The sequence below is a fragment of the Mustelus asterias genome, chromosome 19, assembly GCF_964213995.1.
Source record: "Mustelus asterias chromosome 19, sMusAst1.hap1.1, whole genome shotgun sequence".
Taxonomy (NCBI): Eukaryota; Metazoa; Chordata; class Chondrichthyes; order Carcharhiniformes; family Triakidae; genus Mustelus; species Mustelus asterias.
This window is the reverse complement of record NC_135819.1, coordinates 38,557,434-38,701,612: the sequence shown is the minus strand read 5'-3', so window position 1 is coordinate 38,701,612 and position 144,179 is coordinate 38,557,434. Positions and strand designations below refer to the sequence as shown.

General features: G+C 44.6%; 1 protein-coding gene across 1 annotated transcript; it reads right to left on the bottom strand.

The window, feature by feature from the left end:
* Positions 1–45,620: 45,620 nt before the first annotated feature.
* rerg (RAS-like, estrogen-regulated, growth inhibitor) lies at positions 45,621–140,411 on the bottom strand. Its single transcript, XM_078235379.1, has 5 exons — positions 140,215–140,411; positions 139,058–139,261; positions 79,960–80,016; positions 59,826–59,899; positions 45,621–47,804 (listed from the first exon to the last, which is right to left on the bottom strand). The coding sequence occupies exons 2-5, from the start codon at positions 139,116–139,118 to the stop codon at positions 47,397–47,399; spliced, it is 600 nt and encodes a 199-aa protein (XP_078091505.1). The 5' UTR covers positions 139,119–139,261; positions 140,215–140,411; the 3' UTR covers positions 45,621–47,396.
* Between the last annotated feature and the right edge of the window lie 3,768 nt (positions 140,412–144,179).

The following is a 144,179-nucleotide window of genomic DNA, read 5'->3' as shown; positions in this document are numbered from 1 at the left end:
TGAACGTTCTCCCCGTGTCTGCATGGGTTTCCTCCGGGTGCTCCGGTTTCCTCCCACAGTCTGAAAGACGTGCTGGTTGGGTGCATTGACCGTGCTAAATTCTCCCTCAGTGTATCCGAACAGACGCCAGTGTGTGGTGACTGGGGGGGGGGAATTTCACAGCAACTTCATTGCAGTGTTAATGTAAGCCTACTTGTGACTAATAAATAAACGTTAAACTTTAGGTGGAACTGACCAACTATTGCTGCCTTTGTGCCCTTGCAGAGTTAGAAATATGGATCAGAGAGACAACTGTTTATATAAAGTTGGAACTTTTGAACAGGCCAAGCTGTAGATCTTTAATGTTAGATGGTGATTGCCTCACCATTCGGCTCCTATTTGCTGCAGTGACATTTTGTGATAAATGTTCCAACTGATTGATGGTTTTCTGTGAACCTTGTGGAAAATTTTCTAATGACCATCTCACTGAAATTTCATCCAAAACCCATATATTTCAGTCTACATTACTGCAGCTCTCTGTCATACAAGGGAATAAATAAACTGGGATAAATTTGTCACATATTGAGTAACACGGAATATGCTTTTACATTTGAACAAATAATTCATTTGCTTGGAGATTTCAATACAAGACTGTCATTATCACTGTTAAGATAATTCAATATTCATGTCAGAAGAGTTTTCCGGGCCGTCATTTTAGTTCAACCCCTCAGTTGTCCTTTTCTTTCTCTTTAGGGTAATTGACAGCACGGTGGCAAAGTTGTTACCACTGCTGCCTCACAGCACCAAGGACCCGGGTTTGATTCCCGGCCTGGGTCACTGATTGTGCAGAGTCTGCACGTTCTCCCCGTGTCTGCATGGGTTTCCTCCGGGTGTTCCGGTTTCCTCCCACAGTCCGAAAGACATGCTGGTTAGGTGCATTGGCCATGCTAAATTCTCCCTCAGTGTACCCGAACAGGCGTCGGAGTGTGGCGAGTAGGGGATTTTCATTATCGTATTAAGCCTACATGTGACAGTAATAAATAAACTTTAAAACACTATCCCCTGGACAGAAATAGTAATGTTTCTAACAAGACTGGGAACTCCATTTCAACTTCTTGGAGATCCTTCCACTGACAATGTGGGATTAAACACCACCATCTAGAACACAAATGAGTGAGACAAAAACAAGGTTTGGGAAAGTATTGTGAAAATAAGCCAATTGTGTGCGAACTTTTTATATCAGCTGGAACTCTCCAGACGTTCACGGCGGTGTGATTTTCTGATCCTCCCAATGCCGTACCTCTGCCATAGGTTTCCCAACAAGATTCAGTGGGAAATCCCATTGACAGTGGCTAGACCAGAAGGTCCCAGTGATAGTGGAGTCAGGCACTTTAGGAACATTTAAGCGGTTATTGGATAGGCACATGGAGCACACCAGGATGATAGGGAGTGGGATAGCTTGATCTTGGTTTCAGATAAAGCTCGGCACAACATCGTGGGCCGAAGGGCCTGTTCTGTGCTGTACTGTTCTATGTTCTATGTTCTATGTCCCACCACCGGCTAATGGCACACCACCTCCCTGCCACAAGAAACACGCGGCAGGGAAGCCATAAAATCTCGCCCATTACAAATATATAGTTCAATAAATGTGCACTTGTCTGAAAGACTTGCAAACACAGAGGGTTGAATTTAGTGCATGTGGGACAGGTCTGGGCAGCAGCCTGGAAGGGGGTGCTGTCTCTGCAGGAGAGGGAGAAGTGGCCACTTGACCACAATCAACAGCAGGCAGAGAATAAATGGTCTCGAGGTGAAGAGCCCATCACTGCTCGGGTGGGAGCCTCTGTCACAGTGATTGGATTTGATTTGATTTATTATTGTCACATGTATTGGGATACAGTGAAAAGTATTGTTTCTTGCGCACTATACCCACAAAGCATACAATTCAAAGAATACATACGGGAGAAAGAAAGGAGAGAGTGCAGAATGTAGTATTACAGCCACAGATAGGGTGTAGAGAAAGATCAGCTTAATATATGGTAGGTCCATTAAAAAGTCTGATGGCAGCGGGGAAGAAGCTGTTCTTGAGTCGGTTGGTACGTATTTTCAGATTTTTGTATCTTTTTCCTGATGGAAGAAGGTGGAAGAGAGTTTGTTCGGGGTCCTTGATTATGCTGGCTGCTTTTCCGAGACAGCAGAAAGTGTAGACGGAGTCAATGGATGGGAGGCTGGTTTGCATGATGGACTGGGTTATAGTTTCTTGCGGTCATGGTCAGAGCAGGAGCCACACTAAGCTGTGATACAACCAGGAAGGATGCTTTCTATGGTGCATCTGTAAAAATTGGTGAGAGTCGTAGCTGACATGCTGAATTTCCTTAGCCTCATGAGAGAGGCATTGTTGGTTCCAAATGTATTGCCTGCTGCCTTATTTGATGTCAACTAAACCTTTGCTCCCTCAATGGGTTGCTAGTCTAGGGGCAGCTGCTGAGCTGTGTCATTGGCCTATAACCTCTGTCTCAAATCCCGACACAGTAAGAAGTTTAACAACACCAGGTTAAAGTCCAACAGGTTTATTTGGTAGCAAAAGTCACACAAGCTTTCGGAGCTGCAAGCCCCTTCTTCAGGTGAGTGGGAATTCTGTTCACAAACAGAGCATATAAAGACACAAACTCAATTTACATGAATAATGGTTGGAATGCGAATACTTACAACTAATCAAGTCTTTAAGAAACAAAACAACGGCGACTTACAGGGATTGTGCCCCACACATGCGCGTCAGGACAACACGGAAGTCCCAACACCCAAACATGCATCCTGAAAGTGTGCCAAGTTTAAACCTTCGGTTCTGTTTTTTAAAGCGGTCGGGATTGAAGCACTACATTACAGTTTCTCCCTAACTTGGCTTACTTGGTATTACAGAATCCAGTGCAGGTTGAAAATCTGGAGTCATCTTCCATCATCGCTGGTACATCACACTTTTAGCTTGGCTTCTTAAAATCACTGAAGTTCTTTTGCGGCTTCGACATAGGCACAGAGAGCATGAGAGGAGAGTCGGGCTACATGCAAAATGTACAGTTAACATGTCGAAACACTCCCACCCCCCGCCCCCCTCTGCTCTCCACCCCCTCCTTTCCCCTTCCCTCCTCACCCCTTCTCACATCCCACCCTCACTTGCCCCTTGTTGTGTTAACCGTTGTGTTAAAGTAAAACGTACTTATTGATGGTTGTGTTAAAGAGAAAAAATATATTTTATTGCAAGAAATTTGAAAAGGTGAGCCAATTAAACAAAGCACCATAATGCAGCTGCTAAGTTAAATGTTTAGTGAAACGTTAATATGATATCAATGTTTTGTATTTATAACTTATCTTTGTCAATAAATGTTTTCCATTAAACTTTACAAAATTCTGCAAATACTTTATTGAAACATCAAAACGCAACATTTAAAGATGAAATGCTATGGCATGGTGTGGTGGCACGGTGGCACAGTGGTTAGCACTGCTGCCTCACAGCCTCAGGGACCTGGGTTCGATTCCTGGCTTGGGTCACTGTCTGTGTGGGGCTTGCACGTTCTCCCCGTGTCTGCGTGGATTTCCTTCGGGTCCTCCAGTTTCCTCCCACAGTCCAAAGATGTGCAGGTTAGGTGCATTGGCCATGCTAAATTGCCCCTTAGTGTCCCAGGATGAGTAGGTTGGAGGGATCAGCAAGGTAAGTATATGGGTTTGCGGGGATAGGGCCTAGGTGGGATTGTTGTCAGTGTAGACTCAATGGGCCGAATGGCCTCCTTCTGCACTGAAGGGATTTTATGATCCTACAAATGCTTTATTGAAATATCAAAACACAACGTTTAAAAATGAGATAATTATAAATGAAGTAAACAAGGCAGGAGATTACTAATGATAAACACATGGTGGTTTAGATTTTCCACAGCCCAAAATGTGAACTCTCCTTTGCTCAAACTCATGCAATAAGCTATCCAAATCATGGTTTGAGAAGTTCAAACCTCTCTTCTTCCCAATTACATTTTCACTTTCCATATTCTAAATTGAAACATACAAACACTTCTAAGCATGCCACATGTCTATATTGCAATGCAGATTTAAACAGTAATTTTACAAATTTGAAACAAATAACAAAACCCAAGCTCATTTATACATATTAAGTACCATTCATCTTCAATAATCAAAATAAAATTAAAAATTACACTTTAAATGAACTAATAGCAATAGGATTAATTGCTTAAAAGAAATAGCAAAAAGACAAAAATAAAAAATCAACATGCCTCTATAATAACTGGGAATCCTTTTGATCGCTCTGTCTTCACTTAAAAACTGTTGTTTCAGAGTTAGACCTCAATGGGTGTTCCCAGTCTGGCCCTGTCATAAGAGGGTGAGGTTAGAGTCCTCCTGCGCGATGCTGGGACCTCATAGAATCATAAAATCCCTTCAGTGCAGAAGGAGGCCATTCGGCTCATCGAGTCTGCACCAACCACAATCCCACCCTGGCCCTATCTCCATAACCTCATGCATTTACCTTTGCTAGTCCCCCTGATACTAAGGGCAATTTAGCATGGCTGATCCACTTAACCCACACATCCTTGGACAGTGGGAGGAAACCGGACCAAACCCACGCAGACACTGGGAGAACGTGCAAACTCCACACAGACAGTGACCCAAGCTGGGAATCGAACCCGGGTCCCTGGTGCTGTGAGGCAGCAGTGCTAACCACTGTGCCGCTGTGCCTGCAGAGCTTGTCTCACTGAAGGCCGAAGGCTGTTGCTCCCATCAGGAGTTGGAGCGCAATTTTTCAACTCAGGCAAGTGCACAAGATAATCAAGTATTTTTGGATGTCTGTGGCTTTCTGCTGCCCACAGAAGTTATGGACCATTATGTGTGGAGAACCTGTGCATTGTCGACCTTTCTCCTGATGAGGTGGTACTCTGAACTGCCAAACCCCCTTCCTTTCTCTTCCTTCTCTGGCACCATAATCACTACCATAATTCATGACTACCATAATCACTAATATGGAGGCTCGTCCTAATGGTGCTTCGCTGTAACAGGCAACAACTTCTCCACAATATTTATCTGCAAAAAGTGGTCTTGAACTTAAAGCAGCTTTAAACACATATTTAAACAGGTACTAGAGATAGATGAAGACGGATGAAAGGATGTTCTTGTGGAGCATGAACATACAATTTCCAAAGGACCTATTGTTGTCCATGCTAAGCGATCCTATGTAATTGAATACCCTGGACCCGGAAGCAGCGAGCTTGCTGGGACTGGCAAATTCCAGCTAAGATCTTGCATTGACAAAACAAATCAGGCAGGAAAAGGGAAATGAGCATCTCAGGTGGCCAACGGGCAATGAAAAATATACACAGCATCACAATCTATTTTTTATTTTGTAACTATAAATGTCTGCTGCAATATTGCAGAGAAATAGGAATAATCTGCATTTAAGCTGAACTCATCGCATTCTTGGCACGTTCCAAAGCATTTCTTTTTAAGTGTGTGACTGTCGCTATGTGGGCAAATGTGACAGGAAAATGCGTGCACAGCAAGATTCCACAGCATCAAAAATCAATGACCATCTATTTTTGACAGTGTTGGTCGGAAATTAATCAGGACATATAGAACGATCTTTATCCATCTTCAAGTTTTGTGATAGAATCTTCTACACTGACCTGATCAGGCAGGAGGGCCTTGGTTTAATGATTGAACTGATAGGCATCATCTCAGTTCAATCATTAATTCAATCAGCAATTTCAAACTATCACAACAATTTATACCTGTGGTATAAAATGTTCATAGAATTCCTACAGTGCAGAAGGAGGCCATTTGGCCCACCGAGTCTGCACCGACCACTATCCTACCCAGCCCCTATCCCCGCAGCCCCACGTATTTACCCTGCTAGTCCCCCTGACATTGAGTGGCAATTTAGCATAGCCAATCAACCTGACCCACATGCACATCATTGGACTGTGGGAGGAAATCGGAGCACCCGGAGGAAACCCACACAGACACAGGGAGAAAGTGCAAACTCCACACAGACAGTGACCCAAGCCGGGAATCGAACCCGGGTCCCTGGCGCTATGAGGCAGCAGTGCCAACAACTGTGCCATCGTGCCGCCCATTTAGTTGTAGTATAAATCATTTAGTATAGATCATTTAAAATTTACCATTTTTTTGTTTGCCCTGATGAGTGCTGGAAGAAAAGCTTCAGCAACAGTATCCTAGTTTCTTTCCAACAGTGTCCTAGTTCTGCACTACCAAGTGGTAGTGGCACGGTGGCACAGTGGTTAGCACTGCTGCCTCACAGCACCAGGTGGCCAGGGTCAATTCCTGACTTGGGTCACTGTCTGTGTGGAGTCTGCACATTCTCCCCGTGTCTGCGTGGGTTTCTTCCGGGTGCTCCGGTTTCCTCCCACAGTCTGAAAGACGTGCAGGTTAGGGTGCATTGACCCAAACAGGCGCCGAAGTGTGGCGACGAAGGGGATTTCACAGTAACTTCATTGCAGTGTTAATGTAAGCCTTACTTTTGACTAATAACTAAACTCTAACTTAAGTGACTATGTTTGTAATATCTGGGTTAGTAATATTTAAAAGAATATAAATAATTAAAATCTTTTTGCATATATTTCTGCTAAAAGCATGAAGCCCAATAAGTCATACTAAATTAATCTTGAGCTACTGTAAGGGAAAAATAAGAAGTAACTGGTGGAAGCAGTAAAACATTTGTTATTCCTTTAAAGGATCAAAGTTCAGCTTTTAGCATTGTCTTTTATAAACCTCAAGCATCATTTGTTGAGTAGTTTTTCTGTGAAATTAAAAGAGACAATTTAATATATCATTATTTGAGGGGATTTCTCAATGAACAAAGGAGTCTAATTAAGTTTTGAACTTTTATAGACTGGATTTTGTTTTAACAGAGAGAAGTTATACGGCCTGTTACAATTTTGTCTCAGGCGTAATATATCTTTCTTTACTTGTTCTGGCTGCAAAAGTTCATGGACAAGCCTACACTGACCATTAACAGAGACATAACACACCATTACTTGTGTCAACCTTGAAGCATCTGGGTTGAAAGGTCATGAAGTTCAAGCCCCCCCTCCCAGGACTTGAGTATATAATCTTAGCTGACATTCCAGCATGTTACTGGGGCAGTGTCATACTGTTGTAGCTGTTGTGTTTTGTGATGGGACATTAAAGTAAGGCCCTGTCTGACACATGACACTATTTGAACACAAACAGGTGGTGTTCAGGCCATTATCTCTCAGGCAACATCACTAAAACAGATTATCTCATTGCATTTGCAGGGTCTTGCTGTGCACACCTTTCCCAATGGTCATTACACTTTTAAGTGACTTATGATGTTCTATGAGGCCATGAAAGATGCTATATAAATGCAGGTTTTTCCTTTCTGCCTTCAGTATGTTGGATATAACACGTTGCACATTTTCTAGAACCAGGCTATCACCATATAAAAATAAGAGTCACTCATTTAGGACAGAGATGAGGAGACTTTTTTCTCAGAAGGTCATGAGCCTTATGGGGAAAGGTTGCACAGGCTAGGCTTGTATCTGCTGCAGTTTAGAAGAGTAAGAGGCGACTTAATTGAAACATAAAAGATCCTGAGGGGCCTTGACAGAGTGGATGTGGAGAGGATGTTTCCTATTGTGGGAGAATTTATAACAAAGGGGTCACTGTTTAAAATAAGGGGGTCACCCATTTAAAACAGAGGGCGGTATTTTTCGGCCGCGCTCACCCCGAAACCGGAAAATCCCACCCGAGGTCAATGGGCCTTTCCATGTTCCACCCTTTGCCCACTCTAATTCCCGTGGCGGGCACATTCAGGAAAATGCGCCCCAGAGATTAGGCAAAATTTTTTCACTCAGAGGGGCGTGAGATCCTCAAAAATATTCAAAGACTCAGCTCCAACCATCATTTCAGGAAGAGAGGTCCAAAAACTCACGATCCTCAATCCCAACCATTGTTTTTACTACCTTTGATCCCCAATACAAATGTTAAGATGGATTCGCCTAATTGACTCCCATTGTAAAGTATGTTCATCATTTGCTTTTTCACCATTCGCAAGGTTTCATACCAACGGCAAGACTTGACAGCAATCTCCTGTTAGGTCATTCTCAGCAGCTCATCCTGACAGCGTTACAAGGCAAACGTGTCATTTTCAACACAGTCCAACATAATAACATGCTACTGTCTCGCAAATTCAACTGATATGTAACAGCAGCCAGTATTGTCACGCCAGAATGACCTTACACTATTAACGAGGTGGATATTAATTGTTTAATTATAGACATTGCGCCAGGGAACAAACCTACTGACCTTTAAATTGGGAGCTAAACATTTGTTTGAGTGTACTTTTAAACCTACTCTATAAAAGCAAAAAATAAACACGAAGTCACACCAAAATATTTGTCACAGCTTTCCCCACAAGAAAAAGCAAATTTGTTTGGTATAATTTATGATCTTATTTTAAACATTTATTTCATTTGTAAGACGGATGATGAAACCTTCCTGGCAAATCCTATCGAGCTGCTTGATGTTACCTTTAACCAACTAGAAGGTCCTTAGCTACAATTCAAGGTCTAATCATGTGATGTTAATCCCATTGAATAACAGTCTTCCTGACATTTCTCTACGTTAACCCAACACCATCCGGATTGCACTTAGAACAACTAAACTGCCCTTCAGATAAAAAAAATCAGGTTAAATATGTACTGGATGCCTAGTTAATAATAAAAAGGCTAACAATTGCTGCAGTGGCCAGCTATGGCTCAGTGGTAGCCACCTCATGATCTGAGGTTTGTAGGTTCTAGTCCCATTTCAGCAAACTCTTGACTGCAATTCAGCGCAGTACCAAGGGACGGCACGATTGGCAGTGCCACCCTATAGATGAAGTGTTAAACTGGGGCCCTATCTGCTCTCTCTGTTGAGCTTTAAGAATTTAACAGCATTACTTGGAAGATGATCCACAGTATCCTGGCCAACATCACTGATGACCTGTCCATGATCATGTTTGTGGGATCTTGCTGTGGTATTGAAGCTGCTGCATTTCCTACATTGCTGCAGTGAAAGAACTGCAAGAGTATTTCATTGGTTGCTGGGTGACATCGGCCGGAATTCTCCTACCCCGCCTGCCAATGGAATTTTAGCGGGCGGGATGCAGAGAATGTGAAACGCCATTGACGTTCGGGTGGGAATTTCCGGCTTTTAGACCAGCGCGGCTGGAGAATTCCACCCATAGTGCTTGGTGACAAACGGAGCTATAGAAATGCACATTTTTCTTTGAATAAACTCATATTAACCCAAAGATTATGCAATTTATCTGCAGGGACCGTCAACACAGTGCTGAGTTCTTCATGTCCATCTGTACTGAAGGAGGTTTGTTTCTGTTATAGAGTGTCTTTTGTTGTTTCTCGAACTCCGTGACTAGTGGCGTTTGAATCTGTAAACATAGTCACAGACTGTTATATTAAAAAAATTCTACACATGAAAGTGATATAAGCATTCCACTTTTCTCCAGAGAGTTCTGTGGGCCAAGTGGGAAGTGTTGAATGCACATATTGTTTCTGTTAGAGATAGCGTGTTGCCAAGATCCTCATTAAACTACTTTATTTAATTTATCAACATTTATTCTTCGAGTCAAGCCAAACAATAAAAGCGTGTGGCTCGGAGCCTGCTTCTATAAGGGGCTGTTCTGAAGAAATGAAAAACCAGCTCATAGTTTGAGTGTTCTTCAAAAGGTCATATAGAATTTGACTCTTTCTTCACATGAATCGGCCATTTTAGTCCAATTGTGCATACAATAATAAAATTTTACTAAGACGCCTGCAGTTTTAGTCAGTGAACGTTGTGTTTGTTATGCTGTAATTCTGGCCTCTTCTGCAACTCTCGTGATCATGTAAATATGACTCACCATTTCAGTAACAAATTGGTTAAAAATTACAGCTCTACCTTATGGAACATTAACATGTCACAATCTAAATTGCTCTCAAAATTGATTTATTCATTTCCCTTCCCATTCACTTAGCCCGGCGTCAGAAGCGGCCAAGTTTTTATGCTGTTTATAGGTACAGCTTTGTACTGTCCTTCATCTGTCCAACAGTAACTGGAGGGGTGTAAAGATCGTCAAGGGATTGAGATCTATGATATATGCATAATGTTGTACGACCCAAAATACCACCAAAAAGTGTCTCTCACAAACCGTCAATTCTTGTTCTGTAGGAGTTAGGAGTCAAGAGGCCTATGTGACTGGTCCAAGCCTCCCATGGTGCCCCTAAAGAGGACCGCCAAAATGCTGGACTCTGTCACCACCACTTCCAAAGCAAAGGGGAGCTCTGGATTTGACACCTGCAGTGCTGAAGGTTTGGCTGGTGCTTGTTTTAGTTCAAGAATGGCCTGGGTATGTTGTGCAGTCATGATGTGGAGATGCCGTCGTTGGACTGGGGTAAACACAGTAAGAAGTTTAACAACACCAGGTTAAAGTCCAACAGGTTTATTAGGTAGCAAAAGCCACACAAGCTTTCGGAGCCTTAAGCCCCTTCTTCAGGTGAGCCCCTTCTTCACCTGAAGAAGGGGCTTAAGGCTCCAAAAGCTTGTGTGGTTTTTGCTACCAAATAAATCTGTCGGACTTTAACCTGGTGTTGTTAAACTTCTTACTATGTTGTGTAGACCACTGCCAAGGAGCCCCTTTCTTTAACAGTGGAGTGGCTTTAGTGGCAAAGCCATCAAAATGGTTTCTGCAATTGCCCACCAATCCCAGAAAGGGGACTTCATAACTTGGGCCTCTTTGGGGTTCACCTTAAGTCTCAAAACACTGAGGAGAGTTAGCAATTCCCGAAGGAGCTGGAGAAGTTCCTCCTCGGTGTTTGTTTGGAGGAGGAGACTGTGAACATCATGAATTAAGCACTCAGGACGAGAAAAGCCAGCAAGCCCTTCAGCTAACTTGATGAAAAATTGAGGGAGAATTATGAAACCCTTGGGGTAAACAGATCCACGTATATTGTTGGTGCTGGAAAGTGAAAGCAAGTTTATACCGATACTCATGTTTTAAAGGGATGGACCAGAATCCATTGCTAATATTCAAGATAGTAAAGTATTGTGCTGGTGGGACTTGCTTCATCATAGTCTCAGGACTGGTTGCAACTTTGGGTGCAGTTCACGGGGTGATGGTTTAATTCTCAATAATCAATTGTTAATTGCCAGGAACCATCAGGCTTCCTGATCGGCCGGACGGGTGAATTATTGATTAATGCCACAGGGCATAACACTCCCTGCTGCAACAGATTTCATATTACTCACAATTTTTTGTTTTCTGCTTGCTTGGTAATCACGCACTGTTTCTATGGTTTCGGGTCGGGGTCATCTGTGACCACCTTACCCACTATTCGACCACAGTCATACTTGTGCTTAGCAAAGACAGATGCATACTGTTTGATAATTTCCTGCATTTCCGAATCGTCGAACACATCTGAGGATTTTACCCACAACTGAACGACTGTACAAACTCTTTCAGAGTATGTTCCAGCAGGAACCTCTTTCAGGGCCTCAGATATTTCCCCCATCTGCCAAAGCAGCAATTCACTGGGTCAAATGACAAATTACACTTCCTCACTAGGTCAACTCCAAAAATACGTTCTGCTTCAGGATGTAAGTTAACTAATATGGCCAGGTGGTAACAGGCAAGATCCCCCTGCCTAAATTCTAAAGGGCCAGTTTTGAATCCCTTTTGTGAGTGAATCCATTTAATACAATGGTTCTTTTAGTGCGCCAAGATAGGGGTCTATTCCTCTGAATATGTTAAGGGTGGTGCAGGAGACCCCAGTGTCTCATACCATGGCAAGCCACACTTCCTTTCTCGTGATATCATGCTGAGCCACCCCAATGAAATCCCCCCATCGGTGGACATGTATTCAGATAGCATGCATGTATGGAGCAGCTTGACAGATTTCTTGCCTTTATGGGAAGTAAGAGGTTTCATATCAGCAAGACGGTAAACCCTTACCCTCTGCCCCTTCTAAAACACATTATTCAAACAGCCCAGGTACAAGAAAATGGATAGTCAAAGTATGGGTGCAGCACAGGTCCTCAACTGCAGTAACCATACAGGCAGTTGAATTGGCAAAGCAAGGTGCCCGATAGGGAAGGCCGCGGCAGCCCCCAATTAACAAGCAAATAGACTCAGTCACTATAAATCAAACTAAAATTGGGGACCTGGTAGAGGACTAAGGAATGGACGGTGATTTAAAATAAATTTGAGATGGCACATTCCTCGTATCATTTAATAATGGAAAGCTATGATAACTGTTAAGGATGGACTCATCCTTAAAGATGAACAATATGTGGTACCGACTCAAGGCCGCAACCAAATTATCTACCGGTGCCGTGATATTCAGGAACATCAGGAAATAGAAACGACCACAAAGCAAATCAAAAGCTTGTGCTGGTGGCTCATTGTGGGTAAAACATTATGTAAATAACCTTATTAGTGTGTGCCCAAAATAACCCAGAGCACTACACTAACAAAGGGGAACTTGGGCACACCAGACCAGGAGAGGGACCTTGGACAAATCTGCAAATTGATTATGTATACCCTCTGCCACTGTGCAAGGGGGATATGAATACATCCTGGTGACTATTGACACCTTCAGTAAATGGGTCGAAGCATTCTGCACTCGAACTAATACGGCCAAGATAACAATGGACATATTAGTATGGCAGATTTTTACCAGGTGGGGACACCTAGGTAGCCTTGCGACTGACCAGGGTACCCACTTTACCACCCAGGGCAAGCAGAATGTGTTAGCCTTATTGGGAGTAAATCAAAAGTTTCATATAGCCTACCATCCAAAGTCTTGGATCGAGACTTTGAATGAATAGAACCCTTAAAATCAAACCCGGGTCCCTTGCGCTGTGAGGCATCAGTGCTAACCACTGTGCCACTCCAATGGTTAAATTATGAAGAGTGATTACACAAACTAGAGTTGTATTCAATGTAATTTCAAAACGTAAAGGGTGATTTGATCAAAGTTTTCAAGTTATTAAAGGGAACAGATTAATTATAGAGAAAAATTATTTCTGCTGATCGGGCTACCTTGCACCAGAGGACAAAATCTTTTTTAAAAAGCCAGCTAGAGTGAAATTATTAAACACTCCGACATTGCAGAGAGTGGTGGAAATGTGGATCTCTCTTCAGCAAACGACAATTGATGAAAGGAGAATTGTTAATTCTAAACCTGTGACTGATAGATTTTTGATATCCAAAGGTTTAAAGGGATATAGGGAAAGGGCAGGTTTGTGGAGTTTGATCATAGATCAACCGTGAACTCATTGAATGGTGGAACAGGCTCAAGGAGCTGAATGGTCTACTCCTCTTACAATGGTGGAGACCTGCACGGTCCCTTTAAGGATCAATGTGTCAGCCACATGTAGACCTGGTCTTGCTGAATACAATTGGCCTGCTGGTGACTACTTTTAGGGGAAACTAATGTAGTGAAGAAGGCATCAAACGGGTCTAAGGGCCCAACACCTATTTCAGACAAGAGACCTGGACATTTTCTTTGGTGCCTATATCAGTACAGCAAGTGGCACATTCCTTCGACAGCACCTTCCAAACCCGAGACCTCTACCGCCAAGAAGGACAAGGGCAGCAGAAGCATGGGAACATTTCCAGCCTTAAGTTCCTTCCAAGCTACAAACAATAATGATTTGGAATTCTATCACCATTCCTTTAAAATCCTGGAAATCCCAACCGGTCAGCACTGTGGATCACTATATGGATCGTAGTTCACGAAGACAGCTCACCACCACTTTCTCAAGGCTGGGCATGATCATGGGAGTTGAATAAGTGGTCAGAATTACAGCATAACAAACACAAGAGTTTACTGACTAAAGCTGCAGCTGTGTTATCAAAATTGTATTACTATATGCACAGTTGGACTAAAATGGCTGATTCTTATGAAGAAAGAGTCAAATTCTATTTGACCTTTTGAAGAACACTCAAACTATTCGATTATTTTTCATTTCTTCAGAATAGCCCCTTATAGAACCAGACTCTGAACCACACACTTTTCTGGTTTGGTTTGATTTGAAGAATAAAAGTTGTCTGGCCAGCAATGCCACAATCCCATGAACAATTATATTTTTAAATATTCAAATGCCAGAAATTGCTGCCGTTTATACCAGGGGGATCTTATAGCCCAACCAACAGTGCATCCCCTGTGTGGGTTTCCCGGCGGCGAGTAGTACATTCAGCGGGAAACCCCTTTGACAATGGCAGGACGATAAGCTCTCGCCATCAGCAAGTGTAACACTGGCCTTCCGCCACCGCGAAACACACCACTGAGGGAGAGGAAAATTCTACCCAAAGTGTGCTCAAATATAACCCCTGCCATTTCAGATGACTCGGCAGTTTGTAAAAGCAATATCATCCAATTTCTCAGCCCGTGAGTCTTACTTTAATAGCAGAACGACAAAGATGTACCCGACTAAATTATCCCAATTATCTTCACGAAATAGGATCATTCCTTCAACAGTAGTTTTGCCGTAATTTAAAGATTGACTCGGGCTTATTAGAAACATCCAAACTGTCAGTCCTGCTCAGAAAACCTTTAGGAGGAAATTAATCTGGTGGAACGCTCTCTACAATCATCATGAAAATTACTAAATTGTAATTTATCCTCAAGACAATTTCATTTTCTAAAAAGATAATTACAAAGAAATTGAGTTCTTGAAAGGCTCAGATGCTCTTCACGTGAACCTTATTATTACCAGGTTGGAATAGAAGTGTCACTTTTAAATCACAGGTACAGCCAGGCCTCATTAGCATGCCACAGATCATCTGCCCAAGCAAAACATTCCAGCCTGGACATTGATGCCCTCCATTACAGAGCAGCAACTGCTAGGAACTATGGCAAATGTCCCCCAGCACCAAAGTAAGTCTTCAGGAAAAGGCTCCAGCAGAGAACGTAGGATGGAGGAGGCCCAAGGTTTCCACTTCCTTTCTTATGCGTGTTGTTGGTTTTAGTTCAAGGACTCGCCCAATGTTATCCGGGCTGTCCTGTGGTGTTGGGAGGTGTCACATTGTTCCTAACTTGCCCCACCAAATACAGGCTGGCAGCACCACCTACGGGTGTAGTACCAATGGCATTCTTAACCAGGTGCAGACCTTTGTGCATGCCAATGTCGTTTGTTGTCCACCTTGCCTCCCAAGTAGGACGGAGGCATAGATTTAAAGCAATTGGTAGCAGGATTTAGAGGAAAGTTGGGGAGAAATGTTTTCACCCAGAGGGTGGTAAGGGTCTGAACTCACTGCCTGAAAGGGGGCCAGAGGCAGAAAGCCACATTGCATGAAAAGAAACTTGGATATGCATACAAGTCAGAATCTGGAGGGTTATGTTCTGTGATCTGGAAAGGGGGATGCAACTGAATAGCTCTTTCAGCCAGTACATTCACAGTGGGCCGAATGGCCTCCTTCTGTGCCAGACATTTCTATGATTCAATTCTACACTTTTTATGGTTTCAAATTTCAATGCGCACTTTGGATAGATTTGGGTACGGTAGCTTGTTACAAATGCTGGACTTTATAAGACAGCAATGGTTTAAACTGTATCCTTTAATTCAAGGCAAAATAGAATGCTTTGGAGAGGGGGATTTGACTGATGAAATCTGCCTAGAGATCATGTGACCTAGTTGTCATGGGGATAGGGCCTCAGGTCAAAGCTTATTGGGGTGAGTTTAAAAACCTGGACACAAAGGAGGCAGCTGGTGTTGCTATGCCTAGACTCTCAGACACTCAAGGTCAGTCAGACAGAGATACCTGGGGATGCAGACCGTAGTAAGAAGTTTAACAACACCAGGTTAAAGTCCAACAGGTTTATTTGGTAGCAAAAGCCACACAAGCTTTCGGAGCTCCAAGCCCCTTCTTCAGGTGAGTGGGAATTCTGTTCACAAACAGAGCATATAAAGACACAAACTCAATTTACATGAATAATGGTTGGAATGCGAATACTTACAACTAATCAAGTCTTTAAGAAACAAAACAACGTGAGTGGAGAGAGCATCAAGACAGGCTAAAAAGATGTGTATTGTCTCCAGACAAGACAGCCAGTGAAACTCTGCAGGTCCACGCAACTGTGGGGGTTACAAATAGTGTGACATGAAACCAATATCCCGGTTGAGGCCGTCCTCGTGTGTGCGGAACTTGGCTATCAGTTTCTGCTCAACGACTCTGCGCCGTCGTGTGTCGCGAAGGCCGCCTTGGAGAACGCTTACCCGAATATCAGAGGCCGAATGCCTGTGACCGCTGAAGTGCTCCCCAACAGGAAGAACAAAGAACAACAAAGAACAATACAGCACAGGAACAGGCCCTTCGGCCCTCCAAGCCCGCGCCGCTCCCCGGTCCAGGATTGAATCCTGAATCCAGGATCCCCGCCCAATTTTCCAGCCTATCTACATCCTAATATCCTATCCACCGAGCTGTCCCTCACAGCTACGATGCTTTGTTCATTACAACCTATTAACTCACCCCCACCCCCCCATTCCAGACCATGTGATCTCCAGGGAGAGGCGAAAACCCAGAGTGAAAACCCCAGGGCCAATATGGGGAAAAAAATCTGGGAAATTCCTCTCTGACCCCCTGAGGCGATCGAAACGAATCCAGGAGATCACAATGGCCCTGATCGGGAAATGCTTCCCAACCCTAGTCATTTCCACTTCCACGAACACCATATGAATTCCCTGCCCCCGAGACAGGTTCCCAACTATCCGCAGTCTCGCTCTGTACTGGCACCAGCAAGATGATCATAGAATGAAGCCTTGAAACGAGAAACAAGGAACAATTAGCCCGCGCCGCTCCCTGGTCCAAACTAGACCACTCTTTTGTATCCCTCCATTCCCACTCCGTTCATATAGCTGTCTAGATAAGTCTTAAACGTTCCCAGTGTGTCCGCCTCCACCACCTTGCCCGGCAACACATTCCAGGCCCCCACGACCCTCTGTGTGAAATATGTCCTTCTGATATCTGTGTTTAACCTCCCCCCCTTCACCTTGAACCTATGACCCCTCGTGAACGTCACCACCGACCCGGGGAAAAGCTTCCCACCGTTCACCCTATCTATGCCTTTCATAATTTTATACACCTCTATTAAGTCTCCCCTCATCCTCCGTCTTTCCAAGGAGAACAACCCCAGTTTCCCCAATCTCTCCTCATAACCAAGCCCCTCCATACCAGGCAACATCCTGGTAAACCTCCTCTGTACTCTCGCCAAAGCCTCCACGTCTTTCTGGTAGTGTGGCGACCAGAACTGGACGCAGTATTCCAAATGCGGCCGAACCAACGTTCTATACATCTGCAACATCAGACCCCAACTTTTATACTCTATGCCCCGTCCTATAAAGGCAAGCATGCCATATGCCTTCTTCACCACCTTCTCCACCTGTGACATCACCTTCAAAGATCTGTGGACTTGCACACCCAGGTCCCTCTGCGTCTCTACACCCTTTATGGTTCTTCCATTTATCGTGTAGCTCCTCCCTACATTATTCCCACCAAAATGCATCACTTCGCATTTATCAGGATTGAACTCCATCTGCCATTTCCTTGCCCAAATTTCCAGCCTATCTATATCCTTCTGTAGCCTCTGACAATGTTCCTCACTATCTGCAAGTCCTGCCAGAGAACAGTCTTGCCTGGTGATTGTCGAGCGGTGTTCATTCATCCGTTGTCGCAGCGTCTGCATAGTTTCCCCAATGTACCATGCCTCGGGACATCCTTTCTTGCAGCGTATCAGGTAGACAACGTTGGCCGAGTTGCAAGAGTATGTACCGTGTACCTGGTGGATGGTGTTCTCACGTGAGATGATGGCATCTGTGTCGATGATCCGGCACGTCTTGCAGAGGTTGCTGTGGCAGGGTTGTGTGGTGTCATGGTCACTGTTCTCCTGAAGGCTGGGTAGTTTGCTGCGGACAATGGTCTGTTTGAGGTTGTGCGGTTGTTTGAAGGCAAGAAGTGGGGGTGTGGGGATGGCCTTGGCGAGATGTTCGTCTTCATCAATGACATGTTGAAGGCTCCGGAGGAGATGCCGTAGCTTCTCCGCTCCCTTTCAATCATTCTGTGAGACTTGAAGTGGTTCCTTAATCTTTCTTTTAAGAAGAGGCAGTGGATGCATGGTGAGAATGGATGCAATTTCTGTTTTGACACACACTGCTTAAATCTCCATGTCTGCCTCATTCTTCATTATTGCCTTGTTTTCCCTAGCCTCTCAGCTTATTCAAAGAATGTTTCAGTTGAGTGTTTGCTGTTTATTGTGGGTGGAATTGATTACACAAGTACTGAGGTTCTTTACCTGATGCAGACCATAAACAGGTGTTGCTATGCTAGGTAGAAACAAAGTGTTGGTGAGGATGGACTCCCTGTTCATAGAGGCAAAGCTTATGAAGAGTTAAACACCAAGAAGTCAACAGAGTGTCAATTCAATAACGCTCAGATGGTTGAGTGAAGGGACTTAATTTTGAGAGGACACAGGAAGAGTTACCCTGGTGGAGCAGGGGGAAGAGATCCTGGTGAAGCCAAGAGGAACTTGAAACTTCATACAGGAATCGGTACAGGTGGGACTGAAAAATTTGAGGAGCGACCAAAAGTCCATTGACTTTGGCCAAAATCCCACTCTATAACTCTGCTGATAATGTGGTGTAATGTATAGTTTACATCTTGATGGGAATAGATACATTACATATGAATTAGGAGCAGGAGTAGGCCACTCGGCCCCTCAAGCCTGCTCTGATATTCAGTAAGATCATGGCTGCTCTGATTGTAACCCCAAAGTCACATTCCTACCTAACCCTGATAACCTGCCATCCTTTTGCTTATCACAAACCTATCTATCTCTGCCTTAAAAATATTTAAAGATTCTGCATCCACTGCCAGAGACTCCCGACCCTCTGAGAGAAACATATTCTCCTCATCTCTGTCTTAAATGAGCGACCCCTTATTTTTAAACAGTGACCCCTAGTTCTAGATTCTCCCACAAGCAGAAACATCCTCCCCACATCCACCCCGTCAACACCCGTCGGAATCCTAAAGGCTTTGATCAAGTTGTCTCCTACTCTTCTTAACTCTAGTGGATACAAACCTAACCTCTCCAATCTCTCCTCATAAGACGACCTGTCCATTCCTGGCATTAATCTAGTAAACTTTCTCTGAACTGCTTCTAATGCATTTACATCTTTCCTTAAATAAGGAGATCACTATTGTACACAATACACCAGATGTGGTCTCACCAGCGCCCTGTAGAAGTGAAGATAACCTCAGTACTTGTGTAATCAATTCCACCCACAATAAACAGCAAACACTCAACTGAAACATTCTTTGAATAAGCTGAGAGGCTAGGGAAAACAAGGCAATAATGAAGAATGAGGCAGACATGGAGATTTAAGCAGTGTGTGTCAAAACAGAAATTGCATCCATTCTCACCATGCATCCACTGCCTCTTCTTAAAAGAAAGATTAAGGAACCACTTCAAATCTCACAGAATGATTGAAAGGGGAATGGAAAAAGAATTCAGAGACGTTGCATGGTGTGTAAAGTAAAAGACCAGACTTACCCTGAATGATGGCCAGTAATGTTGATATTCTGTTTGTCTCCTTATAGGTTAAACACTAACATCTGTGCTGAAAGTAGTAATTATGGATACTGTTCATTGTTGTGAAATACAACATGGTGTGTGTATATGTAATTATAGACTGCACTCAGGAAGTGTGGGGTCAGTTTAGTGGTAGCTGCACCCCTTCAAGTCTAGCTCATTGCCAGAAAATAATATTAATCAATAAAATATCCTGTAAAAACACATAAAGTGCAATTTATAAATCTCAACTGTTTCGCCTTTGGCTCTTTATTAACCACATTATTTATATAACCATCAATCTACTTAACTAATTCCTCATTTTGACCTTATTTTTCTTAACCCCACAAAAGACTTTATTCACTCTCCCATCTCAGTCAACCCCTCCCCCTTCCAGGTCTGCCCCCACCCTCCCACCCCACCCTATCCTTGTGCCCTCAGATTCACGGGACATGAGCATATCTGGCACTACTTCAAGTCACCAATCGCAAGATCTGGCTAGACGGCATCAAGCAGGCCAATTTTGTAGGGGCCAAATGGGGTTCTTAGTAAGACTCAGTGCACTGAGTCTGAAGATTGTGGGTTCAAGGCCCATGCCAGCAACTTGAGCACAAAATGCAGGCTGGCATTATAGTGAAGTGGTACTGAGAGAGGTTGTGCCACCAGAGGTGCCACCTTTCAGGTGAGACATTAAACTGAGTCCACAACTGCCCTGTCAGAAAATGAGCTTGCCCTGGTAGTACCGTCACATCATTGTAATATATCATTGTCCGAGCAAGGAACCACAACGATGTCTACATCACACGTGCCAGGACTGGAACCGACAACTACTGGACTGACCACCAAATAAGCCACTCAACCACCTCCATCACCCTGACACCAAACCGGCAGAGGCAGAATAAACTTAATGTCATTGGACTCCAAGACCCTGAGAAGAAAGAGCTACTCAGTTGGCACCTCACAGCTAACCTGGTAACAACCAACGGGACAGAGCTGCAGAATGCCCACAGCACCGGGTCCAATTTAAATGCCACTGTATTCCGCGCCTGCGAAGAGGCACTTGGGCTCTCAACCAGGAAACACCGAGACTGGCTTGAGGAGAACGGGATCTCCTTGACCACAAATGCAATGTTGAACTGGCAGCTCCACCAAAAATCGAGTGAGAGGAAACAAGCCCAGAGGCCACTGAAGGCTAAAGTGCATCAAAGAACCCACGACCTAAAGAACAGATGGTGTGTGGAAAGACTGCTGGAGACTCAGCAACTCAGGATGTGCATGACTTCTTCAATGCAATTAAAACCAGCTGTGGTCCAAGTACCCAGGGACCCACAACTGAGAGCCTAAAACAGAGAGGCACTCAGTGAAGACAGAGGCAGACCAAGCCCGCACAAGAGATCTCCTTGAGGACCTCCTCAACCAAGAAGCAGCTTCCGACACAAGTGCCCTCGACACCAACCTGCAATACGCTACCCGCCACCATCATAGTGCACGCCCAGCTCACCGTGTGGGTGGAAAAGCCATCCAACAGCTTAAAAACAACAAGACCTCCAGCGCAGATGGAATCCCCGTTGAAGTATTAAAATATGGTGGAGAGGCAGTCTTGACAAGAATCCGCAACCTCATCACCCTTGTCTGGAAGGAAGAAAGCATGCTGGAGATCTCGGAGTTGCCTTAATTGTGACCATCTTCAAGAAAGGAGCCAGGACCGATTGCACTCGTAGGTTTTCCCTACTGTCCGCCACGGGAAAGGTCATCGCAAGAATCCTCCTCAACCACCTCCTCCCAGTGGCTAAAGAGCTCTTCCCTGCGGCTTCCACCCAACAAGAGGCACAATGGACATGATCATTTACCTTGTGCTAATTTATTGCAGTGAGAATCTCGCCGATGGGGTCAGAGGACAATCGCTTCCTGTTTTTACATTGACATGAAACTCAACTTGGACCTTCTTGTGATATTTTCCACTCGTCTCCAACAGGAGCAGAAAGGCACGATCATCCTTTCAACTACAAACTGGAACTCTGAATTCCCGTTTAACAGTCTCTACAGAATTTAGGACAAGTTAGATGCATTACATGTATATACATATATGAAATGTGAAACATTACTCTGATAATATCATCCAGAAGGAACAAATTTAGGAATTCCTCCTGTTAACAACGTCAAGCTGCTTTTTCATCTAAGGGGAGAGAGTGATATTGGCGCTGGACCCAGGGTAATGCTCTGTGAACCTGGGTTCGAATCCCACCGTGGGCAGATGGTGAAATTTGAATTCAGTAAAAGTCTGGAATATTGATTGTCATAAAAGCCCATCTGGTTCACTCATGTCCTTTAGGGAAGGAAATCTGCCATCCTTACCTGGCCTGGCCTACATTTGACTCCTGATCCACAGCAATGTGGTTGACTCTTACCTGCCCTCAGAGATGGGTAATAAATGCTGGCCCAGCCAGTGAGGCCCACATCCCATGAATGAATAAACAAAAACCTGTATACAGGAGTGAAGGGAAAAATTGAACAGCCAGCCACATTTTCTATCGATACACCAGGAAATGCATTTAGAATTGAGGCACATTGGACCCACCTGAGTGCATCGATGGTAAGAAGGGCTGGCGTGGAACCAGCAGATGAAATGTTGAAGGGCTGGCACCTGGTTTTGTTTCTCTTCAAAATGAAAAGCTCCTGGACTCTGGTGGCCAAAACCACACCCATTATTTCCCAACACTTCAATGGAAGCACAAAATGGTCACCTGCATTAAAATAGCAACAGTGTGTGGCATAACTTACAGTCAAAGAAAGAAGTTACAATTGCAAACGGCTACGTGCCCATTAAAACTATCAACGGCTCAAAAATAAGCTGGCTATAATAATAGAAGGTCGGAAGGAGCTATGAGGCAGTTACGTGATCAAAGAGTTCAAATGACATTGTAAATATAATCTGAGTGCAGACTGTGTAAATATCTTGTAACACATGGCAGAGAGCCATCCAGTGCATGTCCTGGCAAGAATAGACTTCAGATGGAACTGTGAACGGCCTTTTGAGATAAACATTCAAGCAACAGAGAAATGTTCAGCATTAAAACCATCTCTTGACTTTGAAACTGATGACACCAGTTGATTTGTCGACATGAGAAACTAATTATGGGTAATATTTCCGGTAATAGGTCCGGCCGACTTGGAGCAGCGCAGAGACGATGAGAATTACGTTTGTCTTCAGGCAAGCTTCTAAATGGAAGGCAGACTGGCCAGAGCAACAGAAGTTACAGCCTTGCAGAAGGAGCTGGCAACTCCTGTAAAACTGGAAAAGAACACGCTCTGAAAAAGAGATCTGACATCTTTGGTCAGGAAAGAACGTGATTGATCTGTCTTTGCACTGACATCATAGTGGAAAGCAACAACAGGGAATAATGGGCCTGAGATAGGAAGATAGTACCCAGTTTTAAATTAACAGTAGTGGCCTCGAGGGAATCTGTGCAGTATGAAAGAGCACGCACTTACATAGCACCTTTCAGAACCTCAGCATCAGAAAGACATTTACATCCAATCTACCACTTTTGAAGTGTTATCACTTGCACTATAGCAAAACAAGAGGCAAAAAAAATCAAATAAACAAAAAGGAATAAAACTGGAAGGACCACGTGGCATCAACTGAGGCACCAGAAACAGCAATAGCACACCGACCTCTGCCAAATCCTCCATACTCCATGCCAAAATTGGGAGAACTGTCTCACAGACCAGGCAAGTGGCAGCCTCAGAAAGTCATACCCTACAGAAAGGGTGGGATTTTACGACCACATTCGCCCCAAGGCCAGAAAATCCCGCCCGAGATCAACAGACCTTTGCATGGTCTTTCTCCCGCCTGCTATAATTTCTGTGGTGAGTGGGATGATAAAATTCCATCCACAATGTCCCAGACACCACCATAACCATCCCTGAGTGTGTCCTGTCCCAGCGACTGGGACCAGAGGCGGCGACAGCACAGTGGTATATGGTCAGGAATGAATTGTCCTGAGATTCCTCAACAGCGCCTCCAGACTCCATGAAGTCTCATGGCATCAGCTCAAACATGGGCAAGAAAATCTCTGACTGATTGTCACCCACCCCCTCCCCTCAGCTGATGAATCAGTATTCCTCTATGTCAAATGTCATTTGGAGGAAGCACTGAGGGTGGAAAGGGTACAGAATATCGTCTGGGTGGGGGCTTCAATGCCCATCACCAAGACTGATGTACCACTACCTCTGTACCACTACTGACCGAGCTAACTGAATCATATCGAGCAAACTGGATCTGTGGCAGGTAGTGGTGGAGACAACAAGGGCGAAAAACTCAGCAGTCTACCTATCCCAAATGCATCTGTCCATGACAGTAGAGATAGCAGTGACCACCATACGGTCTTTGTGAAGACCAAGTCCCGTCATCACACTGAGGATACCCTCCATCATGTTGTGTGCTAAATAGAATAGATTTAAAACACGTTTAGCGGTTTAAATTCTGGCATCCAAGATGCTCAGTGGGTCATCAGCAGCTGTAGAATTGTATTCAACAACGATCTGTAACTTCACAGCTCCACACTACTATTATCATCAAGCCAAGAGCTCTAAAACGGCACTTACATTTACTAACCCTCTCATTGATGCTCAGTTTGGGCTCTGCCAGGGCCACTTAGTTTATTATAGCTTTGGTCCAAACATAGGGAAAAGAGTTGAACTCAAGAGGGGAGGCGTGAGTGACTGCCCTTGACATCAAGGCAACACGTGACCAAGTGTGGCATCAGGCAGCGCTGGGAAAATCTAAGTCAATGGGAACCTGGGGGGAAACTCTCCATTGGTTGGAATCATACTTAGCGCAAAGGAATATGGTTGTGGTTGTTGGAGGCCTGTTACCTCATCTGAGTATCACTGCATGAGTTCCTCAGGGTAGTGTCCTCAGACAAACCATCTCATTGACTTTCCACAAGAACACAATAAACAGGAACAAAAGTCTATCTATGATGGAACATTCTCAACTTGCAGTTCCAACAACACTCAAGGGCTTTGATACCATCCAGGATAAAGTTGGATCATCACCCCATCCATCAACTGAAACATTCACTCCCTCCATCACCAGCACAGTGGCAGCAGAGTGCACCACCTACAACCTGCAGCAGCTCGCCAAGGCTTCTTCATCCACATCTTCTAAACACAGGACTTCCCCACCACCTTGAAGGACAAAGGCAGCAGACGTTTGGGAAGAACACCAGCAAGCAAATTCCCCTTCAAGCCCCACACCATTCCGGTTTAGAAGTTTCCCACTACAGTTTCATTGTCGCTGAATCAAAGTCCTCGAACTCCCTTCTTGACAGCACTGTGGGTGTATGCGCACAAGATGGATGACAACTGTTCAAGAAGATGGCTCACCCCCACCTTCTCAAGACAATAAGAGATGGACAACAGATCGCTGGTCATGCCAGCAATGCCCACATTCCATGAAAGAATAAAAAGTGATTGATCACAGCAAGGTCCCACAGTGACGGGCAGGATGTTCCATTGGCAGAGACCACTTGCCATTGGCCGCCGCTGGGATCTTCCAGTCCTGCCGATGCTTGTGGCATTTTATATGGCTTGTCTGTCTCTCCAATCGCAGGAGGTCACCTTATGCAGAATTGGAAGATCCTATTGGCAGGAAAAGTCAGAAAGTCTCCTCCAACATCCTCGTGGTCTCAGAAGCATGTTTAAAGCTGGAGGATTAGGCACTATCGTGTCGCCTTTGTATAAATTAGCCGGTTCAATCTCACAGAAAGTTTGTGTCCCCAGTTTGATAAGGAAATATGATTATCTACAAATGCTGTATTTATTGATATCAATCCTGTTCACATCCTCAAAGATAAAGGTCCAAAGACCTTCACCACGAGTGAATTACTTTCAAAGTGTAATCGTTGTCATGGTGTCGAACCTGCATGGGATGAATGATCAGTTAATATGTCTTTTAAGGTGTCAGCCTCGGCTCTTGCCTCTGAGTCAATGAGTTCAAGTTGCATTCCAGAGAATTGAGCACACCACCCTGGCACTGGCTATTCTTTCAGTTGGACATAAAAGATTAAATAGTGCTATTCAAAGGAAAGCAGGGAGTTCTCCCTCATTTAATAAAATACTCATCAGGTCGGGCAGCATCTGTGGAGGGATAGACAGGTTAATGGCCAGAATGCTCCCAAAGATTTTGTAAGTCCCCAACATGCGGGAAAATGGAAGTAAATCCTGCTAGTATTTTCAGCGTTATTTCCAGAATGAATCACTAACACTATGCATCACAGAGTGCCCTAGCGGGATTCACTTTGGAAATCAGGGAGCGGGACCTATTCCCGCCCCACAGGCCAGCAGCATAGCGTGGAGCAGGCCACTGCGCTTGTGCCAATCTGTCACCATGGAGATCCACACACGCGCAGTGGCCCGGCATTGCCAGCCTCCAGATCGCTGGCCAGCCCTGCAAACCCCCCATTGCTGGTCTTCCAACCACCCCCCCCACCTCTTTACCACCTCCCCTCCGGGACCTCCCCAGGCTAGTCCTGATGGCCCCTTACTCAGCCAGCCTCAATCTCCTGAATCAACCCCACCCCCTCCCGGCAGCTCTGACTCCCCCCCCCCTCCGCCCCCACCCCCCACAGCCAGTCCCGATGTTCCCCCCACCACCAATCACGTCTTATCTCCCTCTCCCTGTGATCCTAGTGCAGAGTTGCAGTGGGTTCCCCCTCCACTGACCACCCCACCAATAGGCCCCGCTCCCTCTGGCTCTGCCCCTTGGTACTACTTGATGCCCAGTGGGCAGTGCCAAAGTGCCCCTTGATTGGCACTACCCAAGGGCAACACCCCTTACATCTGATGTCCCACGGGGGAGGGGGGGGTCTCAATGGCCTCTCTGCCTTCCTATGGGGTCGGCCACCTGTTCCCCGTTAGTGGGGAGTAGTAGTAAACCCCACTGGAGTGAACTTCCCCTGGCGGGGGAGGGGAGGAGACGCTAACAGGCTGGGAGAGTGGGCCCGCTGATCACATAGAAATTGTCATTTCCATATTTTAATCAGTTAAGTGCCGATTTCCGGCATGCAATTGATTACGATGGAAGTCTTTGCCTGAGAGACTTGTGCAGGCCGTGATACCAGGCAGGAAGCCCGGGAAACGGCCTCCGCTCATGGCTCCTGGCCTACTCGAGCAGCGCAGCAGGCTGGGAGAATCACCCCTAATGTTTTGTTTCTGATGGAAGGATATCGCCCTTGTAATAACTTGAGGGTGACTCATTGTGATTTCAAGTTAAGAAGGTTTAACAATAATAATACGCAAATACAAGCAATGATCAGACTGAACTAAAGGCATGACTACAATCTCTGCTCCACTGGCTCCAACTGAGGTTCCTCCCCAGCCCCGGGTACATGCCCTCGCTCCTGATTGGCTCAGCGTCGCATGCTGCTTCTCCATTGGGTCTGGCCCGATCACGTGGCCCTCAGGTATTGCCCCCTCAAAGGGGTCAATCCTCCACAGCCCTGAAACTGCCAGACCTGCTGAGTATTTCCAGCGCTTCCTGTTTTTATTTCAGATATCCATCTTCCTCAATATTCTGTTTTTCAATGAGCTCTATCCCCTGTCCCAATTAACAGATTATCTGATTGTTTAACCCATTCCTGTTTGTGAGCCCTTGCTGAGGCTATGGCTCCTTATATTACAATGGTAACTATATCTTAAAAGTGCTCCATTGGGTGTAAAGTGCTTTGGGACATCCTGAGGTCCTGAAGGTTACCAAATAAATGTAAGTTATTTTCTTCTGGTGGTTCCAGTAGAGTGTTGGCCAAGTAATTGCAATGTGAATTGAGAAAGGAATGATGGATGAAATTGGCAATGACAAAATGGGGTGGTGGTGGGGTATTGGGATTTTCCATTCCTGCTTTCATCCAGTGGGATCAGCAACGGGAGTGGAAAATCTCGCAAGATGTCCAAACTGTGTTTCACATGGTTGTAAAAGTACCCTCCAGTGACGTAACAGGATTCCCGATATTCAATATCGGGAATATTATTATTGTACATTTATAGTATATTTAGAGCGTAACTTTTCGAAAGAGAATTGACACTTTGGTCAAGAAAGGAAACAACTTATCTTCGAATCATCCACAAGGTACAAGTTAGGAGTGCGTTGAAATAACCTCCCCTTTGTCTAAGTGGGTGCAGCTCCATTAGCACTCAAGAAGCTCAACGCCATCCAGAACAGAGCAACCTGCTTGACTGGCACACCAACTACCACCACCTTAAATACCCTCCATCTCCATCACTGGCACACTTGGAAGAACAAGGAAACAGCACCACTTGCAAGTCCCCTTCAACTCATGTACCAACATTGTAGTTTGGAACAAAATTGTTGTTCTTTATCATCAGTGGTGCAAATCCTGGAATTCCCTCCTACGAATGTGAGCATACTTACACCATAAGGATTACAACAGTTCAAGACAGTGGATTACCACCACCTTCCCAATTCTGGATAGGCAATAAATACTGGTTTTCCCAGCTATGCTAAAATCTTATGGATAAATATAAAAAATAATGTGCCTTTAAATGGGCTGTGGGCCTTGTTTTCATTTCTTAATTTCTTATAAATTTAAAAATAAACAAATGTTTATTTATTGGATATATTTCAAATATTATTGTGTTGCATTAAATCTGCCAAATATTTAATTCCAACATGTTTTCAAAGAGCAAAAGTGGAATGGAAATCTAATCTCTGTAGAAAAGTTTACAATAATAAACTCTGCAGCTTTTGTGAATTTAGAGTCATAGAATCCCTACAGTGCAGAAGGAGGCCATTCAGCCCATTGAGCCTTCACCAACAACAATCCCCGTAACTCCATCTATTTACCCTCCTAGTCCCCCTGTCACTAAGGGGCAATTCAGCATGGCCAATCCACCTAACCCACAGATCTTTGGACTGTGGGAGGAAACCGGAGCACCCGGAGGAAACCTACACAGACACGGGGAGAACGTGCAAACTCCACACAGACAGTGACCCGAGGCCAGAATTGCGCCCGGGTTCCTGGCACTGTGGGGCAGCGGTGCTAACATCTGTGCCACCGTGTTTAAAAGAAAATACATTTTTGCTTTTGCAGCTTTTGCTCCAATGAGCATGATTCATCAGGTTTAATAATAAGAATTATCCAGAAGAATTAATGACAGCTCTTCTCACTTGGTCAGCGATGAAAATAGACCACAATTCTGGAAAGGCACTTTGCTTGCAGGTCCCCTGAGGAGATTGTATGGCTGCAGGCAATTTTTTTGAATGTGGCCGAGGAGGGGACAGCCTGAGAAACATGCTGTCATTTCCAATTGAGGGAGTCCTTTCAGCCCTCACTCCTGGCAGCAGCTTTCTTAATGGGAATTCATGCGGTGGTGCTAAATGTCACACAGCTTGCCTAATTATCACCCCGTGTTTCTTTAACCGCTACTCACCAGGCTCACTGGTCTCTCTTTAAGTCAGTCTGAAAAATGTGCTTCAAGCTCAATAATTTCCACAACTTCTTAACCTCTTCCTCGCTGTTACGTGTGAACATCTTACTCTTCCTCTCTCCACTGCCCTCTGTCACAGGGATATCCAAACGGCATCCCTCAGAGTCCAGATAACTCAATCATTTCCCATTGTTGGCTAGTCTTGCTGAAATGTTGTAGGCCTAAATGTTTGAAAAGGACTACTCTTGGTGCCATTATCCCGTTGCTAATAAATCCTAAATCAGAGCACCAAGATTGATCAGTTTTAAAGTTCAGGGTAAAAGCAAAACACTGCGGATGTTGGAATCTGAAACAAAAACAGAAATGCTGGAAAGTCTCAACAGGTCCGTCAGGGACAGCAATTGTTTACGATTTACATAGAATGATTTGGAGTTGGGGACCAAGTGTAGTGTGTCAAAATTCGCAGATGACACTAAGATGAGTGGCAGAGCAAAGTGTGCAGAGGATGCTGAAAGTCTGCAAAGGGATATAGATAGTCTAAGTGAGTGGGCGAGGGTCTGGCAGATGGAGTACAATGTTGGCAAATGTGAGGTCATCCATTTTGGTAGGAGTAACAGCAAAATGGACTACTATTTAAATGGTAAAAAATTGCAGCGTGCTGCTATGCAGAGGGACCTGGGTGTCCTTGTGCAAGAATCACAAGGAGTTGGTTTGCAGGTGCAGCAGGTAATTAAGAAGGCAAATGGAATTTTGTCCTTCATTGCTAGAGGGATGGAGTTTAAAAACAGCGAGGTTATGTTGCAGCTGTATAAGATGTTGATGAGGCTACACCTGGAGTACTGTGTACAGTTTTGGTCTCCTTACTTGAGAAAAAATGTAGTGGCACTGGAGGGGGTGCAGAGGAGATTCACTAGGTTGATTCTGGAGTTGAGAGATTCACTTATGAGGAGAGCCTTAGTAAACTGGGACTATACTCACTGGAATTTAGAAGAATTGAGGGGGGATCGTATAGAAACATATAAGATTATGAAGGGAATAGATAAGATAGAACCAGGGAAGTTGTTTCCACTGGCAGGTGAAACTAGAACTGGGGGCATAGCCTCAAAATAAGGGGGAGCAGATTTAGGACTGAGTTGAGGAGGAACCTCTTCACACAAAGGGTTGTGAATCTGTGGAAATCCCTGCACAGTGAAGCAGTTGAGGCTACCTCATTGAATATTTTTAAGGCAAGAATAGATAAATTTTTGAACAGTAAAGGAATTAAGGGTTATAGTGAGCGGGTTGGTAAGTGGAGCTGAGTCCACAAAAAGATCAGCCATGATCTTATTGAATGGCGGAGCAGGCTCGAGGGGCCAGATGGCCTACTCCTGCTCCAAGTTCTTATGTTCTTATGTTTGACAGTATCTGTGAAGAGAGAATAGAGTTAACATTTCAATTCTGGATGTCACTTCATCAGTGCTTAAGACAAGAAAATAGGAAGACATTTCGACTGTTCGGGTGGTTGGGAGAGTAATTGACAAAGCTATCATAGACAAAAGGACAAAGGGAATGTAAATGGTGGTGATCATGGCTAAGTAGGGCACAGACACATTAAGAAATCAGAGTGCATTGATGGCAGAAATCTCACAAGTGTTAATGCAAGCCTCCTCACAAGTAGGCTTACATTAACAAGTCAATGAGGTTACTGTGAAAATCCCCTAGTCGTCACACTCCAATGCCTGTTCAGGTACACTGAGGGAGAATTTACCATGGTCAATGCACCTAACCAACACGTCTTTTGGACCGTGAGAGGAAATCAGAGCACCCAGAGGAAACCCACGCAGGCATGGGGAGAATGCGTAGACTACACACAGACAGCGACCCGAGGCTGGAATCGAACCCGGGTCCCTGGCACTGTGAGGCAGCAGTGCTAACCATTGTGCCACCGTGCCATCCCTGATGACCCTGAAATGTTGACTCTATTCTCTATCCACAGATGCTCTCAGACCGGCTGAGATTTTCCAGCATTCCTGTTTTTGTTTAAAGAACAAAGAACAATACAGCACAGGAACAGGCCCTTCGGCCCTCCAAGCCCGCGCCGCTCCCCGGTCCAGGATTGAATCCTGAATCCAGGATCCCCGCCCAATTTTCCAGCCTATCTATATACCAATATCCTATCCACCGAGCTGTCCCTCACAGCTACGATGCTTTGTTCATTACAACCTATTAACTTACCCCCACCCCCCCATTCCAGACCATGTGATCTCCAGGGAGAGGCGAAAACCCAGAGTGAAAAACCCCAGGGCCAATATGGGGAAAAAAATCTGGGAAATTCCTCTCCGACCCCCTGAGGCGATCGAAACGAGTCCAGGAGATCACAATGGCCCCGATCGGAAAATGCTTCCCAACCCTAGTCATTTCCACTTCCACGAACACCATATGAATTCCCTGCCCCCGAGACAGGTTCCCAACTATCCGCAGTCTCACTCTGTACTGGCACCAGCAAGATGATCATAGAATGAAGCCTTGAAACGAGAAACCAGGAACAATTAGCCCGCGCCGCTCCCTGGTCCAAACTAGACCACTCTTTTGTATCCCTCCATTCCCACTCCGTTCATATAGCTGTCTAGATAAGTCTTAAACGTTCCCAGTGTGTCCGCCTCCACCACCTTGCCCGGCAACACATTCCAGGCCCCCACGACCCTCTGTGTGAAATATGTCCTTCTGATATCTGTGTTAAACCTCCCCCCCTTCACCTTGAACCTATGACCCCTCGTGAACGTCACCACCGACCCGGGGAAAAGCTTCCCACCGTTCACCCTATCTATGCCTTTCATAATTTTATACACCTCTATTAAGTCTCCCCTCATCCTCCGTCTTTCCAAGGAGAACAACCCCAGTTTACCCAATCTCTCCTCATAACCAAGCCCCTCCATACCAGGCAACATCCTGGTAAACCTCCTCTGTACTCTCTCCAAAGCCTCCACGTCCTTCTGGTAGTGTGGCGACCAGAACTGGACGCAGTATTCCAAATGCGGCCGAACCAACGTTCTATACATCTGCAACATCAGACCCCAACTTTTATACTCTATGCCCCGTCCTATAAAGGCAAGCATGCCATATGCCTTCTTCACCACCTTCTCCACCTGTGACGTCACCTTCAAAGATCTGTGGACTTGCACACCCAGGTCCCTCTGCGTCTCTACACCCTTTATGGTTCTTCCATTTATCGTGTAGCTCCTCCCTACATTATTCCCACCAAAATGCAAGGTTAGGGGTTGAGATGTTCTATTTGATATCACAGTGCTGGCCATTCCAGTAAGTGGCTTGAGTGTCTAACTTTGAAGGGTGCACCTGTAATGGCTGCTATCCAATGATACAATAGTATATCAATCTATGTTCTGAACCGGAGAGTTGTGACTTGTGCATATCCTTTTCCAATTTGTTCTCCAAGTTAGTCTGACAATTTGAAAGAAACAATTTGTTTAGCTGTTTTACCTCAAAACAAGTGAATATACAGAGCAACAGGTATGACTGAATTCACTAAATCCAATGAGGACAACTTGCCTTCATGTAAAAGTACAAACTAATGGTTATGCTACACTCTCAATATGCCAGTCTCTTTCTCTCAACCTTTTCACACCCTGACGATGCATAGGTCAGACTGCTCCTGGAGCTAATTATTCCTGGAACAGGTTGCTAGTCTGTCGCCAGGAGCTTTTGGCTGGAGGGGCATTGTCCCATACACACTCAGACAATCTAAGGGGCAATTTTAGCATGGCCAATCAACCTAACCCGCACATCTTGGAGTGTGGGAGGAAACCGGAGCACCCGGAGGAAACCCACGCAGACACAGGGAGAATGTGCCAACTCCAAATAGCGAGTCACCTGAGGCTGGAATTGATCCCGGGACCCTGGCGCTGTAAAGCAGCAGTGTTAACCACTGTGCCACCATATACCAGTCGATCACTTCAATCATAAAAATTCCTAACTGCTCTCCTGTATTGATAAGTAAAAGATAGCAGTCTTGGTTTAGTGATAGCATCCTTGCCTAGGAGACGTCAGAAACACCATTAAATGATGAATGATTCATCGCGATGTTACTCACATTTCAGCTATTAAAATACTGTGTGCACACTTTGCATTAAAGCACAATTCTCCAAAGGTAACATAATTTTCCTCTAACTATTTCTGTGGACAAAATTGAGATTTATTCAAGTTAGAGGGAGTTTGATGGAACCCTTACTAGGTTTTCCAGTTGCAATTCTGATGGTAACATTTTTATTTTAAGTGGATTGCAAATGGTGTTGCAATTGGAAAACGAAGGCCAATAACTCCTCGTGTTTCACAGATACCAGACTCATTTGGGAAGTTCTGGTCTTGTTCTTTTCAGTGAATCAGATTCAGCCTGACCTTGAAGCTACGTTAAAGTGAAGCCTTTAACATATATGTAAACATTCATTTGTCCATTTTTTTAAAAATTCGTTCGTGGGACATGGGCGTCGCTGGCCGGGCCAGCATTTATTGCCCATCCCAAATTGCCCTTGAAACTGAGTGGCTTGTTAAGCCATCTCAGAGGGCTGTTGAGAGTCAACCACATTGCTGTGGCTCTGGAATCACATGTAGACCAGACCGGATAAGGATGGCAGATTTCCTTTATTAAAAATGTGGGTTATAAATTTCATACATAAAACATTGCGCATCGTAACCCAGCAGTAAAAATGTCTCTTTATCAGATGGAAAAGTGTGCCTGGTTTACCAACTATTCCAATTTTTGTTTATACACGTACAATTTAGGTATTGCAACCAGTCTCTGACTTTTAATGCCTTCTCACACATTTTTGGTTAAATTCCTGTTGTGCATTACACTTCATTTGCTTTCTTGAGGAGTATTTTATTTTTTTAATGCAGTGGTCCTTTTTTAGGTGCCCATGCCATATGCCATTCCTCAAATAAGTGTACAAACCTCTTGCCCCCACATGTCATTTCCTTGATAACAGTCCTACAGAAGGTACTTGACAGCATCAAAGGTCTCCTTTTCCTCCTCTTTCTTTTCCGTCAGGGAGCCTTGTACCTTTGCTCAGCAGTACCCACAGGCAGTCGGCCCAAATTTCAGATTCCAGGCCTATCACGAAATCACTCTATTCATTTGTTAAACAATTCTCTGCGGACAGCCTGTGTATTGCTCCTGTTGTTTCAGCAATTAGTTGTCTCAGCAATTCATATTGACATTCACATGTGACATGCCATGGCCTACGCCACTCATTCCACGTAAACATCTTCAGAATTCACTGACTTCAATCTACATTCAGAGAGAGGGCAATACTTAATGAGTTTATTCTCGGCAATGACTGGAACATTATTGACATAGATGTGACGTATACGGAACACATGAATAATCAAGGTTATAATGGAATAAACCACCAGCAGGAATCTCAGAGAACTTCATCTTTCTTAGACCTTCTCCCCAGTTTCAAGCCCTCCCTACAAACCGGGAATAACCATAGAAACCATAGAAACCCTACAGTACAGAAAGAGGCCATTCAGCCCATCGTGTCTGCACTGACCACAATCCCACCCTGGCCTTACCCCCATATTCCTACATATTTACCTACTAATCCCTCTAACCTACGCATCTCAGGACTCTAAGGGGCAATTTTTAGCATGGCCAATCAACCTAACCCGCACATCTTTGGACTGTGGGAGGAAACCGGAGCACCCGGAGGAAACCCACGCAGACACGAGGAGAATGTGCAAACTCCACACAGACAATGACCCAATCCGGGAATCGAACCCCGGTCCCTGGAGCTGTGAAGCAGCAGTGCTAACCACTGTGCTACCGTGCCGCCCCATGCTACCTGTCCCAGAGAACTTCAAGCAGAGAAGGAAAATACACTACTCACGATGAAGCAGTGACAACAAATCACTTCTCAGATAGCCTTCAAATATCTCTGGGGTTAACTTTCCATCAACTAATTTTCTCTGCTCCAAGCTTTGCAATCCTATTTATTTTCCTCTTTTATTTACTCATCCGGTGGTTAATGTTACTACTTCTGTGTAAAAAAACAATGAAACAAAGTTATTATTATCAGACCGTGTATACAGCACAAAACAAAAATAACTCTCAGTACTATCTAAATGTTTTGGACTGCAGTTTATAGGTTCCTGGTTTGTATTCTGCCTCATAAGTGATTTATCTCCTTAACAACAGAATTAATTTGTCCACAATGCATTTGTCAGTCTGCTTTCCCTATAGCTTTATATGGAATTTCATAATGGAATTCATTCTCATCCTTCCAAATAAGAAGACAGACTTTCTTTGGCACCATTGAAAAGCTCAAAACAACAAGCTCAAACACTTTTTTAAAAAAACAGTTTGTTAATTCATGTGAATAACTATGGTATGGTGGGTAACTTGGGTAACACACGGTTACACATGATAATACATGCAAAGTTGTCTGTCGTTCATTATGGACAAGGGGATGATTTGATTTTGAAATGCAATTATTATTATATGTCCTACCTTGCTGTAGTGATGTGACCTCTAATGTGAGGAAATGTCTGGGGGCAACCATGATACATTCAGTTCAAAGAGACTGCACTAGAAAGACAGTGAGGGCAATTTCACCATCGCATTGCACCCATTTTGCAATGCATTGGCAAAGTCAGGCGTAAAGCACTTTGTGTGATTAGCACTGGCTTTCGCGATTGGCGCCATTTTACGAGTGACAGATTTCTGGCGCGGTCAACCTCTAACCAGGAAAAGGGCAAGAGGCAAGTTAATGCATTCAAATTTATTATAATACTGTTTAACATCTGCTTAGCGCGTCCGGCGCTCAATCGTCCGGGCTCCCCCACTTTATGACCTCACCGGGAAAGGTTCGCACCAGCGAGGAATAGACATGTTCTCCATGAACAGGTGACAGTTGATTTGGCCTCACCAGTGGAACTGGATGTCTTTGAGGCCCCCAGGGAAGGCCGAGGGTAAGGGGGTACCCCTTGGGCAATGCCAGTCTGGCACCTGGGTAATGCCCACCTGGCACCTGGGCAATGCCCACAGGGCAGTGCCAGGGGGTGGGGTAATGCAGGGAGGGGCCAGTGGGGGGGTCAGTGGGGGGAGGGGCCAGTGGGGTTGGGGCCAGTGGGGGTGGGGCAAATGGGGAGGGGCCATTCTGTGGGAGGGGCTAATGTGGGGAAGGAGTTTGTGGGGAGGGGTTAATGGGGCAGGGGCTACTGAGGTGAGGGTCAAATGGGGAGGGGGCCCACTGCCGCTCTGCAGTGATCAATGGGGGGTGAGGAAGGAAGAGGGGAACCTGCTGCCACTATGCAGCGATCGGTGGGAGAAGAGGGGAGGGAGAGGGGGCCCGCTGCCACTCTGAAATGATTGGTGGGGAGAGGGGGCCCACTGCCACTTTGAAGCGATCGGTGGGAGGAGGGCGGCAGGTCCGGGATCCATCTGGGCAGCGGGGTGGGTCAGCAGAAGCTGTATCTCGGGCTGTGGGTCCCCGCAGCTGCAGGGGGCGGGGGGAGCTGCTTCAGGCAGCCTGTACTAGCAGGGGCCTGGCAGCTCTCTCTTATCTGTCAGACCCCTGCTACTACTAATGCGCAGGTGCAGCAACAGAGACCTGCACATGCACACCACCTCCCTCTGCAGGGTTTCAGGCATGATAAACCCCGCCCACCAGCTTCTGCAGCGAGCAACAGGTTCATTCAGAATTTTACGGGCAGAGTGCGTATGGGAGGGGCCTAAAAACATGTCCAAACGATGGATCTGAAACTCTCCCAGTTTCAAGTCTGCCCAGCACGTGGAAAACAAAATGGTAAAATCGCTCACTGTAGTTTTTGAGCTAATAATAGATCGGTAAATATTTCAAAAGGAAGAATATTTAAAGGTATTGAAAAAATGTACGTAAATTGGGATTTGAGTTGGCAACACTTTAAAAATATTTCACAGTGCAAAGTGTTGTCAATGCTGTAGCTTAGGAGGTAAGGCAGCGGCTTGTGCATAGCAAGCTTCCATAATCATCAATGAAATAAATGACCAAGTGATCTGTTTCTGCTACCTTATTCAAGGGATAAATGCGTCTGAGGAAACTGAGGAGAACCATAACTACATTCCTCTTCAAATAGTGCCACGGGATCTTGAATATCCACAAGGCAGGGCAAATGCACCTCAGATTAATATTCTATCCAAAGGCTACACCTTTGACAGTGCAGCACACTTTCAATACTGCTGTCATGCGCCAGCCTAGATTATATGCTCAAGTTCCTGGACAGGGACTTGAACCGATGACCTTCTGCCGAAATTTAAGCCATAACTAGTGTATATTTCTATTATATTGAGTGATTAACAAAAGGCAATAACCTTAATTTCATCTTATTGAAGCTGGAAAGAGAACGATGGTGGTTAGAGTGAGGGTGGCGGAAGAAGAGAGAGTGGGAGTTTGTGGGTGTGGAATCTGGAAACACAGGTTTACAAAGATCCTGGTAAATTTAATAGTGGACTTATTCTGAAAATTATGAAAAGGTTTACAGGTCCACAACTGTTTACATTAACAGCCTGTCGGGAGGGAAAGCAGCCAGTTAGTGGAGGCCAGGTAAGTCAGAGATTACCTGGGAGGAGTTGGTGATTGGAGGTGGGTGAGTGGAGAACAGCTGAATCCTCAGAGATCAAGCAGTGGGATGGAGTGAGCGCTCAGATCAATGGGAGAGGGTGCGTGGGACTGAGCACTCAGAGAATGTGGGAAGGGGGGAATGGAAGTCATATTGATAGAAGTAGTCAGACATCACAAGGTCTAATCACAGAGTGTTTAGAGAGGTTCATTTGTGAGCCACTGGGCTATCACTCCTGCTGCTCTTGGCCCACAAGCAGTGGTGCAAATGTATGTAACTCAGAGATCCAACCCCTCCCAAATACATTTGTCTGGTGGAATTCCTGAGATTCAAGGGTTAAAGCTAAAGTTATAAGTGTAATGAAGACATGCAGCCTCCTTACTAGATATTACTCACACACCCACATCTGTTAAAACTGGAATTGGATGTGTCGGAGGCTGGTTAGGCTCAGGTTTGAGAAATTAAAAAAGTTTTGATTTCTGTTGTTCTTAGGGATTAGAACATAGAGAACATAGAACATAGAAAAGCTACAGCACAAACAGGCCCTTCGGCCCACAAGTTGCGCCGAACATGTCCCTACCTACTAGGCTTACCTATAACCCTCTATCTTACTAACTTCCATGAACTTATCCAAAAGTCTCTTAAAAGACCCTATCGAATCCGCCTCCACCACCACTACCGGCAGCCGATTCCACGCACCCACCACCCTCTGAGTGAAAAACTTACCCCTAACATGTCCTCTATACCTACTCCCCAGCACCCTAAACCTGTGACCTCTTGTGGCAACCATTTCAGCCCTGGGTAAAAGCCTCTGAGTATCCACTCTATCAATACCCCTCAACATCTTATACACCTCTATCAGGTCACCTCTCATCCTTCGCCTCTCCAAGGAGAAAGGACCTAGCTCTCTCAACCTATCCTCATAAGGCATGCCACCTAATCCAGGCAACATCCTTGTAAATCTCCTCTGCACCCTTTCTATGGCTTCCACATCCTTTCTGTAATACGGTGACCAGAACTGGGCACTGTACTCCAGGTGGGGTCTGACCAGGGTCCTATACAACTGCAGCATTATCTCCCGATTTCTAAACTCAATTCCTCTATTGATGAAGGCCAGTCTACCATATGCCTTCTTAACCACAGCCTCTACCTGCGACGCTGCTTTGAGCGTCCTATGAACCCGGACCCCAAGATCCTTCTGATCTTCCACATTGCCAAGCGTCTTACACTTAATATTATATTCTTTCATCCTATTCAACCTGCCAAAATGAACCACCACACACTTATCTAGGTGATGTCCATCTGCCACTTCTCCAGATTAAAATATGCCCCCAATGTATCTTTATAAAAGCAGTAGCGAGGGTGTGTGTGTTGGGGGGGGCCGGGGGGGGAGGGGGGGAGGAGGGGGAGTGCAGTCAATCATTCTGTCAATTATTCTCTTTAATCTAGTGTTGTCAACTCAAATTCCAAATTGCATGCTTGTTTTCAATACCTTTTCACATTTCTCCTTTTGAAATATTCACCTAACCCCTTTTCAATGACATGTTCATCTGATTAGCCATATGTGACACAGAATCGCACACTCCAATAACAGTAACAATACACGCAGTGCTAAATAGTATAAAATTGATTTTTAAAAATGTGACCAATAATTTGTTTTTATTGAGTTATCGTTTTGAATAAGCTGGTAAAATGTAGTTACGCAGTTGAGTTTTGCTGCAGTCTTCGTTAATGTGGCTCTATCTGTTAGTCGGAATATATTTGGCTGTTTGTTACAATACTTCGGGCTTGATTACTTATTTCTTGGAGTAAATCAGAAGATTGAACTGATAATGTACTCAAAACAGGTTTACTGCAAAACTGTGACTCACCAATCTGGATTCCCACAAAGCCCACAACTATTAAATTGTGATTTGATTGCAATGGGGTTTATAGCCACAAATTACAATTGCCTTGAAGTATTTAAGAAGATGAGCCATAAAAGATGTTATTTATGCAAATCTATAAAGAGGAGGCCGAAAGTAGCAAAACTCAATTGGTGTAAATGCAACAATATCTGTTTCTATTATATCTCATGGAATGTACAAGGAACAACCTATCTGATGTGGACAGCATTACTCCTGTAAGATAGAAGCTTTGTCAGAGATTGTCAAATTGTTATTTTCAACGCGAGGTGATCTTAAACCCAAGGTAATTCTGATGTTTCCTCTAGTTTTGTTTTGCGAATGTCTTCAGCCATAAGGGGAGAGAGTGGCATAGTGGTATTGTCACTGGACTAGTCATCCAGAGAACCTGCACAAGATCTGGGGACCCGGGTTCAAATCCCACCATGGCAGATGGTGAAATTTAAATTCAATAAAAGTCTAATGATGACCATGAAACCATTATTGTCGTAAAAACCTATCTGCTTCACTAATGTCCTTGAGGAAAGGAAGTCTGTTCGAGAGGGAGCTGGACGTGGCCCCTGAGACTAAAGGGATCAAGGGGTGTGGAGAGAAAGTGGGAATGGGATACTGAGAGTGCATAATCAGCCATGATCATATTGAATGGTGCTGCAGGTTCAAAGGACTGAATGGCCTACTCCTGCACCTATTTTCTATGTTTGTCCTTACCTGGTCTGGCCTATGTGTTTCTCCAGACCCACAGCAATGTGGTTAACTCTTAAAAAGCCCTCTGAAATGGAGGGCAGTTAGGGATGGGCAAATAATGCTGCCCAACCAGTAATTTATTCATACATGGGATATGAGCGTCACTGGCTGGCCAGCATTTATTGTCCATCCCTCATTGCCCGAAGGCAGTTGAGAGTTAACCACATTGCTGTGGCTCTGGAGTCACATGTAGGCCAAACAGAGTAAGGAAGGCAGATTTCCCTCCCCAAAGGACATTAATGAACTAGATGGGTTTTTCTGACAATCGACAATGGTTTCATGATCATCAGTAGTTTCTCAATTCCAGATATTTTTTATTGAATTCAAATTCCAATATCTGCCGTGGCAGGATTCGAACCCAGATCCCCAGAACATTAGCTGAGCTTCTGGATTAATCGTCTAGCGATAGTACCGCTAAGCCATCAACTCCCCTGATGCTCACATCTAGTCAATGAATCAGCTACGTTTTCCAGTCGTGTCTGACTTTACAATCAAAACATAACTAAATGTCCTGAAGAGGACTCGTACCAACTCAAAACATTAACTCTGTTTTTTCTCTTCACAGGTGCTGCCAGCCTTGTTAAGTTTTTCCAGGATTTCCCATTTTTAGTGTGTTTGCTGCAACACACTTTAAGAATTGACTCACAAACAGAGGGCTTGGGGAAACACGATGCGGCCTATTACAAAGAAAGGAAAGCACCTCTGCTTATGGACAAGATGGCAAGAAAAATAAAGGAATTCAGTTTCTCCCCCTCTCTGCAACATCGAGTGATACATAACATATTCCTCTCTATTTTGTAGCAGGAGTCCCAGAAGCACTTGGGTAAACAATGTCTTTGGCCTACTAGTGGAAGGGAGTTTAAAGTGATATACACACCAGTGCCCTGGAACTAAGTTGTACTTGCTGGTGTTGTGTGATCAGCAGAAAATGCCCTTTTATTATTTTGCATGTGCCAACGTAACAATATTTTGCTTTAGTTCCCACAATGCACAGCTGAATCAATGAACTGCACGCCCAGCCACTCAAAGCAATTTTGCTACCATACTGTGGTGAGCAGTGGACAATTATAGGCGGGTTACTAACATATAAAAATGAGGGTTAGGAAAAGAACATGTGGCCTTTGTCCCACAGAGTTCTGCTACATGAAGTATCATTATTAGACATCCCTTATCAATTGCTCCACAATCTCCTGGGAGGTTCATTTAAAAAGGCAAAGACATGCTCAATTCTGGGGACCTTTACCCAAAGAAAATTTGGCATTGGTCATGTATAGACTATATTTCACTTCGCTTTTATAAGAGGGGGTCAGTCATTTATGATGGAGATGAGGAGAAATATTTTCTCTCAAGAGGGTTGAGTCTCGCTGGAACACTCTCCCTCAAAAGGCAGCGGAAGCAGAATCTTTGAATATTTTTAAGGCAGAGGTGGATAAGTTCTTGATTAACAAGGGGGGGGGGGGGGAGTGAAAGGTTATCGGGGGTGTGCAGGAATGCAGGGATGACCATACAGTCAGATCAGCCATGATCTTATTAAATGGCATAGTAGTCTCGAGGGGCCGAGGGGCCTACCCCTGATTCATAGCCCCCTTGGTATGATCTCTGCCCGAGATGGCAACTGGTTCAGCTCTCCACTGACCATTTGCCGAATGAGCATTCAGCACATGAACCAGAAAGATTTGCTATCCTCTGGGAAAGGAAAAACCACTTTAACATTTAACTACCCTTATATGGATGATCTCTAACCTTCCCCAATCAGTTAGATTGAAACAATCTATCAATAGGAACACAATCTAGGTTTTACCAATTTGAAATGCCTTTATAAAGTCTTCCATAAGCATAACCATCTCTAAGCTAAGAAGACCAGTAAGTCTGGTTTTGATGGACATATCCTTGTGGCCTGCTTTTGAACCCTTTCCAAAGCTTTCACATCGCCCATCATAGCACGGCCCAAAACCTGAGGGTCAAGACATTCTAAGCAACGATGAATGGGATTTTCCATCCAACCCCCACCCCACCTCATGGTGTGTTTTGTGGGGGTGGAGGTGGCTCAGCATCAGCCTCCAATGGGGTCTTCAGGTCCCGTTGATGTCCACAGCATTTTGCATATCTCACCCATCCCATCAACGGGGAAACTGCCGGGGTGGGGGAGAGGGGAGGGGTTAATGGGGGTGGCCTTGGGGCGGGACTGGAAAATCCCGCTCAGTGTGTACAAGGACAAGATGTGGTGAAAAAGAAACAGAAAATGTTGGAAATACTCAGTCAGTCAGACAGCATCTATGGAGATGGAGACAGGGTTAATGTTTCAGGATGATGACCATTCAGATTACTGGGTAAGGCCACTGACCTGAAACATTAACCTGGTTGCCCTCTCCACAGATACTGCCTGACCTGCTGAATATTTCAAGCATGTGTTTTTATTTCAGGTTTCTTACATCCACAGTATTTTGCTTTTGAACAAGTTGGTGTGCAGTGGTTTATGCTGAACTATCCAATTAGTGTAACCTAATATTCTATTAACTCTGCCTGCAATGTTTTGGCATTTGTCATGAACATGCAGTGAATAATTAAGCAACACCCTTTTCTCTCTCAACAGATTGCAATTCTCCTCCATATGGAGTGTATTTAACATTGCTTGCATCCACAAAAGCATAACACTGCGCTTATCTAGGTTAAATACCATTTGGCAGACTTTCACCCATTCCCTCAATGCATTAAAACCTGCCTGTAGAGACTGAGTACCCACCACCATCCTAACACACACCCATATTTTCATATCATCTGTGAATTCACAAACCATTCCTCTGACATCAGTGTCTAGGTTATTCATGAAAGCACGAAAAAGCTTTGAGCCAAACACTGATTTGTATGAACAGTATGAGACATTTATAGGGAGTTATTCCCCGTGTCCTGGGCAATATCTATCCGTCATTAAACATCACAAACAGATTAGCTAGTCTTTATCACACTGCTTTTATGGGAGTTTTCTGTGTGCAAATTGGTTGCTGTGTTTCCTACATTTCAATCAGGGCCTAAATTTAATGAGGATTGGAAACTGATTACCAGCTCTTTCTCTATTTCCTCCCTGGCTTCTTTTAATAACCTGGAGTACATCCGTTCCTGATGATTTATCGTCAAGGAAGATAATGCCATTAATACCTTCTCTCTCCCCACGTTTACCACAGCCAAGTTTCATACTCCCCGTGGCACGGTGTTTAGCACTGCTGCCTCTCAGCACCAGGGACCCGGGTTCAATTCCGACATTGGATCACTGTGTGGAATTTACACATTCTGCCCATGTCTGCGTGGGTTTCCTCCGGGTGCTCTGGTTTCCTCCCATAGTCCAAAGATGCGCAAGTTAGGTTAATTGGCTATCTTAAATTGACCCCAGTATCAGGGAGTAAATATGTGGTGTTACGGGGATAGGGCCTGGGTGGGATTGTGGTCAGTGGAGACTCGATGGGGCGAATGGCTTCCTTCTGCACAGTAGGAATTCGATGAACTGCAATATCGACATCGTCACCCTCTTTTGTGAAGGCATTTCCACATCTTCCACCTCCAAACTTACGTTACCTTTCTGGTCTATTATGGGCCCTACTCTTTCCTTACTTAGCTTCTTCCCCCTCTTTACCAAACTCCAAGCTTTATACTCGATGTCCAAACTACACATTGTCTACTTGTGGTAACTAGTGTTACCTGACTACCTTTTAAAAGCAAAAAGGAGGTCATGTGATCAAACCTGTCGCTGCAATAAACTGAAGTGGGAGTGTTGCTTGCTCGCTGGGAATTCCCAGAAATCTGGAAATCATTCACAGACATCAGCAATTCTTGGGTTCTCTATAAAAAATCTGAAACATGAAATCGAAGAATATTTGGAGCATAAACAAAGAAACCCCACAAACATAGGAACAAATGCCCAGCAGAAAAAGGACACTCACTCTATACTCTAAGGTAGACTACATCACTACATCACCAAGTTCATAATACTGTGGTTCCTAGTTGCATCTTGTGGGGAGTTTGTATCATGGTGACAGTCTGTTAGCAATAATCGATACTGTCATTATCCATTTTAAAACATTTCCCAATCACAGAAGGGGCCATTTGGTCCATCGTGCCTTTGATAGCTCTTTGTAAAGTTGATTTATTAGTGTCACAAATAGGCTTACATTAAAACTCCGGTGCCTGTTTGGGTACACTGAGGGAGAATTTAGCATGGCCAATGCACCCTAACCAGCACGTCTTTCGGACTGTGGGAGGAAACCGGAGCACCCGGAGGAAACCCACGCAGATACGGGGAGAATGTGCAGACTCCGCACAGTAACCCAAACTGGGAATCGAACCCGGGTCCCTGGCGCCGTGAGGCAGCAGTGCCAACCACTGTGCCGGAGACATTCAATCAGTTCCATTCCCCAGCACTTTCCCCATAACCCTGCAATGTTTTCCCCTTCAAAGATTTTCGCTCTTCCCTTTTGAAAATGACTATTGGATCTACTTTTACCTTCCTTTCAGGCAGTGCATTCCAGATCATAACAACAGCTGGTAAAGAAAAAATGTCCTCATCCCACCTCTGGTTATCAATGAAGATTCATCATTACATCAAGAACCTCACTCAGACAGGATCAAAACAATTTTTTTGTAGATCTGTGGTAGTTTTGACAGCTAGTAAGTGAATTCTGTTGAATGAAAGGGAGGGTAGAGAAACTATCCCACAGGGTTCTGGATTGAGGTCATGTTGTACATGTATGGCATAATTGGTCCCACACAGCTACTAAAATTCCTACTATACAAGTTGCAGCAGAATCTAAATTGTACACTACCCTAATGCCTAGCACTTCAATGAAAGCTTCACTAAATTGTACTTTAAGAGGACCACATTTCCCAGGAAACTAAGTGACAACATATTTAGGGATTTGTCAGGACTCGGGTCTACTTTTGACTCATGTGCAATCTTAAAGATAAAATAACTTTGGTAGAAAAAGATATTATTCAAATCAGGACATCTACCTTGTCGGCACATTGATGGCATCATCTGGTGCGCTGTAGACAGGAATTGGCTTCACTGGTAGCAGAAGCAAAACTCAGCTACCGATTTCTTTAACATAATGAACAAAAAGCCTTTGTGCTCATCCATGTGGCTGTGATAGAGATGTGAAAAGCATAGATAAATGCCCCTAGTTTGCCCCTATGTAGATAGCAACCCTGCAAAGTGCAGACACTCCCTCTCCTACCAGCTCCAATGCATACTTGTCTAAGTTGGGACGGATCCGGATGCAGAAATGTGTGTACACCGATGCAGTAAATCAAACATTTCAAAGAGTAACAAATATTTCAGGATTTATTTTGACATGGAAAAGCAAGTTACAACAGCAAAGTGACAGCAATTATATGAGGAGACCTCTTTTGTACATTTTCTCAGCTTTTTCAACACTTAGCATACTCCCAAGTCAGTGGTTAGTTGTACAGTTTAAGGAGTTACCTACGGGGAGATAAATCAATCTGATAACAAAACATCTCAAGCATTTCCGGGCATAACACAAATATGTCATTTATAAAGTATTTATTTTGTAAATTGTAGCATTGATCAAGTGAATTATCCTTGGGTTACATGAATTTATTTGGACCTTTTTTCTTGAACAACTCACAAGAGGAATTGTAAGAGCATTTATTTTTTTTTAAAAAGAAAGCAACATCCTTACTTCCCGTGAGAGAACAGAGAACAAAAATGGGAAGCTTGTAGCAAAACCTTTCTAAACTTTTAAAGGCTCTTTGATACTTTAGTTACTCATTAGCAAATTCTAATTAATTTAATTAATAGCTTGACAACTCACAACATCAATTAACAATTTACAATCCCCAAAAATGGCAAGCTGCTATAGATTGTACAAGCGCTGTGTAAACAACCAATAGGAGATGGCCAACCTTGGATTTAATATTAAAAACTCGGCCTAAATGAAAGGGACTGACCACTTTTCCAAGCAAAGCATTGATTGCATTTATCATCAATCTCCATGATAAATGGTCAGCAGTACAATGGGATCTGATTAAACTGCATAGTATTCAAATAGATCCAATTTGAGTTGGATATTTTAAACAGCATATATATATATATGTATGTATATATATACATTTACAATTTAGAACTACATCATCATTTCAAACATATAGCGATGTTATAATAATGTATACTGATATTTTTCTTCACTTCTTCCCCTATTCCAATGGTGTTATCTCTATGCGGGGTCGAGGGGGGAGGTATTGATCTAATGGAGACAGTATCTCTCCAGTACTTTACCCAACTGTCTACTATTCACATCCAGAACATTGACAGTCAGTTTAACCATGGAGGGGAGGGGCTTCACAGGCAAGCTCAAGCCTGTCCTCATCATGCACACTTCCAGCAGGGATTGCTGGGTAGTAATTGGGAGTGGGAACAAAGTTTACTTTTACCCTACCCTTGCAGGGGGGTGGGGGGGGGTTCTCTACCCTAACCTTTGCTGGGGGGGGGGGGATGTGATGCTGAGGCCAACTACAGTGTGCCTACCGTCAACACAGGCTCAGATCCACAAACTCAGCACGAGCAGTTCTGGGACTAAAATCTGATCCCTGCACCTTAACCAGCTGAGCCACTGTGGTGGGACCCTTAACCTGTTGACAAGTCAGGTCGTTATCTGCAGACCAATATCCTGTGTATTGCACCTGTTCAAACATTGCAAATGAAACTGGCCTTTTCATCAAACTTAAAAACGAGTATACCCGTCAGAGGAGTTAAAAACCTGAAGTCATTATTTTTCTCACACTTTTAACCTATTTCAACTTGAAATTCATTTAGTATTTGGGTGTGGAAGGGAATTAAAAATGAGTCTTATTGACCTTTATACAGCTTGAGTTATCTGCGCACTCTGAGGGTTGGTACCTAATGCTATAGAACACCATTCATATCTATCAGATGATTGATGGGTTTTGTCCATTTGACAGATTTGAAGCTACTTGGAGCTGGAAAGCTAACACCCTTAAACTGCTTATGTCCTATTTTGTGTAATATAATTCTACTTTGTTTTTTCAGTTTTGAAAAGACCTTTCACTCCCCACAGATTTAGCTACTTATTTTGGTCAACATTTTGTTGATGGCCTGCTTGACGTGGGTCGTTGAACTTCTCCGTCTTGTCTTGCCTTGGATCATCTTGCGCCGCCTCACCTCTCTGCACAGTTCATAGAACGCCTCGTTTATGTTGCCTTCTCCGGTGCACGCTGAACACTCGTAAAAAGCACAGGCCATTTCGGTCGCCACTTTCTCCCCTTCCTCTGTGGTGACCTGCCTGGAGTGGTCGAGATCAGCCTTGTTACCCACGAGAATCAGGGTGACGTTCTTTGGTTTTTTGATTTCGTCCAGGAAGCTCTTCAATGAAATCACTTCCTCAAAGCTAATCCTGTCAGTGATGTCATAAACTAGGACAAACCCCTCTGCCCAACGCATGTGACTTTCCCTCTGGACGGCATCTTCCTGAAAAAACAATGTCACATTTCAGAATAAAAGCAAAATACCGCGGATGCTGCAATCTGAAACAAAAACAGAAAATGCTGGAAAATCTCAGCCATTAGGGCTCTATTCCCTCTCCACAGAGGCTGTCAGACCCGCTGAGATTTTCCAACATTTCTGGTTTTATTACATTTGAGGACATCGACAAGATTACTAATGTACATACAGAAAGACAAACAGTGAACAATCATGTCCTAAACTACATAAAATGCATTTTGTCAGTTTACTCTTCCAAGAATGGATGGTTATTCTGTGTGAGTAGCTAAAACAGAGCAAGAGTTTAAGTCTAAAGTTAATTATTAGTGTCACAAGTAGGCTTACATTAACACTGCAATGAAGTTATTGTGAAAATCCCCTAGTCGCCACACTCCGGCGCCTGTTTGGGTACACTGAGGGAGAATTTAGCATGGTCAATGCACCTAACCAGCACATCTTTCGGACTGTGGGAGGAAACCGGAGCACCCGGAGTAAACCCACGCAGACACGGGGAGAACTTGCACAGACAGTGACCCAAGCTGGGAATCGAACCCGGGTCCCTAGTGCTGTGAAGCAGCAGTGCCACACTCCGGCGCCTGTTCGGGTACATTGAGGGAGAATTTAGCATGGCCGATGCACCAAACCAGCTCGTCTTTTGGACTGTGGGAGGAAACCAGAGCACCTGGAATAAACCCACGTATACACGGGAAGAATGTGCAAACTCTGCACAGTCACCCAAGGCCAGAATTGAACCTGGGTCCCTGGCGCTGTGAGGCAGTAGTGCTGACCACTGTGCCACCATGCCTCCCAAGACTTTAGTCAGCCAGTCAGACCCCATGTGTGATTTTGCCCCACCCTTAGTAAATCACTTCAACAAAATATCTGTCGCTGCAATGTGTAAAATGGTCAGGATCTACGTTGACCCAAAGCCTTTCTTCAAAAGCACAGGGAAGAACTGCCACTACAGATGTTATCAATAGAAACCTGACTAAGAGGTTAAGTGGTGGAACGGTAGCACAGTGGTTAGCACTGCTGCTTCACAGCTCCAGGGACTGGGGTTCGATTCCTGGCTCGGGTCACTGTCTGTGCGGAGTTTGCACATTCTCCCCGTGTCTGCGTGGGTTTCCTCCGGGTGCTCCGGTTTCCTCCCACAGTCCAAAGATGTGCGGGTTAGGTTGATTGGCTAAGCTAAATTGCCCCTTAGTGTCCCGGGATGTGTAGATTAGAGGGATTAGCTGGTAAATATGTAGGGATATGGGGATAGGGCCTGGGTGGGATTGTTGTCGGTGCTGACTCAATGGGCCGAATGGCCTCTTTCTGCACTGTAGGGATTCTATGGTTCTATGGTTCTATGGTTCTACAACAAATGCCATTAACCCAAGCTCTGGAGCATTTATTGGTAATAACAGAACATACTCTGCTAGCCAATTTATTACAGACTGTTCTTTCAATTTACCGCCAAGCCTTATTTCCATATGTACATATAGAATAGCTAAAATTTCCATCAAGTCCAAAGGTTGTGAATGATAAAACCTATAAACCACATCCACTTACATATAGAGCAACAATCTCCTGACTAACATTCTCCACTACCATCACCAAATGGAATGAGACCACCTTGGAAAACGATCCTTAATGGGTCCAAGAGCTACTCTATCACTATGCCAAATCTAACGTGCAACTAGGGCCAGAGGGGATGCCAGGAGGGCCATCTGGCCTGGGCTACAAGCTCAAGGGAGCCTCAAATTTAGACACTTGTTAATTTTTTGGCATTTGATAAAGCACAACTTGTTTTTATGCACATAAGGACATAATGTAGGAAAAGAAAGCAAGTTTTGCTGTTCCATATTGTACATCAGGCAATGTCTACACAGCCAATCCTACTTGCGTGTGAAGGAGAGGGCAGGTACGTGCATACGTTAAGGCAGCAGTGCTAACACACGGCGGGCAGCTGTCGTACTATTTGTTCGCAGTAACTCTTTACAATGGATGGTTTTTCAACATATAGTCCTCAGAATGAAAGCACCCTTCCTGGATTGCAAGGCAAAGGAATTGCTCAAATAAATACTCAAACTTGGACTCTCTGGGATGCTTCATAATATCACAATTGCATTGGGTATTTTTGTCAGTTTGACTGCGTCAATGACTTCAGGTGAAGGCACTTTTGACGTGTTGAAGCAGGAAAAGAATGACCATAGTTAAGCTAAGGGGCAAGAGTGTTTGAATGGTCTTGCTGTGCTTAACATCAACAGTGACATTGCACGAAAGCTAGATTTTTCCTCAATAATTAGTGCATTTGCACAGAAAAAGGATAGAAGAGAATTTGTGAAATAAAAATAAATATTCAAATTGTATCTCACTTTTGTTTGGTGCCCTATGTTGTTTTCATGTATCTTCATTTTTTAAAATTATGGCTAGGAGCCTCAAAGGCTGGAGGTAGCTAGCCTCCTATTTGATCATAGCTAACCAATACCTCAGTTCCTTTCTCCCATATCCATTCACACTTAGCAAAAAGTGACCAATCGCAGTCTTGGAAATGGACAACTTATTTTTATGTAGTGTCTTTAACATAATAAAATATCCCATAGTGCTTCAGAGGGGCTTTATAAAACAAAATAAAACTAGGTATTCCCCTTGGTTGAGTGGTCAATTACAAGTGGGCACAGTTTTAGGGCAAGGGACAGGAGATTCAGAGGGGATCTGAGAAAACATTTTTTCACTCAATGTCGAGGATCTTGAATGTACTGCCTGGGAAGGTAGTGGAGGCCGGAAACCTTACAACGTTTAAAAACATTTGGATGAGCACTTGAAATATCATATTATTGAAGGATATGGGACATGTGCAGGAAAATGGGATTAGCATGCCAATAGTGGTAGGTATTGTTGGTACAGACTCGATGGGCCCAGGGTACTTTTCTGCACTGTATGACTCTATATTAGTTTGGGTGACCAAAAGTATGGTCAAAGGGGGAGGTTTCCCTGCTGCCATCAGACTTTTGAATGGACTTACTTCGCATTAAGGTAATCTTTCTCTACACCCTAGCTATGACTGTAACACTACATTCTGTACCCTCTCCTTTCCTTCTCTATAACAGTATGCTTTGTCTGTATAGCGTGCTAGAAACAATAATTTTCACTGTATACCAATACATGTGACAATAATAAGTCAAATCAAATCAAGTCCTATGGAGTGTCTTAAAGGGGGAAATGTGAGATGGAATCATAGAATCTCTACAGTACAGAAGGAGGCCACTCGGCCCATCGAGCCTGCACCAACAACAATCCCACCCTATCCCCGTAACCCCACATATTTACCCTGCTAATCCCCCTGACACTAGGGTCAATTTAGCATGGCCAATCAACCTAACCTGCACATCTTTGGACTGTGGGAAGAAACTGGAGCACCCAGAGGAAACCCACACAGACACAGGGAGAACATGCAGACTACATGCAGTCCAAAGATGTGCGGGTTAGGTTGATTGACCAGGTTAAAAATTGCCCCTTAGAGTCCTGGGATGCGTAGGTTAGAGGGATTAGCGGGTAAATATGTGGGGGTAGGGCCTGGGTGGGATTGTGGTCGGTGCAGACTCGATGGGCCGAATGGCCTCCTTCTGCACTGTAGGGATTCTATGATTCTATGATTCTATGATACACACAGACAGTGATCGAAGCCGGGAATCGAACCCGGGTCCCAGGCACCATAAGGCAACAGCGCTAATCACTGTGCCACCGTGTCGCCCTACAGAGGTGTAGAGGGGGAATTTTAGAGCTCAGTGTTGAAGCAAATGATTAAAAATAGGGATGCTCAAGATGCAAGAACTCAATGAGCAGAGAGAACTCAGAAGCATGTGCAGCTCGAGGAGTTCACTGAGATAGAGAGGGGGCAAGGCCATGGAGGGATTTGATAATAAGGATCAGAATGAGGCGGCATGGTGGCATAGTGGTTAGCACTGCTGCCTCACAGCGCCAGAGACCCGGGTTCAATTCCCGATTTGGGTGGCTGCCTGTATGGAGTTTGTATGTTCTCCCCGCATCTGCGTGGGTTTCCTCCGGGTGCTCTGGTTTCCTCCCAAAGTCTAAAGATGTGCGGGTTAGGTGGATTTGCCATGCATAATTGCCCCTTAGTGTCAGGGGGACTAGCTAGGGTAAATGCATGGGGTTATGGGGGGTAGGCCCTGGGTGGGAGACTCGATGGGCTGAATGGCCTCCTTCTGCACCGTAGGGATTCTATGGAATGTTAAAATGTGGGCATTGCTGGATCTGGAGCCAGTGAGCAATGACGGTGGGTCACTGATGCTTGCTGTAGGTCAGGACAAGGACAGCAGCAGTTTGGATGAACTCGAGTCTTCAGGAGCACAGTAAGTGGGAGGTCAGTCCGGAGAGCACGAGAATAGTCAAGTCCAGAGGTAACAAAGGCGTGAATGAAGATTTCTGCAGCTGATAAGTGAGGCAAGGGTGAAGCCAGGTGGCGTTACAGAAATGGAAATTGGCAGTCTCATGATGGCACGGATGTGTGGCCAGAAGTTATCTCAGGGTCAGATATACCAAGGTTCTGACAATCTGGCCCAGCATTCTCGGTTGTTTGACACAGTGAGTTCCAGGTTTCCACTCAACTTTACTCTCGGACTTCAGTCCCAAAATGAACCAGCTCCAATTTACGGATTATCTGCCTTTTTTCTAGATTCTACCGTGTCCTCAAGGAGAGCTGGGGATTAGACTAGCCCAAACCCTGCACATAATTCGGGGATGTGGGAGGGAGGCAGCTGTTTCCAACCCTCCTGACCACTTCTTTGAAGGAAAATTTACAGTATAGTGATGACAGAAAAACAACTGACTAGTTCATCTGAGAACCCCTAGTATCTTACTGCTTTTCAGACCAAACCTGCTGAACAAAGAGATATGACTCTTAACAACGATTTGGAGAGTGGATTTCCCACTCAAAACAGGCAATTTTGCTGGATTAGTTACAAAGCAATAAGAACAGGAGAATTCTTCCCAGGGTCCTGGCCAATAGTTGACATTCAACAACATGGATGAATAGATTATCTGGACATTATCTCATGACTGTGTGGGATACTGAGCAAACTGGTCGTCTTGTTCACAACAGTGATAAATAAGGTTCCCAAACTATTAAATCTTGCAGTTGAATGTAACATCTGGACTTTGTCCCTGTTCATTATAATTTTATCTTATTCTGGGCTGGTAGTTATGGTTATGACCAGGATGGTCTAGTAACTGAGCACTACAGCGAGCAATGTACTGAAGATTGGCAAGGACTCATCCATGTCTTTAATGAATAATATTCCTCAGCGTGTTCTTTCTAGTTCAGAAATATGCTTTGCAGGTTGTACAATAGAAAGTACAATTAGTGGAAGCAAAGGCCTAGTGGTATTATCATTAGACTATTAATCCAGAAACTCAACTAATGTTCTGGGGACCCGGTTCGAATCCCACCATGGCAGGTGGTGGAATTTGAATTCAATAAAAAAAAATCTGGAATTAAGAATCTACTGATGACCATGAAATCATTGTCGACTGACGGAAAAACCTATCTGGTTTGGTCATGTCCTTTAGGGAAGGAAATCTGCCATCCTTACCTGGTATGGCCTACATGTGACTCCAGAGCCACAGCGATGTGGTTGACTCAACTGGGATGGGCAACTAGGGATGGGCAATCAATCCTGGCCAACCAGCGACACCCATGTCCCATGAATAAATAAAAAAATACTAGGGCAGTATTAGAAATATCTTTATTCCTTTTCTATTTATAGACTTACAATAGTTGATCCTATGGTATCCTTTGACCTTATTGTGTTATATATGAGTGGTGCCACTGCTGGGAGGTGGGTGCGTGACCTCAGTCTCAGTAGACAGGAGGATGCCTCGTGTTCTCTCTCTTTATATTACATTTCATTCCTTTTTTGAAGAGAAAGACTCATTGGTATAGTTTGGAAAGTATGTTGGCCAAGTCCGACAAGGCCTTACATTCGGTGAGGAAAAACCCTCGAGTTTATTTATTAGTGTCACATGTAGGCTTATATTCACACTGCAATGAAGTTACTGCGAAAATCCCCTAGTCGCCACACTCCAGCGCCTGTTCATGTACACTGAGTGAGAATTTAACATGGCCCCCAATGCACCTAACCAGCATGTCTATCGGACCATGGGAGGAAACCAGAGTACCTGAAAGAAGCCCAGCAGACACGGGGAGAAGATGCAGACTCCGCATAGACAGTGACCCGAGCCAGGAATCGAACCCGGGTCCTGGAGCTGTGAGGCAGCAGTGCTAACCGCTGTGCCACCCATAGAGTTAATGGCTTAGGATTGCCTGATTTGTGCTATGGAATGGTTCTTGTGTGTTCTTTTTATTTTGGATTTAAAGAACCATTAGTTGGTAACTGGTGCTTCTAAGAGTACAGAGAAGTCTAATTTATATCTGGTGAAATGATTGTGCTGTCGTGTACCAGTTTGTCAGGGTGTGTTGCTTTGTTTGTACAAATAAATGGAAGGACACAAATAAAAACACTTCTTTAAAAAAAAACAACTTAATCGATGGCAAAGCATTTTTGCATGTCTTAAAGACTGTGAAAGGCACTATATAAATGCAAGCCTTTCTTTCCTCTTTCAAAGGGCAACCACAACTCACAGAATAAAACTGGAAAAGGAACAGAGGGGAAAAAAACCTCACCCTTGAAAGAGTATTTATCGCTATTAAAACACAGCAAAAAAAACTGCAGCATCCATCTCTGGTGTCCAAATACATGTGACCGTGGGAGTTTAGAAAATCTCCTCGGTGATCGGGGAAATCTATTATCCAGGTCACGCTAGGGGTGGGATCCAGAATAAAATAACAAAGGGGTAATAAAGATCGGAGGAGTTCCTGTGGTGTGTCATGGCATTCCTTATCGGAGAAGAATGTTCCTTATCCCATCTAGCTCACTGTTTATGCTTTTATAACAATCATTAAAATGATATTTATGATGTAGTAAGGACAGAATTTGAGTATTTTCCAAGCTGGAAGTCTCTCAGTGCACCAAGGTCTGTGTAATATGCAATTATTCTTTTTCGACCAAAAACACAAATTATAGCAAGACTGAGGTATTTTGTTCCATTTATCAGTGCACTGCTCTGCAGTGCGTGTCGTTTTATACAGTCTTAAGATGGCACAGGCTTAATCAATTTTGAAAGTTGCAAAAGAAATTCAATAAGTAACAGCTTCATTTTATATTTTTGAGTTAATCAATTTGCACAATATTACTGAGATTACTATTGCATACAGCCATGGTTCTAAATGTGGATGCTTTGACTTGTAATCTAATATTTCTCCTGCAGCTGGTGGTGAGATTAATTAAACGCTGCGTGGTTGTCTCATTACAATGCCGTTGCAGTAGTACATGCTGCTGAAAGTGGTCCAAACACATCCTGCATGCCAAGTGAACGAGGCCAACATCGCTTCAGGTCTCTGCATGACTCTATGCTTGCTTACCCCTGAGAAAGCCACCCACACCCCCCGCCCAGGGATTTGAACACAAGATCCAGACTGACTCCTCAGAGCAGCACTGAGGCTGTGCAGAATTGCCAGCGGCCGGATGCAAAAGATCCTCAGTCACTGTTCAAATAGGGAGCTCGTTCAACATTCCTCCCTTAAACAACACTGTTAGAAAGCTTTGCTGTGCGTCAAATGGCCTCTGTGTTTGCTGAGATGCCAACTGATATTGGGTGAGGAGAGAGGGCGAGAGAGGATTTTGGCTATGATAGTCCTACAATCAAATACTCTACTGAGCTGCAGGGTAATAGGATGCCCTTAGTGGTGAGGTCAAAAATTGACTCTAATGGATGGGTGTTGGTAAACAGCATGCCTACTAAGTTTTAAGTTTAAGTTTTATTTATTCGTACTACAAATAGGCTTACATTAACACTGCAACGGAGTAGCCACCACTCCGGCATCTGTTCAGGTACACTGAGGGAGAATTTAGCATGGCCAATGCACCTAACCAGCACGGCTTTTAGACTGTGGGAGGAAACTGGAGCACTCAGAGGAAACACATGCAGACACGGGGAGAACGTGCAGACTCTGCACAGACAGTGACCTGAGCCAGGAATCAAACCCAGATGCTGCTAACCACTGTGCCACCGTGCCGCCCACACTTTAGAATATAAGCTGGTAGGAGGGCAAGTTTCCATACTGCCAGTGTGTACTTGTTCAAATGTACTCGCTTGAGTTTGGGAGTGAAAATTGGATCCTTGGGCAAGTTACCAGGGCTAGCTGATCACCAGAGATCTTTCACCCAGTGGGAGTCAGCATCTTCGCAAGTGTGAAAGAGGAAAAATCCTTCCATGTCAATGGAAAGATATGATTGCACTAGAGGGAGTGCAGAGGATATTCACCAGGATCTTGCTTGGGCTGGATTCCAGCTATGAAGAGAGGTTGATTAGGCTGGGGTTGTTTTCCTTAGAGCAGAGAAGTCTGAAGGGTGACTGGTGAAGGTGTACAAAACATGAGGGACACAGACAGGGTAGATGGGAATAAACATTTTCCCTTAGCAGAGGGATCAATAACAAGGGGCAATAGATTTAAGGTAAAGGGCAGGAGATTAGAGGCGATTTGAGGAAAAACTTTTTTCACTCAGAGGGTGGTTGGAATCTGGAACTCACTGCCTGAAAGGGTGGTAGAGGCGGGAACCCGCAACGTTTAAGAAGTGTTTAGAGCATTTGAAATGCCACAGCGTACAAGGCTATAGACCAAGTGCTGGAAAATGGGATTAGAATAGATTGGTGGTTGATGGCCATGACAGATACGATGGGCTGAAGGGCCTCTTTCTGTGCTGCAAAACTCTATCACTTAATTGAAAAGAAAGTAAATGTTACATCCAAACCCAAACAAGAATGTCCAACAATATCTTTGGTGTGAAATTCCATTGTGACAGACTGTTAAATATTTCTCAGGTGCGAATGCAAGTTTTCAACTGGTTGAAGATCATAGCATCCCTACAGTGCAGAAGGAGGCCATTCAGCCCATCGAGTCTGCACTGACTACAATCCCACCCAGGCCCTATTCCCGTAACCCCTCATATTTACCCTGATAATCCCCCTTTTCACTAGCGTTAATTTAGCATGGCCAATCAACCTAACCTTCACATCTTTGGACTGTGGGAGGAAATCGGAGCACCCGGAGGAAACCCACGCAGACATGGGGAGAATGTGCAAACTGCACACTATCAGTGACCCGAGGCCGGAATTGAACCAGGGCCCCTGGTGCTGTGAAGCAGCAGTGCTAACCACTGTGCCGCTTGGATTCCAGATTCAAATGAAGTGGCACACACAAAAATTTAAAACCTACGACAACGGTTGTTTTTATATTCAGCAAACCACTTAAGAATTGGTGGCAGTAATGTAACAGCATTTGTGAGAGAATATTTAAATGAATGTCTTGTTCTGCTCTGCACTCCTCAGCTTTTGGTTGTGTGTGCTCCAGTTTCTGGCTGTCCACCCACACAAAATGACACTCCTTCAAGGACACGTTTAATGTTAAGCAGGATAATTTCCAGACTCTTAACTGAAAGAACCATCACCGCATGATTTAAAATGGCCTTGAAGTTATTGAGTGCACAAATCTGACTGGCTTTGTGCGTCAGGATTACAGCATATTGCAGTGAATAAATAATGTGTGCTTGGTAAGGACTGATAACGTTCCCATTCATTCTAGAAAACGCATCGCGCTTCACGCAGAACAATAATGAATATTGGCGATTCGTTTAATGTGAGAAAAAGATTAGATAATTAAACAAGAGAGTGTGTGTAATCCCCATTAACAGAATGTTCTCATTAATACTGAATAAATACCATCTCCTGAGGGTCACTGTACTTCCAAAAAGGGATCTTTCTCTTGAGGAACATACAAAATCAACAGTAACAGGAATCGCATAGCCCACTGACTTCCAATTCCATAATATTGACCATCATCATCATTCCCCCTACCCCGCCATTACCTCAGCTCATCTCATCCTTGCTTTTGTTACAATCTTCAAATTCCAGACTTGAGCTAATCCAAACCTTTGGTGCCCACACCTCACACCAAGTCCTGTTCACCTCTCCCCATTGTCTCTGCACTCACTGAACTGCTTTGTCTCCTGCTCCATCATAGAATCCCTACAGTGCAGAAAGAGGCCATTTGGCCCATCGAGTCTGCACCGACCACAATTCCACCCAGGCCCTACCCCCATATCCCTACATATTTACCCACTAATCCCTCCAACCTACGCATCTCAGGACACTAAGGGACAATTTTAGCATGGCCAATCAACCTAACCCGCACATTTTTGGACTGTGGGAGGAAACCGGAGCATCTGGAGGAAACCCACGCAGACACGAGGAGAGTGTGCAAACTCCACACAGACAGTGACCCAAGGCCGGGAATCGAACCCAGGTCCCTGGAGTTGTGAAGCAGCAGTGCTAACCACTGTGCTACCGTGCTGCTCCATTGATGGCTTAAATTTAAATTTCTTCTCCTTGTTTTTGAATCCTTTGATGGCCTCCACCTTTCCCACTCTTTAACCTCCTCCAGCCTTCTGAGAATACTACATTCCTCCAATTCTGACTTCTTAACTCATTCTCCACCTCTTTGGCTCTGCCATCGGCATCTGCAGCACGGTGGCACAGTGGTTAGCACTGCTGCCTCGCAGCGCCAGGAATGTGGGTTTGATTCCTGGCTTGAGTCACTGTCTGTGCAGAGTCTGTATGTTCTCCCTGTGTCTTTGTGGGTGTTTTCTGGGTGCTCCGGTTTCCTCCCACAGTCCAAAGGTGAACTGCCCATGCTAAATTCTTCCTCAGTGTACCCGAACAGGCACTGGAGTGTGGCGACTAGGGGATTTTCACAGTTTTCATTGCAGTGTTAATGTAAGCCGACCTGTGACTAATAAATACACTTTAGAGAGTTCAGCCTGGCAAGTCTTGAGTTCTGGGACTCCCTCCCTAAAACGTTCTGACTCTGCTTGGCTGCATACTTCCAAAACCCTATCCCATCCCTATTTATACAGACCTGTTCTGCCCTGTGTGTACCTGACTGTGTACTAGTGCACATGCATGTCTATATACTTATGTGTGCACACATAGCATCACAGAAGAATCAGAGAATCCCTACAGTGCAGAAAGAGGCCATTTGGTCCATTATACCAACTACAATCCCAGCCAGGCCCTAGCCCCATAACCCCATGTATTTACCCTGCTAATTCCCCTGACTAAAGGGGCAATTTACCAATCCACCTAATCAGCACGTCTTTAGACTGTGGGAGGAAACCAGAACACCCGGGAGGAAATCCACACAACTAGGGGAGAACGTGCAAACTCTACACAAGACAGTCACCCAAGGTCGGATTCGAACCCGGGTCCCTGACACTGAGGCAGCAGTGCTAACCACTGTGCCACCGTGTTGCATATGACCAGTTTCAATGAATAAAACCAGCAACTATCCTGTCACTCTAACCTTTCCAATATCTTTTTAAAAATTCATTCTAGTTGCTGACAACTGCCCTTAGTCACTTGGGATAAGGTAGTGGTGTAGTACTGCCTGGAGCCACTGTTGTGGTAAAGGTGGTTTTGTGATGCTGTTTGATACATTCAGTAGGCCCCACACAGAGAGTCACCCAAGGTCGGAATTGAACCCGGGTGCCTGGCGCTGTGAGGCAGCAGTGCTAACCACTGTGCCGCCGTGTGTTTCTGTGAGTATAACACGCACTGTGCATGAAAACATTTCAACTTGTGGGACTCATTTTAGAAAAGGGGATTTAGGATTAAGGAGATATGCCAATCTCAAAGAAATGTATGTATTATATCTCCTTTCTAATTGACATGTCATGGTAGTTTCATGGTTCCCATACCTTTTTCTGACGAGTTTTCAAGTGTGCATGCAGAAAATAAATTGAGAGAAAATGGTCAAGCAAGTAAATAAATGCTGTACAATGACAAGCCTGAAGATGATCTCGGGGGGAGTGATCTGTGTCACAAACTTACCTGGCCAGCTGTGTCTAAGATTTCCATAGAAACGGCTTCGTCATCAATGGTTGCTTGGTGGCGATAGGTTGACTCTGGCAATTTGTATAAAAAAGAAATCTTGAGTTAGTGCTGATGTCCACATTACATCAGTTGTGGTGTTTAACAGCAGGACATATTTTGCCTTTATTTCTCATGCAATGTAAGAAAACAAACTTTGACCGCTTACTGAGGCACCGTCCCAGTATGAAGCACTTCTGACATGGACCAATTCCCCAAAACAGACCGTTGTGACAACCTTTGCTCGTAAGGTTGTGTTCAGGCCACACGGAAAGCTTTAAAATTTAATTGTGAAAAGGAATTAAGATTCTGAAACGCCTTATTTAGCTTGACACCAAAAAGTGCTATTTATGAAAACAAAACTGCTATTTTTTTTATTGAATCGCAGGAATTAAGTGGCTACAGGATGTGTGTCTCACAAAGGGATATTTTGTCTGCTGTGCCCTCTTCAACTCTGCACAAAGCACCAGTGCGAGTTACTCAAAAAAATGTCTCAGAGACTTATAATAATTATAATCCAACTTACTCTGAGAAACTGACAGGATCAGGAGTGTGGTGAACCACTGTAACTGCATGTGTATGCCTGGACACACCCATGCTGCACTTGGCCCGAGACTCCTCCCTTTCCACCTGAGGCTTCTCCCTTTCCACCCAGAGTGAGGTATAAAGGTGATGGTTCCTCCTCCTCGCCTCAGTCTAGGCCAAGTCAGCTACAAGGGTGTGTTCCTGTTCTTTGTGAATAAAAGCCTGTTAATTTCACTCACTCACTGGAGTCCTCGTATCGTGATTGATAGTGCATCAAGGAGGAACACCAATGACTTCAATGAAGAATAAATTAGATGGGGCATAAAACCATTGCCTGATACAGGAAGTTTCCTCAATGAGCAACCTGGCTTACAATTGTGACCAAATTCTCCCTCAGTGTACCTGAACAGGCACCGGATTGTGGCGACGAGGGGATTTTCACAGTAACTTCATTGCAGGGTTAATGTAAGCCTTACTTGTGATATTAATAAATAAACTTTAAACAATATTTTTTCAATAATATTTTTCAACAATATTGAATCAGTGCTGACACACTCATTAAAAACTAAGCCTTTGCAGAATTATGCAGGGCGGCACGGTAGCACAGTGGTCAGCACTGCTGCCTTCACAGCGCCAGGGTCCCAGGTTCTACTCCCGGCTTGGGTCACTGCCTGTGCAGAGTTTGCACGTTCTCCCCATGTCTGCTTGGGTTTCCTCCGGGTGCTCCGGTTTCCTCCCACGGTCTGAAAGATGTGCTGGTTAGGTGCATTGACCCGAACAGGTGCCGGACTGTGGCGACTAGGGGAATTTCACAGTAACTTCATTGCGGTATTAATGTAAGTCTTACTTGGGACTAATAAATAAACTTTGCTTTTAACAATCTTTGATATAATCTTGCTGGTGTGGCATTCTTTCCAGTCAATTGGCTCCATTCACTCACAAAGCTGTCATCTGGGTAGTGGGCTGCACAGTTGTATTCTTTTGTCCCCAGCTCCAAGGTGCCACTTGCTCATCTTATTAAATAGAATTCTGATGTTACTAAATAGAATGCTGGTGAAATTATTGTTTCAGGAGTTGCTGATTTCTGACACCTTCACTGTTTTCAGAATCCTCCCTGCTTTTCTCACACTTCACTCCATCAGCAGAGTTCTCAGTGTAAAGAAAAGTTTATTTATTAGTCACAAGTAAGGCTTACATTAACATTGCAATGAAGTTAGATGAAATTCCCCCTAGTTGCCACAGTCCGGCGCCTGTTGGGGTCAGTGCACTGAACCAGCACATCTTTCCGAATGTGGGAGAAAACCGGAGCACCCGGAGGAAACCCACGCAGACATGGGGAGAACGTGCAGACTCCGCACAAACAGTGGCCCAAGCTGGGAATCGAACCCAGGTCCCTGGCGCTGTGAAGCAGTAGTGCTAACCACTGTGCCGCCCAGTGCTCTGTCCACATGGTGTGACTGAAGAAATCATTAGGTTTAAGCACAATAACCCCAGCTCATCTCTCTCCACAACCAGTTACAAGGACGACAGAACCTCGCTTTTCAGAAAACACTTTCCTCTTTTCGTACCATATTGATATCTTGTCCTTTCCGCCTGTTAGCTCAGCCGGCTGTAGTTTAGTTGGATTTCCATTCTCTCGGTGGGGAATTCAGCAAGTCTCTAGCTTGGAAACGCAAGAGCATGAGGCAAGGAGGTCAGTTTGTTTCTCCGGATTTCAATTGCCGGAAAAACACCCAGCGCCCGCAAGCTGCAACGACCTCCTTGCCCCCTCTTCAATCTGCATTCCCATCGAGCAAGGCTCCATGTTGAGAAGAACTGCCTCAATGACTTTACCCTTGTGACCTTATAACTAACTGATAAGCAGTAACTTTCAGATGTTCCCAATGGCTGCTTTCAATACAATATTCCACTGTTTCGGAACCTATTCTGTACATCACTGTGAAGGGTTGCCATTCCCTGAGGACAACACAACAAATGCTCTTTCAGATTATCGTTTAATTGCTGTGACCTGTGTCACGGCTAATTCCACTTCCACACAAGATTATTTTAACCATTTCCCTTTACAAGTCACAGTAAAAAAAAGTTACTGTTTTATTGGCCTCGTCACTGTATATATATAGTTGTGTTAAACGTGGAAGCAATGAGCATCTGAGGTTTGCGTTTCTTCACATTTTGATTTATTTCCATAGAATCCCTAGAGTGCAGAAGGAGGCCATTCAGCCCATCGAGTCTGCCCCAGCTCGCCGAAGCAGGATCTAAGCCCACCCTATCCCCATAACCCTACCCATTTACCATGGCTACTCCACCTAACCTACACTTCTTGGGATACTAAGGGGCAATTGAGTATGGCCAATCCACCTAGCCTGTACATTTTTGAACTGTGAGGGGAAACCGGAGCACCCGGAGGAAACCCATGCAAATACGGGGAGAATGTACAAACTCGGCTTGGTGGCACAGTAGGTTAGCACTGCTGTCTCATAGCCACAGAGACCTGGGTTCGATTCCCGGCTGGGGGTCACTGTCTATGTGGAGTTTACATGTTGTCCCCGTGTCTGCGTGGGTTTCCTCCGGGTGCTCCAGTTTCCTCCAACAGTCCAAAAATGTGCAAGTAAGGAGCAATCTAGCATGGCCAATGCACCCAAGTATCCTGGGATGCGTAGGTTAGAGGGATTAGTGGGGTAAATATGGGGTTACGAGGATAAGGCCTGGGTGGGATTGTTGTCGGTGTAGACTCGATGGGCTGAATGGCCTCCTTCTGCACTGTAGGATTTCTATGCTTCCACATTACAGTCACCCAAGTTTGGAATTGAAGCCGGGTCCCTTGCGCTGTGAGGCAGCAGTGCTAACCACTATGCCATCACACTCATCCTTTGCAAAGTTAACTTCTCCTGCCTATAATTGGTGAAATCCAACAAAATACCAATGAATGAGACTGTGGGCGGGTGAACCTGCCACATGTTTCATGGCAGTGGAAGGCGGCGGGAGTTCTTGCCCCTGCCAATGTCAACAGGGTTTCCCGTTGAACGCAGCCCTCACTGCCACCGCATGTTGGGGGCACCACCGCTGGGACCTTAAGTTCCTGCCAGCATGAAGGGGTAGAAAATCCCACCCTGTATCTCCATAAGATGTACTATCAACATCGTACAGACCAGGAAGTAAAATAACTTCTACTATACTACACTACCTCAAAAAAACTATGGAACAACTTTAACTCTCTTAAAGTTGACAAAATATAACAAGGTTCAATGCCAACTCAAAGACAAAGCCTCGATTGTATGCCTTCTAAAAATTTTGCTTTGTTAGAGTTTGTTCAGAGAAGTTACGTTTTCGTTCTTTAAACAATATTTGCAACTTACATTTGCAGTCCCTTTAATATTAAAAAAAAATACATCTTTGGGAAGGTGATGGCGAGTGGTATTGTCGCTAAAATATTAATCCTGAAACTCAGCTAATGTTCTGGGGACCCGGGTTCAAATCCCACCACAGTGGATGGTGGAATTTGAATTCAATTTTTTAAAAATCTGGAATTAAGAATCTACTGATGACCATGAAACCATTGCCGGTTGTCGGAAAAACCCATCTGGTTCACTGATGTCCTTTAGGGGAGGAAATCTGCCATCCTTACCCGGTCTGGCCTACATGTGACTCCAGAGCCACAGCAATGTGGTTGACTCTCAACTGCCCTCTGAAATGGCCTAGCCATGGGCAACTAAGGATGGGCAATAAATTCTGGCCAGTCAGCGATGCCCATGTCCCACAAATGAATTTTTAAAAATCACAATAAAGAGAGGGAAAACAGACACTGAACCCGGATAGGCAAGATTAAAATGGGGGAGGGAAGGGAGGAGTTAAAAATTTTGAGGTATTTTTAAAGGAAAAGATAGTGGAGAGGGGAGGAAATTTATTATTTATTTTATCTATTAGTGTCACAAGTAGGCTGACATTAACACAGCAATGAAGTTGGTGTGAAAATCCCTTAGTCGCCATACTCTGGCACCTGTTTGGGTACACAGAGGGAGAATTTAGCATGTACCTGACTAGCATGATTTTTGGACTCTGGGAGGAAACCCACACAGACACGGGGATAATGTACAAACTCCACACAGGAAGTCACCCGAGGCTGGAATTGAACCTGGGTACCTGATGCTGTGAGGCAGCAGTGCTAACCACTGTGCCACTGAGGTGGAGTTTCAGACAGTAGGCTCCGAATATAATTGCTCAACCACTAGAATTTGTCTGTCCATGAATAACGTGTCAAAACTTTAGTGGGAGCTGCAGTTTAAGGGTCTCTCACGTAAAGGTTTAACATGGGACTGAGTACTGTACCGGCCACACACTGAAGTAAGGGAACACATGACTTGCATCGTGGGGTAACACAATGTTGGATAGCGCGCCATGTGTAGAAGCAAACATGGAGACAGTGGCTAGCTTTGATCTTTACTGTACCTGTGTATATAGTTTCTGGTAGTTAATGTTTACTCTCGAACCACCCAAGACAACAAATACTTTAATGATACCGAACTATGCTTCACACCTTACAGCAGGAACCACCTGCATCGTCTGTTAATTATTGAGTGAGCTCCGTGTTTGTCCTCATATTAAAACAGATTCACAGGACAGCACTGAAGCAATCTGAAAAACCTGGCTGAGATCCAACCTGCCTTTTGTCCCAAATTGACGTGCGCAGACGTTTGTGTAAAGATACATTTATGAAGTCTGAGAAACATTTTCTTGTAGATTAAATGATAAATTTAATAAATTCATAGTCCCGGCGTGGAGCTTAATGCTAGGGACACATATCCACAAAGTGAGGAACAAAGGTCAGCAAACTCCACAGGGATCCTTGTCCATTCATTTTAATTGACAGAAAATACTTCAGGGGTCACTGGCCTCCGCGCTCAGTGCATTGAGTTCTTTGCTAGGACCATAAACATGTAGCTTTATCCTCACGCTACAGAATCATAGAAATGACAGCACAGGAGGCCAATCAAGAATATATTGGTGACAACCTTCCATCTCCACGTATCTATACATTCCTTTAGGGTGGTTTAATGATGTTCAATTAATGACAGATATCCCGTTTTAGTTGTTTCTCTTTCCACAGAATCATAGAATCCTACAATGCAGAAGGAGGCCATTCGGCCCATCGAGCCTGCACCGACCCAGGCCCTACCTCCATAACCACATGCGTTTACCCTAGCTAGTCCCCCTGACACGAAGGGGAAGTTTAGCATGGTCAATCCACCTAACCCGCACATCTTTGGAGTGTGGAAGGAAATTGGAGCACCCGGAGGAAACCCACGCAGACACGGGGAGAACGTGCAAACGCCACACAAGACAGTGACCCAACCTGGGAATCGAACCCAGTTCTCTGGTGGTGTGAGGCAACAGTGCTACCCACCGTGCCACAGAACTGCCAGTGAGTGGGATGAATTATAAAATAAGCTGCGTTTCTATAGCACCTTTCAAAAATCAGCACGGAACCAGAGTTAGCTTGGAAGTTAACAAGTGAGTTTAACACGTACATTATCACCAGCGTGTAAATAACCCAGCAATTTGAGGTGAGGAAGAAGTAGAGAGGTGAATTTTCCAATCCCGCAAATCATGGGAACCATCGCAGGTGGGAAGGACAATTTAATGGACGGGCAGAAATTTCCAGTCCCCGAACGGGTGGGAGATTTCCAGAGTTGCGATTGGCCACAAACTGTTGGATGATTTGTGCCACTCCACTGGTGAGAACGAGAGTTCGCCCTCAATTTCCCCCGAGTGTCAAGAAATTGCTGCATTCCTGCTGCAAAATCAATGCAGAACCTTGGGGCAGTTGCTTAATGACATGAGGATACATTAAATATTCCTGATCCAGTCAGCTCAGAAAGGGAAGAATTGAAACTACGGGCGGGATTCTCCAGTCTCATCCGTGGCCACCCCACCCACAAAGTGGGAACAGAAAATAAGGCATTCCAGCCAAAACTCCATTCACTTTCAGAAGCACTGGAGAATCCCACTGCAAACAAGGACGGAGATTTCCGGCATTTGAAGCTTCATTCCTGCTGATAGTAAACTCTTTTTTGAGTATTTTTAAAAACTTTTTAAAGTCTTCATACTTTTTGTCTCTTTTCTCTCTCTCTCGAATCACTTGGCTGCAGACTTCATTACAACCTTGGTCCAATATGGACAAGAGCTGAACTCCGGAGATGGAGGGAGAACGATACTGACCATACATCAAGGCAGAATTTGACAGTGTGCCATTAAGGAACCCTAGAAAAGATGAAGTTATTGGGAATTGGGAAGAGGGGTGGGGGAGGGTGGGTGGAAACTCTCCACTGGTTGGAGTCAAACCTAACCCAAAGGAGGACATGATGTAGAGTTGCTGGCATTGGACTGGGGTAGGCACAGTAAGTAGTCTCACAACACCAGGTTAAAGTCCAACAGGTTTATTTGGTAGCACAAAGCTTTCGGAGTTTCGCTCCTTCATCAGGTCACCACTCACCTAATGAAGGAGCAGCGCTCCGAAAGCTCTTGCTACCAAATAAACCTGTTGGGCTTTAACCTGGTGTTGTGAGACTTCTTACAAAAGGAGGATGGTTGTGTTCGTTAGAGGCTAATCATTTCTTCTCCAGTACATTGCTCAAGTGGTTCGTCGGGGGAAAGGTGCTTTATAAATACAATAAGTTGTTTAATTGTTGTTGAGATGGTCACCATTGGTCACAGACTAAACTGGATCAGCCACATAAATACAAGCACAGATCAGAAGCTGGGAATTCTGTGGCTAGTAATTCAGCTCCTAAAATCCCAAATCCTTTTCCCATCGACAAGGCATCATTCAGCAGTGTGATGGAATACTGCAACAGTTTATACAGTTCTTCAACAGCAAAGTAAAGTTTATTTATTAGTCATAAGTAAGGCTTACATTGACACTGCAATGAAGTTACTGTGAAATTCCCCTAGTCGCCACACTTCGGCGCCTGTTTGGATCAACACACCTAACCAGCACGTCTTTCAGACTGTGGGAGGAAACCAGGGCACCCGAAGGAAACATGCAGACATGGGGAGAACGTGCAAACTCCACACAGACAGTGGCCCAAGCCGGGAATCGAACCCAGGTCTCTGGCGCTGTGAGGCAGCAGTGCTAACCACTGTGCCACCATGCAACGCTCATACCGGAGACCTCTACCACCTAGAAGAACAAGGGCAGCAGGTACTTGCGAACATCACCACCTGCAAGTTCCCTGCCAAATTACACACTACTCTGACTTGGAACGATATTGCCGTTCCTTCACTTCCATTGATCTGAAGTCCTGGGACACCCTTGCTAACAGCACTGTGGGAGTACCTATACTGCATAGACTGCAGTTGTTGAAGAAAGCCACTCACCATCACCTTCTCAAGGGAAGATGTGCAATAAATCCTGTGCAATAAATCTAGCCAGTCACATCCCATGAAATAATATTTTTAAAAGCTGTGAAGGACCTTTGAATGTCTTCAGGTTATGAAAAAACGTTAAGCGCTCGTCTCTCTTTTGCTTAAGGGTTAACTAAACAGCAAGTAATAAGTTAATAAGCTTGTCTGTGTTGGGAAGATAAATTCAGATCTGTAAAATTAATCAGGCTACCTCCTTTAAATGGGTTTACATTTTAAGAGTGCATAATTTATTATAATCAAGTCCAGATTCAACCACCTCTCATTCTTATAAACATTAACACCACCACAACCTAACACAAGTCCAAATGCATCATAAACCAATCACCCACCAGAAAAGTAATGAACGTAACAGCACAACAAACCAAGTGTAAACAGATTTAATCAAGTCCTTCCTCTCTTGCCTCAATCTTCCAACGTTTAAGCATAAAATTGGTTTCAAGCATCATAAAAGTCACCAAAACAATCCCCATAGACAGATGCCAATGATACTTGCAGTATGAATAAGTTGAATTTAAGCCAATCAACCATTTTCCATTCACATCTCGCAAGATGAATTAATGGACTGAAAGTTTCCTCCCTAGGAATCATACTTTTAATTTATTCCTGGGATGTATTGATAAGGCCTATTTGTCAGCCTATATGGCCTTAAGAACACAGTTATGAGCCACCTTCCTGAACTGCTAAAGTCCATCTGGTACAGTCACACCTCGAGTGCTAGCCATTCTGTACGACTGAGTAGCTTGCTAGGTCATCTCAGTGGGGAGTTAATGGCCAACTACACTGCTGCAAGTCTGGAGTCACATGTAGGCCAGACCAGGTATGGATGGCAGATTGTTTTATTTAATTCAATCATATGGATGTGGGTGTTGCTGGCTGGGCCAGCAATTATTGCCCATTGCTAATTGCCCTCGAGAAGGTGGTGGTGGTGAGCTGTCTTCTTGAACCGCTGCAGTCTATGTGGTGTCGGTACATCCATAGTGCTGTTAGCGAGGGAATTCCAGAGTTTTGACCCAGCAACAGTGAAAGTTTCCTTCTTAAAAGGACATTAGTTAATAAGATGGGTTTTTACACCAATGGACTATAATTTCATGGCGCCATTAACGTAGACCAGCTTTCAATTCCAGATGTTTTTTTAATTAAGTATTTTAATTTAAAATACACCAGCTGCCGTGGTGGGATTTGAACCTGCATCCTCAGGGCATTAGCCCCAGCATTACTCACGCAGTGGCTTTACCACTACTCCATCGTCTCCTCAAAAATGAAAGTGAAAAGGCTCAAACCCAAATGCAAGCAGGTAAACATAACTGGCACTAAATTGAATCATCCGAGTCCAAAAGACTACGGGGTGGTCACAGCACAAAATGAAAATTCTAGACAAATACAAGTCACCAAACAAGGTGATCGATGGTATTCTCAAATCGCTCCATGCAGAGCTCTGATATTAGTTTCTCTGTTCAATAGCGAATTTCCCATTGCTAGGCTGACACTCCATCATGGTGCTGAGACAGTACAGAGATTCCAAACTTTAACAGAAGCATTAATCTTCAGCCTACCTTTCAGTTCAGGTAGAATGTTAAATACACCGTGCCCAATAGTGAAGGAAAGGAACGCTCCCAAATTCACCTCCTATAATCAACCAATACCAATACAGTTTATACATTTCACTGCTCTTTATGGGATCTCACTATGGACAAAATAGCTGCTGCTTAACCTACAACACTCACCTCACTTTAACCTGACAGATCTAATTTCTTTAGTTTATTATGGACATCGCTGGCTGGACCAGCATTTATTGCCCATCCCTAATTGCCCTTAAGAAGGTGGTGGCGAGTCACCTTAAACCGCTGCAGTCCATGTGGTTTAGGTACACGCACAGTGCTGTTAGAGTGTTTCAGGATTTTGACTTAGTGACAGTGGACAAATATATTTCCAAGTCCGAATTTGCAGGTAGTGGTATTCCCTTGCATTTGCTGCCCTTTGGGTTGAGGTCATGGGTTTGGAAGGTGCTGTTGAAGGAGCCTTGGTGAGTTCCTGAAGCGCATTTTTTAGATGGTACACACTACTGCCAATGTGTGCCAGCGATGGAGAGAGTGAATGTTGAAGGTGGTGCATGGGATGCCAATCAAGTGGGCATCTTGGTCCTGGATGGTGTCAAGATTCCTGAATGTTTTTGGGGCTGCACTTATCCAGGCAAATGCAGAGTATTCCAGCATCCAGCTGACTTGTGCCTTGTAGATGGTCGGCACACTTTGGGGAGTCAGAGGGTGAGTTACTCGCGGCAGAATGTTCAGCTTCTGACCTGCTCTTGTAGTCACAGTATTTATATGGCTGGTCCAATTCAGTTTCTGGTCAATCATGATCTCCAGGATGTTGACGGTGAGGGTTTAGCGATTGGAATACCATTGAATGTCAAGGAGAGATGGTTAGATTATCTCTTGTTGGAGATGGTCATTGCCTGGCACTGGTGCAGCACAAATGTTACTTCCCACTTATCAACCCAAGCCTGAATGCTGCCCAGATCTTGTTACATAGGGACTGCTTCAGTATATGGTGCTGAACATTGTGCATCATCAGCAAACATCCCCTCTGCTAACCTCATGATGGAAGGAAGGTTAATGTTGAAGCTGAAGATGTTTGGGCCTAGGACACTACCCTAAAGAACACCTGCAATGATGCCCTGGGACCGAGCTGATTGACTTCCAACAAACACAACCATCTTCCTTCGTGCTAGCTATGACTCCGACCAATGGAGAGTTTTCCTTTAATTCCATTCAACTCCAGTTTTGGTAGGGGCCCCTTGATGCCACACTCAGTCAAATGTTGCTTTGATGTCATGGCAATCACTCTCACCTCATCTCTTGAATTCAGCTCTTTTCTCTATGTTTGGACCAAGCTGCAATGAAGTGGATAAAGCACCTCATAGACTGACATGGAAACAGACCATTAGTTTTAACCAGACCATGTTACCCAAGTCTCCATTCATTCTTCCTCATCAGACTCTGCCAGCATAACCCTCTGTTCCCTTTTCCCTCAAGTGTTTATTTAGTTTCAATACCATTTACCCCAACCATTTCCCTTGGTCGAGCAAGTTCTTCATTGCAAGTAAGGCACCATCCTTATAAATCTTTTTCTTTTTGCACTCTCGCCACTGCCTCTTATATTCTTTTAACAACATAACAAGCCAAACAGCACAAAGTACTCATAAGTGTGGTCTAACCAAGTTTGACACAAGTTCAACATGACTTTTTTACTTCTCAATTCTATCCCTCTAGAAATAAACTCAAATGCCTGGTTTGTTTTCTCTTTAGCCTCAATGACCCGCATCACTACTTTTAGAGATTTGTGTATTTGTACTCTGAGATTCCTCTCTCCCATTTAGATTCAAATCATCCTTACCTATCTCACCACAACGACTTCACACTCGTCTGCGTTGAAATTCATTTGCCAATTATATGCCCATTGTGCAAATTTATTTTTGCCTTCTTGTCAATTTGTTGCAGTTATCCTTAGGATTAACTCCGCAGCCTTAACCACCGATTTGGTGATATTTGAAAATTTAGAAATTTTGCTGTTGATTCTAAAGTCAAAGTCATTAATATAAACCGCGCACTGATCCTTGTGGAATCCCATTTTCTACCTTGTTCCACTGAATAGCTGCCCTGGACTTATACTCTCTGCTTTCTGCTTGGAACCAATTAACTATCCATTCTGCGACATGTTCTCTGATGTCGTGCGTTTTCACCTAATTCAATAATCTATATGTGGCACCTCCTGAAACCCAGATAAATTGTATTTAATTCAGCTTTGACTTCTCTCTCTCTGTTACAGTTTCAAAGAATTTAATAAGGTTGGTCAAGCAAGGCGTTCGTTCCCTTTGAAATCCAATTCAGCTGCTCATGATTATTTTTCAGTTTCTAGATGCTTTTCTATTTTCTCCTTTAATGGGGATTCCATTATTTTTCCTCCCACCGATGTTAAGCTGACTGGCCTATTGCTCCCTGGACAGGTTCTGCCTCCCTTCTTGGATATTCATTCACTATTCATCCAGCCATAGTCCCAAAGGGCCGTAGGCACCACTCGCTATCAGACAGACACTTTGTCTACTCGTAGCTTGAGGGGAGCCAGTCCGCAAGCAGCGGGGCAAGGTGAGGAAGCAAGGCCTCCCTGAACTATCACACCCGGTATGGGAATTGAACCTGTGTTGTTAGTGTCATTTGGCAACAATCTCCTGCCATTTAGCCCACTGAGCTAACCAATCCCTCTACCTTCTTATGTATAAGTGTTGTGTTAGCTATTCGATACTGTAGGCAATACTATATCCTAAGGAACTAGGTATGGTATGGATTACCAAGTAAGAGTTTTAACAACACCAGGTTAAAGTCCAACAGGTTTATTTGGTAGCAAATACCATTAGCTTTCGGAGCGCTGCTCCTTCGTCAGATGGAGTGGAAATTTGCTCTCAAACAGGGCACAGAGACACAAAATCAAGTTACAGAATACTGATTAGAATGCAAATCTCTACAGCCAACCCGTTCTTAAAGATACAGACAATGTGGGTGGAGGGAGCATTAAGCACAGGTTAACACATCTCTTTAACCTGTGCTTAAAGCTCCCTCCACCCACATTGTCTGTATCTTTAAGATCTGGTTGGTTGTAGGGATTCACATTCTAATCAGTATTCTGTAACTTGATTTTGTGTCTCTGTGCCCTGTTTGAGAGCACATTTCCACTCCATCTGACGAAGGAGCAGCGCTCCGAAAGCTAATGGTGTTTGCTACCAAATAAACCTGTTGGACTTTAACCTGGTGTTGTTAAAACCTTACTGTGTTCACCCCAGTCCAAAGCCGGCATCTCCACATCATGGATTACCAAGACATGACTACAAGGGAAAAATGAGGACTGTGAATGAATATAGATCTAACAAATTACTTAACATGTGGAGTAATGTCTCAGCTATCTCGTCTCTAGATTATTTTAATATGTGCAGATGGAATCTCTCTGGATCAGGGTTTTACCCTCTTTGTTCAATAAGAGTATCAAGGTTATGGGGTAGAGAGGAAAGGGAGTGGACTTGAAACCAGAGCCAGATCAGCCATGATCCTATTGAATGGGGGAGCAAGAGAGCGGCAAGGTAGCACAGTGGTTAGCACTGCTGCCTCACAGCGCCAGGGACTCGGGTTCAATTCCCGGCTTGGGTCACTGCTTGTGTGGAGTTTGCACATTTGCCCCGTGCCTGTGTGGGTTTCCTCCAGGTGCTCCGGTTTCCTCCCACATTCTGAAAGATACGCTGGTTAGGTGCACTGACCCGAACAGGTGCTGGACTGTGGCGACTAGGGGAATTTCACAGTAACTTCACTGCAGTGTTAATGTAAGCCTTGCTTGTAACTAATAAATATAACTTTAAACTTGAGCTCGAGGGGCTGAATGGCCTACTCCTGCTCCTAACCCTTTTATTCTTGTGTTTTTGTGTTCTCTTTGGGTTCGACAAATTTATTTAATTTTGAATATTTTAAAATAAATTTTAAGTACACATATCATTTTACACCTGTCTTTTTTTCATCCAATCTTCTGAAGTCCAATTGATCTGACTCCCAGTAAAAGTTGTTATTTTATATTTCTTTCATTTCATCATTGCTGCTTGTGATTTTATCCTATCCATTCCTGGGTGCCCTAATTCCCATCCAAACTATTGTTTTATTATTTATGTGCCTGTCGAATAATTTACTATTTTGTTTCATGTTCTTTAATAATTTAGTTTTATATTCTTGTTTTTTTTCCAACTTCTCTCTTAGCTTCCTTAAATTCTCCCTCCTCATGCTTTAACCTGCTGTCCATGTAACTTAGAACATGTCTAGTTCCATTCCCTCAACTATTTCCTTGGGTCTTTATATACCCACGGTATTGCATTAGTGTTTAATTATATTTTCTTTAAAGTGGAAAATATTTTTCCTAAATTCTGCTGAACATCTTTTCAAAAGTTCACGTTCGACATCATTGTTGCCAAAGTCACAATCCATTTTATTGTTTCAAGTTTCAGTCTCAGACGTTCAGAATAATCTTCTCAAATCTATTACCCTGGTCTTCATCATGCCCATGTCATAGAATCATAGAATCCCTACAATACAAGAGGTCATTCAACCCATCAAAACTGCACCGACCGCAATCCCACCTAGGCCCTATTCACGTAAACCCACTCATTTACCCTGCTAATCCTCCTGACACTAGGCTCAATTTAGCCTGGCCAATCAACCTAACCTGCACATCTTTGGACTGTGGGAGGAAACCAGAACATCCGGAGGAAACCTAGGCAGACACAGGGAGATGGTGCAAACGCCACACAGACAGTGACCCAAGACCGGAATTGAACTTGGGCCACTGGCACAGTGAGGCAGCAGTGCTAACCATTTGGCCCCCATGTCGCCCATGTCCTTCTCAACTATTATTTTGAAGTGTATTGTATTATGGTCATTGTTGCCTAAATATATCCCACTTTTGTTTCTCTCATCTACCCTCATTCATTCTCTTGCATACTGGGTTAGAATGTAGTCCTCTACAGATTGCCGGAACTCCATTCCCTCATTCCTTTCCTACTTCTACTGGTCAATCAACGTTCTTATAATTGAAAACCCCTGTGATTATTATTCTATGATTTTTAATAATTTCCCTGATTTGTTTAGCTATTTTTTTCCTTTGCCTTCCTGTAGGCCACCCCTATTGTCACTACCCTCATGGATTCGATTTATGTCTTATTGATGGCAATGACACCTTTTTGACTGACATTATATTATCTTTAATAAGTGCAGCTACTTTGGTTCCACGTTTTCCCTCTCTGCATTTACTAAATATTTTATACCCTGCATTGTTTAACTCTCAATCCTTATTTTCCCCCTTGTAGTTCTGTCTTGGTAAACCCTACCACATCTAGTTTTTCAGGATACATTATTTCCTACAGTTCCTCTTTTTATTTTGGATACTGCGTGCATTATTGGTCAAGCAGCTCATTCATTTTTAATAACAGTTCCTCTCACTTTATCTTTATGCTCCAGTTCTATAACTCTATTTATGCCCTAGCCATTTATTTCCTCCTTCAGGTTAGTCTGTCCTTTGCTTGCCTCTCCTGCATAAATGCATGTCCTTTCTTTGCTTTATTGGGTGGATGGCACATAGCAAACATCTCAAGTACTGAGCAGATAACCAAAGCAACGGCTCACACTTCATGATCACACATCCCACTGTGTTGTGTAGCATTTAACTTCACAAACCAATGACTCTTGTTAACCTTAGAATGAGCAAACAGAAAGTTTATAATGAAAAAAAATACTCAAAACTAGATGGCACAATGGTTGGTACTGCTGCCTCACAGTGCCAGAGACCCCCTGGTTTGTTTCCAGCCTTGGGTGATTGTGTAGATTTTGTACATTCTCCCCGTGTCTGTGTGGGTTTCCTCCGGGTGCTCTGGTTTCCTCCCACAGTCCAAAGATGTGCAGGTTAAGTGGATTAACCGTGGTAAATGCCCAGGGTTACGGGGATAGGGCGGGGAGGTGGGTCTGGGTAAGATGCTCTTTTGGAGTGTCAGTGCTGACTTGATGGGCTGAATGGCCTCCTCCTACACTAAAAAAAAAGGTAAGGAGTTCTGTCTTGTGCCTTCTTAGGAATGGGTTAACACTGCTCAAATCAATCTATATAGAATTTTATGGTCTGAGGGGAGAAATTTGGTTGTATTGTATCCATTAATGCAATGAAACTAAATTTCAAAGGTGAAAGGAGATGATATAGAGTCATAGAGGTTTACAGCAAAGAAACAGGTCCTTCGGCCCAGTTTGTCCATGCCGCCCAGTTTTTACCACTAAGCTGGTCCCAATTGTCTGCATTTGAACTCATATCCCTCTATACCCATCTCATCCATATAATTGTCTAAATGCTTCTTCAAAGACAAAATTGTACCCGCCTCTACTACTACCTCTGGCAGCTTGTTCCAGACACTCACCACCCTCTGACTGAAAGAATTGCCCCTCTGGACCATTTTGTATCTCTCCCCTCTCACTTTAAACCTATGCCCTCTAGTTTTAGACTCCCCTACCTTTGGGAAAATATATTATCTAGCTGATCTGTGCCCTTCATTATTTTCTAGACCTCTATAAGATCACTCCTAAGCCTTCTACGCTCCAGGGAAAAAAAGTCCCAGTCTATCCAGCCTCTCCTTATAACTCAAGCCATCAAGTCCTGGTAGCATCATTGTCGATCTTTTCTGCACTCTTTCTACTTTAATAATATCTTTTCTATAATAGGGTGACCAGAACTGTACAGAATATTCCAAGTGTGACCTTGACAGTGTCTAGTACAACTTCCAGAAGACATCTTAACTCCTGCATTTAATGCTCTGACCAATGAAACCAAGCATGCCGAATGCCTTCTTCACCACCCTGTCCACCTGTGACTCCACTTTCAAGGAGCTATGAACCTGTATTCCTAGATCTCTTAGTTCTATAACCCTCCTCAACACCAAACAATTAACTGAATAAGTCCTGCCCTGATTCGATCAACCAAAATGCATCACCTCACATTTATCTAAATTAAGCTCCATCTGCCATTCATTGGCCCACTGGCAATCCAAGATAACCTTCTTCACTGTCCACTATGCTGCCAGTCTTGGTGTCATCTGCAAACTTACTAACCATGCCCCATAAATTCTCATCCAAATCATTAATATAAATAACAAATAACAGTGGACCTAGCACCGATCCCTGAGGCACACCGCTGGTCACAGGCCTCAAAGTTGAAAAACAGCCCTCTACAACTACCCTCTGTCTTCTGTCGTCAAGCCAATTTTGTATCCAATTGGCTACCTCAACCTGGATCCCATAAGATTTAACCTCATGGAACAACTTAGCATGCGGTACTTTGTCAAAGGCCTTGCTAAAGTCCATGTAGACAAAATCAACTGCCCTCATCAACCTTCTTGGTTACCCCTTCAAAAAGCTCAATCAATTTTGTGAGGCACAATTTTCCACTCACAAAGCCATGCTGACTGTCCCTAATTAGTCCTTGCCTCTCTAAGTGCCTGCAGATCCTATCTCTCAGAATACCTTCTAACAACTAACCCACTACAGATGTGGGGCTCACTGGCCTGTAGCTTCCAGGCTTTTCCCTGCAGCCCTTCTTAAACAAAGGCACAACATTTGCCACCCTCCAGTCTTCAGGCACCTCACCTGTGGCTGTTGACGATTCAAATAACTCTGCTAGGGGACCCGCAATTTCCTCCCACAACGTCCTCGGATACATTTCATCAGGTCCCAGGAATTTATCTACCTTAATGCGCTTGAAGACTCCCAGCACCTTCATGTCAAGTCAGATATCTTCAAGGCAGGCAGCAGCTTTCACCTAACCATGACACTGGGGTAAATTCAAACCCCCATGTCGAGTGGAATTTTATTTTGGTGACAGCGGTCTTAGCTGCCAGCTTGAGAACTGGTATGAGCCCCACATTGCCTCCATTGGGAAGTCCTGTCAGAATTAAATTCCCTTATCTGGCTAATACAAGCCTCCCCTTCGATTTAGGACCCTGAGGGAGTGGGTCCTGCCCCCAAAAGCTGCTGGCCAATTAGAGGCGGGAAGCTCCCTACTGCCTGTCAGTGCCACCGTGAACAGTGGTTGGTGACAGGAATGCACCCAATAAAGCTTAGGGTCAATGAGGGACCCAGGACACACGTGAGTGAGGGCAGGCTGGGGATCATGGAGAGGGGGTCGCTGGCTAGGGGGAGGAGGAGGTCCGAAGAAAGGACAGAATGATAGCTCTCCACTGGCATCCCCCTTCCCAAAACCGGATCCCTCATTCAGGCACTGAGTTTGAACGTGGTAACTGCCAGGCTCATTACTGGTTGAATACACGTGATGGCAGGATAAGGCCCACAAGTGGCCATTAATTACCCACTTACGGGCCTCAATTTGTGTCCGGGAGGGAGGGCACTTCTCAAGCCTTCCCGCCTTGGGATTAATCAGGCAAAGGCAGGAAGTCACCATGATCCCCAACTGCCACCCTCCCGCTCAATTAAATACCCTCTTGCAAGGTTAAATATCCCCCAGCTCCAAACTCACTGCCAAAGGGACATAACATTACACGGGTGTACGTTATAATTTCAGAAATCTGAAACTCAAACCCAACATTCCTCAGAAGCACCCAAACTAGTTTGAATGGGGGCGGGCTTGGGGTGGGGTGACTAACCTGCTCTTAAGAGGCAAGTCCATTATTTAAATATGTTCAAGACCTGCATGTCTCAAATTTTAACAGCCTTTCAGATGTGACAAATTCCGGCCAGGATTCCCAAATGTTGGGAAGTCCAACAACAAATGGGTGGCACAAAAAGTCAGATCTTGCAGATATGTGTCTTTCCAGCGCTGCTTGTGGGCTAGGTAGAACGAAAGTACATTCCCATACGCTCCTCCACCCCCACCATCTTACACCACCCCCATACCCCCCCAAATATCAGGCTAACTTTCCCATAAATTGGGCTCCCGTATCCCCCATGACCATGCTTCTATCTCCCCTGACCTATGCTTCAATCTCCACACCACCCAAACTCAGAATCACTGAATGGTTACGCTGCAGGAGGAGGCCATTCGGCCCTTTGTGTCTGCCCTGGCTCTTCAAACAAGCATCATTACTTAGTGCCATTCCTCTGCCTTTTTCCCCACACTCACTCTTCAAATAATAGTCTGATACTCTCTTGGATACCTCGCTTGAACCCGCCTCCACCACAATTCCAGGCAGCATATTCCAGACCCGGACCACTCACTGTTTGAAAAGGCTAATTTCTCACACCAGATTTGTTACTCTCGCAAATCTTTTACGAGCGGGAACAGTTTCTCCCTCTCTACTCTGTCCAGCCCCCTCATTGGTCTGAACATCTGTATCAAACCTCCTCTTAGTCTTCTTCTCCGAGGAGAACAGTCCCAACCTCTCCAAATCTATCCTCATAACTAAAGTCTGTCATGTTTGGAACAATTTTTGAAAACCGCTTTTGGACTCCAAGGTGTTCATATCCTTCCTATAGCCCAGAACTGTGCACAGGGTCTAATTAATGTCTTGTATAAGTTCAGCATAACAGCCATGCTCTTAAAGTAAATTGAAGTTTATTTATTATTGTCACAAGTAGGCTTACATTCACACTGCAATGAAGTCACTGTGAAAATCCCCCACTCGCCATACTCTGGTGCCTGTTCGGGTACACTGAGGGAGAATTTAACATGGTCAATGCACCCAACCAGCACGTCTTCGGACTGTGGGAGGAAACAGAAGCACCCGGAGGAAACCCACGCAGACACAGGGAGAACGTGAAAACTCCACACAGACAGTGACCCAAGCCGGGAATCAAACCTGGGTCTCTGGTGCTGTGAGGCAGCAGTGCTAACCACTGGGCTACCATGCACTCTATGTCCCTATTAATAAAGCCCAGAATACTTTATGCTTTACTAACTGCTCTATCCACCTATCCTGCCACCTTCAATGATCTATGCACATATACACCCAGGTCCCTCTGCTCCTGTACCCCTTGTAGAATTTTACCCCTTATTTTGTATTGTCTCTCCATGATTTTTCTACCATGGTAAGTAGTCTCACAACACCAGGTGAGTCCTCTGATGAAGGGACAACACGCCGAAAGCTCGTGCTACCAAATAAACCTGTTGGACTTTAACCTGGTGTTGTGAGACTACTTACTGTGCCCACCCCAGTCCAACGCCGGCAACTCCACATCATATTTTTCCTACCATCTCACACTTCTCCACATTGAACTTCATCTGCCAACCATCTGCCCATTCCACCAATTAGTCTATGTCCTTTTGAAGACCCAAGATCACTCCCTCATTTCCTCCTCTCTGCTCCTGTTCTGAGGCGCCAATCTTACCAATCAGTCAATAAGACTGGCTGCAACTTGGAAACCGAGAAGAAAGTTTCAAATGTGCACGTGCCATTAAGTTCGGCAAGGTGTTCGGTTACCAGAGATTTCAGGTTTCCTGGTTGTCACCACCCACAAATATCAGGGTCATTCATGTGAAACATGTCAGCATATGCGGTCACTTGTATTAGCTTAACCAAGTGACTATCTGTTGGCATGGAGAGAGCATTAATATTAATGTAGGTGTCACTCACCCAGCGTGGGGTCATATTCCCAGATGAACCTCTTGGTCAGAAATCGGACCACAATCGCTGTTAAGCAAAGGAAATAAATTAGTACCTATTAAACGCCGATCAGGTTACAAATTGGAAATTAACCAAACTCCACACAATCACAAAATAAATATGGATGAAAAGGACCCTCGTGACCTCCAGTGCCCACGACACGGCATCCAATTGCTCTTTAAATCATTACAGGGCTTATGCTCCACTATCCTATGTGAAAGGTCATTTCATGTATCGATTATTTCTTTTGTGGAGACTTCTTTAATATTTAGGGTAAGTGCTTCTCACATGCACCACTAAACAAGCCACTTCCTTCGAAAACAGCTCGAGTAGCAGATCCAACCCTTAACCTATTAAATCTGTCACGGTCCCGCAACAGACGGGAAAATGGGATTGGGGCAGAGAGACACAATTTCGACATCTCCAACCAGTCAGAAGGAAATTACTTGCCTCAGTGGAGTGGCAAAATAAAAAACCAGCAGTATGCTGGATCTTATTTAGATTTGCAAGTTCTCACTGACAGAATGCCAATATGCACAACCTCAATTATGGATTACTGAGAATTAAATTCATCCTTTAAACTAACAATGGAAAAGTGTTCGCTTATCTCTTTATTAATGACTAACTACAATCGATTGAAGAGGTATATGCAGATTTAAAACATGCAACTCCTGTTCTTCCATTTCATCAGTAGTTCATTCTTGACTGAGAAATACAGGCATTTCCCATCCCCCATCTGCTGTTCCTGTAGAGGGAGTATTTGTGGCACAATATAGCTATGTTCATTGAGTGGAATCACAGAATCCTTACAGTGCAAAACAAGGCCAATCAGCCCACCATGCCTGCATTGACAACAATCCCACCTAGGCCCTATCCACGTAATCCCACATATTTACCCTGCTCATCCTCCTGACACTAATGGTCAATTTAGCATGGCCAATCCACCCAGCCTGCACATCTTTGGACTGTGGGAGGAAAGCGGAGTACCCGGAGGAAACCCACGCAGACACGGGGAGAATGTGCAAACTCCAACACAGTCACCCAAGGCCAGAAATGAAGCCAGGTCCCTAGCGCATTGAGGCAGCAGGGCCAACCACTGTGCCACCATTAATACATCACTTATTAGCCTATACATTAGAATGAATTCAGAGGTTTCTATACTAAATTACATTCTGATAAAATCCTGGCTTGTGAGTTTTTGAAAGTAATGAAAGATGCCACCATTATGCACACAGTTAAAGGGGAAAATTTTATTAAAAAAGAAAAAATAAATGCACAGCAGCACATTCACTAGCAGAGAAAAGCCAATTGACCCATAAAATGCAACAATAGTATGTTATTGCCTTAGCGGTTAGAAATATTAACGCATGTGGCAAAATTAGACAGCAGGGGTGAGGCCTTAAAATGCGGCGAACCATGCAAAACGTCAACTGACTTGATTCAGTTTGATTTATTGTAACATGCATTGGGATACTGTGAAAAGTATTGTTTCTTGTGTGCTATACAAAACAGCGTTCATAGAGAAAGAAAGGAGAGGGTATGGAATATAGTGTTACAGTCATAGCTAGAGTGTAGAGAAAGATCAACTTAATGCAAAGTAGGTCCATTCAAAAGTCTGATGGCAGCAGGAAAGAAGCTGTTCTCAAGTCGGTTGGCATGTGATCTCAGCCTTTTGTATCTTTTTCCCGACAGAAGGTGGTGGAAGAATGAATGTCCGGAGTGCGTGGGGATTATGCTGGTTGCTTTTCCGAGGCAGCGGCAAGTGTAGACAGAGTCAATGGATGGGAGGCTGGTTAGCGTGATGGACTGGGCTTCATTCACAACCCTTTGTAGTTTCTTGCTGTCTTGCGCAGAGCAGGAGCCCATACCAAGCTGTGATACAACCAGAAAGGACGCTTTCTTGATGGTGCATCTTTGATTTTGGCGGGAATGGAAGATCCCACTGGTGGGAGGGCTATAAAATTTGCAACATGAATAGGAAAAGACGATTGGTTCATCCTGCCAACCCTTCCAAACTTCCTACCAGTTTGCTTATTGCGATTCCAAACCAAGTGCCCCGGAGTCCCATTGACTAATGGGATTTTACACAGGAACATGAGTAGGTCAGTGGGCCTCTCAAACCTGTTTTGCCATTCAGTTGGACCCTGGTTGATCCATATCTCAATTCCATTTACCCAACTTTGCTCCGTACCCCTGGATACCCTTAACCAAGAAAAATCTACCAATTAAAGCCTTGAAACTTTAAATTCACTCAGAATCCATCACAGTTTGGGTTTCTAAATTTGAGTTCCAAATTTTCACTACCCTTTGTTTGAAGAGGTGCCTCCTGATTTAAATGTTATTGCTCTAATTTTAATAATATCCCTGCTCTGGATTCCCCTACCTGAAGAAATATGTTCTTTTGAATTCCTTTATTATTTTAAATAGCTTGATTAGATCACACATCAATATTCAAACCAAGACCTCAAAATTTAACACTTTAACCCTTGCATTGTTCTGATGAATCAGTACTGTGCCCCTTCTAGCTAAATCATAGAATCCCTACAGTACAGAAGGAGGCCATTCAGCCTATCGAGTCTGTACCAACCAGAATCCATTCACGTAACCCCATGCATTTACCCTGCTAATCCCCGAGGCTAGGGTCAATTTAGCATGGCCAATCAACCTAACCCGCAAATCTTTCGACGTTGGGAGGAAACCGGAGCACGCAGAGGAAACTCACGCAGACATGGGGAGAAGGTGCAAACTCCAAACAGACAGTGACCCAAGGCCGGAATTGAACCTGGACCCTGGCACTGTGCGGCAGCACCATGCAGCCCAAACACTGAAGGGGGTTTTAAGCTCAAGTTTGTTTATTATTGTCACAAGTATGCTTACATTAACATTGCAATGAAGTTACAGTGAAAATCCCCTAGTCGCCACATTCCGGCACCTGTTCAGGTGCACTGAGGGAGAATTTTGTAACGCATCTAATGAGTACATTTTTCAGACTGTGGGAGGAAACCGGAGCACCTGGAGGAAACCCACACAGACATGGGGAGAACATGCAGACTCCATAGAGACAGTGACCCAAGCCGGGAATCGAACCCGGGTCCCTGGGGTTGTGAGGCAGCAGTGCTAACCACTGTGCCACCATGCTGCTGAACAAGTTTCTCCAAGGGAAGCGATGGCCTAGTGGTATTATCGCTAGACTATTAATACGGAACCTCAGCTAATGTTCTGGAGACCTGGGTTTGAATCCCGCCACGGCAGATGGTGGAATTTGAATTCAATAAAAATGATCTGGAATTAAGAATCTACTGATGACCATGATACCATTGTCAATTGCTGGAAAAAACCCATTTGGTTCACTAATGTCTTTTCGGGAAGGAAATCTGCCGTCCTTACCTGGTCTGGCCTACATGTGACTCCAGAGCCACAGCAATGTGGTTGACTCTCAACTTCTCTCTGAAATGCCGAGCAAGTCACTCAGTTCAAGGGCAACTAGGGATGGATGGTAAATGCTGGTCAGCCAGTGATACCCATTTCCCATGAATGAATTAAAAAAAGGTAATTCTTGGCGAAGACATCTTTCATTTGTGAACCCAATTCCCTAAAGGTAAAGCCTCACATGTCATTCTTTTTCTTCTTCAGGTCTCTGCTCAAAGGCAGGGCCAACCCAGAGCACAGGTCCTGAGTTCACCCCAGTCAGAATGGGGATTTGCTGGCACCAATCTGATCCACATGAGCTGCCCAGCCAACTGAGCCAACCAGGCTCCCAAGGGTTCTGAGTCCCTGGGGCAATACCCACTTTTCTATGCATGTTGGAGTCTGGAGTTATGGACAGTGATGGTAGAGGCCGCAATTTTCTTTCCATCACAAGGACATGTGTTGGAAGGCTTTTCAAGTTGATACTCAATCCATTTGGCCGCATTATGAATGCACCTTTCTTAGCCATCAAGTCCTGGAGTGGGACTTGAGTTCAGAGGCCGGCACGCTACAGGAACCCGAACTTAGCATTAGCCTTTTCAATCCTTTTTTGCACCACTGCTGCTCTAAAGCTCTGACCTTTAAGAAAATATTCTTTTTCATCTTTTTCAGATCCTAAGGCGGATGATCTCATACTCCCCCAACATTTAACCCACCTGTCTTAGTCTTGATGACTCATTTCGTCAATCTATGCCCCTTTGTTACTTTCTGCTATCATCCACTCAACTTACTCTGCCTCCTCACGTAGTGGCTTCTTCGCGCAAAGCACTGTTAAGTTAATTAGAAGGAATAGAGGGGGTATCCAGCATGCAGCAAATCAAGAATTATAGAAGATGGCTTAAACCAGAAACAATACTTCAACAGAAGATGCAAGAAAGATGATTACAATGGGCTGGGCATACTTGAACATTGGAAACAGGGAGCACATCTTTCAGAGCCCTGCACTTAGAGGTACACAGAATAAATAAGAAGCCAAGGAAAACCAAGAAAGCACTGGATAGACAATGTCAAGATATCTGACAAAAAATAAGTGAATTAATTCAGTCCCATCACCACTGCCAAAAATGACCAATGGGAATTTTATTCTTGTAGTAGCAGTAATAGAGGTAACATTCCTTACTTCACGCTATAAATACAATATACTAGTGAAAAGCTGTAGCCCCAATTCAGGTCTCTGGGCGACACCATGAGTCACATCCTGCCAATCCAGAAATTTCTACATGTTTACTTCCAATTCAGTGTACTCTTGTTTTAGCTTGTAATCTCTAATGTCGGGCAAGGAAGCGGCTCCCAAGTCCACCCCAGCCAGAATGAGGACCTGCTGGCATCTATCTGATCCAACACAACAAACTGTGCCAAATGGTGCCCCTAAGGATTCTGAGTTGCTGAGGCAACGCAGACTTTTACATTTCAGACTTTTACATGCCTGTTATAGGTCCAGAGCTATGAATAGTGAAGGCAAAAGCTCCAACTTGTTTCTACCACAGGGCTGACCAGGAATCTCACATTCTCTTACCACCTGCCAGTACCAGAACCTCCCCAAATGTCTTCTGAAGGCCCATGCGGAGAAGATATATTGACACTGCATTATACGCCACGTTCCTAAGCGCCTCAAAAATTTCAGTTAGGTTAATTGGACACATACCTTTCTCAAAGCCACACTAACTCTTTTTTGTCCAGCCTGTACTTGTCCACGTCCTCAGTCACTCCGACTCTCTGATCATAGATTCCAGTAACGTGCCCACAGCTGATGCTAAACCGACAGGTCTGTCGTTACCCGATTTCTCTCTCCCTTCCTTCTTAATTAACAAGTGACATTTGCAATTTTCCAAGCCAACGGCACAATTCCTGAATTTAGGGAGCTTTGAAAACTTATGACTAATGCATCAGCAATGTCTTCATCCATTTTGTTTTAATACCCTGGGGTGGAAGCAATTCGTTTTGCTTAAATCTGTTATGCTTTTATAATCCCCCCCTCTCCTGTTAATAATCCACAGCACATTTCTGGACCTTCTACTCAAAAATGTGCTGCCTATGTTTCTAATTTTCTCAACTTTGAAACAACATTGCTTATTCCTCGAATCCCAGGCACAAAAGAAGAACTTTGCTTTGTTTTACTTCTCATGATGGCGGCACGATGGCACAGTGGTTAGCACTGCTGCTACACAGCTTACCCCAGTCCAGCGCCGGCATCTCCACATCATGGCTTCACAGTGCCAGGGACTCAGGTTCGATTCCCGGCTTGGGTCACTGTCTGTGCGGAGTCTGCACGTTCTCCCCGTGTCTGCGTGGGTTTCCTCCGGGTGCTCCAGTTTTCTTCCACAGTCCAAAAGACGGGCTGGTTGAGTGCATTGGCCATGCTAAATTCTCCCTCAGCGCACCCTAAAAGGTGCCAGAGTGTGGCGACTAGGGGATTTTCACAGTAACTTCATTGCAGTGTTAATGTAAGCGTACTTGTGACTAATAAATAATTTTTAAAAAACTTTTTTTGACCCCAAATTCCCAGGACAAACAATCTATCCTCAAACCCCATCTCTTCGATCAGTTAATCTTTGTGGCAATGAGACTAAACTGAACACACTGTTCCAGATGCAGTCTGAGAGTAAAGCAGATAGAAGGCACCAAGTTTTGAACCATTCAAAATGTCTTTGTCACTGACTTTCTTTACAAGATGGCATCCGTCAAGCAATGTTGGTGTTCAACTGGCTCACAAGTAGAGTTGTTTGTTTAACCATGGTATTGTCAATAAGATTAGTACTTGGTGATAAGTTTAGAAGAGATTCAAAATCTTTTTGACATAAGTCACTGCATGAATTTACTTGGCATCAAAAGTCACAGAAACCAGCAAATTGCTGTGTAAGTTTTGCTTGGAGCAGCCATTTGTTGATAAATTGTGTGTGTTCTAGTATAAGCCAGATGCAAGGAAGTTCTATTTAAAAAAAGACTTCATGTAAACCATCTCAACTGAGTTTCAATCTTTCTAATTCAACATTTAGATTTAATTAGTCAGTAAATAAATCACTATTATTGGATGAAATATAACCCACTGAAATGATTTTAATAACTGCAGTCGAAGGTTTTTCCGTTGCCCAACTCTAACTGGTTCTTTAAAATCCATTCATTTGTCATCCTTCATTGGCAGTACTGTTGGACCATGTAACTACCATTGATCATTCTCAAGCACAAATCTATTGGCCTGTGTATACCTTTCCTTAAACATTTTTCAAAGGTTAGTCAATGCACCAAGTGGACATAACTCCTCAAAAGTGCAAACACAGGAAGTTGAAACTACATCCAAATGGCCAACAGAATTTTATAGTTTTATGAATAGGGACAGCAAGATTAAGAGTAAAGTAGTAATGATGTATTCATATTTAACATTGTTTAGATCACTATCAGCGGTCTATGTATGGTTTGGGATACTCAGTTAGAGAAAGGATATCATAGAACATAGAACATAGAACAGTACAGCACAGAACAGGCCCTTCGGCCCACGATGTTGTGCCGAGCTTTATCTGAAACCAAGATCAAGCTATCCCACTCCCTATCATCCTGGTGTGCTCCATGTGCCTATCCAATAATCAAAGCCAGAAAGGATATCAAAGCCATAAAGAATGCACAATGTTGATTTATCAAGGTCATTGTAAACTATGAGGTCGATTATGTCTGTGCTGTCTCTTTGCTAACGCAACCAAAAATATTAATTCTTTTTTCTGATAGTCTTGCAGCCTTGCATTTTATTTTGCTTCAAGTCAAATATTTAAGTGAAGTTTAATATCAATTTTTTCCTTAAAAATGCAATTATCTCTGCCTCAACAACCCTTGATCACATAGTGTTCCACCAACACTGTGTTAAAAGAAATTTCTCATAACCTGTCCATAATTTTAAATTGATGACTCCCCAACCAGAATAACTCTATATACCCCAATTAAGTCTTCTTTCAGCCTTTCTTACTTAACCGGATATAGTTGCACTATTTCAAGACTCCTCTCGTAACTTTTTTTAAAAATATTCATTTGTGAGACATGGGCGGCTGGTTGGTCGGTATTTAATGCCCACCCCTAGTTGCCCTTGGAGGGCAGTTGAGAGTCAACCACATTGCTCTGGAGTCACGTGTCGGCCAGACCGGGTAAGGATGGCAGATTTCCTTCCCTAAAGGACATTAGTGAACCAGATGGGTTTTTTTCGACAATTGACAATGGTTTCATGGTCATCAGTAGATTTTTAATTCCGGATTTTAAAAAATTATTGAATTCAAATTCCACCATTTCGGGATCCGAACCCGGGTCCCCAGAACTTTAGCTAAGTTTCTGGATTAATAGTCTAGCGACAATACCACTAGGTCATTTCCTCCATGAGGAAAAACCCATCTGGTTCACTAATCTTCTTTAGGGAAGGAAATCTGCAGTTCTTACTCGGTCTGGCCTACATGTGACTCCAGAGTCACAGCAATGTGGTTGACTCTCAACTGCCTTCGGCAATAAATGCTGGCCATCCAGCGATGCCCATGTCCCACGATAAATTCCATTTATCTGCCATTGGGTTGAATTAATTTTTATGGGTGTCTATAATAATTATTCTGTAATACTCCTAAAAACTCCAACATCAACAAGTATGATGGCTAGCTTCAGTGAAAAATGTCAATTTGTCAATGTTGGAATATGGATGTGTGTAAAACTGCGCATAGCTCACCTTGAAAAAGGGGATATTATAAAAAGAGGCCCACACACCAACTCATACAGGTCACTGCTGGAGCTCTATAGCATATTTGATGCTTGTAAAAGATAGAATGGTTAAGCTAATAGAATTAATTATGTTATGTGTATCAACATACTGAAGTCTGTTTGAGTTGCTTGCTTTATCATCAACTTCTCTTTCAAGGATATACTATGTTAAAACCTTCAAGTAATAACAATGGGAAAGATAAAACAGAGACCTCAGCAGAAGGGCAAGATGAGATGAATGTGAAACTGAAGGATTACAGAAGTTGAGCTATTAACAGAAATGTAAATCTTAGAACCTTTGGAAAAACAGGAAGCAGCTGCAATTGCCTAAATGTTGGGGCACAGGAGGGCCATAAACTATCAATGGCGTCAACTTGATTTAATCATATTGGCCAGAACAAACTATTGCCTAATAAGGCATGGCGAGGGTCTCTGGTTAGGGATGAGAGGGGGCCACAGGACATCGTTGGCACACAACTAGGAGAAGGCTGACTACGGTCAACAGAGCACAGGAAGGAAAGAAGGGAAGACTCTGCCCCAGAGAGCTCGGAAGCAGGAACCATTGGAGCAGAGTCTCACTGCACATCTATTACCATTGTTAAGCTGTCTTACTTGGTGATACTTTCATAAACTGTCTGCCTTAATTAAAGAACTTTAATCAGTACCTTGTAGGCTAAGAGCGGGTTAGATATTCTTTGCCTCACATAGATGATCACATCTGGGGCTCTCTCTCTCTCTCCAGAGTTTTTTGCACTGCTATATTCTAAAGGTCCTTGCTAGAAGCCCACAATTCTCCTACATTTTACATCTATTTACCATTGTCCTCTATAGTTGTTGTTGATTGGCTGCAAATAAATCTGTGTGGCCAGTACAATACCGTTTTCTATTCCACAATTAGAAGGGGGGATACCGGGGGAATGGGAATGGAGGGGAAAGCACAAATAGAGAGGGAATTCCTTAACTTAGAAGGATGTGAATCTTTGGAACTCTCTCCCACAGAAGACTGTGGGTGCTCAGTCGTTGCGTATATTCAAGGTTGAGATCTATTGCTTTTGGAGCTAAGGGGTATGGTTGGAGGGGGAGGTGGAGGAACAGAGGGCAGGTGGACGATGGAGTTGAGGTGGATCAACCATGATCTTTATGAATGATGGAGCAGACTCGAGGAATCATATAGGCAATTTCTGCTCCTATTTCTCTTGTTCTTTCCCATGTCTTATGGGAAATGCTAGCATGCTACAAACACAACTAAACAGGTTTCCTTTCATAACTCCTCCGCTAAAATCATTCTGTGTAAGGTCAGCATTGATTGTCAATATATTCATCTGTAATGTTTCTATCTAATAATGGCATTAACCATTTACAATATACAAGTCAACACCTTCATACAGTAGCAGAAAAGGAGATGTATATCAATATGTTTGTTATTAGCGTCACAGAGTCTAGAAACAGCTCTCCAACTACAAGAAAAATGTTGCAAACAGCATCAACCTCTCCATGTAGCATCCTTTGAATTGACAAAAGCCTTCGACTCTGCAAATTATGGGGCATTCTGGAGGGCTCTGATGAATAGATGTCCTCCAAAATGCATGAGCATGCTTTGTCTGCTTCATGATGACGTATGAGTGGTGATCCTCAACAATGAATCTATTACAAACCTTTTTGCAGTTAAAACAGGAGTAAAGCAAGATTGTGTCATCGCCCCAACCCTTTTTACCATCTTCCTCTCTGCCATGCTTCATCTGATAAGAAACAAGCTCCCTCCTAGAGTGCAGCATATTTATTGAATGGCTGCTAAACTATTTAATCTCAGATTGATGCCATTCAGAGACTAAGACCACCTTACAGAGCTCCAATATGCTGATGGTGTTACCATTAGTACGGTATAAGAAACGGACCTCCAAAGAATCGCTGACATCTTTACTGAGACGTACAAGAAGACGGGACTTGCACTCAGCATTAAAGTGATCAAAGTCCTCCTTCAGCCAAATACACACACCCCAGCCCCAACGATTAACATTCGTGAGGAGTAGCTGGAAAATGTGGAACATTTCCAGTACCTCGGAAGTTATCTTTCACAGAAGGCTGACATTGACGAAGAAATCCAGCATCGCATGAAATCTGCCACTGCGCCCTTTGGGACAGCGAGTGTTTGAAGATTGCGACATCAAACCAAGTGCATGGTCTACCATGTGGTTTGATCCTTTCGGGACTGTCCGGGGCTGAAACAAGGGCAATATATAAGAGGCTCCTCAAAGCACTGGAGTCATACCATCAAAACTGCCCGCCTGCGGAAGATCATACATATCAAGTGGGTGGACAAATGCACCAACATCAGTGCCCACTCATAAGCAGGTACCACAGCATCGAGAATATGAGCACCTGCCATTAGCTTTGCTGGGCTGATCATATCGCTCTGGTGTCAATGCCAGGCTCCCAAAGCAAGTCTTCTTCTCCCACCTTAGTCAGGGCAACAAAGGAGGACATAAGAAACGAAGATGTGCTGAAAGCCAACATGAAGAAATACAACATTGACATCGACTCCTGGGAGACTATCGCTTTGGATCAAACCAGATGGCCGCAGTGCCTGTGGGAAGGATCCCAGCATTTTGAGACTCAAAGACAACAAATTAAGAGGAAAAGAAAAAGCGGCAAGAAAAACATACGGCCCGAATTAATAACACACGACCAGATATGCTGCTTGACAACAAATGTCCTACACAGCATAAAGTCTGCAGATCCCAAATCAGCCATCTTCTTTGTGGAGTTCACTGCCCCATAGCGCGGTGGAGTCTGAATCGTTGAATGGTTTCAAGGAGATAGATATCTTTCTAATGGAAAAAGGGATAAGGAGATATGGGGAATAGGTGGGGAGGTGGATTTGAGACCAGGGAGAGATCAGCCATGATCTGATTGAACGGCAGAGCAGGTTCGAAGGGCTGAATTTGCCTACTTATGCTCCAAATTCCAATGCTCCTATACTCACTGGCGAGGGATGGTCAATAATAAGTCTTTGGAAAAGAAGTCAAAATAAACAAAGAACATTGGATTTCAAAGCTGCAAATGGAGTTTCTGGCATCAAGATGGACAGATTTCCAGGTTAGAATATTTGGAACACAATAAGGAAAATATGATCGTTTCATCATATTTATCATCTTTCAGTAACTACTGTCAGTAAGTGCGGCACAACCGGAGATTTTGATAGACTTTTCTGTTTTGTTGCATAACTGTCTGACCAACTGCGAGCAGGAAATATTTGGCAGATATCTCCAGTACTCCCACATAAACAGATCTGCCATCAAACTGTTGCTCTTGCCATATAAATGTGGACCAGTGTGCTGAATAATTTCTTGGCCCGTGGGTGGTTCTTACTGGAAGCACAACCTCTTAAAAATAAAGGACCATGATAAAAGATTTATGGTAGCAATCATCAAGATTATTGTTCCAAACCAGACTGACTCCAATGTATCTGGCCTCAAGTAACAGAGTGCCGTGAGGTGTCCCTCACTTACTGGTGCTCGGGGTTGCAACATGGACTGTGGATGATCTGACTTTAATGTGGAGTTAATGTCCTCAAGAAAAATCGAGCTGTCTCAGCCAATATGTTTGCGAAAATCCTTGCAATGAAAATGTGGAAAAGGGAGCTGAGCTCTGAGACAAACAGCATAATTACAGACCCAGCGCACCCCGGACATTCTCTCTTCCACCTTCTTCCATCGGGAAAAAGGTACATGTATCAACCGACTTGAGAGCCACTTCTTCCCTGCTGCCATCAGACTTTTAAATGGACTGGCTTCGTATTTAGTTGATCTTTCTCCATACCCTAACTATGACTGTAACACTACATGCTGCACTCAGAGAAAATGCTGGAAAATCTCAGCAGGTCTGGCAGCATCTGTAAGGAGAGAAAAGAGCTGAGGTTTCAAGCCCAGATGACCCTTTGTTCAAGCTAAAAGACATACATTCTGCTCTCTCTCATTTCCTTCTCTATGAACGGTATGCTTTGTCTGTATAGCGCGCAAGAAACAATACTTTTCACTGTATACTAATACATATGACAATAGTAAATCAAATCAAATCAAACAGCAGGAAGAAAGAAAATGTAACAGAGAGGTATGGACAGGATGAAGAAGGAGCAGTTGTTCCCTTGATTCAGGGGTCAATCACGAGGGGGCATAGTTTTAGGCTAAGTGGCAGGAGATTCAGAGGGGATTTGAGAAAACATTTTTTCATTCAGACCGTGGCCGGGGGGGGGGAATCTGGAATGCACAGCCCGAGAAGGTAGTGGAGGCCAGAAAACTTAAAAGCATTAAAAAATATTTGGATGAGCACTTGAAACATCATAACATTCAAGGATATGCGACAAGTGCTGGAAAATGGGATTAGTGCAACTTGTGGTAGTTATTGCTGGTGCAGACTCAATGGGCCGAAGGGCCTTTTCTGTACTGTATGGCTCTATTATAAACCAGATGAATAAATGGAATGTGACCACATTAATAGTTTGAATGGTGCTTGCTGCCAATGGTGCCTCCAGTGGCTATTCCAATTTTTTACGTTACAAGTTGGAAAAATTATATCGTAAACTTAAAAAAGGTCATTCAGCCCATCAGAATTTGTTCTAACTCCACCAATACTTGCATCCAACAGTTGTGTGATTGTGCCTATTGCCTTTAATTCTATCACCATATAGGATTAATCCAAACACATATCAATCTTTGAACAATTTACTTTTCACTAACTTTATATCCTCTACTGCGACTGACCTGTTTTATTTTTAAGCAGCATTTTGGGCTCACTTGCAAGAGTATGTACCTTCTCTTGCAACTCAGCCAACGTTGTCTACCTGATACGCTGCAGGAAAGGATGTCCCGAGGCATGGTACATTGGGGAAACCATGCAGATGCTACGACACCGGATGAATGAACACCACTCGACAATTACCAGGCAAGACTGTTCTCTTCCTGTTGGGGAGCACTTCAGCCTCTGATCTCCGGGTAAGCGTTCTCCAAGGCGGCCTTCACGACACACGACAGCGCAGAGTCGCTGAGCAGAGACTGATAGCCAAGTTCCGCACACATGAGGACGGCCTCAACCGGGATATTGGGTTCATGTCACACTGTCTGTAACCCCCACAACTTGCCTGGATGTGCAAAATCACACAAGCTGTCCTGTCTGGAGACAATACACATCTCTTTAACCTGTGCTTAATGCTCCCTCCACTCACATTGTCTGTACCTTTAAGACTTGATTAGCTGTAAAGACTCACATTCCAATCATTATTCATGTAAATTGAGTTTGTGTCTTTGTGCCCTGTTTGTAATCAGAACTCCCACCCACCTGACGAAGGAACAGCCTGTTCCAAAAGCTAGTGGCTTTTGCTACCAAATAAACCTGTTGGACTTTAACCTGGTGTTGTTAGACTTCTTACTGTGTTTACCCCAGTCCAACGCTGGCATCTCCACATTATGTAATCAAATACATGCTACACTCTTCAAATGCTTCGTAAAACTACTTTGCCACAAAGAAAATGCAAATCATCAAAATTCTCATTTAGGAGGAAGCCAGGTTGTAGGTTTGGCCAGACAGGACAAAACAGGTTACAGAGAAACATCTGGAATACCAAAATATCAGGAATTCCCAAATTAACTCTACAGCTGTCTGACAATGTGGCTAGATCATCACGGAAAGAAAAATCCGAGCCTTGCTCAGAAAGCTGACGGTAAACACGAAGAGATGCAACATTCACATGATCTGGAAAGGGTGATTCCACAGTCTGGCACTGAGTGAAGGGCACAGCACCCACAGGGCACAGCACCCACAGGGAAGTCATAGCTGCTCAATGCGTATGACCTTCCCCATTCAATTTTAACTGGTTGGAAAATCATGGGCTGTGATCCCACAGTGCCTCAAAATGGCTGACTCCTCCTCACCGGTGATAGCATATCTGCCAATCACCTTTGACAGGACGAGATTCAAGATATTCTGTGACAAATGTCATGCAAGAAACCAGCCTGTCCCTATTTTGAGATTCTCATGATTAACTCCTGGTGGCACAATGGTTAGCACTGCTGTCTCACAACTCTGGGGATCCGGGTTCGATTCCTAGCTTGGGTCACTGTCTGCGCGGAGTCTGCATGTTCTTCCCGTATCCCCGTTGGTTTCCTCTGGGTGCTCCAGTTTCCTCCCAGTGTGATAGACATGCTGGTTAGGTGCATTGGCCATGCTAAACTCTCACTTAGTGTACCTGAAAAGGCGTCGGAGTGTGGTGACTAGGGGATTTTCACAGTAACTTCATTACACTGTTAATGTAAGCCTACTTGTGACATTATTAAACTAAATTAGGTCAAGAACTTTTCATTCTGAAGACTTTTGGATAACTGAGCTGAATGTTAACAGCTCTGGGCTAAAGAATTTTCCAATTTTCCATCCTATAAGTAGCACAGTCATTGGAGGCAATTTCTGCCTCAGATTCAGTAACCAAACTGCATTGTTTTCTTACAAAGGAAACAGGAGGAATGTTTCAATTGGCCTTATAAGCGGAGGTAAAAAGGTTCAGGTCTCTCTTCTAACCCTTTAACCAGAAGCATTTTCCGGATATGAGAATATCAAGTGAGGATTAGGCTCCACTGCTGTGAAAGACAGAGATGAGGAGGAAAATCTTCTCAGAGTGGTGAATCTGTGGAATTCTTTACTGCAGAGGACTGTAGAAGCTGGGTCATTCAGTATGTTCAAGGCCGAGACAGACAGATTTTTAATCAGTAAGGCAATCAAGGGTTATGGGTATAAGACAGAAAAGTGGAGTTGAGGATAATCACATCAGATTAGTCGTGATCTCACTGAGTGGCAGAGCAGACTCAATGAGCCGCTACTCCTGATCCTATATCTCACTCAATCCAAAGACTTCATTATGAATGTTATCACTTCGGCAAGGTACTACAGAAGCTCCATTCCCACGGAACTGTAACCCAACAAAGATTCAATGCTTTGTGAAGGGAAGGCAAGGTAAATTAAACGGTGAGAAAAAGGGGATAAAATTTGGGACGTTACCAAGAAGAGGCCCACACTGGAAGAACCATTAGCATCAGTATAAAATATGGTTTCTGTGACTGTGTTAAGTTCAACCAGCATAAATCAATTCAAACAGAACAAAGCACCACTGGGATTATGGTTCTGTTGCACTTTGTGAAGTGGTGAATGAATTCCAAACCCTGAGTCACAAATGCTCACGAATGAAGAACTGAAACTCGGACTGGACTACTAATTAGCCAGAGCTAATGAAACATCTCCAATATACGGCTGTTTTCTTTCAATGGAGACATCAGGTACAGCCTCGTTACCTGGAACTAACCAGCAATAGAAGAAGATAGAACATTCATCAGCTGTACCTCAAATATATCAAAGGATGACTGCAAGACATGATCATTAATGTAGAAAACAAGGAACATGCAAAAACTACTGTGCTGACATGACAGCACAACAGAGGAGAGACTTGCCTTTCCATTGTGTAATGTATATCACCCAAAGAAAAACTGCCAAAAAGATTCCCACAGCAAAATACAAGGTTAGGAAGCGGAATGACTCTGGGATCCAGACAACACTTTCGAAAGGATAAAAGCTTTAGCCAGGAACTGCTAAATGTGTCAGTGCTCTCCATATATGGGGATGAACAGAGCAATATAATTGATGACAATAATATTGATGTGAATCACAAACACCAGGACAGTGGTGCAGTTGGACTCTTTGTATCTCTTGTTAAAAGATAATTAATCACCCATTTTCTCCACTGACTTTGCCTTCCTCTGTGAATTAGTTTCATTACAATAATTGTGGATCTTGATTACATTCATTAACAATCATGTGCAGCCATGTGCAAATAATGGGGAAGTGTGTGGATTCGTAACAACCAAATGATAGCCAGGATGTTGAAACCCCCAAATTATTGACTTCTGGTCACTCATTCATCCATCCATTTGGCACGTCCCATTGATTACTGTTTGCCTTAACTCACAAAGCTGCTGCTTAATTAAAGACAATTGGAACAGTATCATCCACAGCAGGAGTTTAATGAAGCCTAGGATAAGCACAGCGTCCCAAAGATAACACAGGAGAAGTGACATTTCAATAGCTGAAGTTGATCTTTCTCTACACCCGAGCTATGACTGTAACATTACATTCTGCATCCTCTCATCTCCTTCTCCCCTGTGTACTCTACGTACAGTATCCTTTATCTATAAAGCACGCAACCTTTCACTGTATACCAATACATGGGCGGTATGGTGACAGTGGTTGGCACTGCTGCCTCACAGCTCCAGGGACCTGGGTTCAATTCCCAGCTTGGGTCACTGCCTGTGTGGAGTTTGCATGTTCTCCCCGTGTCTGAGTGGGTTTCCTCCGGGTGCTCCGGTTTCCTCCCACAGTCCAAAGATGTGCGGGTTAGGTGCATTGGCCATTGTAAATTGCCCCTTAGTGTCCCGGGATGTGTCGCTTAGAGGGATTAGCGGGGTAAATGTGTGGGGTTGTGGGGATCGGGCGTGGGGTGGGATTGTGGTCGGTGCAGACGCGATGAGCCGAATGGCCTCCTTCAGCACTATAGGAATTCTATGATGCTGTGTGACGATAATAAATCAGATCAAAGACTGCGCATCCAGGAAATGGAGACCATTGTACTCAGGCACCAAAGTGCATTCATCTCGCTGGCTATGAAACACATTCTGATGCAGAACACCGCAAGCATCAATAAGCGTGAGTCACAAAATCTATACAGAAGCAGTTTCATTCAGAAAAAGATATCTTGCGGCTGCCAAAATAGAAACCTCTCAAAAGGTTGATGCCTTCAGACAATTTAGCATTCTTCATTTAACCACGACGCAACAAAGCACCAGCAGATCCAGTTGGAGGGGACAACAGCTTCTGGTAACTTGCAAATACAAACATATTCCAAGCTGCAGAGATTTTACTCAGACAGCTCGCTTGGTATTAACCTGGTGCAGCAAAGGAAGGATGAGTCACTGTTTTATTCATGTATGATACAGTCAGACCTTACTCCAGTTGCCATGTTTGCAGCATTTGGTTCAAAATATGAATTATCTGTCAATTTCTCTCTCTATTTGGTGAATTTCTTTGCTGTTTAAATGTAAGACATCTCAGGAAAGACCATTTTTGACTCCCACAGGCTGGACTGTTACGGCTGTTCACACCTGCTGGATTTTCCCATCCCGCTGCAATGGACGGAGATTTAGCTGGGCGCCAAATTCTCCATCTTCACTGCAGCGGGAGCGTGGCATGAATGGTCGGAATGAATGTTGAAAATAAATCCAAAGATGTGCGGGTAAGGTTGATTGGCTGTACTAAGTTGCCCCTTAGTGTCGAGGGATTAGCAGGGTAAATACGTGGGGTTACAGGGATGGGACCTGGGTGGGATTGTTGTTGGCGCAGGTTTGACGGGTCGAATAGCCTCCTTCTGCACTATAGGGATGCTATGATTGCGAGGTGAGTCATCACATCATCATATATACAGTGGCACAATGGTTAGCACTGCTGCCTCACACCCGGGGACCCGGGTTCAATTCCAGCTGCGGGTAACTATCTGTGTGGAGTTTGCATGTTCTCCCCGTGTCTGCGTGGATTTCCTCCGGGTGCTCCAGTTTTCTCCCACACTCCAAAGATGTGCGGGTTAGGTTTGAGTGGCCATGATAAATTGCCCCTTAGTGTCAGGGGGACTAGCAGGGTAAATATGTGGAGTTACGGGGATAGGATCTGGGTGGGATTGTTGTTGGTGCAGGCTTGATGGGCCAAATGGCCTCCTTCTGCACTCTAGATTCTATGATTATATGTGAAGGTTCTTCAGCTTTGCCACTAATGTTGAGTCTCAGAGGCTAATTTTCTGAATGCACACACCACCAACTTTGGAAAAGTGTGGACACATTGCCAACAACTCCCACATCTAACCCTCCCAACTCGACATCAGAACAGCATTCTATTGTTCCACTAGAAAAGTGCAGATGGTGGAAACCTGAAATAAAATACTATTGAAACAGTATCATCCTCAGCAGGGACTCAATGAATTTTGGGATAAACATTCATCTGGCTCAGTTGCATAGCCAGGAAACTGGAATGGCTGCTTTTAGTTACAAAAACATATCTCCTGAAAAAAGTAATCGACCCAAGAAGTTAACTTTGCTGTGCTCTGCTCCGTACAGATGCTGAGTGATTTTATTTTTCTTCTTCCATGGGATTTTGGTATCACTGGCTGGGCCAGCATTAGTTGCCCATCCTTAACTACCCTTGAATTAAGTGGCTCATTGCTGTGTGTCTGGAGTCACATGTAGGCCAGACCAGGTGAGGGTGGCAGATTTACTCCCCTAAAACGCATTAGTGAACCATACAGGTTCTTGCGGCAATGGGCGATAGTTTCATAGTCACCATTACCGAGACGACCTTTACATTCCAGAGCTATTAACTGAATTTAAATTCCACCAGATGCTATGATGGGGTTTGTAAGATTAAAATAAATTGTTTAAAGCAATTTGTTTCTCAATGACATGGCAAACAGGAAATATTATGCATTATTATTAGCCAGCACAGTGGTTCACACTGCTGCCTCACAGCGCCAGGGACCCAGGTTCGATTCCCAGCTTGGGTCGCTGTGCGGCGTCTGAACATCCTCCCTATGTCTGCGTGGGTTCCCTCTGGGTGCTCCGGAAGACGTGCTGGTTAGTTGCATTAGCCATGCCAAATTTTCCCTCAGTGCACCTGAACAGGCTCCCCAGTGTGGCAACTAGGGGGTTTTCACAGTAACTTCATTGCGGCGTTAATGTAAGCCTACTTGTGACATTCATAAATAAACCTAAACTTAGCTTTAAAAACAGGCACATTTGTGTCAGGTCTGAACCATATCTCTCCCCATCTCCTCTCTGACTTCAAGGCCTTGCTTAAAACCCACTCCAGCACATATTCTGTAGGTGTGTTTTATACAGCAGATTTTAAAATGGGAGGGCACCTTTTCCTCTCCAAGCAACAGATTGTGCAGCTGATTCTCCTGGGTTTAGCTGAGGTGACTCATGAAGAAAAAATAATTGACACTAGTGCATGGGCGAAAGATAAATCTTTTTCTCCTGGTGTTTAGCTAAACTGAGAGGCTACTGCATTTCCTCTGTGGCTTTTCATGTGGTTTGGCACAAAGGTGAAACCCTGTCGATTGCTTACAATCAATTGTTTCTGCATTAGCGGTGGGTACAGCTCAGGAACAAATTGTTCCCACAAAAACGTTCCACTGCTTGCCAAAAATCCAGCAAGGAAGGTGTCGCGGAGGGTGTTAAGTCTCTGCATAGTGTAGGAATGTGTTGGAATGATGCCCCCTCGGGATCACCCCCCCTCCCCCCCATTTTACATCCCAATGATGTTCGCTTGCACCCCTAGTTCTCAGGGCAGGCGATGGCCTAGTGGTATTATTGCTGGACTTTTAATCCAGAAACTCAGCTGATGTTCTGGGGACCCGGGTTCGAATCCCACCACGGCAGATGGTGCAATTTGAATTAGATTTTTAAAAAATCTGGAATTAAGAATCTACTGATGACCATGAAACCATTGTCAATTGTTGGAAAAACCCATCTGGTTCGCCAATGTCCTTTAGGGATGGAAATCTGCTGTCCTTACCCGGTCTGGCCTACATGTGACTCCAGAGCCACAGCAATGTGGTTGACTCTCGACTGCCCTCCAAGGGCAACTAGGGGTGGACAATAAATGCTGGCCAGCCAGCGACGCCCATGTCCCACAAATGAATTTAAAAAGAGCATCGATACCCTGGTCTTCTCAGCAGCAAGAAAGTTGCTTACAAACCTCCCAAAATACATCAGTTTTAAAAAATGTATTATTGTCACAAGCAGGCTTACATTAACACTGCAATGAAGTTACTGTGAAAATCCCCGAGTCGCCACACTCCGGCACCTGTTTGGGTACACTGAGGGAGAATTTAGCACGGCCAATGCACCTAACCAGCACCTCTTTCAGACTGTGGGAGGAAACCAGAGCACCCGGAGGAAACCCACGCAGACACAGGGGGAATGTGCAGATTCCACACAGACAGTGCCCAAGCTGGAATTGAACCCAGCTCCCTAGAGCTGTGAGGCAGCGTTGCTAAACACGGTGCCACCATGCCATCCGTGCCTCTTCAGAAATCTTTGTCAGACATCCCAAATATTACTGTCATTTATTTTCTGCGTTCTGAGGCCCAGACCACAATGCGGATCTCAGGTGGGCTGTACAACCTGGTACAAGTGGTCTCTGCCAGGTTTACACAGGGTCCCTATGAGACCCAACACTGGGAGCACCAAGACCCTCCATCACCAATAGCCTTTCATAGGGTAGGTAGAGACTTAACCTCAGACAAAGCCAAATGCAAACTCTAACCAGGATCTGGTATATCGAGGCCCAATCCAATTTCTGGTCCTTTTACCAGTTATGGTGGCAGCAAACCAGTATGGTTAAGGACTTTTTGGCCAAACTTTGTCTTAAAGGCACAAGCTTCACTCAGCAAGAAATTTCTGTAACTCTTGGCTTTCGTAATTAAAGAGTAGGTGGCACAGTGGTTAGCCCTGCTGCCTCACGTCACCAGGAAGTCGGGTTCGATTCCAGACTTGGATGACTGTGTGGAGTCTGCACGTTCTCCCCGTGTCTGCATGGGTTTCCTCCAGTGCTCCGGTTTCCTCCCACACTCCAAAGATGTGCAGGTTAGGTGGATTGGCCATGCTGAATTGCCCTTAGTGTCCAAATGGGAGGGGCTAGGTGAGATGCTCTTTCAGAGAGTCGGTGCAGACTTGATGGGCCGAATGGCATCTTTCTACACTGTAGAGCTTCTATGGTTCTATTCTAAGTTTCCAGCTTCAAAACTCATTGTGAGACACTGCAGCTCAATCCTGGAGGTTATATTCCCTACAAAGGTTTTTTTTTCTCCTTTGCAAAAAGGACTCGTTGGCAGCAGACAATGTTCTTGTCCACTGCTGAAGATGCCCCTCTGCAACCTCTCCCATCCAGGACTATTGCATCAGTAAAGATTAAGATTCTGCCTTCTACCTTCCCAAATATACAACCAGTACACAGAGTCCTCCCAGCCAATCTTCTGCCCTTTAGCATTTCCCAAATCTTGGGTATGCACATGTAGACTTGCTTGCCCTATATGGATACTATAAAGTGAGACAGAAATAATAATCCAGTTCCAATAATATTCCAAAATGATTGCGGTTGTATTTCTACACTTTCTCACTTCATACTTTCTTCCTACCCATGTTAGTGTTTAGGTGATTGCCAATCTAATCAAATACTCATTCAAAGTGAAATGTCACTGATAGGAGGACATTGGGAGTTAGGACTAAACTGTGCTTCTGGTACATGACAGAATCATAGAATCCTTACAGTGCAGAAGGCAGCCATTTGGCCCATTGAGCCTGTACTGTTAACAATCCCACCCTATTCCCATAACCCCACATATTTACCCTGCTAATCCCCCCGAAACTAGAGGCAATTTAGCCAATCAGCCTAACCTGCATATCTTTGGACTGTGGGAGGAAACCAGAGCACCCGGAGGAAACCCACGCAGACACAGGGAGAACGTGCAAGGTACACACAAACAATGACCCGGACTAGTAATCAAACCCAGATTCCTGTGAGGCAACTATGCTAACCACTGGGCCACCGTGCTCAGAAAAGTTGTTCCCAATTTCACAAGCAAGAACCCCAGCTAGACCTGATAACAATTCCAGCTGGGTCTAGCTCAGCTTAACTTCTAACTCTTGGATGGTCCAAGGTGATGGGTGGAGTTATCACCTGACGTCCTGACAAAGACCTCTCCTCCTGTGGCTAGTCTATTCAGATGTTAGGTGGGCCTCTCGGGGCATTGCTTTCAGTGGTGACTTTAATGCCATCGTGGAAACCCCTGCCCCAATCACATGACTAATTTGGGTGAGCTCATCTGTAACCATGCCCAGTGACATGCAGCAGGAAGTCAGTATGGCAACAGCAGGGGAGTGGCACTGCATTTGTCCCTGGAAGTACCTCTCTATCCAGACATCCGCAGATTCTATGAGCTGACCCTCAGCAGCCACTCAGGTAATCATTGGATTCTTGGGGAGCCAATGGCCTAGTGATATCATCGCTAGACTATTAATCCAGAAACTCAGCTAATGTTACAGGGACCCAGGTTCGAATCCTGCCACGGCAGATGGTGGAATTTGAATTCAATAAAAAATATCTGGAATTAAGAATCTACCATGAAACCATTGTTGATTGTCAAAAAAAACCCATCTGGTTCACTAACGTCCTTCAGGAAAGGAAATCTGCCATCCTTACCCAGTCTGACCTACATGTGACCCCAGAGCCACAGCAATGTGGTTGACTCTCAACAGTCCTCGGGCAACTAGGGATGGGCAATAAGTGCTGGCCAGCCATTTATTGCAATCTTCTAGGCTTGTTAGCAGCTTCTGACCAGATTCCCCAATTCCCTCAACAACCGGTTACAATCAGCGAGCATCTTTGTCTTAACAGTTGGCCAATGGAGCTCTGGTTACTTCCTTGACCTTAGCAATTGGATGGGATGGTGACCTCATGGTCCAGCAAAGGGCACCCTGCTCCTCTCCCTCCACCTGGTCGTGTTGTTCAACCATCCACGTGCACTCAGATTCACTGCCCATGATTTCCTCCTGCTATCTAAACCTTCTGGATGGTTTGTGAACTGGCTGTTGTGCAGTGACAAGGTGCTGGCTTTCAGCCACATCCCTACAGGCGGCTGTCAATTGAGTCCCAGGTAGACTTGACATTGAAAGGCTGAGAAGATCCAGCAAAGATGCAACAAGCACTGAATGACACAAAGGAACATAGGATAGCCATGCACCGTTATCTCTCCAGGGCCAGGAACCTTGGGACTAAGCCATTTCTGGATTTCAGAATTTTCTGGATTATGGAATGATGTTAGAATGCCTAACCACAAGTGTGAAAACTGGGAAACGTTGTAGACATAAATATTGACCTGAAACTTTAAAAATTGCTAAAACATTATAAAGCAGTGATACAAATTGTTTTGCTTATACCTCCCATGTTTCCGTTTTCAAAGTATTGCTGCAAAAAGATGTTTGGCTCTGCTCACAATCTCCATATAATTGGTCTTTTCAAATAATAGATTTCTGGGCTGGAGTGGTTACAGTCTGGTAACAGAACATGGTTCCAAGGGTGTTGGAAAAACCGCATCAGACAGCTTATATTGGGAGTGCTGAGAGGAGCCTTGAGATAAAAGCAAAATGACTGCGGATGCTGGAAATCTGAAAGTAAAATAGAAAATGCTGGAAAAGCCCAGCAGGTCTGGCAGCATCTGTGAACCATAGAATCCGTACAGGGCAGAAGGAGACCATTCAGCCCATTGAGTTTGCACCAAATCTCCAAAAGAGTACCTTACCCCATTCAAAAGAGTACCTTACCCCATTCAACCACACCCCCCCCCCCTCTATTCCCATAACTCAACACATTTACATTTACCATGGTTAATCCACCTAACCTACACATCTTTGGACTGTGAAGAGAGAAGCAGAGTTAACTTTTCGAATCCATATGACTCACAGACTCGAAAGATTGGGCAGGATTCTCCGGTATCATCTGTGGTGGGACCCGTTGAATGGAAACAGTAAACCTGGCTTTCCAGCTAAAGCTCCATTAACCTTCAACAGCACCGGAAAATTCCAGTCGCAAACGAAGGTGGAAAATTCCAGCCATGAACCTGTTTCTCTGTCCATAGATGGTGCCAGAACTGCTGAACTTTTCTAACATTTTCTGTTTTTATTTTGACTTGATTTATTATTGCCACATGTATTATCATAGAGTGAAAAGTTTTGTTTCTTGCGCGCTATACAGACACAGCATACTGTTCATAGAGAAGGAAAGGGGAGAGTGCAAAATGTAGTGTTACAGTCATAGCTAGGGTGTAGAGAAAGATCAACTTAATGCGAGGTAGGTCCATTGATGGCAGCAGGGAAGAAGCTGTTCTTGAGTGGTTGGTACATGACCTCAGACTTTTGTATCTTTTTACTTGGGATTGCAGCCCCTTGCTGTGACTTCTTCTCCCGTTTGTCCATCTCTTCACCACCTCCAGGATTCAGAATCCATGAATAGAGGTGGCCTGCTTCTTGAAGCAGCTTTCTCCTCCCCATGGTACCATATACTATTGTGCCCTGACTGAAATGAAACAGGAGCAAGGTTTATTATACACTGAGAAGTGACGCTGAAGAAGTTCATGTTAAACAGGGAGCTGGCAAGCGAAAAAAAATGTTTCAAGTGGATGGGAGGGATCCAAGCTTGAGAGATTTCAACAGTGGGCATACTTGTGCTGTGAAAATTAATGGTGATAAAGGAGATTGAGGTATGAAGACAAGAGGCTTGCAGAATGAATGCAAATCATGAGACTGTGAGGGGTAGGATATATTGCAGTTATGCACAGCTAATACCATCTCCTTGCTGTGCAGCATAATACAGTATAGACATAGGCCAGAGGCCACTAGGCCTTCAGGAGGAGAGGGGGTGCCCCCAGTCTGAACGAGGCATCAGTTGAGGCTTAAGGGCCTGCTTTGGGGGTAGCATAGGCTTCCCATCTGAAGCCTTGCCCGCCCCAGTGCAAAATCACTGAGAGGACAGAGTGATGGGAACCCAGAGGGAATCCCGTCCCTACAATTTTACACCCCTGCCCCACCCACCCAGAAACCCGCTGGAAATTGGGGAGAGGGGGTGCGGGGGGGGCCTACAATTCAGTCCTTAGAAAATGTATACCCAGAGCTCAGAACAAAGGTGTGCTGTTAATTTAATTCCTTCAAATAGTTAAATGAGCGAGAGATTGAATTGGCAGCTGTAGGGATTTAGATAGGTTGAGAAGTCAATATAAATCATCATGTAACGCTTAAATCATCAACCCAGAAATATTCTACAGTCCTGTCATCAAATCAAGCAAATCTCCGCTAAACGATTCTCTATTAACCTACACAGTGATCCATTTCATACACTACTCACTCAGTGTGAACAAATAACTTCTGATAATAATTAGTGTGGCACGGTAGCACAGTGGTTAGTACTGCTGCCTCACAGCGCCAGGGAGCCTGCTTCAATTCTGGCCTTGGGTCACTGTCTGCGTTCTCCCCATGTCCACGTGGGTTTCCTCCCACAGTCCAAAGATGTGCGAGTTAGGTGAGTTGACCATGCTAAATTGCCCCTTAGTGTCCCAAAACGTGTAGGGGGATTAGCGGAGTAAATGCATGGGGTTACGGAGATGGGGTGGGCTTGGATAAGATGCTCTGCCAGAGAGTCGGTGCAGTTTTAATGGGCTGAACTGTACCCTTCTGCACTGTAGGGATTCTAGGATTCTACGAATAATGCTAAGCAGGTTTATTGACGAGTTTGAATCTGTGTCATGGTTTATGCAGTGTTCAAAATCTATCTTACACTTCAAATTTAAAATATTGTAGATGCTATAAGCTTACCTACCATTCCATAGCTTCCTTTCGGGATTGGAACATTCCAGTTTTTCCCCGATAGCTCAGTCCTTCCGTCTGAATGCTCAAGTCCTATCTCAGTAAGCAGCAGCGGACACAGTACTCCAATGCAGTCTGGCCGGAGCACTGTAGAATCTGATCCTGATTTTCTCTGGGTGACATCTGATTATTTATCTATATAACTCAGTTCCTCTCGATTGGCTGCAGAAGTCTATTAAACGCTAGCTTTCCTCATAGAATCCTACAGTGCAGAATTTCTTTTGACTTCATCCATCAATGGAGTATAACTCTTATTTAGATAGCCTGTTCTTTCTTTCTTATTTTATCCATGTCCATATTACATTGAATCTATTATCCTACCAATTCAAAACAAAATCTATTTTTTTCTGTTTCAACTGCCCACTCAGTTTCATGTTGTTTGTGAATTTAACCAGTTTCCATTGAGTTTCAGAATCCAAGCCACAAACGTAAATTAGAGAGATACAAAAGGGTCCAGAGGGGCATTTTTTTCACTCAGAGGGTGGGTGGGTGTCTGGAACGAGCTGCCAGAGGTAACAGTAGAGGCGGGTACAATTTTGTCTTTACAAAGCATTTAGACAGTCGCATGGGTAGGATGGGTAGAGAGAGATAGGGGCCAAACACAGGCAATTGGGACTAGCGTAGTGGTAAAAACTGGATGGCATGGTCGTGTTGGGCCGAAGGGCCTGTTTCCATGCTGTAAACCTCTGTGATTCTATGACAAAGGAATTGTCGCAATTCCAGTGATCAAATACTCCCATGGGATAAAACGCTACCCAAAACAGCTGGAAGTAGAGGTAGTATGATCTGTCATCTGGGGAGGGTTGCAGTCAAGAGATTTTATTTGATGGAGATGTAGGGAGGGTTAGATTGTTTCTTTTGATAACCTTGGTTATCACTAGAGTAGAATTATGATAAAGTATATAAGCCATGAGCAGGAGGAGGTTTGATGGGCTAAATGATCACATTTATTTTCTTCAACTCAGCTCCAGTTTAAATGCACTCGTAAAGCAATCAGTCTGAGTGCCTCAATTGCAGGTTGAGCTCCAACCAGTCACAGCGGTGCTTACATATCTCGGCTTGGCCTGGCTACAATGGCCAATATAAGAGAGGGGACTAAGGAGCCAGGAAGGAGCACAGCTCTTTTTCAACAGTAAGAAATGCAAATAATTAGAGCATGGCAATTTGGAGAATTTCTCCTCTAAACGTTGAAATTGAGTAGAGTCTAAAAATGCCCCACAGGTCCAACATACCCCCGAATTCCTCATACACTAGATTAAACACTATGCTGGAATTCAGACCATGTCGAATCAAACTGATTTGGGGCATCACGGTGACACAATGATTAGCACTGCTGCCTCAAAGCACCAGGGACCCGAGTTCCATTCCTGGCTTGGGTCACTGCCTAGGTGGCGTTTGCACATTCTCTCCGTGTCTACGTGGGTTTCCTCCGGGTGCTCCGGTTTTCTCCCACAGCCCAAAGATGTGCAGGTTAAGTGAATTGGCCATGCAAAATTCTCGCTCAGTGTCCCCGAACAGGTGCCGGATTGTGGCAACTAGGGAATTTTCACAGTGACTTCATTGCAATATGAATGTAAGTGTGACTAATAAATAAACTTTTAACTTTTATTTGAAGTGATGTGAGACTATGAGCCCTCAACCTGGACAAGCAGAAACTAAATACTGCAGTGGGTCTCCGGTGAGATAGCCATGGATCAGGAGGTGCGTGAGTTTTGGTCAAACAGTAAGTTTGATAGTTGCAGTACAACACGGAGTGAGCACTGAGGCTAAAGCGTTGGGTCAGTTCAGGAGATGTCAGGTTACAGATTCAGGTCAAGCTGGGCAGGACAGTCAGCACTATGTAGGAAATCAACCAAGGAAACAAGTGAGAACTTTGGCTCCAAGTTCGACAAGATGGTTCACTGCAGACAGTGCAAAAATCAGTAAATAAGACAAGGTAAAGACATGATCTAACAATAGCACCTTCTTCGCTCTGGCAGTTGGATCTGATTACTCAGCACATGACTGATGATACCATACAGCTGGGTGGGAGCGGTCTTTCAAAAAACAGAAGCTCTGCATTCCTACAAAGACCTAACATGCTATTAGCAATAATAAGTAACGCACAGTCTCAGCCTCACATCCTGGTTTATTCAGCAATCCTGTTGATGGATCCTGCTACAGTGTAGCAGCCCTTTCTCTGATCCAAACTCATTGTCCTTAATGACAGCATGGGATTGATGAATTTCACCTGAAGTGCCAATACGCAAGTTGCTTCATATTTTGTTTACGGGAGGTGGGTATTGCTGACTAGGCCAGCATTTATTGCCCATCACTAATTGCCCTTGAGAAACTGCTACAATCCATGTGGTGTAGGTACACCCACAGTGCTGTTAGGGAAGGGAGTTCTGGGATTTTGACCCAGTGACAGTGAAGGAGCGGTGATGTATGCTGAAATCTTGCTGCCGTTTACGTTGGCGAGACCGGCACTCACACCACGGGTTTCCTGGCGATGAGGGGTGCATTCAACGGGAATCCCCGTTGACAATAAGATTCCGCCAACCATAGCACGCAGCGGAGAGGGAGAAAAATCCCACCCACAGTTCCAAAACAGGATGGTGAGTGGCTTAGAGGGGAACTTGCAGGTGGTGGTGTTCCCATACAAACATTCCGAAGAGGCGATGGCCGAGTGGTATTATTGCTAGACTCTTAACCCAGAAACTCAGCTAGTATTCTGGGGACCCAGTATGAATCCCGCCATGGCAGATGGTGGAATTTGAATTCAATAAAAAGTATCTGGAATTACTAATCTACTGATGACCATAAAACCATTGTCAATTGAAAAACCCATCTGGTTCACTAATGTCCTTAGGAAATCTGTCTTCCTTACCTGGTCTGGCCTACATGTGACTCCAGAGCCACAGCAATGTGGTTGACTCTCAAATGCCCTTGGGATGGGCAATAAATGCTGGGCAGGCAGTGACACCCATGACCCACAAATGAATGGAATTGAACAAAACATCCTTGTTCTGCTGGGTGGTGGAGGCAATGGGTTTGGAATTAGAGATAAAAATTGCAGTTTTAATTGTAGCAATTCATTCCAAATTCTTCACTTTATTTCAGTCATCGAGATCCCCCCCAACCCTAGTTCTAATCCCCACTGTAGCTCAGTCTTGCCATTCCAATAACAGGTGCTGGATGACAGACAGAACGGCTTCATAAAAATCCACCAATTATTGTTCAAATCAGCTTCCCGCAAGTAGAATGATGCTATTAAATTCTGAAAATGCTTGATTCCTCAAGTCACACCTGGTGAAACACAGCAATCAGCAGAGTAAAGAAGATTAGATGAATATAAATCCGTCCACTTTCATCCTCATGCTGCAAGTAAGGCAGTAAGCAGAAATATTTTCCCCAGAGAAAATAAATATTTAGCTTTATTAATTATTGTTAGCATCCCTCCTTGTGATCGCATCCTCTGTTAAAATCAAGGATCTTAACATGTTACCACAATTTTATAAATTCCTACACCCATTGACCAAATCCTCTCAGTAATGTTTAAATGAACCACATAGACTTTCTATTTATGTTTTTAAACTGTGGGAAGAGCAGGAAAACCTGGCATTAAGAGATTGGTGGTTTGCTTTAATTAAATGTTTTTTCCTCTAGAGGACTGTTATGATTACAGCTTAGGTTGCTCACTCTCTCTCCAGACCCTGTGTTTAGAAATTCGTCATTTAACCATTGCATAGTGTTCGATAAGCAGGTTCAGAGTCCTCTGTCTAGTCACTTCTTTCTTCTCAGGACAGCGCAGGGTAGCAGAGTGCTCCATGATGGAGAGTCACTGATTCCCAATTGCAATTCCCACTGAGGGAATTCCTAACGTCAATCATGCAGCACAAGGGGGAAAACCAGCCAATTAGCAGACTGATCGGGGTTAGATCTACAACTTATGCTCTTGTCTGGTGAAGGCACACAATGTAAGCAGACTCCAGAGAAAGAGCAGAGAGTGATCGGGCATTGCAGTGAGGATAAAACACAAGAAATATCATCATGTACACGGATGTGATTGCACTGGAGAGGGTGTAGAGGAGATCCAACCAGGATGTTGCCTGGGCTGGAGTGTTTCAACTACAAAGAGAGGCTGGTTAGGCTGGGGTTGTTCTCCTCAGAGCAGAGAAGGACAAGGGAGGCCCAGTCATGGTGTACAAAATTATGAGGAACATTGACAGGAGTGACAGGAAGAAACTTTTCCCATTAGCAGTGGGACCAATAACCAGATTTAAATAGAAAATGCTGGAAAATCTCAGCAGGTCTGACAGCATCTGTGGGGAGAGAATACAGCCAACGTTGAGTTCTGATGAAGAGCTGTGATGAAGGGTCATCTAGAATCAAAACGTTGGCTCCATTCTCTCCCCACAGATGCTGTCAGACCTGCTGAGATTTTCCAGCATTTTCTGTTTTTGTTTCAGATTCCAGCATCCGCAGTATTTTGCTTTTAGCATAGATTTAAAGTAAGTGACAGAAGATTTGGGGGGAATTGAGGAAAATCTTCTTCACCCAGAGGGTGGTGGGAATCTGGAACTCACTGCCTGAAAGGGTGGTAGAGACGGGGAGCCTCGCAACATTTAAGAAGCATTGAGATGAGCACTTGAAATGCCATAGCGTACAAGGCTACGGACCAAGTGCTGGAAAATGGGATTAGAATAGATTGGTGCATGATGGCCAATGCTGACATGATGGGCTGAAGGGCCTCTTTCTATGCTGTAAAATTCCATGGCTCTATGATTAACACCTCCCATGCAATAAAACATCCCAAGGTGCTTCAGAGCAGCCTTACCAAACAAAACTGATGCTGAACCATAGAGGGAGATACTGGGACAGATGTGCAAAAGTTTGGTTAAGGATATAGGTTTTGGAATCATTTAAAGAAGGACAGGGGTACAGATATGGAACATTATCTTGAGGGAATTCCAGAACTTGAATCCTCAGCCACAGAAGACGTGACTGCCATTGTCACAGTGATGATAATCAGAAATGCAAGAGGTGTCATTTCATAGAATCATAGAATCCCTACAGTGCAGAAGGAGGCCATTTGGCCCATCGAGTCTGCACTGACCACAATCCCACCCAGGCCCAATCCTATAACCCCACGTATTTACCCTGCTAATCCCCTGACAGTTTAGCACGGCCAATCAATCTAACCTGCACATCTTTGGACTGTGGGAGGAAACCGGAGCACCCGGAGGAAACCCACGCAGACACGGGGAGAATGTGCAAACTCCACACAGACAGTGACCCAAGGACAGAATTGAACCCGAGTCCCTGGCGCTGTGAGGCAGCAGTGCTAACCACTATACCACCCCATTTATTCCCTATTCATTAACAATTAATTCTCAGAATTTTCCTGGATTACAACTGTTCCTTTTAATTTTTACTGTATCAGCCTGGAGCATGCAGAGTGAAAACAGCTGAACTTTGGACTACTTCTGGATTACTTTTTTCATTCCTTCATGTGACAACCAGTGTCAAAAGAAAACACACAGGCACTCTCCTTCAGTAAAACCAGCTTGACGCCTGGCAGAATGCCAGCCAGGGGAAACATATTTGAACACACTGGTGGCAGGTCCAAGTGTGGACTGTGAGATGCCACTGTGGCCTCCCACGTCGTGGACATAGATGCAGCTTAACACTTCACGTGCCGAATGGCAAGGATCTGGCTTGTAGTCATCAGAGTAAAAGGGAGCAGCCACACTTCTCAAACTCTCTTAAACTAGCCACTGCCAACTTCAAATGTGTGGGAAGTGGAACTCAGCAACAACAACTTACATTTATGTAACACCTTTAATGGACTACAGCATGAGAAGGCACTTCGCTGGTGCGTAATGAGACATATACTGACACTGTGTCGAATAAAGGAGCGCAGGGGGCCAAATGCTTGGTCAAAGGGATAAGTACTCCAATGGTGGTTGATGCCTCATTATTCGAGTATGAATGACCACAGTACGCGCCATTCACGTTGCCATTGTTGGTGCTTGGGAAAGCTTCTGCAGCTGCACCATTTCTGGCCACCTTCTGGCCACAATGGGTGTTGTAAGTTTGGCACAGAGGGTCCTCGAAGAACTCTGAAACAAATTGCAGTACTCACCTTAACACTGGCCACTCAGCTGTAGCCTTTTCCCAAAAGAGATTTTTATTTTTAAATTCATTTATGGGATGTGGGCATCAGCCAGCATTTATCACCCATCTTGAGTTCATAGAATCCCTACAGTTCAGAGAGAGGTCATTCGGCCCATCGAGCCTGCACATACAACAATCCCACCCAGGCCCTATCCCTGTAACCACACGTACTTACCCTGCTAGTCCCCCTAACACTAAGGGGCATTTAGCGTGGTCAATCCACCTAACGTGCACATCTTTGGACTGTGGGAGGAAACCGGAGCACCTGGAGGAAACCCACACAGACACAGGGAGAATGTGCAAACTCCTCAAAGACAGTGACCTAAGGCCGGAATTGAATCTGGATCCCTGGCGCTGTGAGGCAGCAGCGTCTCCAGGTGGTCCCTGGGATCTACTGCCCTTGTCCTTCTAGATGGTAGAGGAGGTTTGTAAGGCTCTTTTTATTAGGGTGTCCTTGTACATTCTATTGACCACCGTGATGTGGTTTGATCTGAAGCAGTTCCCCACAGAAGATCATAGAATCCCTACAGTGCAGAAGGAGGCCATTCAGCCCATCGAATCTGCAGCGACCACAATCCCACCTGGGCCACATTCCCGTAACCCTACGTATTTACCCCACTAATCCCCCTGACACTAGGGTCAATTTAGCATGGCCAATCAACCTAACCCGCACATCTTTGGACTGTGGGAGGAAACCAGAGCACTCGGAAGAAACCCATGCAGATACAGGGAGAATGTGCAAACTCCACACAGTCACCCGAGGCCGGAATCGAACACAGGGTCCTGGCGCTGTGAGGCAGCAGTGCTAAGCACTGTGCAACCCTGTTGCTTGAAGATTCTGTAATCATCCATGCAGGAGACATGGCCTGCACTTCTAAGCTGAATATTCTGGAGATTCCTCTCCAAGCTTCGAGTCCATCATAATAAAGGACCTTGCTATTATTTGTGGTTTTATGCCTGCCACCTCAGGCGTCTTTGATGGAAAGTGTTCCAGAGTTTTGATATTGTGCGTGTAACAGACCCAGGATGGGTCTGTGCATGGTGGGAAGGACAATGGCCTGGCAGAGTTTGGTGTCTGTCTGTAACTCAATGCCAAAGACTAAAATCAAACTATATCAGGCCATGGGTTGTCAAGCAGTCTTAAAGAAAGAGAGAGAAAGAGAAAGAGAGAGAGAGAGAGAGAGAGAGGGGAACAAACAGGTTTATAGGGAGAGAATTTTACAGCCTGGGTCCTAGATGGCTAAAGGCACAACTGTCAAAGATGGAGTGAAGGAATTGAGGCTTACGCAGGAGGCCAGGGCGTTTAGTGATTTGTAGAGTTCGATGAGGTCACAGAGGTAGAGACGCAATGCATGGGTTCGAAATGTACAGAGGTCACTGATTTCTTTTCTCTTTGCGAATGCCCTCAGATTGATTTTACAGGTCTCTGTGCTCCCTTGGACTGACCTTACGCGAACATGGAATTAATCAAGCCAAAACATTCACCACATCTGCTGCCAACAAGCTGTGGAGCTGTTGAGATGTATGGCATGTTTTTACAGAACTGAATTAATTATTTTTGTGTATTGCAGGACAAATAAACACATTGGCCTTGTAGATACACAACTGCACACAAATAGATTTATTCTCCTTTAGCTTGGTGGCAGATTTAAGTTCTCAATGACTATGAAGAAAGGATTAGCAGTTGATCAATGGCAATTCTACTGCAGTTGATAAATAATACATTGCACGTCAAGTTTTTATTATTGTGGGGTATGTTTCATGGGTTAGTGCTGCAGACACACAGACCGTGAAGTTTGATAAAGCTCAAAAATAGTCATGGGAATTGCAACGCATGATTAACAGTGCCCTGAACGTCCAATGCAGACGGCACGTAAACTTGCAGTGGCCTTGTTCATTGCAGCGCATGCAGCATGCAACCACCTCGAAGCACGCTACAGAGTGGCTACGTGCCTGGACAGGGCAGCACCATTTAAAGCTAACCGGAACTACTTAAAGCCTGCCCGCATCTCTTAAAGGGCAGGTGCGCAAGGCTGAAGGTTCACCTAGGGCGCCAAGACTCTTGCGCCAGTCCCCCAGGGCTTCTTCACATGACTGCAAGGCAAAGACCATATCTAACATGTGAGAATCTAACCATCTACACCATCTCATTCGACAGCATTACCATCACTTAATCTCCCACCGTCAACATCTTCGGGGTTACCATTGACCAGAAATTGGACTGCCACAAAAATATTTTGGCTACAAGAGCAGGGCAGATGCTAAGAATGTTGCAGTGAGGAATGCACTTCCTGACTCTCAAAAGCCTGTCCACCATCTACAAGGCACAAATGTGAGGGAATACTCTCCTCTTGACTGGATGAGTGCAGCTCCAACAACACTCGAGAAGCTTGACACCCTCCAGGACAAAGCAGCTAATCCAATTAGCTGTCGAATGATGTAGGTCGCTGAGACTTTGTAAACGAAGAAAGCTGAATATATTGCACAGTCTCTCAGCCTGAATGTTGAGGTAACTAGGTGTGTTGATGAAGGTAGGGCGGTTGATGTCATATACATGGATTTTAGTAAGGCGTTTGATAAGGTCCCCCATGGTCGGCTTATGATGAAAGTAAGGAGGTGTGGGATAGAGGGAAAGTTGGCCGATTGGATAGGTAACTGGCTATCTGATCGAAGACAGAGGGTGGTGGTGGATGGAAAATTTTCGGACCGGAGGCAGGTTGCTAGCAGAGTGCCGCAGGGATCGGTGCTTGGTCCTCTGCTCTTTGTGATTTTTATTAATGACTTAGAGGAGGGGGCTGAAGGGTGGATCAGTAAATTTGCTGATGACACCAAGATTGGTGGAGTAGTGGATGAGGTGGAGGGCTGTTGTAGGCTGCAAAGAGACATAGATAGGATGCAAAGCTGGGCTGAAAAATGGCAAATGGAGTTTAACCCTGATAAATGTGAGGTGATTCATTTTGGTAGGACAAATTTAAATGTGGATTACAGGGTCAAAGGTAGGGTTCTGAAGACTGTGGAGGAACAGAGAGATCTTGGGGTCCATATCCACAGATCTCTAAAGGTTGCCACTCAAGTGGATAGAGCTGTGAAGAAGGCATATAGTGTGTTAGCTTTTATTAACAGGGGGTTGGAGTTTAAGAGCCGTGGGGTTATGCTGCAACTGTACAGGACCTTGGTGAGACCGCATTTGGAATATTGCGTGCAGTTCTGGTCACCTCACTATAAGAAGGATGTGGAAGCGCTGGAAAGAGTGCAGAGGAGATTTACCAGGATGCTGCCTGGTTTGGAGTGTCGGTCTTATGAGGAAAGGTTGAGGGAGCTAGGGCTGTTCTCTCTGGAGCGGAGGAGATTGAGGGGAGACTTAATAGAGGTTTATAAAATGATGAAGGGGATAGATCGAGTGAACGTTCAAAGACTATTTCCTCGGGTGGATGGAGCTATTACAAGGGGGCATAACTATAGGGTTCATGGTGGGAGATATAGGAAGGATATCAGAGGTAGGTTCTTCACGCAGAGAGTGGTTGGGGTGTGGAATGGACTGCCTGCAGTGATAGTGGAGTCAGACACTTTAGGAACATTTAAGCGGTTATTGGATAGGCACATGGAGCACACCAGGATGGTAGGGAGTGGGATAGCTTGATCTTGGTTTCAGATGAAGGTCGGCACAACATCGTGGGCCGAAGGGCCTGTTCTGTGCTGTACTGTTCTATGTTCTAGGTCTTGCTGCACGTAGACTGACTGTTTCAGTCTGTGGGGAGTTGCAAGTGGTACTGAACCCTTGGTGAAGCAGAGGTGTCTATTGCACTGTTCTTCGCTAAGATTTATATAGAAGAGTTACTCGTTGAATAATCTGGGTGATACAGCCTCTTGCTGAGAGCCCCTTTTCCCCCCTTCCTTCCTCCCTCTTTAAACAGCTTTCTGTTGCTTCTGCTAATTCTCCCTGTCCCAGGGCAGGCCACACGGGCTACAAACTACAGCACCCAACTCGGGGAGTAAACAGTCTCAGCAAAACCCTTGAAGCCAGAAGCAAGGCCTTCACTAGCCACCATACTCCCTGTAGACTTCACCAATTTTACTTAACCACACAAATGATCAAGCACTTCTACACTGGCAGCAAGAGTCACTGGGACTCAATTAACAACTAACATGAAAGTAGTTAAAGATCCCTTTAAATAGCGCTAATGGGAGGTCCTTCCTGCAGTTGAATGCATGTTCAGCTGTGGTAGCTGAAGAGGAGGTATTAGTTAGGGCATTCAGGTTGGAAATGGTACCATAGGAGCCAGATCAGCATTAACTGGAGTATATGGAAGGACAGGAACTGAGTTTACTGGGCTAGACTCATGGTCCATCGTGTTTCTGATTGTACTTCTGGGGCAGATTGGATGGTCAGATGTGGAAATTAGCAAAGTCCAAAAGCATATCCCTGGAGAATAGCCGATTCATTCATTTCAGGGTTTCTTCAGCACTAACTGTGCCCAGGAGCACAGATACCAACAGCAGGGTTAATACAAAAGTGCTGTGCTAAATTAAGTGACAATCACTATCATTAGAAATCATAGAACCCTACAGTACAGAAAGAGGCCATTCGGCCATCAAGTCTGCACCGACCACAATCCCACCCAGGCCCTACCCCCATATTCCTACACATTTTACCCACTAATCCCTCTAATCTATGCACCCCAGGACACTAAGGGCAATTTTTAGCATGGCCAATCAACCTAACCCGCACATCTTTGGACTGTGGGAGGAAACCGGAGCACCCGGAGGAAACCCATGCAGACACGAGGAGAATGTGCAAACTCCACACAGACAGTGACCCAAGCTGGGAATCGAACCCAGGTCCCTGGAGCTGTGAGGCAGCAGTGCTAACCACTGTGCTAACGTGCCGCGGTAATCAATAGTTAATTATTGGAGACTACTGTACTTGAGGTATATTCTACATCAATACTTAGAGCACAATTATGATGTGGAGATGTTGGACTGGAGTAGGGCACAGTAAGTACTCTCGCAACACCAGGTTAAAGTCCAACAGGTTTATCTGGTAGCACGAGCTTTCGAAGCGTTGCCCCTTTACTCACCTGATGAAGGTGCAATGCTCCAAAAGCCCGTGCTATCAAATAAACTTGTTGGACTTTAACCTGCTGGAGCACAATTATTCAGAGAAACCTGTGTGTAAGAGAATCCAAAAGCAGAGATCATGCACATTACAATGAGGCAGATTCCATAGTAACTGATTGATGTTGTAATTTCATTGACAACTCTGGCTTAGATTCAATATCAAATTAACCCCGGTTAATATTAAACAGTAAGGTACATGCTATAGATATTGCAAATCTTAATTTCTGAAGACACAGGTGTGGAGAGTGTTTTTATGTATTTGATTTGCCGGGATACGGATGTGATTTATTCATAATATTAGTGAGTCTATTGCAACCAACACTATTTATCAAATATTCTGCTTTAAATAGGTCAGTGAAATGTAAGCCTTAAACTAATTCTCAATACCAATAAAATAAATTCTTGACAGATGTTTTAATTAGTGAGCTTTAACACTTGGCAATTTCCCAAATAAAAATTCCTACTTCAGATCTTGCGCACAGCCCTGTCACGTAACTGAATGGTCACGGACAAAGGGGAAATTCTGGCCCAGATCTTCCGGTTTTCGGATCATCGGAGACCAGGGCCGTGCGTTTCAAGCCACGTTGCGCCTGGCGCAGATCACGCTCAGCTGGGAAAATTGCGCACGAGCCCAAAGATGTGCTTTGTGGCTGGCACCAAACAGCTTGCGATCTTCCCAGTCCCTTCCTGTTGGTGCCAACCACATCTCACCTGGAAAGGGCGCGAGGCTGAATGGCAGGAGATTGACTTAATTTCAATCTCATTAGAGAGTTTAGTGATCATCCCCCTCCCGGAATGTTCCCACCCCTCCCAGCGGGAAGTCATGCAGGCGCAAATCACTACAAGTGTGGATAAGGCGCCATGGATTGCGAGGGCGAGCGAGGTGATGAGCACCGCTCAGCACTAACCTCCAGGGTGCAAAAGGGCAAGTCAAGCGCTGCCATGGTGCGGGGTGGTGTGGGGAGCCTTCAAGAGTGCAAGGGCCTGGGGGGAGCTCAGGCTGGGCCAGAGATCCTCAGGTACTATGGCGGGGGGGGGGGGGGGGGGGGGGGGGGGGAGAAGGTAGATTAGTAAGTTTGTGGATGACACAAAGATTGGCAGGGTGGTTAACAGTGAGATTGAGTGTCTTGGGCTACAAGTAGATATAGACAGGATGGTCAAATAGGCAGTTAAGTGGCAGATGGAATTTAACCCTGAAAAGTGTGAAGCGATGCACTTTGGAAGAGGTAATTTGACAAGGAAGTATTCAATGAACAGTATGACACTCAGAAGTTCTGTGGAACGAAGGGATCTTGGCATGTTTGTCCATAGATTTCTGAAGGCAGGTTAGTAGGCTGGAGAAAAAGGCATATGGGATACCTGATTGTATCAGTTGAGGCATAGATTACAAAATATTTTTTAAAATTTATTTATTAGTGTCAAAAGTCAGTTTACATTAACACTGCAATGAAGTCACTGCGAAAATCCCCTATTTGCCACACTCTGGCGCCTGCCCGGGTACACTGATGGAAAGCTTAACATGGCCATTGCATCTAACCAGCATGTCTTTTGGACTGTGGGAGGAAACCAGAGCACCCGGAGGAAACCCATGCAGACACGGGGAGAACATACAGACTCCACACAGACAGTGACCCAAGTCAGGAATCGAACCCGGGTCCCTGGCACTGTGAGGCAGCAGTGCTAACCACTGTGCCACCGTGCTGCTCAGGGAAGTCATATTAGAGTTGTATAGAACTTTGGTGAGGCCACAGCTAGAGTACTGTGTGCAGTTCTGGTCGCCACACTATAGGAAGGATGTCATTGCACTGCAGGTGGTGCAGAGGAGATTCACTGGGATGCTGCCTGGGATGGAACATTTATGTTATGAAAAGAGGTTCGATTGGCTTGGGTTGTTTTCATTGTAAGAAGTCTAACAACACCAGGTTAAAGTCCAACAGGTTTATTTGGTAGCAAAAGCCACGAGCTTTCGGAGCAGGCTGTCCCTTCGTCAGGTGGGTGGGAGTTCAGAGAAGACTGAGGCGTTTCCTGATCGAGGTGTACAAGAGTATGAGGGGCATGGACAGAGTGGATAGGGAGCAGCTGTTCCCCTTAGTTGAAGGGTCAGTCACAAGGAGACACAAGTTCAAAGTGAAGTGCAGGGGATTTGGGGGGTTGTGGGGGGGGGGGGGGGGGGGGGGTGGGAGGAGGTGGGAGATGTGAGGAAAAACCTTTTTACCCAGAGGATGGTCTGGAATGCACTGCCTGCGAGGGTGGTAGAGGTGAGTTGCCTCACATCCTTTAATAAGTACCTGGATGAGTACTTGGCACGCCGTAACATTCAAGGCTATGGGCCAAGTGCTGGTAAATGGGATTGGTTGGGGGGGGTCAGGTGTTTCACACATGTCGGTGCAGACTGGATGGGCCGAAGGGCTCTTCTGTACTGTACGATTCTATGAGGTCGGGGGTCGCTGGGTTGGGGCTCGTGGCGAGCATTCCCTCTGTCTGCTGAAAGACCTTCAGAGGGATTTCTTATGAGGTCACGTTCAAATCCTAGTAATGTGGCACTGGTTACTCTGCTCTCAGTCTGCTGTAAGGAGTCTAACACCAGGAGATCTCCCACTCACCTGACGAAGGAGCAGCACTCCGAAAGCAAGTGGCATTTGCTACCAAATAAACCTGTTGGACTTTAACCTGGTGTTGTGAGACTTCTTACTGTGCTTACCCCAGTCCAACGCCGGCATCTCCACATCATGACTACCATCTCAGTCTGCTGGACAGGCTGTACGGTTTATTTCTGACATTCCATTTCAGGCCCCACTAACAGTTACAAACACCAGGTCTGGCAGCTGCTGCCTCAATCCAGGCAGCTTGTCAGGTATTAGCACAGCTCTGTACATTGCACGAACTTTGCAGTGCTCCCTACAATGACCACCTGTAATGTCTAATCGGATGAAAGTTAGAAGGGGTTCTTTTCCTATCTTCTGTGTAAACTGCACATCATTCCCGGAAACTAGATTGCAGCATATGTCCAGGAAGGTGCATTCAGATTTTATACTGCAAGAGACCCTCAATGAGGACCCTCACACAGCCATTCTTTTTGTCTACATGGGTGCCAGAGCACTGAGCCCAATGGCCTGGGGTATCAGGGAGGGAGGGACTCCCATGACTGAAACCTGCCAGGCCAAGGGGCTGGCTGTATGTCAGAGAGAAGGCAGGACAGACTACGTAACCGCACGGGAGGTGCAGACAGTATCATGCCTCATCATGTGAAGGGAAGGCTTTTGGGAGGCCATTGGTGACCATGAAGGGATATGGGCAGTGCCCATGGCCGCTGAGGAGATGACATGGTAATGGGTTAGCAGTCAATTGAGCCAACTGGTGCATGGCACCGGAAATGGTGCAAGACTGTTAGCTTCCATCATCACGGGGTCACAGGGTACTGACAGGGATTGAAGGCCCAGGATGGATAACCTTACAGACTGTCTTGCTCTCTCTCTCGCTCTTCTTTTCCCATCTCTCCCAGAGGAATCATGAATGTTGGGATCGAGTCAGTAGAGCTGCCAGTCATCCTTGTTGTTGCTGTGGCAGATGTGGCCAAGTGTGGCAAGGCCAATCCAGACTGGAGGCCACACGTGAAACAAGATGGGGCCACTGGTCAGGATCAGGACCTGGCCATCCAGTGGCCCGGGGAGGGGCCAAAAGACAGCAAGATGGAGAACTGAGCTGGACAGGACTCATGTCCTACGATGAGCTTCCAGACACCGTATGCCACAGAAAACTCCACCAGAGCAAGGGGACAGTGCAGCACCTGTGCCATATCCTCACAGACCTGGCACCTCGTGGAGGAGGTGCGTACCAACTCCCGGTGGCCAGGAGGATCATAGCAGCTCTGAACTTTCAACAACCGGGTCATTCCAGGGTTAGAGTGAGGACTTGTGTGGCATCTTGCAGTCATCAGCCCACAAGTGCATCCAGGAGGTTGCAGATGCTCTGTATGCCCGGGTATCCCACTACATCCATTTTAACCTGGGCCATGGCAAAAAGGTGCCCAGGTTTGCTGCCATCACTGGCATGCCTCAGGTACAGGGGACTATAGACGGCACGCATGTCACTCAGCGAGCACCATGGAATCAGGGAGTGCCCTTCATCAGCCGCAAGGGATTTCACTCCCTGAATGTCCTAATTGTGTGCGCCAGCTACTAAACATCATGCAGATGTGTGCTATCCAGGAAGTGTGCACGACTGCTTCATCCTGGGGCACTCGGAGATCCCCAAGATTTTTGAGAATCACCCCAGGCTGCTGTGGTGGCTCGGAGGGGATTACCCGCTGGGATCATGACTGATGATGCCCGTACGGAGGCTCGAGACCAAGGCCACGCTGCCACCCGAGCTGTCATTGAATGATGCATTGCATCCTATCCCCATCACCGGAATTGAACCCAGGCCCCTGACGCTGTGAGGCAGCAGTACTAACCACCGTGTCACCCTACTGTGCTCCAACCATCTCTGGGACACCGCTGTAATTAAACATTGCATTTATGAGTATGTTTCACAACCTCAGGACATTCCAAATCGCTTTGCAACCGATGGAGCACTTTTGGAATGCAATCACTGTTATAATGTAAGAAATGCAGCAGCCAATTTGCACACAGCAAGGTCTAATAAACAGCAATGCTGCAATCACCAGCTGATCTGCTTTACAATCAGACAGAAGAGTGCACTTCAGACAGTGCAGCATTCCCTTGCAACAACACTATGGGCAGAATTTTCCCGTTCCACCCGCCACGGGAATCCTAGCAGGTGGGGGCGGACCATGGTCCATTGATCTGAGGTGGGAATTTTCAGCCTTGGGGCGAGGACAGCCAGAAAATCCCACCCTATACGTTCACCTAGATTCTCTGGAGTAAGGCTTAAACCCAAAACATCTCTGCAGTTAGGGCAGCACGGTGGCACAGTGGTTAGCACTGCTGCCTCACAGCTCTAGGGACCTGGCTTCGATTCCCAGCTTGGTGACTGTCTGTGTGGAGTTTGCACATTCTCCTCATGTCTGCATGGGTTTCCTCCAAGTGCCCCGGTTTCCTCCCACAGTGCAAAGATGTGTGGGTTAGATGTATTGGGCATGCTAAATTGCCCCTTAGTGTCCCGGGATGCGTAGGTTAGAGGGATTAGCAGGGTAAATATGTGGGGTGACAGGGATAGGACCTGGGTGGGATTGGGGTTAGTGCAGACTCGATGGGCCGAATGGCCTCCTTCTGCATTGGAGGATTCTATGATTTCAATGATGATCTGGCTCACAGCTGAGTGCTCCACCTGAGCCAAGTCTCACAAAGGTAAGTCGTGACATTCATGGTTTCTCCAACGATTTTGACTTTGAGAAAAGGTCAAAACTTTTTTGTTGGTTAAAATGCTCCTTAAAGTCATTTCTTAGCATGAGAAACAGAAATGAGAAGACACTGTACATTATTCCACTGCAGTCACTGACTTTACAGCAATTGTTCCTGACAACAGTACGAAGCAGAACCTCACTGGAATGCGGGAACACGATCCGTTCTGGGCTGTGTAGTGCCGGACAGTTCACCAACGGCACCTTTATCCAACCGTTTCTTTTTAATATTGGCAAATTGTGAGCTTGCCAATCCTCTAAACTGTTTTTAAGCCTCTTTATATCCTGCTTCAGTGGTGTAAATGCCAAACCATTGTAACTTCTGCACTGTTAACACTCAAATCAATGCCAGTTTTCTGAAAATCTAGGCTTGAGAAAACAACAGCTTCATCAAATCAAAATGGTGGCGACTTTCCCGATTTGTACGGTAAAAATAAAATTAACTGGGGGAGTGTGCAAGAATTTAAAGTTACATTTTAGCAGGGTATGCAGATAAATTTGTTTTCTAAATTTATCGTGTTCAAAATAAATGTCCTTAATTATAGGGAAATCTTCTCAATCAGGAAACTATGAAGGCAGAAACCAAAGAAAATGAGGATAAAGTGAGGAGGAACCAAGGAAAACAAGTCAGCTGTAGGAAGTTTTTTTTGATTCATTCATAGGACATGGGCAAGGCTGGCCAGCATTTATTGCCCACCCAGAATTGTCCTTGAACTGAGTAGCTTGTTCTGAGGGCAATTGAGAGTCAACCACATTGCTGTGGCTCTGGAGTCACAGCAGATTTCCTTCCTGTAAGGATATCAGTGAACCAAATGGATTTTTCCAACAATCGACAATGGTTTCATGGTCATCGGTAGATTCTTAATTCCAGATATTTTTTATTGAATTCAAATTTCACCATCTGCCGTGGCGGGATTCAAATCCAGGTCCTCAGAACATCAGCTGAGTTTATGGATTAATAGTCAGGAGATAATAGAGGCCTAGATAGGGTAGAGGTGTAGAGAATGTTTCTGCTAGTGGGAGAGACTAGAACTCGAGGGCACAACCTCGGAGTGAAGGGACGCTTCTTTAAAACTGAAATGAGAAGGAATCTCTTCAGCCAGAGGGTGGTGAATCTATGGAACTCATTGCCACAGAGAGCTGTGGAGGCCAGGACATTGAGAGCCTTTAAGGCAGAGAAAGGTAGGTTCTAGATCAATAAGGGGATGAAGTGTTACAGGGAGAAGGCAGGAGAATGGGGATGAGAATTATATCAGCCATGATTGAATGGCGGAGCAGACTCGATGGGCCAAATGGCCTAATTCTGCTCCTATATCTGATGGTCTTAATACTACTAGGCCACAAGGCCTAAATAAGAATCTATAGCAGGGAAAGTGGTGGTTATACAGATACCAAAGCTCTTGCTATGGGGTAAAGGAGAGTATTAAACCATATTGAACACCACTTTTGCTCTCATGCCTTTGAATAGACACACCAAGATAAATTTCCATAAAATGCACACTTTCACCAATATACTCACGGGAGGTTCACACACCTTTCCTCTACAATTTCTACACAATGTAGATGAAAACTCATTGGGGATAAGAACATGTGAGAGACCCCCCCCGCCCCCCCCCCCCCCACTCAACGTACACTCCTGATGGGTGAAACTCAGAATCCGCAGTGCTGAATCATAACAATTTCACTGACAGATCCAAATGCCTTAAGTACTGCAGAAATAAAAAAATTAAATCTGGAATTAAGAAGTATAATGAAGATCATAAAACCATTGTCAATTGTCAGAAAAACCCATCTGGTTCACTAACTCCTTTAGGGAAGGAAATCTGCCATCCTTATCTGGGCTGACCTACAAGTGACCCTAGATCCACAGCAATGTGGTTGACTCTCAAATGCCCTCTGAAGTGGAGGGGCAGTTAGGGATGGTCAGCAAATGCTGGTTTTGCCAGCGATGCCCACATCCCATAAAATGAATTTTTAAAAATAGCAAGATTCCTATTAACCTCGCAGGTTGACAACAGTGTCAAGGCAGAAGTGAAAAATCAATGAAAGTTAATTTAGGAGACATCTTAAGATCTGGGAACGTAAATAATTAATAACTAGAAGCAAGTTTTATTTATCCTGCGTCAGCTGGTGTTAGTACTTGAGCCAGATGCCTGGGCTGTCTGGTTCTTACTCATGACTGGATAAAGTTTTATTTTCCCACTACTCCAGCTCCTGATTTCCACATTGCATTCCTCAGGGCAGCACTTGGAACCAGCAAAGCTTCTGAATTGAAAACTCCAGGAAGTCCCTGCAATGCAGCCCACGCTCAAATTACAGACTTTCACAAACACCACTTAAAGTAAACAAGACGCTTCTCTGACAAAATCTCACACAGATCTTGCACCCAATTGGAGGGAATCACCCCTGGGCCGTATGGTGCATTCGGCCTCTGATCTTCGGGTAAGCGTTCTCCAAGGCGGCCTTCACGACACACGACAGCGCAGAATCGCTGAGCAGAGACTGATAGCCAAGTTCCGCACACATGAGGACGGTCTCAACCGGGATCTTGGGTTCATATTACACTATCTGTGACCCTCACGACTTGCCTGGGCTTGCAAAATCTCACTAACTGTCCTGGCTGGAGACAATACACATCTCTTTAATCAGTGCTTAACGCTCTCTCCACTCACATTGTCTGTACCTTTAAGACTTGATTACCTGTAAAGACTCGCATTCCAACCATTATTTTGTAAATTGAGTTTGTGTCTTCATATGCCCTGTTTGTGAACTGAAATCCCACTCACCTGATGAAGAAGCAGCGCTTCGAAAGCTAGTGGCTTTTGCTACCAAATAAACCTGTTGGACTTAACCTGGTGTTGTGAGACTTCTTACCGTACGGTGACACAGTGGCTAGCACTGCTACCTCACAGCGTCAGGGACCCAAGTTCGACTCCCGACTTGGGTCACTGTCTGTGTGGAGTTTGCACATTCTCCCCGTGTCTGCGTGGGTTTCCTCCGGGTGCTCAGGTTTCTCCCACAGTCTGAAAGACGTGCTGTTTAGGTGCATTGGCCATGCTAAATTCTCCCTCGGTGTACCCGAACAGGAGTGTGGCAAGGAGGGGATTTTCACAGTAACTTCATTGCAGTCTTAATGTAAGCATACTTGTGACACTAATAAAATAGACTTGGACTTGCCGTTCCGAAACATATGAAAGATCATAAACAAGACAGACAGTTTGGGGATTTGTGCGGCATGCTTTGACAGACAATTTTATTAAATTTCCAACCCGTACCTGGCTCCAACTGGCAAGCTCTCTGCATATTTTTTAAAACTAGTTTTCTCCCTTTTCCACACATGCATAAACACACAATATTGCTGCTCACAATACAATTATTTGGAGATAAATACCTCTGAGGACTTGTACATTGATCTGTTCTCCTTTGCAGTATGAAAGCTTCATGTTTTATTCCGCATCCTCAATTTACTATCCAGGGAACTGCATAATTCCCACCTCATGTTCTACCATACTGTGATTCCCTCACAGAATCGAGCAAATAGGTCTGAGACCAATGCAAGGTTATAGGCTCTTCACCTGTGTCAATATAATTCTCAAAAGATATACCGATAGGTCAATTATTTTGTTATCACCCCAACATTTTTGCCTCATCGTTCTTGAGCAAATACTTATTGCCTTTACAAACCACCGAATAAGTCAACTCTGTTTGGAAATGATTGCAGCTGATACGCAAAAACAAACAGCAGAGATTCAACGTTCAAAGCTATCTCTGCATAGTTAGGTCCAACGTAGGAAAATAAAAGAAAAAAAAACATCAAGGTACCAGACTAGAAAAACGCCACATTTAGAGAGATAGAAAAGGACTTGGCTGAACAAACTAAGCAAACTAATTAGTGCGTTGTTAAATATGATGTGCCAGGTCAGGGGAATACTGATGTTCCTAGAAATAAAGATGTTCTCAGAGGACACAGAAAAGGGGGATGCTTCAATGAATGGAGTTCCTTGGATAAATAGAGAAGTTAGGGCGGCACAGTGCTTAGCACTGCTGCCTCACAGCGCCAGGGAGCTGGGTTTGATTCCCGGCTTGGGTGACTGTGTGTGTGGAGTTTGCACATTCTCTCTGGTCTGCGTGGGTTTCCTCCTGATGCTCCGGTTTCCTTCCACAGTCCAAAGATGTGCAGGTTAGGTGAATTGGTCATGCTAAATTGACCTTCAGTGTACCCGAACAGGCGCTGGAGTGTGACGACTAGGGGATTTTCACAGTAACTTCATTGCAGTGTGAATGCAAGCCTACTTGCGACTAATAAATAAACTTTAACTTAAGTTAAAGCCAATGCGTTAATAATACTGGAGGTAATCACATAGAACCCAAAGAGTCGAATACAAGGATGAAAACAAGGATGAGAATGAGTTAAAGGGAGTAGCAGCAGATATAATTAAAGGTAATAGTAAGGGTATTTGGAAGCATGTAAAAAGTAATGTTGAAGAGAGGATGGTATCAATAAGAGGTGAAGTAGGGAGTCCCTTTGTGGAGGTTGAAGGTCCAGTGGAGGTGAAAAGAAAATGGGTGGGACTTTCCCCCAGCGATGTATTTTTCAGTGGCAGAGATGGCCAGCAGAGGGACCTTCTAGTCCCACCAATGTCTACAGGGTCTTGCATGCCCTGCACGTTCCAACACAGGGGAACGCACTCTGGGGGGGGCGGGGGGGGGGGGGGGGGGCGCCATTGGTGGGACTGAAAGATCCTACCAACAGGGAGGGATTTTGCTTCAATTTTTACAAATCAGAATGGACATTAGAATGTAAGTGCGTTGGGGAAGGATATCAAACTATTGTTCAGGCCTATCTGCAAAGGGGAATTGGCTCTGAAGGTTGTTAAATCACCACATCCTGAAGGTAGACAGAGAGTCTGGGCACAATTTCTTGATTCTCTTTAAATACACAAACTAAGCTGTGGAACTGGAGAGTACACCACAAAGAAAGTTGCTCAATGTGGTAGAATAAACTATAGATCAGTTAATTTAACATCAGGTATGAGTAAGCTCTCAGGCTGCTATTTTACCATTTCACCCCACTTATCGGCCAATGCCTGATTTTTCACCTCTCCCAATCTTACCGGCACCGGATATCTGGCAAGATCAGCATCACACCCGAAAAGGGCGCAAAGCTGATTGTAATATTTAAATCCATTGTTAATGTAGATTTAAATTTTACAAGCGAGCCTGGGACACTATCGTCCAGGCTCACTTGCCTCCGCAGTCTCGCCGGGGAAGGCTCTCTCCGGCAGGGGTCATGTGTGATGGGGACCTGCCGTGATGGCCTCGCTGGTAGAGCCAGAGGCAACTGAGGTCCCCCTCCTCGGGAGGTGGGGGGCAGAGGAGGGGTGCCCCTTGGGCAGTGCCAGCCTGCCAATCTGCTGGGCGGATACCCACTAATATTTTAGCTATGGAGGCATGGACCATCATGCCTGTAAAATCCAGCCCTGTAATTAAAATTAGTGACCATTTGAAATTTGTTTTAAATTCATGCATATTGTCTAAAGAAATATCAACAGATACAGGGAGATTGGTTGATAGGCTGGAAACCAAATGTAAATGATGTTGATCAGAAGAGTTGAAAGCAATATGACACCACCACCCCCCCCCTGCTTTTGTTCTATACATATTAATGATTTGAACATGGGTGTAGAGAACATAATCTCCAAAAGTGGCCGACAACAGGAAAGTTAGCAGGTTTGGCAAACTCTGAGGAAGATCATAAACAAGGTCAGGAAGGTGCAGAAGGGTTAGCATAATGGGCAGACAGAAGGCAAGTATAACTGCTGCCTCACAGTGCCAGGGACAAGGTTCGATACGCAGCTTGGGTCACTGTCTGTGTGGAGTCTGCACGTTCTCCCCGTGTCTGCGTGGGTTTCCTCCGGGTGCTCCGGTTTCCTGCCACAGTCCGAAAGACGTGCTGGTTAGGTATATTGTCCATGTTAAATTCTCTCTCAGTGTAGCCGAACAGGCACCGGACTGTGGCGACTATGGGATTTTCACAGTAACTTCATTGCAGCGTTGATGCAAGCCTACTTGTGGCACCTAATAACGAAACTTTACAACTGCCTTACTCCATACAGAAAGGCACTGAAGCGATTACAAGAGGATTTGACACATAACTCTCAGAAAAGATGTAGCAATATAAAAGGCCAAAATAATTTTGAAATGTATAAATTGCACCACAGAGTATATCTGTAAGAAAGTAAAGGTCAGTAAAGCCACAGACAGCTTACAGATTAGAGTCACAAGGGTGATTCCAGGAATGAAAAACTATAGTTATGAGAAGATGATTGAGATAATGGGACTCCACTGTGGTTTTGAAGGTTATGAAGGGATTTAAAGAATGAGAGTTTGCATTTAAAACACCCTTTATCATGATCACAGGACATTGCAGATCACGTTCTAGCTAGTGAAATATTTATAAAGTGCAGTCACTATTTCAATGCAGCAGCAATACATCTTGCATTTATGACGGGCGTGACTCTCTGGACTCCCCTCAGTGTTTTTCCTGGCGATGGGAGGTGAGACGTGCTGTTTGCTGGGTCTTGCCACTGTCAATGGAAATTTCTACTCAAGTCGTCCCACGTCGCTGGGAAGCCCATGGCAGGGGGCGCACTGCCAGTGGGGCCAGAGAACCCCGCCAGAGTGAACGGCTAGAGAATTCCGGTTCTAGTGTTAAGGAGCATTATCGAACAGCTTTAGACATTGAGCCACATCATGAGCCATTGGGACAGCTGACCAATGGCATGGTCAAGAGGTTATGTTTTAAGGAGCATCTTGAAGGATAAGGGCACGGTGGCACTGCGGTTAGCGCTGCTGCCTCTCAGCGCCAGGGATCTGGGTTCGATTCCCGTCTTGGGTCACTGTCTGTGTGGAGTTTGCACGTTCTCCCCGTGTTTGTGTGGGTTTCCTCCCGGTGCTTCGGTTTCCTTCACAGTCCAAAGATGTGTGGGTTAGGTTGGTTGGCCATGATAAATTGCCCCTTGGTGTCAGGGGGATTAGGAGTGTAAATATGTGGGGTTATGGGGGATAGGGCCTGGGATTGTCACCAGTGCAGGCTCAATAGGCCAAATGGCCTCCTTCTGCGCTGTAGATTCTATGATTCTATGCAAAGTGAGAGGTAGGGAGACAGAAAAAAAATCAGGGAGGGAATTCCAGAGCTTAGGATCTTAGCAGCTCAATGGTACCAAGGTATATGTTCAGAAGCACAGATATCTTGGAGGATGGTTGGGGCTGGAGTAGATTACAGCAGTAGCAAGGATATAGCAGCAAAGAAATAGGGCCCACAAGCAGCAATAAGTTAAATGATCAGACAATCTGTTTTAGTGCTCTTGACTGAAGAGCAAGTGTCAGGTAGGACATTGAGAAAACTAGCCTGCTATCATGGAATTTCTTCATGGCCACCTGAGGGGGCTGAAGGAGGCAAAGTTTAACAGATCATCTGAGGGATGAAACCTTGGGCAATGCACTGATGTGTCAATCTAACTTATTTACTCAATCTCTGGTGTGGGCCACGAATCCACTGAGAGGCAAGAGTGCCCCTATTGTGCCAGGACTGACATCAAATAATAGAGGATTTTTTAAAAAAAATTCATGAAGCATTTCGATGAAGCGAATAGGGAAAGGCTACTTCCTCTAGTTCGGAATTCAATGAAGAAGCAAAATCGGTTTAAAATTCTGACTGAGAGTGAGGGGAAAGGTTAGGAGCATTTTCTTTACACAAAGCGCAGCTGGGATAGGAATATAGTGCCACAAGGGATGGCTCTGGCAGGAAAGGTTGCACATTTTAAGGGAAAGCCACGTACACATTAGAAAGAGATAAAGACTTGAGGCAACGGGGAAGAGAACAAAGCATAAAGGTTAGGTTTGGATTGTTTGAGCAAACTATCACAGCCAAGTGACATACATCTTTACAGTTCTATGATTCACAAATAAAAATATACAGGTGGGAACAGTCAACACAGGATGGGGAGCAGAAAAGTTTTATCAAAAAGTTCTTTAAACAGTTAAACTAATGGCAACAGTGGCATTTCAGTTACCTGCCATTGTCACAATTACCCACAATTAGCAGGTTTCCATTTGTAAGAGCTTCGACATGGGAATGGTTGACAGAAAAAACTAAAGTAAAGTTTATTTATTGGTCACAAATAGGCTTACATTAACACTGCAATGAAGTTACTGTGAAATTCCCCTAGTCACCACACTCCGCCACCTGTTCAAGTACACTGAGGGAGAATTTAGCACGGCCAATTCACCTAACCAGCACGTCTTTGAACTGTGGGAGGAAACTGGAGCATCCAGAGGAAACCCACGCAGACACGGGGAGAATGTGCAAACTCCACACAGACAGTGACCCGAGCCGGGAATCGAACCTGCGTCCCTGGTGCTGTGAGGCAGCAGTGCTAACCACTGTGCCACCGTGTCGCCCCTAAAATCTGTAGGTCATGCAGAATTTCTACTAAGGAAAACTAATGTACAGACTGCAAAATCATAATATTAACCCTCTCTGACAAAAGATATAGAGGGAACACATGATTAACACAACAAACCTGTAAAATGATTACTTGCATGGGGAGTGCCTGGACTAGCACTCTGGAGGACCAGGCTAATGTTCTGAGGACGAGTTTTCAAACCCCACCACGTGGAATCTGAATTAATAAAATGTGCAGTTGAAGACTAGGCCAGAATTCTTCGTTGTTGTTCACCCCGCCACCACTGCCGGCGAGAACGGAGAATTTGGCACTCAGCCAAATCTCCATTCACTGCAGCAGGTCCGGAGAATCCCAGCCACGGGCAAGGTTAGAGAATTCCAGCCCTAGTCTCATTGTTGTGGAAACCCATCTGGTTCACTAATGCCCTTCAGGGAAGGAAATCTGCCATCCTTACCGGGTCTGGCCTACTTGCAACTGTAGATCCACAATAATGTGGTTGACTCTTAATTACCCTCTGAAATGGCCTAGCAATTAGGCTGGGACAACAAATGCTGATCTTGCCAGAGTAAAGAAAAAAAATCACAAGCTAGTCTCAGCTTGACGTTTAGCCATGGCAATTACCCACAGATAACAGAAATTGATTCCTTTTGTATAATTACATAGAAGATATTTTCCTTAATTGTAGAATTCCCATTTTAATTAGCAAACAATAAAGTGGACACACGGGTCCACCACATCCTAAGATGCTGAACAGCACATTAGAACTGTAATCACTATTGCAATGCAAGATGGCAGCCAATATGCACACAACAAAATCCCACACATAGTAATGTGATCAATGGCTAAACGGTTTGCTTTTGTGGCACTGGCTGAGGGGGGTAAGCATTGGCCAAAACTCCCTTGCTCATCTTTCAATCACGCCAATTACATCCACCTCGGAGAGCAGATGGGGACTCAGTTTAATATTGCATTCAAAAGACAGAACCTCCCTCCTGGCTGCACTGAACTGTCAGCCGAGGTTACAGGCAGGTCTCCAGTGGGATCCGAAGCCACGACCTTTTGACTCAGACACAGGAGTGCGATCTCTCAGCCAAGGCTGACATCAATTACCACAAGAGGTCAATAATAAACCTCACCAATTATATGAGCATAGTTTAGATATAGGACTATTGGACCAGAGAACAACTTTCACAATCTACTTTCTCTACATTACAAATCTACTCAACTAATTAGTATATTTTGGCTGTTGTCAATTAGTGATGTTTTTAATAAGTTCCAACTGTTTTCATATAATATCTTCCAATCTAATTTCCTATTGTTTCTTATGATAACCTTTGCGTTAGCATTGCATTTTCCTTATCTTGCACAATACATCGCATTTTTGCTTTAAGCATGGAGCTGGGTTTTAAATTCTGGATGAGCCAAAGCTGGGATGGCGTGAGGGAGGTGGTCAGGTGTATATGTAAATCCCGCAAGTCACTGCAGCACAACCACCAGTAGCTTTTTAACCCAGTAGCCACGAATCCTTGGTACTTAACATAAGAGCATGATAGGAACAGGAATAGGGCACACAGACCTTTGAGCCTGATCCGCGATTCAATAAGATCATGGCTGCCCTCATCATGGCCGCAACTCCACCTTCCTGCCTGTTGTCCATATCCTTGATGTCCCTATAGTTCAAGAAGCTGTCAACTCAGCCTTGAATAGATTCAATGATTCAGCTCTCTGGGGTAGAGAATTCCAAAGATTTAGGAACTTTTGAGGGAAGAAGTTGTGCCTCATTTCCATCCTAAATAAGAGACCCTTTATTTTGAAAATGTGCTGTCGGTTCTAGATTCTCCCATGCGGGGTAAACATCCTCTCAGCATCTACCCTGTTATACCCCCTCAGAATCAGATACGTTTCACCTCTCATTTTTGAAAACTCCAACGAGTGAACACCCAACCTGCTCCACTTATCCGCTTAAAACAACCCCTTCGTCCCAGGAAACAATCCAGTGAACTTTCTCTGAACTGCCTCCTATGCCATGCTTCCCCATCATGGCTTCAGCCCTCTCAATTACAACTTTCTCTGCACCTTGCCTATTGAGGTCACAGATGGGTTCGTGGAAGTCCTCTATCATATAGGTATTTACTCGAGTCATGGAAAGATCTTAACAAAGGGCAGGGATTAATAGACAAGAAGTATGTTTGGCACACAGTTTTTTTCCATCAGAGATCACACCAGCAAATTAAACGTTTGTCCCAGAAAATCCTGCCAATATAGCTTTACACCCATTGTCAGGAGTGCTCTGATGTTAGACCTGGAAATCAACATTACAAGAGACATCATCAGATTAAAGCTGGGAACTTTCACAACTTATTATTCTCATTTTAGAAGCTTATTTTCTTTCAACTGATGGCTATGGTTTAATTTTTAAAATTCTGTGTGCCTCATAAATAAGGTCACTTTTAATCGTTTACTGAGTTATACTCCAAAGAAGTGATATTATTGACCTATCACACTGTCAGCATGTTCAATCTCAATATTTTAAAATAATGTCATCAAGACAAATTTAAGGATAAAAGTATGAACATGGTGCGAGATCATGGCCAATAATCCCTGTGTCGTGAGCTCCTAAAATGGGAAAGGTGGGAATAAAGGTTTGTATCTCTGCCAAATATTTAGGACCAAAAGTCTTAACAAAGTGGCCAATGATAATGGTCTTCGCTTATGTTCCTTTGGTGATGTGCCCACAAAATAAAAATGCACTGAAGGAAACTAAATATTTCACAGGATCCAAACAAGCAAGTAGCTCCCCTTCCAAAAGATGTTTCTATTTATTTATTCATCACAAGTAAGGCTTAACACTGCAATGAAGTTACTGTGAAATTCTCCTCATCGCTACAGTCCGGCGCCTGTTCGAGTCAATGTACCTGACCAGCACGCCTTTCAGACTGTGGGAGGAAACCAGAGCACCCGGAGGAAACCCACGCAGACACAGGGAGAATGTGCAGATTCCACACAGACAGTGACCCAAGCCGGGAATTGAACCCAGGACCCTGGCGCTGTGAGGCAGCAGTGCTAACCACTGTGCCATCATGCCAATGTTCAATGCTGACTAGTTTCCACTCAGAATCAATGCTGTAGTTGATGGTTCACCCTCTGACACTTTATACACATTAACAAAATGCTTTGTTCTCTCTCCTAATCTGTTGTTTGCGCCAATGATTTACTCCATCATCCTGCACTAATTTCTTTTGTTGATAATTTCACTGTATGTTCATTAGCTTCCTTCAAGGTGCCCAAAGCCCACAGAATCCGATGGTTATAGAATCATAGAATCCTTCTGCAGAAGGAGGCTATTCTGCCCATCGAGACTGCACCAACCAAATCCCACCCAGGCCCAATTCCCATAGCCCCACATATTTACCCTGCTAATCCCCTGACACTAGGGTCAATTTAGCATGGCCAATCAACCTACCCTACGCTTATTTGGAGTGAGAGAGAAAACTGGAGCACCCGGAGGAAACCCATGCAGACACGGGGAGAATGTGCAAACTCCACACAGATAGGGACCCAAGCCGGGAATCGAACCCGTGTCCCTGGCGCTGTGAGGCAACAGTGCTAATCACCGTGCCATCCCTGAAGTTCTCCCTTCAATGTGCAGTCACGATTAAGCAGATACATGGGTGTTACTTTAAATTTTTAAGAACACAAAGCTAGGGGACTCGAGGTGGAGTAGCTTCAGGCTGTAGAGACTAGAAAAATCAGCTTTTCTGTAAAGACGTGAACGCAGCGGTAAAATAGAAGGATGGGACTGATTAAAATTCATGAGCTGAGAAAGTCTCTGCGCAGGGACTCTGCAATGGCAGCTGCCTGAGTTCACACGTTTCCACGTTTTATGTCAACACTTGTTGCATTTGTAGTGCTTTTACTCCCAAAGAGTTGCTAATTTGCCCGAGAAAAATCCCAAGAAGTAGCGAGAGAAAATGCTGATGGTTGACTAACAGGAAAACATTATCAATGCACCTTTATTTTCTCTTTCTGTTTTCAATGAAACAGCAACAATCTAGTATCTTTCCGGCCTTTCAAGGTGCGGGTTCTTCCTGTCTCACAAGGTTACGCAAAAGCTTTACCTTTGACGGCTCTGTCTTTGGTCCTGCTTCAGTTATTGAGACTCTTGGCCGACCTCCAATGACCTCAAGTGAAACTCCTTAACTAAAGCTACGAAAACCTTTCTTCCTTCATGGCAAAAAAAAAATGTTCCCCCTCAGCGACCCTTACTTTCCTATGAACTTTAATTCTGTCTCAGAATTAAATATCACGTGAATGTCCAGAGAAACTTGCCAATCACCTCACTGTACACAGGGTACAGGTAAAAGCAGGTTACCTGATTCCTCTCTCTCACCTCTAACTTCACAATCCCTCTCCGTCCTAATCTTTGTTTATTACCATTCTGATCAATGGTACTGAGATCAGTGCCCCTGAATATTTTATTCCCATCCTTCTGAAGTCCCAGATTATCTTCACCTCTCTCTCTATCTGTGTATCTGGTTCTATTCTTCGTCTAACCCCCGTGTATCATTTTCCACGTCAATTGTTCTTCAACCTATCCAACTCCCAAAGTGACATCTATAAACAAAAGCAAAGGGAAGTAGCTGGGAAAATGAGACTAGCCCACCGTCATATCACCAGTGATTAGAGTCTTGTAACAGTACAGTCTCGATAGGTTCTTTTTCTTGCATTGTTGCGCTAACCCTCCACACCAATGCATCCCTTTGCTTTCTCTAACCTGTAAAGGGCAGGAAACGGGGAACAGTGTGGAATTGCTGCATAAGCATGTGATGTTGGCAGCAGAATCATCAGGTAACCAAAGAATAGACACATACAAGCAGGCAATGTAAAGTGGAAATACAGGTGAAAATCGTGTAAAGGCACTCTGGCAATTGTTATGACATTGCAGGAGTTGGGGGCAAAATGGGAGTCTGTCCTGTAGTATGGGGTATTTGAAAGGTCTAAAGGGGAACGGGAAGTCAGTGCCAGGGACTGGGTTCGATTTTCGGTTTGGGTCACTGTCTGCGCGGAGTCTGCACGTTCTCCCCGTATCTACTTGGGTTTCCTCCGGGTGCTCCGGTTTCCTCCCACAGTCCAAAAGACTTGCTGGTTAGGTGCACTGGCCATGCTAAATTCTCCCTCAATGTACCCAAACAGGCCCAGAGTGTGGCGACTAGGGGATATTCACAGTAACTTCATTGCAGTGTTAATGTAAGCCTAGGGGCTAATGTAAGGCTGGGGTGGCACGGTGGCACAGTGGTTAGCACTGCTGTCTCACAGCGCCAAGGACCCCAGGTTCGATTCCCAGCTTGGGTCACGGTCTGTGTGGAGTGTACACATTCTCCCAGTGTCTGTGTAGGTTTCCTCCGGGTGCTCCGGTTTCCTCCCACAGTCAAAAATGTGCGGGTTAGGTAGATTGACCATGTTAAAATTGCCTCTTAGTGTCAGGGGGATTACGCAGGGTAAATGCATGGGATTATGGGGTAATAGGGATAGGGTCTGGGTGGGATTGTGGTTGGTGCAGACTCGATGGGCCGAATGGCCTCCTTCTGCCCTGTAGGATTCTACGATTCTACTTGTGACACTAATAAATAAATTCAAACTTAACTACAAGTGGTCAGATACAATAGATACCTGGGAGTCGATCCTCCAATCCATCCTTTATATCAGGGAATGGAGAATGATCCCAGAGGGGAAGACAAATAACTTTAAAAACAGATACGGGGAAAGGCAACGGTCCAATCAAATATATTTAGCTTGAAGAATATTTTCCAACATTACCACTTACTCCTGCTAACTAACTTTTGGGACCTGCTCTCAGGCATCATGTAAAACATGACAACATTGTGCTTGTCTGCCATCTGTTATTTTCAATGGAGCATTTGGCTTCCTCTGCTGACTGTCTGCAGGGGCTTCTGTACCCACGGTTCCAGTTCTACACTGTGGTGTTGCCGACTGTGGCAGATGTTATACTGATTGCAGCCCAAAGCCCCTCACAATTTTTTGTTGTTGTTCTACCTTAGATTTGCTAAAACTAAAAGTGAAAATAATCAGCATGGGATACCCAACCTGACAAAAGAACGACAACTGTCGATCAAATTCCTGGCTTGGATCACTGTCTGTGTGGAGTTTGCACATTGTCCATGTGTCTGTTTCCTCCGCTTTCTTCACACAGTCCAAAAGACGTGTTGGTTAGGTACATTGGCCATGCTAAATTCTCCCTCAGTGTACCCAAACAGGCACCAGAGTATGGTGACTTAACTTCATTGCAGTGTTAATATAAGCCTACTTGTGACACTAATAAGGTTTAAACTCATACCATTTGACTTTGCAATCATCTCCCCACTTTTACCAGTGACAACAATGATGCCTTGAAGAGGGCTTTGGATAATTGGTTGAATAGGAACAATGAGCAGGGTAATGGCACTAAATCATAATGCCCATTGAGAGAGCCAGTGCAGAAATGATGGGCCAAATGGCCTCCTTCTCATAGAAAACCTACATTCAGCACATCGAGTCTGCACTGACCGCAATCCCACCCAGGCCCTATTTCCATAACCCCATGCATTTACCCTAGCTAGTTCTCCTGACACTAAGGGGAAATTTAGCATGGCCAATCCACCTAACCGGCACATCCTTAGAGTATGGGAGGAAACCGGAGCACCCAGAGGAAACCCACATAGACACGGGGAGAATGTACAAACTCCACTCAGACAGTGACCCAAGCCAGGAATGGAACCTGGGTCCCTGGCGCTGTAAAGCAGCAGTGCTAACCACTGTGCCACCCCGTAACAATTCTGTAATTTGAAAGTTAATCTTATCAGATGTCCAAGCTCACTGCCGGTCACTAAATGAGTTTCACTTGCTCGTAGCCTAGGAGGAGAGTGCAGACAGACCATGAGAGCAGCCACGAAGGGGGTCTATAATATCTTGGCTGGTGCAGGAGAACAGGAAATCGGAAAGGATGGAAATAATACTATGAAAATCAAGTTTAAATTGCAACTCCCAACTTCCTGCCGGGTTTTAAGACAACCATTAGGGCATGTGTATTGTTCAAGAAATTTGATTTCAAGCAATCTAGCCTAAAATATTGAAAGCACTGACAGAAAGGTAAGAACTTGAATGGGAGCAGCTTGTTGCCAGGTAATACATAGGAGCAAATTTTCCTCCTTTCTCTAAATGCAATTTAAATCAGACTTGATCTCACTGAAGGAGAGTGGAGACGACTGAAAAAGTGACTATTTGGTGGAATGTACTTGACTCTTCAGTTTTAAGAACCAACTGGATATCTCCACATAACTTCAGATTCCAGATTAATCTCCTTACTATCAAATACTCTGCGGTTATAATTGGCACTGACTTGGATGTGATTCACTCTTCATTTTTTTTTGTTATTGGTGAACCCAAGTGCAGGTCAGTGGGACTAGGCATAAAATGGTTCGGCACAGACAAGAAGGGCCAAAAGGCCTGTTTCTGAGCTGTAATTTTCTATGGTTCTATGGAATCAATCACATTCCACCTCCCTGCGTCCCCTCCCCACACACACACACACCCTATCCCAGCAGTTATGATGCACATTCACACATCTCTGAAAAAACCTCAAAAATTCTCTCCTGCATTTTTTGGGAACAAGCACTAAAAGCACTGGTGCCAACTCACGAGAGAGGAGGGCACACTTGCCCACAGATGGCACTGACTGAGCTGGCTGCCTGCATTCAAAGCTGGCACTTTGAACGCCACAATGTGAAGCGCAGGAGGTACAGCAAGGGAAATAATAGCAGCACACGGCTCAGAGGCAACTGTTCTGTGAAAGGAAATCTCCTTGAATGGGAGGCAGCACAAGCCACAAACATCAAAATAACTGGCACTCCCCACACACTAATAATAATGAACAGTCGCGGTGCTTGACTTTGATGGACCTTTCATGCATTCTGTGGATTAGGGTAAATATTGCCAATTCCACATTTCAATTTAAACCAGTCACCCGTCCCCAGCCGTTTGAATGGATAGATCCACATTGTTGCATTGTACTCAATGACAGCCCCCTGGTACGATAGCAATTTACAACATAGATCATATCGAAGGAGCTGAGACATGGGGGGGACAAAATTATACTTGGTTACAGGTCGTCTACCGAGATTTAGCTCCCCCCGCTACTTGTATTTATTTTTTTGTACCTGACTTGCCAACGCCAGCTCTCCCGAAGACGGCTAGTTTCACTTCGGCACTCTTCGCCATGGTCCAGAGTTCAGGAGGGGAACCGGCTCAGTATTCAATCGGTGAGCAGCAAGAGAGGGGAAACAAATCCGGGCAGGAAGAAATAAACTTTTCTCAATCCAAAGTCGAAGTTCACCATTTCATTCTGGCTGAAGAGGGACCCTCTGCGAGAGCGGTGGAGAGATTGATGGGGGGAAGAGAAGAAAAACAGGTTAAAGTTACTTTTACTCAGTCATCCCCTGGGCACCAACAAGAGAAATCTTTGACAGAATGGAGATGATTCAGCAAGCTTCCAGACTTGCCCATTTTCCAGGGGAGGTGCTGTACCTGTGATTACACTGGCACTTTCAGCAATGGGGAGCATTACAATCATTTCTCACTGCAGATATGGTGACTAACGGTACTGCTGACAGGGACAACATGCAGAGAGCCTTTCCATCTCCACCTGGCTCAGGGTAACATGGGCAAAGCTGGCTCAGGGCAACATGGGCAAAGCTGGCTCAGGGTAACATGGGCAAAGCTGGCTCAGGGCAACATGGGCAAACCTGGCTCAGGGCAACATGGGCAAACCTGGCTCAGGGTAACATGGGCAAACCTGGCTCAGGGTAACATGGGCAAAGCTGACTCAGGGTAACATGGGCAAACCTGGCTCAGGGTAACATGGGCAAAGCTGACTCAGGGTAACATGGGCAAACCTGGCTCAGGGTAACATGGGCAAAGCTGACTCGGTAACATGGGCAAACCTGGCTGAGGGTAACATGGGCAAACCTGTCTCTACCTCTCCCACACACATTCCCAAATGCCACAGGGGGTTGGGGGGGGGGGGATGACTAGGTGGGAGGTGGGTGTCCACTCCATATCCCACCAGTTCTGTACTGAATGAGGAGCAGAAGGTGTACACTGGGCACTGTCACTGCCCCCCACTCGCAACATCCCCGGTAACTCTCAATGCATCATTCAGTTTCCACTCTCCCCAGTGTGTATCATTAACTTTCCATCTCTACCTAGAAATAATCCTCCTTGCTAAAACTGCAGGAGGCAAACAAGAACAAAACAAGCACAGCACACAAACACACACAAAATACAACATACAACACACATAACATACACAACACACCGGCTGTTTCCATCTGCTCAGACTCCCTTCTCTCTCTCTGCAGCTCTGCCACCCTCCAGCTCAGGACAAGCACTGTGCAGCAGCCAGGCTGGAGATATATATATATATGTGGGTTGTCCTCTTGGGTTGCAGGTTCGGAAGGGGATGGGAGGGCTATTTTTTTTCCCTCTTCCCCCTACCAGCGACTCCGCCACTCAGCAGAAGGGTGCCTGGCGGCTGAGGTTGGGATGTGGCTTTGACAGAGAGTGGAGCCTCCTCCAGCGGATCGGCCGCAACATGCGGACTGGAGCGCAGCAAAAGATGCACGGGATTGGCATCTCACTGCTTCCAGATCAGGGACACATTTGAGAGAGTGAGAGAACATCCCTGACAGATGACAGGAGAAATAAGAAAGTAGAAGACTGTGTGTGCTCTATTTTCTCTCCCACCCCGCCCCCTTCTCCCCAAGGTCAGAAACTTAGAATCACTACAGTGCAGAAGGAGGCCATTCAAACCATCGAACCTGCACTGACTCTCCTGGGACCTTACCCAGGCCCACACCCCACCCTATCCCCATAACCCTGTCAATTTTACAATGGCTAATCCACTTAAATCTACACATTTTGGGACACTAAGGGGCAATTTTGCATGGCTAATCCACCTAACCTACACATTTTCTACTCCAAAGATGTGTGAGTTAGGTTGCTTGGGCCATGTTAAATTGACCCTAATGTCTGGGGGATTAGCAGGGTCAATGAGGGTTGCGGGAATAGGGCCTGGGTGGGATTGTGGTCGTTTCAGACTCGATGGGCCAAATGGCTTCCTTCTGTACTGTAGGGATTCTATGATCTTGGGGCACTAAGTGGCTAAATTGTCTCTTGCATGACCAACCCACCTAACCTACACATCTTGGGACACTAAGGGGCAATTTAGCATGGCTAATCCACCTAACCTACATATCTTGGGACACTAAGGGGCAATTTAACACAGCCAATCCACCTAACCTGCACATCTTTGGAGTCTGGGAGGAAACCGAAGCATCCGGAGGACACCCATGCAGACACAAGGAGAATGTGCAAATTCCACACAGACAGTCACCCCATACCAGAATCGAACGCAGTGCCTGGCACTGAGAGGCAGCAACGCTAACCACTGTGCCATGCTGTGTTTAGAATCCTGGATTTAACTGTACATTTTGAATGCAAGTTGAAATTGTCTAAATCTATTACTATTTGGTTTCTGTGTAAATTTCTGGCAGGAACAGCTGTTTTGCTTTGCAGCCTTTGTACTCCTGCATCAGAAAGTTGTGAGCTGAAGTCTCACTTGACCACATGCTGTACTGTGACACTTCAGTGCAGCACTGCGGGAATTGTTAGAGGTGTCACCTTTCAGACAAGATGGAAAACCAACAACCACCCACTTGGGTCAATGTAGAAGATCCCGTGGCTTTATTTTGAACAAGGGCAGATGAGTTCTCCCGAGTGCCTTGGCCTATATACATATCTGAACTAGCATTACTTTAAAGGGCAGCTTATCTGGTCATTGTTATTGTAAGGGCTTGCTATGCAAAACTTGGTTACTAAGCACCAGCCTAAATTTGTTAATGCTAAAAGCCTTATTTCAAAAAGTGAAATTTTTATTCTTTGATTAAAGAAACCTTGCAGAATGCATGTCCAACTCTAAAGCAAATTCATAGTTCATCACAATGATATTGATATTTCTGCATTGTTCAGCTCTGTGCTGCTGCTAAGCCACTCTGAGCATTTCCATGAGTCTTGTGCCCTCAGCAAGAAGCCTCACTCACAAGGAGTGCAAGTCAGCGTGTAGCCTATCTCCTACACATACACAGGTGGAGCTCCCCACTGAAAATAGTGAGTTAGTCTTTATGGAACACTTACTGTTTTAGTGGGAGTCGGTTTAGCATCAGTTGGCTGGACAGCTTGTTAGTGATGCAGAGTGATGCCAAAGCGTGGGTTCAGTTCCCATACCATCTGAGGTTATGCACGAAGGCCCCACCTTCTCAACCTTGTCCCTCGCCTGAGCTGTGGTGATCCTCAGGTTAAGTCACCACCAGTCGCAGCCTATGGTCATCTCGGACTATGGTGACTTTACCTTTACTGTTTTAGTGCTTGGCTCAGAAAAAGTCAGAGGATTGGGAGTCCAACTCAGATTCTAGACAATTGTGAGCACGTGGACTGACACTTAAGTGCACTACTAAGGGAGAGCTGCATTGCTGAAAGCACGATCTTACAGGTGAATTGTTAAAGCAAGGCCCGGAACATAGCCTTGGAAGGCCAAGGGAGTTGTACCCCTCAAGCAGCACAATTACTTGCTTTCTTCACTGCTGTTGGTGGAACATCACTATTCACAAACCAACTGCTGCGTTTCTCTGAATAACAACAACACGAGCACTTGAAAACTATTAACCATGCAGTTAACCATGGAACATTCTGAGAATTTAAAAAGCTCTGTATAAATTCAAGTTCACTTGCTGTCTCTTTTTATCTTACCATTCTTAAATATAGGTTACTTTTTCTGGAGAAACACAATCGACACAGAGTTACAGTTAATATAATTGGGTGGAATACTTAAAAATAAAAGACTGTTTGAAGCCTGAATATTTTCTTTTAAAAATATTATAGGGACACATTGCACAAGTTTTACTGAGACTATTTCGATCTATCTTTATTTATTAGTGTCACAAGTTGGCTTACATTGACCCTGCAATGAAGTTACTGTGAAAATCCTCTAGTTGCCACACTCCGGCGCCTGTTCGGGTACACTGAGGGAGAATTCAGCATGTCCAATGTACCTAACCAGCACGTCTTTCGGACTGCAGAATCACCCGGAGGAAACCCACACAGACACTGGGAGAACGTGCAGACTCCACACAGAGTGACCCAAGCCAGGAATCAAACCCAGGTTCCTGGCTCTGTGAGGCAGCAGTGCCAACCACTGCGCTGTCCTAGCTGATCAGAGAGACATAGATTGCTCATAACACTTTTAACATTCTTATTCATTCCTGTCTGGCAGGCAATGGGGCAATTTAGTGTTTTATTTCAATCTGTATTCTGAAGCTTGTTGTTTCTTCCTGATTAATGACAGCAGCAGTGACGAGCATCGAAACTGGCAGCAAAGTGGGAACAAGCTGAACCAATTCAATTTTTCCATTTTCTACAATACTCCCTACCTTTTTTTCTGACCACGAAAAAAGAGAGAAATTTTAGAAATTGTATTTTCCAAAAAAAAATCTGCCGTTGTCAGCTCGACTCTGCTAATACCTGATTGATGAGCTTTTAGAGAAAGATGCAGCAATGTTCCCACCAGCGGATATTAAAACTACTATGTGGCAATTAGCTCACCCACTCAGCTATAGTTAATTCAATGATAGAGCAAATACACGCGTTGGCAGAGTGTCTGCTACATCATTGCTGTTAGTGAGAGGCAGTCGCCCAGAGATGCAGCTCTAGCCCACCAAATATCACTGCAGAATACACATCACCCTCCCTATTAAATGTGGTCTTTTCCCCAGCCACCTTCATTCAAAGCCATTCCTGCCAGCACCCCTGGGCTTACTGTGGTCATGCACCTTGGGAGCAACATTAACAGGGCAGATGAGAAGACAAACCCTGTTGGATCCCCTGTAATTAGTATGATGTGGATAAGGAAGGAGCAATCACTCATGCTCCCAGGAGGGCAAATTCTCAGTTGGGGCTGTGTAAAAGAAGCAGTGGACATGAGTGCATAATATTGTTTCCATTCCCACTGCTATCCTATGCAATTTTAGATATCACAGCATAGTGAAATCCACCTCTAAAACTCTGATGTCTTTCATAAATTACAATTCAAGTCACTGATCTCTTTAAAAAAATCTGCAAATGGCCATATTAGTTAATCAAACTGAACAAATTCTCTGCCTTACATGCCCCCATCTCAAGAGATGGAGCAACAACCTTCAATCTTATTTGATGAATTTCACTGTTATT

What these genes read in the sequence shown, in the direction of transcription:
- rerg (XM_078235379.1), bottom strand. Translation starts at nt 139,118, where the DNA reads ATGGCGAAGAGTGCCGAAGTGAAACTAGCCGTCTTCGGGAGAGCTGGC. An exon ending in AGCTGGCGTTGGCAAGTCAG is followed by an intron (nt 80,017 to 139,057) that starts GTACAAAAAAAT and finishes TTTGCTTAACAG; the next exon opens with CGATTGTGGTCCGATTTCTG. An exon ending in TCTTAGACACAGCTGGCCAG is followed by an intron (nt 47,805 to 59,825) that starts GTAAGTTTGTGA and finishes TTGTTTTTTCAG; the next exon opens with GAAGATGCCGTCCAGAGGGA.